The sequence below is a fragment of the Condylostylus longicornis genome, unplaced genomic scaffold (genome assembly GCF_029603195.1).
Source record: "Condylostylus longicornis isolate FDR11 unplaced genomic scaffold, ASM2960319v2 ptg000049l, whole genome shotgun sequence".
In the NCBI taxonomy this organism is placed as follows: Eukaryota; Metazoa; Arthropoda; class Insecta; order Diptera; family Dolichopodidae; genus Condylostylus; species Condylostylus longicornis.
The window spans coordinates 3053503-3197681 of NW_026578018.1; the positions used below are offsets into that span (position 1 = coordinate 3053503).

Here is a 144179-nt window from a genome sequence, read left to right on the forward strand (position 1 = left end):
TATGATCGAAATTATTGAAAAATAAAGCAGATTAATGCGAATATAAATTACATAAATTAAAAGACATTATAATTTGATTGAGATTTTTTATATTATTGCCCAAATTTCTTACAACACCGGCCTCTGTTAAAACACTAAAAAAATTTAATATGATTTATGTTTGAATTAGTCCTTGTAGAGAGTATGACAGGGCTATAATAATACCACCCAAACACTACTATATAATTTTAAATTATAGAATTACACAAGGACAGAACACACACAAAAACACTTCTAATTTTTTCTTTTTTTACTATTTTTTAATTTTTATTTCATTTGTGACAGAAAAGTGAAAATTAATTTTCATTTATACCTCATGCTCTTATCTTAAATTCACCTCAATTATATGATTTTATTTTTCATTATATTTTATTCACCAATTCACCACATTTAATTTTAATTTTCTTTCTCACATTTTTCTCACATTATTTGTACATACTATGCATTTGTATATTATTTGAATGTATATTAAGTATAAAGGGTAACTAAATTAAGTAGTGTTGTGTTACGAATACCTGTATTTAGAACCTACTTGTTGATGAAGAGAATTTTTTTTTTGCCTAAATCAGGAATGACAAAAAATTAATATATGGTGAGAGAAAAATTGCAGAAAATGGGAATTGTAAAGCAGTAAAATTTATTAATAAATTTTTATTCCATATACATTGAAACTTTAACCTATATCTGAAATGTTTTAGCATTTTTTTAAATATATAATTTTAGAAATATGTATATATATGTACATCCATATAATATGCATGCGTATGATGTATAAATTTTTATGCTTAACGTCTTAAATTTCTTGTATGCAATAAAATCTAAGTCAAAAATGTTGGAAAGGAAAAATGTAAGATCAAGGTTCGAAACTTGGCTGACAGCGCAGTCGGTAACTCTTTTTCTTTGGTGTTCATTTGAATAAAGTTACGGACTTTCACTTAATTTCAATATAAATTAAAAATTTTAATGAAAGCAAGCAGTGAAATTGGGAGAACGTCGATATTTTACGACGAGACAAAGTACCAATGCATTGATTTAAACGCGTTAGTTTACATTGCTGCGCGGCACTGCAACACCGATAATTCGAAAAATTGAATAAAATTTCGGAAAATTTAATACTTATCTCTGCTTTATGGGATAAAATTTTTTTTACACATTGCTGTCTTAAAAATTCAATAATATTCACAAATGTATACAATAAGTTGTGGTAGAATACAGTATTTTGAATACAGTCTAGTTTCTGTGTATGTCAAATTGACGTTAGATCAGTAGTACACGCTCAAACCTAGTATATGAAAATATAAAAGCAATAACGATTAACTGTTAAACTGACATTATATTTGATTTATTCCCGCCAATTAAAATTGTATTGCCGACTAAATTGAGTTGACTTTAGACTTCCATTTTAATAGGGGCGGTCCTGTCAGAGATTTTAATTCAGAAAAATGTCTTATGCTACTATATTTGCAATTTAACTATGCTATTTGTACTAATTTTTCTAACAAATTTTTGAAAATAGTTGCATAGTCAATTTACAATTTTGTTTCCTAGACAAACAAACAACAATAACAACTAAAAAGATATGCTTTTAAACTACAATCTAATAATATGTAAAATAGTGTTTAAAATAACAAAGATAGAACATATACAAATATAACACTTAAAAGGTTTCCCCTGTTCCATTTAAGACTAAATTAGTTATAATCAAGTTGGACATTTGAATGCCTTTCTTTTTTTTTTTTGTTGCTTTTTTTTTTAATTTAATTTTTTCTTATTTTCCAATAAATTATATTGTATGTACATACGAGTAATAATGTTAGAAAGTATGTACAATGTATGTTTGTGTAGATAAACAGTCAATTCTTATTTTATGAACTGAATTTCATTTTAGACAGTTTAGAACTTATTACCAGATTATTATCTTCAAACCATCTTTATGATTTATTAAATTTAAATTATTAGAGAATTATAAATCAATATATAAAATATTATTGATATAATATTGAAATAAGGTTGAAGGTTATTTGAAGGTCAAATATTTAATTTGCTTTTTTCAATTATTTTAAATTTGTTACGATAAATTCAACTTTTTAGTTAGAATAGATTATTAAATTGTATTCGATTGCAAATTAAATGAGTATGGTATAATAAATTTATTTTGACTTAAAAAATCTATTATACACCATTTTCGTAAATATCCATCATTTCGACTAAAGTACTTTCTCGAGATCAATTGTTTTTACAAACCCGGGAATACGATATTTATCGATTATTCCGTAAAAAAATGTATATTATAGCTTGAAAGTATTCGCCCAAGTGAATTGTTTTCTATGGAACCAATAATTCGATTATTGCGGTTCAATAGCTTGTTTTTGTTTTTTATAAAATAAACCTCAATACATTTACAATTCGAATCTAATAATTCAATATGGCACTATTCATTTTCTTTTACTTATTTTCAAAATTCAATGATGTAAACTTAAAAATTTGATGTTTCGATATTCTGCAACATAATTCCAACATTTTGAATTTTTTTCAATATAATATCAAATTTTTTAAATAAAAGTGATAAATTTCACTCGTAATTATCCTATTTGACTCATTCTATAATTTAGACTTATGTTGTTTTATGCAGAAAGCTCTGAGATAGTTAATAATCGATAGTACTAAAAAAAAAATTAGGGTATATTTTAAAGAACGAATATCGTTTTGTTAAAAGCCGGTTAATTATTAAATTATTTGAATTCAACAATATGGAATTTAAATACCAGCACATGTTAAATTATAATATGTGATAAAAAACTAAAAATTATGAAATTTCTCAAAATTCTATAAAAATTTAAGTGAAATTTCTATATTATTAACAATAATTTTAAATACTTAAAGAGCGTATGTAATTAAATTCACATTTCACGGTTAAAATTATCTTATTCTCAAACGGACATCCTGCTCTTGACGGACATCAATTTTTTTTATTTGAGTACAATTAAATATTTTAAAATTTATACATTTATTATATTTTTAGTTATTAAATTTATCACCATTAAGAAACGCCATTAAATATGATTTTTCTTTTATATATGCTATATATTTTATCTTCATTATTATGTATACACTTAATTTGATCATTGATTTTTTAATTAATAATTATACATAAAATAAAATTATTAAAATATTAAACCGAGATTTCACTGTTTTTCAATATTGCATTTAAATGCAAAAATATATAAGATATATAAATAATTTTATACAATATATAAAATATTTGTATTATAATTTTAAATTTTTATTAACAAAATAAATTTTTATAATATTTAAATCAATAAATCACTTTATAATAATAAAATAATATTATTGTATTATAAACGTTAAACGATATTAACATAAATAATAAAGTATATAAATGAATTATAATGGTGTATTGTAAATATAAATCCCTTAATTTTTATAATGTATATCATCTTTATTATTTATTTATGTTTATTATTATTTCTCATTATAATTTTTATAATATGTATACATACACACAAATAATATTATATATTAACTTATGCATTTAATGCACTCAAACATTATATTACATTTTATAATATATAGAATATACATAAGTATGTACATAACTGTTAACATAATATAACATAAATATTATTTTCTCTTTCATCTTTTCACTTTCTAATTTCTGTGTATTCAAAATATTTCACTATATACTAATATTTTATATAAATATATTTTTATGTATGAACAACCCTGTATAGCGTATACACAGCCCTATTCATGTATATACATATAAATATATATGCATAAATGTTATAACAACGTACCTTATTCCCGTTTTAAATTATTTATTTTATTCCCGTGAATATCTAATTGTTTTTTTCTTTTTTCTTGTATAAACGATGTTTTAAGAACGCGTTCCAAAATATGACTGCTTTATATTTTTCAAATATTTTATTATTTAACCATACTTCATTTTATTTTATTGTATATACGTTCATATATACATGTGTACATAAGTATATGAATATTGTATGTAAACGGTTGTTGTTTAATAAATTCATTCTTTAAAATCAAATTTTAAATTTATATATATAAATGGCAATATGTGAATATAAAATACATAGTGTATGTTGTATATATAAAATGTGTAAGCATAATATAATAATGAAATAAATTCGAATAAAACCAATGGTTTGTAAAGTAGCATTTTTCCACTAAAAAATTTAAAAAAAATGGCTATTAAAATTATTTTATGAATATGTAGCTAGCTCAAATTTTTCATTATGAAAAATTAAAAAAATTGCATACTTTTAAGAGAGAAACCAAAAATTTACTGAAACATTAATATAATGGTCAAATTCGACGACTATTAATGTTAATGAAAATTATAATAATAATTTCTGCTGTTATATACGTAAAAATTTGGAAAAGATTACAGTTTTGAGAATATAAGGTGCTGAAACTTAAAATATTTATTATTTAAGAGATGTGGGAGGACGGTGGTTCTCCGGTATAGAGTTTCTAAATGAAAAGTGATATTAAAAATTTAATGAAAAGACTAGTTAAAGATAACGGTTAAGCTATATGATGTTACCGAAATTTTTAAAAAATATACAGTAAATAGTCAGAAAAATGTGGAGAAGGACGTAATACGTAAAAATTTTCTACTACAATAATAATTTCTAGTATAAACCGAACATAAACCGATTATTTCCAACCTATTATTTTAAAGAGTACGAGTATAAGAGTTTTGTAAACAGACACCCGCTCGGATGGACGGACAAACGAACAAAGAGAAATTAGTAAACCTCCTTTTTCCAATTTTTTTCATTTGTTAAGAAGGCTACAAAATTTTTAATACATAAACCCATACATTATACTATTCTGTGTATGCAAATACATACATATATGTGTGCATATTACAAATGTGAGAAAAAAAAGAAAACAGAACATATGTGTATACGTACATACTTATGTACAAATAAGTAGTAACAGTATTTTAAAACAAAAGGGATAATTTAAAAATAATATAATTAAATTGCAAAGAGATATTTCCGTATACAGAAGATTGAAGAACTACTTCGAATATATATGTAAGTATATAAAATAAAATAAAATTACTATAATAGTAGAATATTTTTATATACAGTCGGACCGAAACTAAACAGCACAAAACATAATTTTGCAACAAAATTAGATCGTTTTGTAACAGAGAGAAATTTGCTTTATGAGGGTATGGATAAGAAAACATTTATGATTGCTTTGAGTTAATCTAGATTACCAGATGGTTTCCAAATTTAAATGGAGAAATTTGAGAAACATTTATATATGAAATACTTGTACAAAATAATATAGGTATTGTTTATCCAGACGGAGGTGAAAATAAGAATTAATCAGACAGTGAAGAAGAAAATTTGTGTATTATAATATGACAATTACAATTTACAATAATAAAATATTGTTATATAAATTTTTATTATACGCAAATTATATAGCTTAATAATTCTATTTGGGCTGTAATTCGAACTTTTAATATGAATCATGAAAATTTATATGACAAGTACTATATAGAACTGAATCAAATTTCATTTAAAACAGTATTAATATACCAGACTACTACAAACTATAGCCGAACAGTAAGTGTTATATTTGTATAATTGGAACGCGAATATTTTTAGTTAACCAAACGAAATTTAATTTCTGGCTTTCATTTATTTACTTAATTAATTCTTATATACGAGTATATATTGAAATCTTGCACACTTTTCGCCTCCTTAAAACCCGTTTTTAAATTATTGAAGTATATGTAAAACATATGTGTAATATATAACACTTGCATATTATTACAATGTTATTTCATTTCATTTAACATCCCTGTTAAAGCTGTATGTCATTTTAAACGATATGTCAGTTAAGTGCATCAATTGTACAGCTAAAAGTATTGTTTTAATTCACTTGAAGACATAGCTGCCCAAATTTTAACGACTAAATGGGCGAGATAATTAACTGGGTTTCAATTTAGTTAAAAGGTTATCAAAATTAATTTTGTAAAATTATTAAATATTATGCAATAAACTCTTCCTTTTGCAACTATAGTTTAGAAATATTCCTGTATATGTAATTATTTAATGAACATTCATCTCTACTATTACGCCATTTCTATATTGTATTAAAATTATTTATATCAAAAAAAACATACAAATTAATATTAAAATTTAATAAAGATTTCAAATGCTATACAATTATTTTTATTATTATGTTTTTTTTTGTTTACTATCACCAACTATCGAACAAAATTTAAACTGTAGCAATCATATTTATTAATTAATTAACCTTTTAAAAAATTTCTATTTTTATTTATACAAATATGTGTGTATGTATGTGTATTCTTAAATTGATTCTTAAAAGAGAGTAGCTGTGTTTTATTGTTGCTGAAAATAAAAAATGAAGAAGACAAAAAAAAAAAAAACAAAAGAAATTTGAGTCCAAATAAATTGCGCCTAGGTCATGCATTTCAATTAAACTTAATTGTTTTGATTCTTTTCTCATTTACTTATAAGAATGACGATATTTCCTAGAAATATTATTATCATCAATAAAATTATTTATATGTATAACAAAAAATACAGTATGATTTTATTATATTGAAATCATAAATGATTTCATTCCGCAAGCTCGTTATTTGCACCAATGGATGGTAATAAGGCGTATTGAGCCAAGAACAAAATAATCTGGCTTTACTTCTGGTGATATACCACAGTCTTACAACATTTATATATATGAATAAATGTTATACTAACATTTTATATATATGAATAAATTATGTAAGCTTAATTTTTGCATTGTCGTTGTTACAACACAAAGCTGTTGTGACAGTAACATAAGTATATTTTCAATAAAAATAAAAATATCGGTAAAAACTGGAAATTGTCAAAATTGCATTTCGGTTTTGTGTTCGTATTTCACGAATGTAAAATTTCAGTAAATATAATTCATATTAATCACCCTTATTCTATTTGTCGCATCACTTGAGGCGATGAGAAATTATAGGAAAGTATTGTTGTTTTTAATACTCGTATAGGATTTCAAATTTCGAAGTTGATTTCATTTAGAAAATTACAAAATTTTTGAATCGTCACGTCAAGTAATGTTACTAATAGAATATGGATGAATGTCTCATTTCTACATTGTGGCCGACCTGGGTATTATTTCTGTTATACCGTACATATTTACAAAATTGAAGTCAGGGATCATAATATATTACTTTACTGTTCTCTTAGTGTTATGCTAATATGCCATGATTATTGCATACATTTAGGATGAAAGCAGAAATGAAAAAATTTTAACAATTTATAAAATTTTATGATTAAATGGGGTTTTTTTTTGCGAATAGAAGATATTTACCGTTAATATTTTGATTTTATAAAGCAAAATTTTATTAATGCAAAATTCAACAAATAAATTGGTACTGAATACCATAATAACGAGATATTACTGTATTTTATAATATTTAATAAAACACAAATTAAAGTACGTACTATAAATTTGAAATATAATATATACATACTTATATATAATATATATAATTAATTGTATTGAGTAAATAATAATAATTTAAAAAATTTATGCAATACGTAATACAAATGTCAATGTCAATTGACATCCAGAATGTGACAATTTTGAAGGATATTTTTTTTTTTTTTCTCATTCGTCAAATAAATAAATTTTCACTCATCTTTGTTTTATACTACTAAAACTGTTATTATAAATTTTCAAAAGCGATCACAGACATTTACAATAAGTCGCTTATTGTAGCCTTCTCACGCTCCCGCCTTAATATACCCGTTCCAAGTATAAAACTAGAGATATCTCCTAGGTTGTTGAACAGCAGTTCCCAAACGCTTAGAAAATCCTGCTCAAAACAATTTTGTCACAGCACCCACAAAAATCTGTACAGGAGTTCGATTGGCCAAGCCTGTGTATAAAAATATGTGTATACAGTTTTGCCATCTTCATAATTTTTATGTAAATTATGAAAATGGCAAAGCTGTATACACAACGCTTTCTTTATATCAAAGATTTGATGACATAACGTTCTACAACTAGTACAAAAACCTATACAAAGGAGTAATTTAACTGAGAGGATTCGTTACACATATTAATTCAATTTATAAATTAATTTTTTTATTCTTATACGAACGCCATTACAAAACTTTTTTAAAATCAATATTTTTATGTTATTAAAAAAAATAATTTTAAAATAAATTTTGCAAAATATTTTTTAAATTAAAGAAATTTTTTTTTCACTTAAAAAATTAAAAATAATTTTAATCTTCATTTGGATTTTGACTATAAATTTCATTTATACTACAAAGAGCTGGAAATTGTTCATCTGTATTTGTTTGACATTTTGATGCTACATCACCAGATTTATAAATTTTATAATTTATTATATTAGTCCATGCATAATTACATGCAATATTAATACGATATAAATTATCTTTTTTAAATTTAATCATTGAACAACCAACACAATTATTTTTATCTGCAACCATTACCGTAAAATGTCCAATTTGTTCTCTAAAAATTAAAAAAATTAATAATTAATAATATTAACATCTTATTGTTCTTAATTATTGCATAATCAATATTGAATTTATTGCAGTTTATTGAGTATATTAATATAGTTATATAGACACAAAATTATATAAAAATTCATTGCAAGAGAGTATATACCGAACTTATTTTAGTATAATGCATGTAAAATGTTCTCCCAAAAATTTATTACTGTAGTTCTGTTTTCTGATTATAGGTTTGATCAAATTTTCGGCTCTCTTTTTTTTTATTTTTTAAAATAGGTACATAAAATTTTTACTTTCTAAAATTTACAACAATTTATTGGCGTTCATTGACATTTCACCGAGATTTATGTTGAATAAACGCAATGAGTGAATTAGTTAAAATTTATAATTCTTTCAAATTTATTTTTTTTTTGAATTGTTGCGTATACTTTGAACAAACGTACAAATATGTACATTAAGAGAATAATAATTGTAGCGTTGGATATGACGTTGGAAAACATAAGTGAACATGGTATTACCGATATTACGGTCATCAAAATGAATGAAAAAATTGCTTAATACAAATGATGTGTCTACTATGAATTACTTAAAATATAACCGCGGCCGATATTTACAGCAAAAATTTCAAAATTTGCAATTTTTTTTTTTTTTTTTTTTCTTTTAATTCTAATAACCAAATTAAAAACATGACGAATTATTTAAAATTACACTGAATTGCCAGTGCCTGTATGTTTACATAGACTACGTACACCACAATATTATACATACATATATTTTAATAAATACAAATATATTATATTTGTACATACTTACTTTGTTATCTGATATTTATTAATAAAATTCATATTAGCATTTTTATATTCATTAAACCAATCATCAATAATTGGTAAAAAATAATTTAATGATAAATTTCCTTTTGTTTCCATTTCAATATTACTAAGCCATGTACCTAAATTTTGTCCAGAATATGGAAATTTTTTTGTATTACGACATTTATCATGTTTAAATTCACATGTTAAAACATTTAATTCTGCTAATTTAGCTAAATCAGAGCACCATAACATTTTACCCATACGTTCAGCACTTTTATAATTATTTAAATTACCAGATGCAATAATATTACGATATTCATTATGTCTATTTACAATTTCATTACGTATATAATCATTTAAAATTATTAATTCAACATTATCTGGACAATTTGAACTAAATGTCTGTAAATAAATAAAAAAAAAGAAAATTGTAATATTATTAAAAAATTTATAATTATAATATTCATAATTAAATATATAAAAATATTCAAGTATAATCATTATTAATTTAGCAGATTTAGTTAATATTATTATTATACAGGTGCTATTGCAAACCTCAATTAGTAGTTGAAATTTAGTTTAAGATATGAAACACATCCTTTGGAAGGAGACTTCTGCAATTCATGCAAATAATTATATGGGCAAGTTTTTGAAAATTTTGAATTTCATATGACAACAATGCAAATAGAACATGCTTATGGTGGACATTTAAATGGTGTTATTTTTCACGTCTAACTCTTACAAATTGAAATTTTTTTCTATAATAATAGTTATAACTATTAGAAAATCTAAATTTTTGCCTGTTTTATTATAAAATAACATCTATGTGCGACATTTGAAACAATATTATATGTAGTTGAGATTCTCGACACCAGATTCAAGTTTTTGTCGAATTTTTAAAATGTCAATATTTTTAAATAAAATTATTTAAAATTTGCGACAGCGCCTTATGTGTTATAAACGCAAAAAATCTACCTCGACATGAGCACACATTACTTATGTTAATTTTTTTTTTTACATTTCTATATACGTCTGTCTATAGAGGAACTTAAGCATTTTAAGTGCTGAATTTTAAATTGAGCTTAATAGAGTAAAATTTTATATAACATTAACTATTACAGAAAATTTTATTTAACATGCTCTCAATTTATTAATAATGTTTAATTATTTAATGAAAATAATTGCTTATTTTATTTTATTATTAATATTTAGTTCGATTTAGCGTTAAGATTTATTTAAGATGACATTTTGACGACATATTATATTTATAACACACTCATGATAGTCACAATAATAGCAATTTTCACTCATAATTCTCGCACAAACTACTTGTTACACTTATTATTTTTTAATATTAATTAAAATTAAATTAATAATTCCAATTTAATTATGAATAATAATAATTTTTATTATAATTTTTATATTTTACCCCACTATTGTTGCATTTAATATGCGGTCCTGATTCATATTTACAAAATAAATCCTTATTACAGTAATCATCATCATTATCAGATGATGATATTGATAATACTGATGATATAATTAATATATTTAATAAATAATAAATAAAAATTATGAATTTTTTAAACATAATTAGATTATTTTAATTTTTATTATGTCCGAAATGCAAGAATCCGCTAACTCGCTATACTTATTTAATAATGTAAATTTGAATTTGAAGAAAAAATTAAATAAAAAATTTTATTTGCTTTTATATTAAAAAATTTTGTTAAAATTTTTTTTTGTTTTTGCATTTTATCACGTTCTATATAAATTTATCTTAGAAACCAACAGCAAACAAAATATTTTAAGCATAATTATTTTTGTATAGATATACTTAGTACAGATAAAGATTAATAATTGTACATAAAGAATATTTAGTATATACATACATATAGAAAATTATAAATACACAAATATGTATGTAATTATGCATATGCAATGTAAATTTGTTTTTGAACATTTATGTAGGTATACGAGGGTCACTATTTATATTTCGGGTCCTGGCAATACTAGTGCTACCAGGTGCAATCTGACACTTCCATTGGAAAGTTTGACATTTTTTAGGACAACTTCACTCAGAACGTTTTGTCATTCGAGCGCGAATTGTTTTGTTTACAGTGACTTGAAAAATTCATCTCGGTCAAAAAATGGAATTGTCCCGTGAAAATTTTCGTGCGATGATTTTTTACGATTTTCGGCGCGGATTATCGAGACAAGAGTGTCTCGATCAACTTGTTTCGACTTTTGGTGATGAAGCACCATCAAAAACCACTGTAAATCGCTGGTACCAAGAGTTTGGTTTCGGACGCCGTTCGCTCCAGGATGAATTTCGTGAAGGTCGGCCAATTTCGGTCGTTTTGCCGGAAACCATCGATGCTGTGCGCGAAATGATAATGATGGACCGGCATGTGATATACTGTGAGATTGAGGCATCCTTGGGCATTGGTTCCACCAGCGTACATAAGATATTGCATGAACATCTTGCCGTGAAAAAGGTGTGTTGTCGATGGATCCCAAAAAATTTGACGATTGCACAAAAGAAGGCTCGTGTCGATTGGAGCAAAGAAATGTTGAAAAAATTCAATCGCGGTGCGTCAAAAGACGTTTATAAGATAGTCAGAGGTGAGGAATCATGGATCTATGCATATGAGCCCGAAACGAAACAGCAATCGACCGTATGGGTGTTCCAAGACGAGCCAAATCCAACAAAAGTTGTTCGTGGAAGAAGCACATCGAAGCAAATGAACAAAAGCACATCGTCATGTGGCCACAGTACCTTTAGTGGAACGTAGGACGGTCAATTCTGAGAAAGTTTTCGAAGAAATAAGGAAAACAAACAAGCGCCGGCGAATCATTCTTCATCATGACAATGCAAGCTCTCACAAATCAGCTGAAACAATGGACTATTTGAGCACTCAAAATGTCGAATTGATGGGTCATCCGCCGTACAGTCCTGATTTAGCACCCAATGACTTCTTCTTATTCCCTCACATCAAAAAAAAAATGCGTGGACAACGATTTTCAACACCTGAAGAAGCAGTCGATGCGTTCAAAAACCATGTTTTGGAGGTGTCTCAATCGGAGTGGAAAAAGTGCTACGAAAATTGGTTTCAGCGCATGCAAAAGTGTATTGATCTTCATGGGGAATATTTTGAAAAACAATAAAACCATTTCCAATGATAAATGTTTGTTTTTTATTGCTAGACCCGAAATATAAATAGTGACCCTCGTAATTATGCGCGAAGGTGCAAATAATCACATTATTTGCGATTAATAACAAATGAGATAATAAAATTTACCTTATTAATTATGTAATTACACTTACCCTATTATAAAAAAAAAGTCATGAATTCGGGTGTAGCGCATATTATCAAGTTCATATTTACAATTTAATTTGTATATATTGTATATACAAGGTGTTTTGTATATATAAGTGCATTGCTATATGCAACTATCTGAAAAAATTATTTGTAAAAATTCGGAAATACTCGTAATATGTAAAAATGTTAAAAAAAAACAGTCGAGAGTGCCTGTTACTAGGAACTTGTTGAGTTGTGAACATTGCCTCTATACAAAAGTTTTGTCTAGTCATCAGGGTCTAATAACAATACACTTAAATACGAGACACTCTCGCATCTGAAATATTGTTGATTTGTTAATGAAAATCAAATAATTAAAAAATAAAAATATTTTGTAATTTAATTAAATTAAATTACATTAATTATTTTTTTTTCTTCTTTTTCATTACTTTATTAAGTTTTAATGATTTGAGAATGGCGAATTGTTATAACGGTAGTTTTATTGTTCTTAATTTATTCATGTATAACGGTACCTGAATAAAGAGTGTTTTTATACCCCTGTTCTTGTTATATCTTAGTAAACGGTATACTTACTTTTGGTATGGAGTTTGTAACTCCCCGACCTAGTCGTCTGTGGTTAATTGCAGTTAAATATCCATTTCATTGCACGTTAATTGAAAAATGGATAAAATAGAAACCACCAAACTTTTACAAATTGTTTCTTTTCTGTTAAGGAATGGCTGCTATTGTAATTGAGTCAATTTGAACAAAGGGGTTTCGATAATCATCATACAATAACAAAAGCAAATATTAAATATTTAAAAGAAATAAAAATCCAAGCCGAATTTGAATTTGTTTAATTCTATAGCTCATATATGAGGGGCTCAGAAGCAGAGTGGCGTAAGCCACAATATGGATTATACCACTTTGTTTTTGAAATATCGAAAAATTTTTACAAAAGCAAAAGTACTTTTGTAAAAAATAAATAGGAAAAAACACTATTTAGAAACTGGAAACTAATATCACTGATTCTAGAAGATGTATATAACCGATTACAGCAAAAAAATTTTTTTGCATTATTTGTGGCTTACGCCACTCTACTTGAGGGATCCTCATATATTTTGGAAATTTTTATAAAGTGGCTTGACGGCTTCGAGTAATTGCTATATAACCTAATATAAACTAATTTTAAATATTTCATTAGCAAGTTTTTATAATCAGATTGTCAAGATGCAGAGTGTATTTCAGTCGGTTAAGATCGAATGTAACGTTTTTACTTGTTTCCATTTAATTTTATTTAATAACTACCTAAGGGCTCCAAATTTTACTGTAATACAATCGGAATACGGTATAATAAACCTACTATACATTGAAAGTTCAAATATTAATTAGTACTTTCAATCTGAACTTAATTCAATTTTTTAATTTGTAGTTTAAACGAAACATAATTATGAATAGGTTAGAATAATTTTATTAAATAATTTTTTTTAGAAAAACATAAGATGCCTATAATTTGAATTTTGTTTTTAAAATTTAAAGAAAAAAGGTTTCCTTACATATTGAAATGTTGTTCCTATAACCAAACCTTATGGCAACTTCACATTTCTAACTTTAATAATTGAGAAAATGAAAAACAAAAAAAGGTGATGGGAAGCTATCTAAAATGGTACTATTCAATCCCATAACAACTTGAATTTAAGGGTCTGATCGTTTATCTCGCTATTTTAGTCGGAAAGTGAGAAGAAAGTGAGTAACTTTCATATACTTGTATAATGTGATTTTCTAGTGAGAAGAATTATTCGGTATTACGCATCTCTTTTTTGTAAATTCGTACATATTTAATACGTATTTATTCACTGTTGTTAAATTTGAAAGTGAAACATTTAGAAAATAATTTGAGAAAAAAATGCAAAATTCCAATTGAAAAAATGGGTAATCTTATTAGAAAAATATCTATTTGAAAAACGAAGAATTCTGATTTGAAAGTGAACAAATAGTGAGTAAAAAAGCGAGATACACGATTAGGCTGTTAATTCTGTAATTTCTGGATTGAAAAAACAGTTTTTAAAGAATATTTTACCAATTATTTTAAAATCGGTTTCCGTTCAATATTTAGATTCAAATAATTTTAACTAAATATTTTTAACGAAATTTCATTAAAATACAAAAATTTACAAGAGTTTTTTTTTTATAATTCTAACGTTATTTGCGACATCTAGTGGGTGATAGAATTAAGTATAAATAAAAATCTAAGTAAAAGCTCCGCCTAAATATATGTGCAATTTTTTAATTATAAAACTGGCAAAAATAATAGGCGGCGAAAATTATATTTGGCTAGGTACTAGCTATTAAATGGAATAGCGTATATGTATGATTTTGATTTACATAGCTATAGGAGGAACTTTCAAAAAAACAAAAGAATTTGAAATATGGTGACTTCAATATTGTAAAAACTGTTTTAATTAGGGTGAAATATTTTTTATGGAGAAATTTTGACGAAGCATTCAATTCATGCAGCAAAAAGAAGAGCTCGTTAACTTTCGAAAAATAGTATTACAAGTTGATAGTTCATCTTGAAATTTGATATTTGAGTTCTGGTTGTTACCGAAAATAACTGGCGATCATTTCAGGCACTTCGGGTAGCACAAAGCGAAACTCTACTAAGAGCCAAATTTACAGTTTTTAAAGGTACGTTAACTATAAGCTTACTAATGGCCTAAAAATTGGAAAGTAGTATTTAACAGACATTTTTCTAATATTCCGTAAAACTTTCACTTAACTAAACAATGCGGTCGGTTATGTGCTGACCACATCACATTTTTTTTTTTACAATCTGGAAACCTGGATCGGAATACTCACACAATTTGATTTTTCATTTTGAATTAATTTTTTCAAGATTATAGAATCTTACTTTTGTAAAGTTCATAATATATTTTTTTTTCGGTTTTTTGAAACAGATTCACTTAGCTTAACTGGATCTCAGGAGTCTAGGTCTCAGTTTCAGCTCTTAATCGATTAATTTGAAATTTATGTTGAAATTCTATGTTTTAGTAGATTGATCTTTTAACTTCATTTGAAATATACCGAAAATCTGTTTTCTTTCAGAGAAAAGTGAGAGAATTTTTACATACATATGTGTATATGCATATGTAATGTTTTAATATAACCATACTTACTCACAGTTTTGAAAAAAATAACCAAAATCAATAATCCAAAAAAAAAAATGTTTTTCTACGTACCTGAAAATTTTATGCCACACATTTGATCCATATTTTTCTCTATCTGGTGAGTAAAAAATTAAAATACAAATTGAGGCGCTAAATACTTAAATGCATTGAGTATTTTTATAAGATAATGAAATATTTAAATAATGATTACCAATTTGTATTGAATAATTAAAGACGGGAGATACTTTGTAAGTGAAAACATTAAAAATATCTCTAATATTTTATATCAACAAAGAAACAGAATAATATTGTGAATATTTACTTTTCTAATTTGATTCTTTACGCGATCTTAAAAGAAATTATATATGTATGTAAATCTATATATATATATATATACATATGTATATACATGTATACACATAAATATAAGCATACTATGTATTATTCTAAGAATTTTTTTTTTTTAAATTATTCATAAAAATTAATAATTAATTTTATAAACAAGAATTTTAATATTGTAAAGTAGTGATACTCGCCCTGTACAATGACATTGTTTAAGTAAAATCATCTTACAATGTTACAAAATGAATTTAATTATTACAATTATAAAGTAAATATTTATGATTACTCGGCTAAAACGGCGATTCATTTTTAAATAAATTGAGATTATTTAAATTTTTCTTGTTATAGATTTACTTTTGTATGTAGGGTCTAAATAATAAGACTATATAATTTTATACAAACTTATTTCCGATAAAAATTTCACGAATTCATTTTGATACTGAAATTTTCTTAAGTTAACTTTTTGGAATGCGTAAATATTTTAAAAGTCAATTTCATAATCCCGAAGTAATGTGTTTTGAGTAGCACTAGAAGAGTTTTAAAATAAATTTATGAAATTGGATGATGCTTACATAATATTTATTAAACTATATAAGTAAAAATTTTACCAATGAATTAGTTGTTATTGCTCCGGTTCGTTAACCGAAGGATATCGTGTTCTCGAAGCCCAGTCAGGTTACTATAAAAAAAATTATATTCAATATTATACAGTTTAATATACTATACCGTATTTCCATAATATCTAATATTAAAATACTAGTAAAAAATTAAAAAAAAAAACAATAAAATATCGATAGTCTCAAATATTTAAAATATAAAGAAAAAGTATAGTAGTCTCGTCACCCACCAGATTAAAAACACAATAACGCAAGAAATTTTGGAATGGTTATCTACGATATCATACACCAGTCCTATAACATGGAAGTAGAAGAAAAGAAATTAAGTAAAAATAAAAAAAAATGTGGATGGTTTTCAATCAAACAAATTTCGAGGTTTCATAACTCGAGAAGAAGGAATTAAAAATCAAAATGTCACTTGATGTATGGATTGAATCCATTCTATCACCCTGAATTGGAGTTACCGTCCACTCTCGCACATCTCGTATAATTTTCATTCAGTTTTCTTTTTTTAAGTTAATTTGCTTGATAATTTTGGTTATAAATGAAGCCATTCAATCAAGAATTTAAAAAAATTTAAAAGTTCACATTTATAGGAATCAGAAATTTTAGTGACTTGGACTTTTATTTGAAAATGCTTAGTATATGGGGTGGAAAAAATTATTTCATGTAAAAAGTTTAATTAAAAATTTTCAATTTTTAAAAAAAACTACTTCAAAAAATTCGTAGTTATTGCGATTTTTTAATCACGGTAATATTGTATAACAAAAAAAAAGCAATTGTTTAACCTGGAATTTTTAAAATATGTGATGTAATTTACAAAATTTCCAATTTGCTTAACGGTATTTCCAATTTTTCTTTGATATCATCCATTATCTATAGTAGAAATTATTTAAGCGATCATTTAAATTATAAGTAAATTTTCCAAAATCCAATTAAAATTCAATTTATCTAACAAATTATTTATATAGTATGTATAACAGCTATAAAAATTTAAAAAATTCTTATTCACGCTTTTTCATTTATATGCACTCAAATCTAGACGACGTGTTTACTTTCAATTCTACTTAAAAGCTTTTTTAATTTTAAATCTGCATATATGAGCTATAATTGTATTTCAATTAGTATAAAAATTCTTAAATTTACTTTAGAATTAAATAAAATTAAATTATATAGGTACTTACTATTGTTGAGCACTTTATTTATAATTTAAAAAATTTTATAAGAAATTTTTATTATATAAGAATCAGTTTATATCTTATAGATGCGCTTATACATTTATAATAAAATTAAATTATCAAATTATTTTTAATTGAATTTGAATGGATTTATCATTACAGAATTTTTAAAATTACTTATAATCTATGTCCATAATGATATTACAAAAGAAATTATATGATAATGGGCTAGTAATTACAAGAAATTACTGTCTTAATTGCCGTTTACATTTATAACAAAATTAAAGATTAAATTTACAATAAAGTCTGATCATTCTGCTAATACATTTCAGAATGAAATATTTTATCATGGAACTCATATGCTTGAATTTATTAATTGACTACGAAACCTATAACCAAATTTGAATTAAATCTTATAAAAATAACCTGATAGCTGTTCAAAATTCACACAGAAAAAATTGATTGTCCCTTACATATAAAAAAATCTAACTCATCTAACTCTTAAAAATTATAAGAAATCTGATGAGAATATAGAGAGTAGGTAATTTATATTATTCACCAAAATTTTATGTTAGGTAATTCTTACATGTATAGCTTTCATTATGCTTACAATTATTAATTACTTCTTTATTAAAATTTATATTATAATTATTATTGTTATATCTCAAAGAATTTCAAAATCTCATGGTTGTTTGGTTGGTTGACTTGGCCGGCGCAGCAGGTTCACTCTATTAGCACAAATGTGCTGTTTTGCCACCATTATCCCGAGAAGATCAGGGTGTCATTGAGCATACGATTACAAGTGGCCTATCTAAGCCAACTGGTTCTTTTGAGAAATCTATTTATATCCCCGATACTAATTTTCGATATTTCGTCAGTCACGGCTGATCTTCCCCACGTGACTAGTCTGGACTCGCCCAGAGTCGCACATTCGCAATAAGATAATGAAAAATGATCACCTTCTAATACATTTTTCGGCAGTAAGCGCACATCCACGCCAGCTCACGACAGAATTGGCCTGCCAGCTTTCAGGATACGAAATATAAAAAATTAAAATTTTTTTTTAACTCTAGAATACTTAATGTAGTAATTTCTTCCTCTCTTTGTTTATCTTGCTTATCTTGCATTTCTTCCTCACTTTCTTTTTTTTTCTGATTTTTAAATTGACTCTTTTGATTTATACATATTTATCCTTAACAGCATATATATAATATATACATATAGTTTTACATGCAGTGTTAATCGAAATTATTAATATTTTACTTACTCGCTTTATTGTAGATTATATAGGGTAAGAATAAATTTAAATTTCGAATTCGATTTTTTTTGTTAATGAAGATGTTTCAGTTAAAGTTACTGATTTTTAGATATGAAAACATATTGACATAGGTATTTGACGAGAGTCGAACCGAGCCGTTCGGTAAGAATTATTTTAGTTAGCGTTTTAGCAGCTTGATTATTATTTTTATTAGTAAATATAATTTGTTGTAACAATTATCTTGAATTTATATCTAAAAGATTTTTAAGAGATTTTATTTAAAAATTTCGATTCTACTTCGAATTAAAATATGCTTCGAATGTAATTCACTTCGAATTTGATTCGAGCCATATATAGAGTGACTTACACTTCTATGCGTAAACGCTTTTCTAATTCAATTATATCGAAAATATATGAAGATATTGTATAGGCAATTTCTTCTCTTTGTTCCTTTTACATAATAATATGGCGTAGGTATATGCTATAATATTTCTCGACTCATCATTTATATTACCTTCTTCAATATATACCATTAACATTTTAGACTAAATTACATATACGATAAGAGAGGTAAATTTTGTGAAAATATATACAATCCCATTGCAAACATGAATTTAAATATTAACAGCTTAATATATGGGCTAACATTAAATTATTGCCCATTATACGCATTTACATAAGAAGTCGTCCAAAGAAATTTCATGTCGAAGTCAATTATTTGAGTGTGTTTGAAAATTACACTAAATATTTTGTCGGCATAGTCGGATTCCAAATAGTATTAGAAATCATTTACTTAAAAATCTAGTAACTAAAAAAAAATTAAAACAAAATTGAAAAGAGTGTGTGTATAAAAGATTTTGTAGTGAAACGAATGTATGGGGGATTTTATTCAGAAATATACACACTATGTCTCGGATATATGTAAGCTGAGTAGACTAGATTTGAATGTTTTTTTTTTTGCAACCTGAAATTCAATTATTAGCAATTAAGTTATTTATTTTTTATAAATGTAGTTATACTTTCTGTATAATAAGCTTAAACTATAATGAAATTTAATGAACCTCTTTGTATAATTTCCTTCTAATCTAATTAAAAAAAAAAATCATGAATTTTTTTGAAATTACCATATAAATTTCAAAATGTACCCATAATATAAGCTCGTACATACACATGTCATAACTGAATTTAAACGTTTTCAAGCTTGATTTAATAAAAAAAAAGGGAATTACAAAAATGCTTTCTCAGCCCCCTCGCCAAACCCACGTGTATCTTTTGTATTGTAGACTAACAAGAAATCATATTTAATTATTTATTTACGTATAGTTGGTATATATAGAAAATATTTTCTAATGAATTTTTCAGAACAACATAAGAGATGAAAAAATTGCAATGGTTTTAATTTAAAAAACATTTTAAAGCAAAAAATTGTGTTTTTAAATAAATGCAGTTTTTATTTTATTTTTGGAAAAAAAAAATTTATAATCTTTTTATTCAATATTATTTGAAATATTCAATTTACTTGAAGTAAATTAACTTATTATAGCTTAAATTACTTTAAGAATCTAAATTTTAGAATTAAGAAATGAAAAATCCCGGCTTTAAATAATTTCACTTTGGAAAAATATAGAACAAACTCATTTGATTTGTAAAACAGCATTTTTCCCTTAAACGAGATAAATTGAATGAAATTTCATTTTGTTATCGAAAACTTTTGTGATTTTAAGAAAGTTTCTATTCAAAGCGAGTTCGAATATGTATAAAAGTATGTGGACATTTTTTTTTAATCGAAAATATTTTGACGACTCGGTTATAAGTCGTGACATTAAACAGGGGTTCATATTAAGCATATCTTGTTGAATACCAAATATATGCTCTGCGAAAGAAAAAAATTGCATACATTTAGGAGATAAATAAAAAACTAAAAGAAATATTAATATAGCTGAATTATCAAATTCGGCAATTATTATTAAAGTGAATGAAAATAAATAATAATATTTTTTTGAGACTTACCAATAGTTTTTTAAGCTACTATTGCTTAGATTTTCAAAAGATGCATTTATTTAATTAAAATTAGAAAAATTTCTTCTTAAGTGAGTTACAACAGTCTTGTTACATATAGCAACACTATAAGTTAATACACAATAATATAAAAATTTAAATTTTTTGACATATTTTTTATACCAACTTAAATAACTTAGATTGCATCAATTATTTATTTAAAAATGCATTTTATGTGAATTCAAATGAGCATTTCATTTGAAAAATCTATTCTAATTTTAATTAGTTGGTATAACAAATTAAATTAAATCTGTTTTATTTTTATGTGGATATGATAATAAAAAAGATCTTGTATAACAAATGTTAATTACCTAATGTGTAATAATTAATGTACATATAAAAAATTTTATATTTTAAATATTTTGCTATAAATATTCATAAATTCAAATATAGTCCACTAAATACTAGTTTGGTTTATATCACATTTTTGCCATTTTTGAGTTAAGAGTTGATAATATACAATAATACGTTAATATGTATACGATCTTTAAGATGTTCTTAAAACTTTTCATTGAATTCATTAGTTTTTGGAAGGCAAAAATTTTTTTTTGTATCTTAAATTTTAAATAGTTTTTCTCGATATTACTGAATTGATTTATGAATTAAATTAACATAGACTTTCTCATGAGCAATAAAATTTTCTTATATTTCCATTTTTCTATATTAAATTCTTTATTAATATTAATATTCATGAGAAAAGGGCATTTTTACTATATATTTTAAAAAAGTAAAATGAAAATGTGCTAAAAAATATCTCAAAAGCAAAAATGTCTTCTATTACTTTTCACAATTTTACTAATATTTTTCTAAGTATAGGTTTAGAATTGCCTTTTCAAATCTTACCAACAGTTACTAAGAGGGAAAGAAGGTACTTTTAATCACGTCAAGTTCCATTGTATCGTTGTATAATATTAAGACTTGCTCGGTGTATCATCGGTTAATCCGTATCCGTGAATTCACCAATGGTGATCCAAATGTTTACATTCAGTCCGCACCGATGAAATCCTTAAATTTCAATTAAAGGAAATGTATAAATAAAATACTTTGTTACAAATTAGCTGTGGGAGCTTTATTTAGAAATTTTTTGCAATTCTTACCGCCGCTCTGATATAATGTGGGATTCAATGTAAATTTTTTTGCATCATTGAAGGAGCTCAAGGTATTATTTTTTATTTCATTTTAAAAATTTGTTATTCTAATTAAATATCACAAATTTTCCGTAAACCAAGAATAGAAATAAAAATTAAATGCTCTCCTGTAAATTGTAGCAATTTCGACTTGCAACTTAATAAAAACTTACGACTTAAAAATTTTATGTTTTTTTTTTTTTCTCATTTATCTTTTATTAAAATAATATTTAACATATTTAAGTAACTTATACTTACAAAACAAAATAATTAATTCTATATTTTAAAATTTTAATTAAAAAAAAAAAAATTCTTAATATTTTGTAACATGAAATATATGAAATGTTTACATATATAATTACAAATTTTGAAATTAATTTTTAAGTTATTGATGTATTCAATTTTTTTAATACATAATTTTTAACATTCTCTTGCATTTGTTCTGACAAACAAAATAATATTGCCATTATTAATGTTGCCAAAAGTGCTATTAAACAGAATATCAATTTAACAATCTGAAAAGAAATATTAAAGATATTAAAAAAATTAAATTAGAAAAAACAGAAAATTTATTAAGAATTAAAAAAATTAAAGCAAATTTCATTAAAACATTCACACAACCCAATACAAACGCAACACATAATATTGTTGTCAAATTATCCACAAATAATATTACGATCAAATTGCTGTCTTGGTTCCGAAGTTTTATTTTAATAAAGAATACTATATTATTAGGCAATTCACCAATCATAAACTTAATATAGAGTAAGAATACCGGGTACTTTTTTTCCAATTTTATTTAATAAATTTTTTTCAACACAATAAAGTGATTCTTTGGCTTGCTCTGTATAAGTAATGTCAGACTAAACCTTATGGAAACCATCTGTGTTCTGGAAAATATTTTTTTTTTGTTTGCTTTGACTTTTATAATATTGATGGAAGCATGTTTTTCCCTTTCTTATTTTCAAAGAAACTATAATAAATTTTTTGATCTTACCACAAGCCTTTACTTTTACTGAATGGATTAATTGGATTGTTCGTCAACCATTTACATATTTCTTTCACTTAAATTACGATAACATTATTCAATAGTACCTCTCCGGATAGGTTAAATATTGTGATTATAATTTGGTAAAAGTTTTCTTTACATTACATTAAAAAGAATATTAATTGAAATTGTAAATCTTACTGGACTTTACTGGCAATGATACATTGCGATAATTAAATCTAGACTGATCTAAATTTTGTTGTATTCCTACAATTGTAAAATTGCAATAAATTGTCTACAGGGTGATTAACAATTTTAATTAAGGAAAACCAAAATATTTTTGGAATTATCAAAAAAATTCATTAACTGTGAGTTCTCTAAAAGTTTCATTTTTCTCCGCCGTCATATTGTTGAAAATTTTGTTTCGATTCATCGAAGTTTAACTAAAATTTTATTATTCTCAGGAAAATTTCTCTTTTTTCTCTTTCCCTTTTAATTATCAACGGAGCATATTATTTTTGATTGATTCTCTTCGTTTGCAACGCTGAGAAATAATTGTCTGATATAGACGCCAGTATATGTATGTCACATTCTGTTTGTCCGCCGGTCCGTACGTGCTACTGATAACTCAAAAATCAAATAAGATATAATTTTACCAACATTTTCACAAATGATTTTATTGAGTAAAAGGCATTTAACAATTCAAAAGTAATTTGATTGGAGTCAGAAATTATTGAAATTATTGAATTTAAGTTTAGAACTTGCTGGTAGGGGTCATTAAAATTGCTCGACTCCTTGACGTAGCTGTCATAATATGGTAATTATGACAACTATTTTCAGAAAAATCTTTTAGATTTTATGAGTTTAAATGGGATTTGCCATACATTATATAAATGAGGAATGTAGATAGAAAACAACTGAACAAAAGTCAGTCTTTCTTTATATTACACCCATATTTACACATATTTAAAGGCAAAATTTTATTTTAAATTATGTTTGCCCATAATATGAGAAAAAGAAAATCAACCATTTGTTTTGTTGTTAGCAGAACGATTAAAATAATTGAGAAAATTTTATAAAGAATAAAAATAACAAGAAAAATTACTTGTTAGAATAACAAGTAATTTCTCAGGAAATAAGTACACGCGTGTGTTTTTTTCATATTTTTATTATTATGTTTTATAAATCCACCTATACTATTATTTTATTTTTTTTTTTTGTTTTTGTAAATTTTGTACTACAACGGAAGTCTTACGTTTGTAAAAGATAATAATATAGTGACACAATTTTACGATCTTATCAATTGCCCTATATATAATTCTATCAGGTACCAGAAATACACAAAAGTCATGTGAGCTTCCAAATAATTGAAAATTTAAGACCATTATTGAGCATTACCCAATTATGAACGTCATATTCTGAATCGTTGTTCAGCTGTCCTGTTGTCTATGCGATAAATCAAAATTTAACTGAGTTAAGCTCGTTAGATTCCCATTAACAACTATATTCTAAATGATAAAAAAATAATGTTGGGTCAAACCAATTCTTTGTAATGTAGCACTTTACCATTCAACAACCGAAAATACTGATTTCAGGAACAGTCTGTGTACTCCATTATTAAAATTAATTTCATTTATACACGAATATATTTCAAAGATTGCATACATTTAGGATGAGCAATGCATGCACTCTTTGAAACAAAACCAAAAAAAAAATTAAAGACGCATTATGTTATAATTCGAGTTTAAGGGTTAAGAAAAATAATTATATTTTTTAGTGGCATGGCATTTATCGTTAACAATCTGCATTTGCATTTGCAAAAATTCAAATTTTAAAAAATTTCGAGACGATATAACTTAAGACTAGGTGGAGGTGAAAAAAAATTTCTACAAATGAACTTTTAAAATTTTATACTTGTACAACCTGAGGCCTAGAACAAAAATGATAACAGCAAATTTTAACGGCCATTTTAACGGCACAAGTATGGTGTACTGCGGTAGAAGAAGCCGAATACTTTTCTGCAAAATCCCAAAAATGGCTATGTTTTCCCTAAAGTAAATTGTTAAAAAATTACATTTCTAGGGTTTTGAAGAGGCTGTAGCTTTGAGAGGGCGGAAGATAGTTAAATAATTTTTTTTATGAAAATAAGTTTCTAGTAAAGATCTATGTACATATACAATTTCAGCCATCTTAAAGGCTGTAGAAGTTTTGTAAACATGTCCACAGACTAACGGACGAACGGACAAACTGAAACCAATAAGCATTTTTTTCAGAATTTGTTATTCGATTATTCAAATCTTACACAAATTATTTTGTATGAATGCTCGAGATTTTGGGCCCGCTCGGAACAGAATTATGAGTACAATGCTTTATTAACATATTATCAAGCATTGTCTAGTAAATTATAGTAGTATTTGTTGTATAATAATTATCGCAATATTCTAAAATATGATAAGTGATAATCTATATTCAAGAGTAGCTATTTAATACAAATATATCGTAAAAAAATAAATGACATAATCGTTTATTTTAAAAAACTAAAATCTCAATATACGTTATCTTTAAAAATGCTCTCACGTAGGGTAATAATTTTACTGTTTCATTTGCCGTATTTTTATTTCTGACATATTAATATGCGGAACTTGATGCACTAATAATTGACAGGCGACATGTCAACTCAGTATAGTTTTTCATATGGAGATTGATAGTCTAATAGCATTTCAAAATTATTGATATAAAAATATGAAATGAAAAAGATTACGGAATACGGAATGAACTGATGACTGTGATTTTATGTACCGTGAATTCTAATTTTGAATTTTTGGATCTCGAAATAAGGCTTCTCTTTCTAGAAACTAAGACTATGTTTTATTATAATTTTGTATTTTAATTCATTTCTTTTTGATTTTTTTTTTCATAATAAAGAATTCAAAAATTGTTTGTCTCTCATACTAATAAACTTTGTTCTCAATACTAACTCTTCACAATTCGTTTTTCTTCTTCATTAAATGATGACGATTTTATTTGACGATCTGATAGCCGTATTTTGTGCATAATTTAATAAAAATTGTTTCCTTTCCTTTCGTACAAAATTAGCTTCAATTTGTCATACCAAAATTATTAAACTAAATACTTAAAGAAATAGTTAAATACTTATAGAAACTGCCTCTCATAATAATTACATTGTATTTCTCAAAAATCAGTGCTTGTAAAAATTTAAAAATTTTTGGGAATTTTTGAGGATTACAAGGAATTTTATTCATACAGTCAATGTCATGTTTTTTTTTTAATTCCGAAATATTGAAAACATATGGATTTTTACTTGTATAACACTTTTGAATCAAAACACTCAATTTTCTCAATTTTGCAGTTAGTAAATTTTCTTTTTAAGCTGAATGATATTCCAAAATATCTTACCTGTAAGGTTGTTGTTGGACCAATATTATTTGTTTCATATTCAATTTCTTTTTTATTATCAATTTTGATTTCTTCGAAATCATTAGTCTTTTGTGATTGCATTTAAATTATTTTATTATTAATAATTATTGATATTAAACTATTATATTATAAAAAAAAATTATTTTTTTTTTTTTTAATTATTTTAATTTTATAAAAATTTGTTTTTCTCTTTATTTCGTAAAAATTTATTTAAAATTTTATATTTTCATTTTATTTTGAGCGTTCAATTATTAATAATCATTCTGTCCCGTGTGTATATACCTAAAATAATTGTTATACAAAAAAAAAATATTTTTTTTTTTTTAATTTTTATTTTATCAAATCAAATATTTGATTTTTTATCAATAATTCTTTGTTATTTTTTATTTTTTTTTTAAATATTCTTTAAGAATTTTTTATAATAACAAAAAATACTCTTTATATTTTTTTCGATTATTTAATCAAAATGTTATATTTGATTTTTATGTATGTATATTGGTATTTGTATGTAATTTTTGTGTAGGTACACATATATTTACTTGATATATTTCTATTATACTATTCTACATATATAATTTTGTCTATATGTTATAATATACTACACAATAACAAACTGTACTACAATAATAATGTTATATTAATATTTTATTGTTGCAATAAAAATTTTCTGTTCTAAGTCCAAAAATATATTGTTTTTGTTTTTGTTTTTTTTTTTTTATTTTGTTTCACTTTAAATTTTAATTAAATAAAATAATTTTTTTACTATTAAATTAAATTAATTTTCACTTATTGTTATTGGAATAATCCAAATATTAAAATAATATTTTGATTTAATTAATTAAATAAAAGAAAAGAAAAAATATTAATTTTTATAAACAATAAAAAAAAAAAAAAAAACAAAGGCTTAATATTTTCGGAAAACAAAATTTTTTTCTTTTTATTTTTTATTGGCACGTTATGGTACTTTTAACGGTACGTTTTTTTTTTTTTTTTTATATTAGAACCATTTGAACTGAAATAACAGACTGAATTTTATAAAATATGTGAAATTTTTTAGTACTAGCATTTATTTTATTTATAAACCAAAATAATTGTACAAATGTATAACATTTTAAATATTTAAATATATTCACACAAACATTATATTTTATTTATTTATTTATTTATTTTCTGTTTCTGTTTTTTTTTTTTTTTGTATTAACTTGTCTTGTTCTTTTAGCTTTCTGTGTGTGTACATACATTGGAATATATTTATATTAAAATTTTTCATCTCAAATTACAACAATAGTTATGATCGCTAAAATATTAATATGTATGTACGTATGTATGTATATGTATATAATAGGTGTGTATGAATGCATGTACGTATGTCATATATATAACATCAATATAATATAGTATATCCAATGTGTTATATACACATATAAATATCATACAATAAATGTTTTATGTTAGTTGTTCATTTCAACTGTCAGTGATAATCTTAATCAGTGATAATCTAATCAGATTAGATGTAAATAGCATGTATAAAGCAAATAATATAATTGATTATAAACAATACTCTCTTATTTTTTTTTGTAAAATTCAAGTTAGCACACTAGAGAAATTACGCACATTTTTCTATTTTACTTAAATCAAACAAAAATACTTTTCAAAAAAACATTTCTAAAGCCTTCATAAATTTTATTTAGGATAAATTTTTAAAAATGACAGTTATGACATAAGGCATAAGAACAAAATATTTTATCATATACGTAAAACTTTGTTATAAACTTAATTTAAAACAAATGTCATTTCCATATGTCACTTCCAGCAGTGCACCATAGTGCTACAATAATACACAAAACATTGCTCATAAATTGCATTTTTTAAATAATTGCCCATATTCTATTAGTCGCATTCGCATTACCGGAGATGATGAGTTATTTTTGAAAAGAACTTCGATTTTTTGTATAGAATTTCGAATTTCGAAATTTATCTTTTAAGATTATTTCTTAGTGAATCGGAATTTATTTGTTTTATTAGAAAATTACAAGATTTTTCAGTAACACTTTATGACATCAAGTGACACGACTAACAGAATATTGGTGTATATTTTGACTTATTTTCATACATCATTGTATGTTTGTTTGTACACAGCATTTGTTATTTTTGACATTTCAAGTAATGCAGTTATATTTTGTGAATAAGTAATTTAGGATCATGTAACATTACTAAAAAATTTTGGTTTACAACTCGGATAATGTGATCATGTGCTATAATTTCGCACTCTCCTCCTTTTGAGGCAATTTGAAGGAAATATTGCAGGCAATGGTGCAACAGTCAAGGTTCACATTTTATATAATTTCTACATTTTATATAATTTAATTTTATTTCGTTTTTCAAATAAGTACGTCGATGATTTTTCTTACAATTATAAATTTTGCATAAATCGATTGTATAACAGTTAAAAATTTAAAAATTTTGTGATCTTTAATATTAACCTGAAATTAATTTGAAATTAAATACACATAATAAAAGTGAGAACTAAATTGGTATACCATACGCGAGAGAAATTAATTCATATCCATAACTAATCCTATTTATATACAAATATATATATGTTAAATTATAGAAATAAATTGATGTATGGAAAAAATAAATGGATGAATCAATGAGTAAATGAAATGGATAATATTAATTTTGAAATGCATATAAACAAATATATGTATGTATATATATATATGCATATATAAATTATATTTTATTCTCTTAAATATACATATACTGTATTGCATAGGCTTTAGTTACATATTCAAACAATAATATATGTACATCAAATACGCAAAAATCTACAACTGAAGCAAAAAAAAGATCAATTACAAAAACAACAAAATATTCAGTAACAATAATAAGAAAATACGTAGGGAACTCAATAAAATTATTTTAATAATTTTTCATTTTTAAATTCAGTCAAATAGAACGATGGAACCTTTAAATTGTGTGAAGTGTTTACCAGCATAAAATTAGTGATTTTACTTAGGCGCATAGGACGTCTCAATAAACATTATCTGATATCAATTTCTCAAAAATCAAAAGTACATGAACATTTATCACAAAATTTTGATGTTATAAATTATAAGCCGATGATTGCTCCTTAAACTTGTTAATACCAGATCAATACTAATAATATTTGGAATCAAAAAGGAGCATGACATGGTCTTCAGTCGCATTTTTAAAGAAATAAACTTTTTCTAATCCAAAAGAGATGTCAACAATTAAGAAATTGATAGGCTTAATTGTTATGCTTTGTGCGTATGTATTTCTGGCTAAGTTTTGTAGTTGCATTGCTGGTCGAGAGATCATTCTGTCATATTACTTGTATTACTTGTAGCTTGTTCTTTCTTTAAAATAAAATTGGTCAGTTAGTAAATATATAATTACTGCTGAATCTTTTTTTAAAATACCGCAGTAAAACTCATAACAGGGCATACACTCCCAAATAAGTCCCTTAGATGGTGGAAGCATTTGCAAGAGCAGTGCACTTTTCGATATTTATATTCTAACATAGGTTAGACACGACACTAAATTGAACAGGTTTTATGTAAGATTGTTGAAAGCTTCTGATCAGAAAATGATAAAATAGCTATATTAGAGAAACGGTTCGTTTTTGCTCTGTTCATTATTATTGTTAAACAACTTGTAATTACAAAACAAAAAACAGAAACATTAAAAGCATTTTAAATACAAAAATTTAATTTGTAGTACAGAAAATTCCCCTTCACAAATACATACATATAATAGATATAGATATAGAACTATAATTGTGATGTGCGTATGTTTTTATAAAATACATACATAGTCAAAACAATTTTTAGAACTATAAGTTTAGTAAATTTCTCATTTAAGTTTTTGTGTATGCTGCCCTATAAAAGCTAGGCTCTAATATTATAAAAGTACATACATATGAATGTATATGTTTATACATGAAATTATATACAATTATATTTCAATATCAATATAGCTATAATATTACTATTGCATACTTTTTTGTTATATATTTTTGCATAGGTACCAAGAATAAATACTATATCCATGTATAAAATACAGGGTAACTTAAAAAAAAATTGTTTTTTTAAATTTTCGTTATGTATACAAAAAACCTTACAAATTGCATACGTATATCAAAATATACGATTTGCATAAACAAAACATTACTGTTAAAATAATATTTTTCTCAGTTCAACAATCCAAAATCCTTAATCCTATTGAACATCTGTTTGAGAAAAAAAATTAGACAACACACTATGTATTATCGTTCGCAACACTAAAATATTCTTCTATATAGTGCAAACTGATTAAAAGCAGTTGCTGAAGCAACACGAACTCAGAGAAACTCATCTCTTGCATATTAGTAATGAATAAAATACAATCGTTATAGATTATCATAACGCGATCTGTAGCGAGTGGCTTATCTCATATACGTAAGGATAATTGACAAAAAACAATTAACAGTAAACATTGTAGGTTAAAGAAAACGAAATCTTCTTGAGTTTGAGAACGGCACTAAATTGGACTAATAAGAATATAATGGTTTGGATAACTTATTAACAAAAGAGTTCTAGAGCGAACTGTATTAGCGCTAGTGCAAAAGAGAAAACAAACAAATATTTCGGAATATTTTCAACAACTTCGTGTAAATTTTAAATGTTTTTTTTTTGTAGACTCAAAGTTTTAATTTTCTTTTTGAACCGTGAACAATAAAAAATTAAAATCTGATACGGTTAGCGTACAACTGGTTATTATTTCTGGTTTGTGAAACTGTTGCACAATGAAAATGTCGTTTAAACACTAATAGTGCATTTTAAGGACATTCTTAAACTTTTTATTTAAATATCTAGAAAAATGAAAATTTGGTTTTTAGTACAGGTTGACTTTAGATCATTTCAATTCACAGAAAAATTCGCCTTTTCGGGTAGAATACGGAAGAAATTCTGTCAATTAGCTCCCTAGATAGGGTAAAAAAAATGTCAAATTGACCCTAATTGACCTCTGTTCCCAAGCCTTCATATTTCTAAAAAATTTATAAGTCCGTACGTTTTAACACCCTGAGCAACATAAATTTGTAAGTTACGTTTTAACACCCTCAATGTAAAAATTAAATTTGATTATTTTTTTTTTTTTTTATAAAATTCGTTAATTATTTCTCTGCTTAATGGCAAAAATGTAAGCGAAACGTTGGGTGACTTCTCGTACTGTCAACAAGGATTATATAATATAATATTTGATAAACATTAAAAAATTATAAATAAAATATGAAATGCAGCTGGCTCATAGTAGAGGTTCAGGTTTTGAGAATCATATCATAAAAGTTGATCAAATCATTGATCCACTCTGGAAGTAAATTTAAATATAAAAAACTGTGAAAATTTTGTGAAAATCACTCTAAACAAACTTAGGATACAAATCTGCACCGACAGATAGAAATGCAGACAGTGATCTCTCTAAAAATAGTTTATTTACGATTCCTTATTATAGAGAAGTGCGTTTGCACCGAAAACTCGAAATATAAGATTTGGTGCTATCACATAACCTACCTTATTGTATACAATGCGATCGGTAAAAAATAAATGTCCAATTATACATAAACATTATGTAAGTGACGTAATAGATATAGTTTATTTTACAGATAATAGATGGCACGATATTTTCATTCTTATAGGAATAGTTATAATTTATGCTCTGGATTTGATCAAAAAAAAATTTTTTTTTGAAAACGTTTTCAAGAAAACACAAAATTTCTTGGAAAATATAAATAATGAAAGGTTTAAAATTATCCGAGGCAACTTCCTTAATATTGCCGCAGTTAAAAAATATTTTAATGTGTTGTGAACTTTACCTTAAGGGCTGTCTAATGCTAAGATTGAAAAACACTGTCAAATATTTAAAAACATATTTTTTTTTGGAGATTTTTTTTTCATTTTACTTAAAAGATAAGATAAGAATGTCATATCTGCTTTTTTTTTGTCCATTGATTAGATAACGTTATATTGCAAGTACCGTTAAACCTTTATATTTCAAATGGGAGTCAACTTTTTTTTCGTGTTTTAAAATAGATAAAAATTTTAGTCATTGTATAGTTTGAAAGGGGCTTTCGTTGGAATATGTACGGATTAATTAAAATTAAAAAATACGTGAAAAATAATTAAGTGCAATTTATCATTACAATTTAAATTATATTTTCGCTACTTTTTTTTTAATAATTTTTATTTAAATTATTAATAAATTAATATAAAAATGTAAGTAAAATAGTGTTCTATAATTTAATTGTTTAAAATATTAATAAATTAATTATAATTTCACACACACACACACACATATATATATTTATGTATATATATATATGAGATAAATAAAATATGATACAAGTGAATCAATAGGTGCGGTACGGTGTGTTAAATTTCGTTTAATAATGAAATACATCGTACACACTCAGAAAAAATAATTCATCATTAACATGTTTTTTTAACTAAACTTTAATAAAATTTGTAAAAATTACAAAAATTTTTTTAAAGTTTATAAAATTGAAAGCCATAATGTAAAAATATTTGTAGTTAGTTTTGGGTTCAGTACTCTTTCGAAGTGAAATTATAAATTTTAAAGGTTATTTTTCAATTTTTTTTTTAAACAAGTGATATTTTTTAAAATCAAATTATAATTTTAAGAAAATTTTTATAAATACCAAAAAAACTTAATTATTTTTACTAAAATTATGTTTTTCCAAAAAAAAAAAATGAAGATTTTTTTTTCAGTGTAACCATAATCAAACTGACAAAGAACAAAGAAAAAATTATTCAATATCGTATTTTTATTTTTTTTAAATTTATGTGAAATGTGCTCTTTATTTTATACTTAATAACTTTTTTCTTTAAAAATGTAAAATTACATTCTATTATATATATGACGAATATTACTTAACTGTTATACATATTTATATTATGTAATCAATATTGACATTTCTTTTTAAATGGTGTCTATATTATCTATATTAAACTGTAAAATTGTCGAATTTTTAAAAAAAATAATAAAAATTTTTCATTTTCCGGCAATGATAATACTAATTATATTGATGACAGCTGAAAATTATGTATAATTCTAGAAAAAATAAATATGATGCATACGTGCATTACACCTGATATGTACATGAGGGGTTCAGAAGCAGAGTGGCGTAAGTCAAAATGTGGGTTATGCCACCTTGCTTTTGAAAAATCAGAAAATTGTAAGAATTTTCTGATTTTTCAAAAGCAAAAGTATTTTTATGAAAAATAAAGAGGAAAAAAACTATTCCGAAACTGGAAACTAATATCACTGATTCTAGAAGATGTACATAAAATTTGGGTCTGAGACCCTCATATATAAGTCCAATATTAAATACATACATATATGGTATTATTAGTTAATTAGATTTCTAAATTATTTTAAAACGTCAACGTTACCAATATTTTATTTGCAATGGAAAAATGGACTTAGTCCGCTTATCAAAATAAATGATTCATTTATTCAAAAATAATATTTAAAACCAAAAAAAAAAAAAAATTTATTATTTTATATAAATATAATTCTCCCTTTATTTAAAATAACTTCAAAATAGTAAAAAATGGACGGAATAGAACAAAAAATAATAATCAAAACAGGTACTTGAAAAGATAAGTTATACATATACATACATACGTATTGTATTATTAATAATTGCTTGCTTAAAGGGCAGTATAATAATTCGTTTTATAACAACCTGCGACTATTATTAATCACAGTAGACTAATATTTTTATATTATCCGAAAAAATTATTTCATAAATTTGATATATGAATGGTTTACTTTTGAAAGTGACTTAAGTGATTATTTGCAATTTCAAATCTGTTTTCCAAAGCAAAGAAAATATCAATAGTGGGAATTGAAAATTATATTGTCGGATAAGACAGAACAGAATTTTTGGGTTACTTTGACCCCAAATATTTCACTTTTAAATGGAATTTATATCATCTTCCAAAAAAACCATAAAGTGTGGTTAAAAGAAAAATTTGACTTATTCGAGTTTAATTCTATTCAAAAATTAGATCAGATGTAGGTGATGAACGCCGGGTTTTCGCGTTCCTCGTGAACGGATCAATCAAATACAATAAATGGCTCTGCCCAGAATCTGTAGAGCCGACCTCCAAAGGGGGTGGATTCTCCAACGTAGTTGAATTACCACCTGGGGTACTAAATCCTTTTGTCTTGTCTATTGCACAAATAATTAAATTCTGCATTTTATACCTACTGCCAGCATTCAAAAACTGCCGTCCCTCAGGGATCAGACGCAGATCAGGGAGCCGCTTCTTCTAGGTCAGACGCTTCTGAATTTACCGCCCACGCGCTTCCTAACCAACGAAACCCGGATTAAGCGCCGAGTACTCGCTTTCACCCGCTCTCGTCAGTCTTACTAAGTAAGTTGCCCAGGAGACACCCGGCAGATAACTATGTTACCTTCCTTCTGGGAGATGAGATTCGGATTTGTTGGCAGAGCTGATGTTGTCAGAGGGCATTTCCTAGCATTTTCAGCTTCACATGTTAGGAAAGTGTGAAACTGACTAGGACCCACGCCAACTTTTATCCCCCCATATCCAAAAATTAGAAAAATTATTATATAATATATGTTTGAAACTACGATACATATAATTATATTGACATTCAAAATGCAGTATTAATATAGTACTACATTGTATCTGTGATCCATATTATAGAATTAAAAATTTATACAATGTATAGCAGAAATCCAAATTGCTAAAAATATTTTTTTAAATACCCAATGAGAATACAAACAGCTAATAGTCTAAAATCTAGACTATAATGCAGTTGTTTCTATAATTTAAAGTTTTACTTCACGGTATTAATATTACAGTTAAATTCTACTAAAATATTTTTCCAGTGCATTTTGGAATTTACGGGGTTACTAATATTTAGAGTTAGTCAAATTTATTTCATATAGCTTATTCTCTTCAATACATTTTTGAAGAGCGCATTTTCTTACTGTAATAACTTCTATATATATACATATATGTATACACAGACAGGCAGACGATATTGGACATATAAATTGAAATTATAATAAAATTAATGAAGTAAGGTGTATAACACTGATATAAGTTATGTAACAAATTAGAATATGACTTGTTTTTTTTTTGCCCTGTTTTATCTTGAAGCCGATAACAAATTTTATTTTTAATATTATATTATGATGATGATTCATAAAGTATCACAAATTAATAAATATAGGTATGATTTTTAACTAATTAATATATGTGATAATATATAATTTATATATAAGATTAGAAAAAAAAAGTAAATCAATGAGCCCAACCCAAAACACATTTAAACAAATTTTCTTGTTAAATAATATTTCAATATTTTTTAGTTGATTCTATTATCGAAAATTTTAAAGTGTTATACAATATAAATCTGTTATAAATTCAATCTTATTATTATAAAATTAACTCTATTCCAAACACAGTATACCATGACAACAATTTTCTTTAAGAAATTTTGTATACTATCCAGACTAAATACACTACTGTTGTCTCTTAGGAATTAAAAATGAAATGCGTAAAAATTGGGAAATACCCGAACATTTTATTTGTGAAAATCATTCATGTATGATAGTAAGAGACCTCATATACAATTTAATTTCATATACAATGTAACATTTTCCGAAAAAAAAATATTTGCCGAACTATTACAAAACTATTTTGACTAGCAAATTTCATGGAACTACCTTTACTATTTTTTTAAATATTAAATATTATAGCTCTTTTGAGTTGTATATGACAGTTACCCACACCAGTAGAGCCATTCAATTAAGATTTTGAGAATGTAATATAAACTGTAATTTGGCATACAGTAACAAAAATTTTATATTATATCTAGATTATGTTTTGAAATATTCAAAATAATCTCTTTGAGTTACATATATCTTTGAGCCGGCTTTCCAAAACCATTGTCAGAATTATTTCATTTACAATAGCTCTCGTCGGCAGAAATGAAAAAAAATTTGTGAAAGTTTGGTAGTATAATAGACGACGGCTTCAAATGGTTACATTTATATTTTAAAATATCTTTCTCAAGACCAGGGGCTTTCTATAAGATCAATGTTCAAAATAATTCTTGAATAAATGTTGTAGAGATTTTATAAACATTTTAAAACGATATTCTGCATGATTATGGCTTGTATGGGAGCTTACATCTTGTATATAATATCTTGACCTTTTACAGAAAGTTTTTCCGATATTTTTTCCGATAGATTATGTACTTTACATTTTTGTCTATATTAATATTTAATTTTATAATTTTAATTTTTTCTCATATAATATGTATAACAGTATTTGTAATATTTTTTTTTTTATTATAATATTTTTAGGTTTTCAATTCTGAAGCAACAGACTTCAATATTATCACTTATATTATTTTTATCATATAATCTGTCTTATGGAATTTGTGCTGATAATGAAAATATAACAAGTACAACAGTTATACCTGAAAAACAACAAAATGATATCCCAGTAAGAGTAAGTTATACTCTATGTATATTAAAACATTAAAATTTTACGATAAATTTTTGATTTTATTCAATTCAGAGCAAAAAATAAGACAAGTGCTTTTAAATATTAAAATTTTATTAGCAGATGCAGGTTTAACACATTCCCTGTCTCAATATAAAAATTCGCACGTTTCCTGAACCATATATGTGGCTCAGCAGACACGTTCCTTGTACATGAACGTGTTTTAATATTTTTGAAAAGTATTGTGATTAATATATAGTAATTAACACCCTGTGTTAAAAAATTTAAATTGCACATGTAAATTTTATAAGTTTAGATTTTAAATGTACTTAAGTAACAATAACAACCTGCAACTGTTTTAATTTCTTATGCAAATAAATAATGAAAACATTTTCATACAACTGCAGAACAGAATGTTGACAAGTCAAGGTAGAAAACTTAATTATTACAATTAAAATTTACATTATTGTAATAGCCAATATTCTATTAATATATTTTATTCTTGTGATTGTAAATTTTAAAGGCGATCGAATAAAATGCATGTAAACAATTTTAATTGTATTCATGACGATTACTGTCATGAATACAATTAATAGCAATTAGAGGAAAATTTGCTGATAACATCTTCATACCTCTGTAGTTTGGAAGGTGTAAAGCGTCCTGCTAGAAAACAGTAGGTCACTGGATTGAGTCCAGTTCAGGAAGAAAAATTTTGTTAACGTCATATTTCTGTTCTGCAGCTGCATTATTAAAAAAAAATTTAATTTAATTGTTTTGTTTTTTTTATTAATTTTAATTTCTCTTATGCTAGAATTTAACAATTAAAGTTAAAGATACTGATTTATGTACAAAATGTTCTTGTTATGAATCAGCTAAAGTATTAGATTGCAGTTATAAAAATTTAACAGATTGGTTTACAAAAGATGAATTAGATGCAATGATAAATGATGATGATGATTATACATTTGAAACAATTAATTTAGAAGGGAATTTATTAAAGGAAATACAAGAATTTCCATCATTAAAAAATTTAAAAATATTAAATTTTCATAAAAATCAAATTGAAAATATAACAAATGGAGCATTTACAAAATTATTTAATTTAAAATATTTATCATATAATTTATTAGATACAAAAACATTAGATCCAGATGTATTTAGAGGAAGATATAATCCGCATTTATTTGAACCAATGAAAAATTTAACACATTTAAATTTAGCTGGTAATAAATTGCATAGTTTAAAACCAGATCTATTCATTCATTTCCCAAGAATTGAAATCTTAAATTTAAGTTCAAATTCATTTGATCATATCGATGATTTAAGTAATCAAGCTATATCAAGTCTTGGCTATGTAACAGTAAGTTAAAATTAATTTTATTTATATTTGTGAACTTATAAAAAATTATTTTTTTTTGTTTTTTTTTTTAGGAAATGGATTTATCTAATATGGGACTATCACAATTACCAACATATTTATTTAATCATCATAAAAATGATTTAAAAATATTATTATTAAATAATAATAAATTTGAGAAAATTCCATCAGATGCAATCGGTAAAGCAATTAATTTAGAGACGCTCTATTTAAATGATAATCCATTTTTACAATTTGATAAAGAAAAGTAAGTATGTATGTATAGGTAGTTATATGCATATTATTTTAAAGATACATATATTTAATATTTATATAGCTATGTTACAGAATTCAAAAAAATTTGAATTTTACATTAAGAGAATAAGAAATTTTGTTAACCAATTTCCGTTAGTTATGATTTCCGTCAATAATTTCCTTCAGAACCTATTAAAACTAAATTGCAAATAGAAATAAATTTGACCCAAATTACATACCTTATAAAAAAAATTGAACCATTTTGCAAGGAACTGCTAAACTTCAATTGGAACGGCAATAGAAAGTTAATCATATTATATTTTCTCTCTGAAAATGGTAGCTATCGGAAATGAATAATATTTGTAGCATTGATAATGCTACTATCATTACCATTTATCAATATTGTTGTGATATTTCCTATTTGTATTATGTGTTTTTTGTGAAATTTAAAATTACTATTTACAATTATTGTTATGTTAATCAATATTGACTGTTGTAAATTGTACATATAAGGGCGAACACATTTTATAATATTAAATAATATGAAATAATTTCTCTCTCATTAAAACTAGAATTCGGTTTTTTTTAAATTTGAATGTGTAAGCACTTTTTATTTATAAAAATTCTAATTCCAACTATGGGGGAGGGGGGGTAGGAAGGGGGTCTAGAAAGCTGATATATCTAATAAATAAATTTCTATTTAATTTTAAATCCGAGACTTCTTCTTTCTTCAAACACACATACATAGAAAATTTTGTCTTAATAGCTGAAGAAAAGTCTAAAAGATGTTCAAAAAGAAAAAATTAACAAAATTTTTTATATTTCGAAAATTATTTGTAGCAGAGGGACTCAAATCCAATCAAATTACTATTTTGAATTTATATTTTTATATAAATCATACATACATATACATTTTTATATAAATTAAAATTTTTCAATTTTTTTTTCCTAAATTTCATTAACACTTATATAATATTTTTTTATTTCACAGTAAATTCCCAATTTTACCAAATCTTAAAGAATTACACATTTCAAATTGCCAGAATCTATTATCGATTGGATCTGAATCATTAAGTGGATTACAAAGTGAGTATTATATACATATTATATTTTAAAATACAAATATTAATTTTTTTTTTCAAAATAGCCTTATAAAATTGTGATTCACTTTACTGCATATTGTACTTCACTTTATATTGTGTACATATATTTAAGCCGAATTCTTTTGAATCACAAAAGCGCGTGCACACGAACTCGATATCACATAAACTCGTTCATTGCTTCGTTCAAAAAAAAACAAAACTGAATTCATTACAATTTATGTTTGAATTTATTTATTTCAATTATAACAATTATAAGTTTCAATTTTATACTTAGCCCTTATTTGTTTTATACGTATTTTACCTTTTAAAATTGCTATAGGAACACTCATCGTCAAATGTTCAACTAGAGCGAAAGTGTTCTTTCGCATCATATAAATATTATTATAACATTAAAAGAAATGAAATTATTAAATTAAATTACATACTATTAATAATTTTAGGAATATTCAAATTATAGTTGAAAATCGAAGAAGAATACCATATTACCCTTATAAAATGTAACATTGATCTTTTCACAAATCGGACAAATTAAGTGAATTCAATTTAGTTATAATGAAAATAATATTTGTATTTAAGAATTACATATTACTTTTGTAATAAATATAAAATTAAAATATTTATAAATATTTCAGGTTTAACAGAATTATTTATTACAAATAATTCAAAATTGAAAACAATTCATCCAAATGCTCTGGCTCATTTCAAATTTAATTCAACAGAATTAGGTTATCCACCATTAAAAAATGTAAGTTTTTTTTTGATTATTTTGATTATTTGTTGAATGTCGAATCCCTATCGCTTCTCCACATACACTAACAACTTTTTTTTCTAAAAACAAAAAAAAAACAAAACACAAGGAATCACCCTTCTTTAACTTTAACCCCAGTTCTATACTATCTTGTATATAGAACTAAGACTTAATATAAAAAATTTATATATTAATTCTATATAATGTATAGATACTTATTCGCCAATTATGTTTAAGTATATGCTATGAATAACAGTATAACAATAATAATCACAAACAAATAAACTTTGAAAAATATTAAAAATAATTAATATCATGCTGTTATTCATTTTATATACTTAAGTGAAAAAAAAATTCTATTCAATTTAAAATATTTTATTAATATAACAATATAGTTATATAGAAATTATTTCTTAGAACATTTTCAAAAAAACAAAAAATGTGCTAAATTAATTTCACTATGTTTGTCGACTCATCTATATGCCGTCGAGTCGACTCCTCTATATGTTTATCGTCTTAAAAAATGTTTACAAAATACCTAAATCCTTTAACCCTTTCAGGGTTTTTGTTTTCATTCATGACAATATTAATCGCTATATCGTAAAATTTCTCATTCTACTCCTCTATGTAAATTAAGGTTATAATTATCTTCTCTCAAAAAGCTGTATAACAAATACAACAATACCCTCTTTAAATTTGCTGTTATAAGAAAAAGAAATAGAAATGTTTTTAAACAAAAAAAAAAAAATGTAAAAAACAAAATGAATTTTTAAAAGTGTTGTTAAGACAACTATATATTTATAAAAACCGCCCCATATTTTTTGCTCAAAATAATGGTACTCAAAATAATTGGTAGTAATGTTTATCGTAAAAATTCCAAAATTTATTGTATAGACACGAATCATATATATAAATTGGTTTGTGTTTACAATAATGATATCGAACTATTCCCGATAAATGTCACTGTCACTTATAGAAATTCGATACTTAAACTTAACCCCTATTCAAATTTATTGTAAAAAAGACTAAGATTGAAAGAAAATTTTTACTTACCGCTCATCCAATTTATTAATGATTGCCCCTAAAACTGATTGCTATATTTCAAAAAAAATTTTAATATATAAATATATTTTTGTTTCTATTTTCCTTCTCTCCCAAATAAGATTAATGCTTCTTAAAGTCAGCGAAATATCAATTTTCGAGAACTAAACTTTAAGACTATAAATTTGTTCTTATAGTTTCTATAAAAACAAAAATGTAACGGTTAATGCCTTCTAATCAGAATTTCGTAATTATAGTAATGCAATTTTTTTTCATTTTGCCTCCTTAAACTATGCAATAAAACGATATTGTGTTTTAATAAAAAAATAATGTAAATACAAGAATTTTTTTTTTATTACTTTAAAGAATTTTTATAGTTTTTTGCAAAAAATATGCTACTTTAGAAACCGAATTTATTTACCTTTTAAATAATAATGTAATTTATTTGTGTACAAACATGCATGATAATAATTTATAATAATTATAGTAAAAGAAAAGACCTTGTAAACTTTATAAATATTCCTACTAAGAAATTTATTTGTTTATCATATATTTGCTGGGTTTTAAAATTAAAACAAAAAATTAAGAAATTAAAGATGATTTCACTAAATGCCCGGTGTAACAATGAAATTCAATTGTTATGCATTTAAAGGGAGAAAAAATTACAAACATCCTCTGACGGTATTACGATACGATTTCTGCGCCATTCAAACGGACTTTTTAAGTGTTTATCTGTAATACCACTGTTAAACAGCAAATTAATTTAAAATACAATTTTATGAAACTCACAATTAATACAGCAAAATTTTTAATACAAACTTAATTAAATAATTTTTATAACTGTACTAATTTTGCTAATTTTTCCATTTTGTTAATAAATTTAAACTAAAAGAAATAGGCAGCTTGACGATCTATATCGATTGCAAATCTTGAGGCAATAAAAAAATTGTCTATCATGTCGTATGAAAAATCGTATAAAATTAGCATAAGCGATGATTTTAACGCTTGCCATAAAGTCAAAATTTTTGATATTTTACAATATGCTTAATAGACCACAGAAATAATGCAAAAACTACAAAAACTACAAATTTGACATTAGCACTAAAAAAAAACATTTTTTTTTAGTTGTAAAAGTTCTAAAATTGTCATATATTTTTTAAATTTCCCAGAACTTTTCATTTTCTAGTTCACTGAAATTTTAATTTAAATTTTTTATTAAAATAATAACAATATTTAAAGGAAACTACTCCTTTATAGTTTCCCTTTATAAATCCTCCAAATCCAATATTATTTTATTTTAAGTACAAAATAGTTTTCGCAACAATAAAATCAAAATTTTATTGTTGCACGTAAGTATATCGTAAAAATCTCAACTTGTAATTGTAATTATAAAACAAATTTAATAAATAGTATCGTATTACCCGAACACAATTATTCGGCAGCATGTGCAGTACTTTATTCCCAAACATACTAAACATTTATTGCTAAGTTAGAATTGAATTTTCAAAACAATTATAGCACGTCAAATATCACGTCAATGTGCAGTAGAATATCACTCAAAGACATGATAGTATTACTTGAAGCGAAAGAACTATATCAGAGTAATAGTGTATATTTTAAGGGCCGAAATGTTCCTAATAAAAAAATAATTAGATCGCGACAGGTACACTATTCAATAGGATTATACATAACTGAAAGTGATTGCTAGTTCTTAAAATTTTAATTTTTACCATTAATAATTGATAAATTATTGTTTTCTTTTTTTCTTCCAGTTGTCATTGAACAATAATAACATTGAAATATTACCGAGAACATTATTAGGTTAGTATGCAATAAAATATTATACTCTTACAATTTAAATTAATAAATTTTTTTTTATATATATTTCTTTTCATTTACTACATCTATAATAAAAGCTGTTGAAAATTGGCATAATATTGAGGAAATTGATTTAAGAAATAATTCATGGATATGCACATGTAAAAATGATTTCCTATTAAATACATTAGTATTTCAATTAAGAAAGAGAACACCAAATTTATTAACAAATGTTAATTGTCATCAACCAGAAGAATTTTATGGTGTACCAATAAAAAATTTCAATATTAAAAATGGTTTTAAAATAAATTGTAATGATGATGAAGATGATACAAATGGAAGTAATTATGGTGCTATAACTGGTATACTAATTGGTATTATAATTGTAATACCATTAGCATTTATATTATTTATTATATATAAACGTGGTTGCTTTGGTCTAATATCAAATCCAAATGATCCAGCTAAATTTAGTAGAGCATTTTATAGTAGAACAAATAATAGTGAAGAATTTATGTAAAAATTTATTATATATAAATATATAAATATGTACAAATATATTATATTTTATATATATGTATATATTTATACATACATATATAATATTTTTATAAAACTTTTAATGAAAATTTTCTTTTTAGAATATTTACTATTTAGAAAACTTTTTGCTGTAACAAAGTGATCTTTCATTCCATAACATGAATTATATATACATACATTATAATAAATCAATATATATATATATATAAGCGTAAATAATGTAAAAATTTTAATTTGATTAGTATGAGTGCTAATTAGTAACTTGAGATCTAAATAAAGTACTTAATAATTATATATACTATTCAAAATCATGTACAATTGTTTACTTAATAAACAAATATAAAAATTACCTAAACATAATATAGCACTTATACAGGGTGATTCGCATAAGATTGCAAATTATTTCAGGAATGATTCCTTTATCAATTTTCAGCAAAAAATTGTATTGGCAGTGAAGATGCAGATATACTCGTTTTCGAGCTACAGCCTATTGAGAAAAAGATACCAGTTTTTTCCTACATAAAAACTTAAATCAAATCATGTTAATTGTAACACCGAAAATAAAGAGCAATCAATCGCCTGTAAAACAAGCCACTCATGGTTATTCTATGCAGTACGGCTCCGAAGTTATAAGCGCTTATTTATATTCAGGAAGAATCTGGTGCCTTAATTTTTTTTAACACGCTGCAGCTCGAAAATGAGTATATCTACACTCTCGCCCCCGCTCATACAGTTTTTTGCTGGAAATCGATCAAAGAATAATTCCTGAAATTATTTGCTATCTTATATTAAAAACCCTGTATATGTATGTAATTATATATTTATAAATAAGTTTAAATTGTAAGTTTTTAATTTTAATTTGAGATTATACTTACTATTAAATTCAAAAATACCTTAAATTTTATATGTTCAATAAACTTAGTATTTAATTTTAATTTTACAAAAATAAAATTGACATAAAAAAGGGTCTGCAAATATCAGTGCAAATTTTTTGACACATTACATTGTTGTTGTTTCACGCATAAGCAATATGCACCGAATTTACATACATGAATAAAATATACTGGAACTAAATCCAATAAGGTGCATTAAATATTTGCTCGTGCATTTATTTTGATATATTTTGACATTTCGTTTGACATTCTTTTTTTTTTTTTTTTTGAGAAATACCAATAAACATTTCTGGAAAAAAAACACTAAACAATTATATTCGTTCAATATAAATCATTCGACATTGCAGTCGCCTGTAATTTTTTATTAAAAGTATTTTTTGATTTTATTTTACTAGAATGCAAGTTGCACAGCTACGTGAAAGCCCTTAACATTTTTATATTTGCAACTATATATGTACATAATATATAAAAGTTTCGATTGTGAATATTTATTCATTGTGAATCTAATTTTATTAATTTATGAAAAAAGATCATAATACGGAAAGTAATGTGCATAATTACATAAAAAATTTAAATTTTTATTAAAAGTTTTAATGATAGAAGACGATTTTGAAAAACAAGAGACTTTGAAAATCTTCTACTTTAATGTTTTCAGTAAAAATTCATGATTGGGACTAAAACTTAATTTTCTATATCCATGTCAAAATTATGTATTAGATTTTACATGAAAAATTTTATTTTAAACTTTAATTATATGTTTTGTACTTTGTATATTATGTATGTACTAATATTAATATATTAATAAAACAATAAAATGTCAAATAATTGTCAAAAAAAAAATTAAATTTTTTTTAAAATATAATTTTTATATTTAATTTTAGACCTCAATTAGTTGGGGGGAAGATTTGAACAATGGTTCAGTTCAATGGTTCAATCTGACAAATAGTGTAGCGGTTCTTGAACAAAATTGTTTTGGGTTCAAACATTGTTCTGTTTACTATATGAAATATAAGCAAAACACTACGATATTCCAGTCATGTCTATTAAAAACACTCTCTTTGGACGTAATAGAAAGATATTGTTCCCCACAATTTTTAAAGTTAATACATAATTATGTGCACGTTGTAGCATATATAATTTTTAAACAACATGATTATGATGCCGTTAACACTCTCCCCTGACAATAACATAAAATTCGTTTTGCTCCTCCTTAAAGAAGTAGGATCAGAAAATAAAGCACACGAAACAGTAAATTTTTCTAGATGTGCAATACACATTGCATTGAATCTTTTTGTATTTTTGCTTTTGCTAAGGCTGATACAGCCTTATTCTACTAGACGGGTTACATTTGCGACTGTCACATTTTTTTTTTGTTACGCCGTACTTTTTTTTGGTATTCTTTTAGGCGGGAAATGTGTTGCGACAGATGAAGAAAATTAAGAAAATGAATTTTCCATTAACTCGATTAAAATTTTTAACAGAATAACATTATGGACGCTTTTTTGTGACAAATAGCGAGACGCGCGTCTAGTAGAATACCAAATTTGTCGCTTCACATGTTTTTATTTTTGAATAATTTGCTGACTTTAAATTTGTTTTTTATGTACATACATTTAAATGGGGCAAATTTTTAATACTATAAACTGGGGACAGATTAAGGAACTAGATGGTATAACATCATATGTTCATAATATTTATCAAAAAATTGGGATATCAGATGATAGACGACAAATTTTTTATAAGCGTCTTAGCTTGACGCATGTTAAGGCAGCGTCAATTTATAGATTTTCTGGGGCTTAGACTATCGAGGTTCTCGGTTTGTAGGAGATTTACCTAATTACGTTAAGGAAGTCAGATGATTTTTACGTGGAACAAAGTAGATTAACTAAATTTTCAGAAACTAAACTACTTCTATAAATTATCTTATATACGGATGATTCTTCAAGTAAATTTGTAATAAAGTAAATGCCGATAATATGTCAACAAGTTAAAACGTTTCAGTCGGTGTAAACCGATTAAATTATACCCTGCATCTTTCGTTGTTGTATAGTAATTACTCGAATCTGTGAAACCATTCTATAGAAACATCACGGATATACCTTATCTATAATTGGACAACCGACTGACAAGTTTCATGAATCTGACTTTATAATTTTTCCAAATATATAAATTACCTTTTGGAGTTGTATGGCAGGTACCCGAACCTGTCAAGCAATTCCACTAAAACTTCACAAATATATCTGACCTATAATTGGACACACAACTGCCAAGTTTCATGAATCTAACTTTATTATTGTGCCGAATATAAAAAATTTGCTTTTCCCATTATCCCATTAAAATTTTTAGAGCATGTGTAGAATATAATTGGACACATATATTTATACCTTTATTAGTTTTTGAAATATTTAAGATGAACTATTTTGAGTTGTATGGCTGGTACCTGAACCTGTTGTACGATTAGTCCAATTACAATAGGGTTCGTCCTTGGCACAAAAAAAAAACTTGTGAAAGTTTGGTGTCGATTGCATTATTCGTTTTTGAGTTATCGTGCGATTGAACGGACGGACGGACATGTCTAAATCGACGCAGAATTTTACGCTGAGCAAGAATATATATATATATATATGTCCATACCGGAGACGATTCCTTCAAATAGTTACAAACTCCATATCAAAGTTAATATACCCTTCACGAAATGCAGGGTATATAAAGGGAGCGCAATACAACAGTAAAGAAAAAAAAAATAACAACCTTATGTATAATCCTAAAAAATAAAAATTCAAATGTATCATGACAATGTATATTATATAGATCACTAGTTATACTTTGTCTAATAAAATAAATATTTAATTTGAATAGCAAATCAAAAAAAAAAAATAAATAAATAAATAAAATTTATTTACTTTCAATCTGGAGTTTGTATTTGACCAGTAGATTTTTCATCTTCATTCCGTGAATGTTATTTGTGTACTTAATAACAATTTAATGCAATTGTACGATCTTGACATTAATGTTTGGCTTTAACACAATGGTTCAACGAATTCAAATTAATAAAAATTTTAAATTTGTTATAACAAGTTAGAATAAATATAATTATACGAAAATTTTAAAATATATTTTTAATTTATTTTTCTTATAATCAATTAATAAGCACAAATTATCACATATAGAGATCATGGGTGATTTATCATTAACTACTTATTGAAGACGTTTACTTTCAAAATTATAATATTACTCGTAAGTATTAAATTCTTAAATAGTATTTAATGTGGTGATATAAAAATTTAACATCAATTTGTAAAATAAATAGTAAAACTAGAAAAAACAAATTTTATGTAGTATTTTATCTTAAATTTTCTTACGACGATTAAAAATTGAAATTGTGATACGATCAAAATAGAAGAGCATAGTTTCGTAAAGATTCTTTTTTATTTCTTATTAATTTCCTCCAACATAAATACGAGTACCATAATATACTTTCGTATTATATACATAACATTCCATAATATACAGCTGTTTCATACCAGTACGAACGTCTGTTCGAAGGGTATATTAAATTTGCTTTACCATTTGTAACGGTAAAAAATAATGGTCTGAGATTATAGACTCAAGTATATATTTTTAATCAGTGTACAATTCTGAGTCGATTTGGCTTTGTAGTTTGTGGTATTGAAATGTCGCACAAGTGAATATATAAGTAGGGCCAATGTATATGATAAAAGTTATTGAAATTGCTTGGCTCCTATTGGTAACTGATATACAACTTGAAACGTTATTTGATTGTATCTTAAAAACTGTTCAACCTACAGTACTGAAATTTTGAAAAATGAAATATGGTAAAATGGTAGTTATATTTATTAAAAGTTGTTGAGATCTCATGTGCATTTGTGATAGCTGCCATACAACTCCAAAAGTTATTTGAAATTATCTCAGAAATTATTGCAGTTATGATATAGATTATAGAAAGTTAGTGAAAATAAGTGTATTATTGGGGCTGGTATGTGTGACAATAATCGTTGAAATTACTTGACTACTTGTGGTAGCTGCTATACAACTTCAATAGTATCTTAGATCAACTTTTTTGGCCATATATTAGAAAATATTAAAAACAGAGTACTGAAATTTTGCATAAATTAATATGGTATTACGGCAATTTAAAGTCATAGTCTGTCCAATAGTCAGCTATGGAATATTTACTCGAACATAGGATAACAAATTCGTACGAGTATCACAGAATTGACGCGGTCAACTTTATATTTTCTCTTTTTCCATATAAAATTACTATGTAACTATTTTTGACACTTCATTAGCGACTACATTGTATACAATAAGGTAGGTTATGTGATGGCACTAAATTTCGAGTCAAGTTTTGGGTGGGAACGCATTTCTCCATAGTAGAGAGTCAATGAACTCCTTTTAGAACGATGTTGGTCTGTCGGTGTGTCGGTGAGTTTATTTGGCTATGAACAGATCAATTTTTGGTATATGTCAGACCCCTGAAACTGGTCTTTTTTCCGGGCAGGTTTTACATTTTTGTCATAGAGAAATAATTAACCAATTTCCTTGAAATTTGATATTTAATATCGGGATGTTAAAGCAATGAATCCATATTTGTTTTTAGAAAGATCAGGGCTCAGAAGCCGAACAGGATGTCGATTACCCGAAATTTTTTACCATATGTACGGAACGGATTGATGCAATTTCTTGAAATTTAAGATCTAGTTGTTACCGAAACTAACTGGCGAACTTTCCAGGGACTTCGGATGATACAAAGCGAAATTCTACTAGAGTCGAATTTATACTTTTTTAGCTAAGTAAGCTAAAATCCAGCTAACTTTTTTAAAATTCAAAGGAAGTGAAGTGAAATATTGATGACTCTGGCAAGTTCCTAAGATAGCCGATCTTATTTATTATATTACGAATTGTTTCTTTTATAAAAAAGAAAAATTTTGAATAAGTTTTTTTTCCTGACACTACCAATGCTCCGCTTTCACTTGACTTTAGAGTCAAGTCTCAATTTTCACAGGCCATTGAATTAGCTAGGCGGTGATCTGTATGCCGCATTTTTATACCCTGCACTTCGTGAAGGGTATATTAACTTTGGTATGGAGTTTGTAACTACTTGAAGGAGTCATCTGCGGTATGGACATATATATATATTCTTGCTCAGCGTAAAATTCTGCGTCGATTTAGACATGTCCGTCTGTCCGTCCGTCCGTCCGTCCGTCCGTCCGTCCGATCGCACGATAACTCAAAAACGAATAATGCAATCGACACCAAACTTTCACAAGTTTTTTCTTTTGCGCCAAGGACGAGCCCTATTGTTATTGGACTAATTCGGACATCGGCTTCGGGTAGCTGCCATACAACTCAAAGAGTTTATTTCAAATATTTCAAAAACTAATAAAGCTATGAATATAAAATTTTGTATACATTTGTCCAATTATATTCTACACATGCTCTAAAAATTATAATGGGAAAGCTGCACCGGTTCAGGTGGCTGCCATACAACTCCAACACCAAATTTTTTATATTCGGAAAAATAATAAAGTCAGATTCATGAAACTTGGCAGTCATGTGTCCAATTATAGGTCAAATATATTTCTGAAGTTTTAGAGGAATTGCCTGACAGGTTCGGGTACCTGCCATACAACTCCAGAAGCTTATTTTAAATATTTGGAAAAATAATATAGTCAGATACATGAAACTTGACAGTTGTATGTCGAGTTATAGGTCAGATATATTTCTGAAGTTTTGGTGGAATTGCTTGACAGGTTCGAGTAGCTCCCATACAAGTCTAAAAGCTTATTTTAAATATTTGGAAAAATAATAAAGTCAGATTTATGAGCTTTGGCAGTCGTGTGTCCAATTATAGGTCAGACATATTTCTGAAGTTTTGATGGAATTGCTTGACAGGTTCGGGTACTTGCCATACAACTCCAAAAGCTAATTTTAAATATTTGGAAAAATAATAAAGTCAGATTCATGAAACTTGGCAGTTGTGTGTCCAGTTATAAATCAGACATATCCGTGAAATTTCTATAGAATGGTTTCACAGGTTTGAGTAATTGCTATACAACAACGAAAGATGCAGGGTATAATTCAATCGGTTTATACCGACTGAAACGTTTTTACTTGTTTAGTTTAGTTTATGTTAAATATTGAAGGTTATTGATTTTCAATGTCTATTTTTAGTTTCTATTCAATATCGAAAATTATGGATTTATGGGTAATTACTTTTATATTAACATTTTATTTTATATTGTATAATTAAACTTTATATTAAATATAAAGTTTATATAACCTGATCCATGTTTGGATCTGAGGCCCTTCAGTTTAAAGACCGGTGCTAAAATCACTGCACCATGGGTCGGATAGTTACAGTTCAGTAGCAGTTAAAAACAGAAAAATGTAAAAGCTTATTTTCTAGTTGACTGCGAAAAATTTTTATGTTCCGCATCATCAACAAAACAAATTTGAATGCATACAATAATGCCTCGAATGAAGTTGTTTTTTAATTGAACTTTAAATTTTGGTTTCTCTTAATATAGTTAATATTTATACATACAAACTTTTATATATATATGCGTATACGAAAGTTCTTCGATGAAATGTATATAGAACTTGGCTTTGAATCATTTCGGTTTCGTAGTTTCATAATTTTGGTTCAAGCTGTAAATAAAAGAGATGCTAATATACAGAATGAAGACCCTAGTACATATTTAAATATTTAAGAATATTTTATCTTCAATATTATCACTAAACTTTTTTATATGTAATATACACTTAATTTTTGTTCCACCAACTTTATACATTTTTTTACTTTACTTAATTTTAACTTTTTTGTTTGAAAACTTAGACCTTAACGTATTAGAACTTTGATACAACAAACTTGGATATTAACACTTTGAAGTAACAAACGTGATACTATTATTACCTCTTTTTTTTGTCGGAAGCAGCAGCCACCTTGTAACGCGCCACTTTATGCAATTTCGTAGTTACAAAGCTAGAATAGCTTCAATTTTCGGACAAATGTATAGGTATTTTTATCCGTATTTTACAACAAGATTCTGTAAGTTTAAGTTTTACTAAGGGTTGTTTTAAGAGTGTAAAACTTGGAGAGTCATTGAATTTAGAATTAAAAACTTGAATTATCAATTTTGAACTATATTGGCCAGATAAAATGAAGTTATAGGTTTGAAACAGAATTCACCAATTAATTGAAAGTGTAATAGAATTTTATTACCGTAAAAAAACTCCAAGCTTTAATAATTCTTATTCAGCATAATTCTGAATATATTTATATGTATAATAACGAAAACCGAATAAAATAGTATTGTTGAAATGTCAACAATCTTATACAAATGATAATTTATAAAAAAAAATAAAACAATTTAATTATTTTTAATTTACCTTTTAAATTTTTTATCTTATATTCATTCTCATTAATTAAAAAAAAAACAGTAATATTCCTTAAAATACTTTTTTTTACATTCTAAAACTATTAGAAACAATAATTAAAATTTTCATAATTTGTTTTTCTGGAATAACATATTACATTTAGCTTAAATAAATATTATAATATTTTTATTGTAGTATTTAAAAAAAAAAAAACATGAGCACTACCCTTAGTTTTGTTTCCATTTTGTTATTGAATTCATTTTAACAGAGCATGCTTGTATTCATAATTCTTGGAACTATTTATAGAATTAGGGAATTCATATTAAAAAATGATATTTAATAAAAGAACTTAAATGAAAATACTAAGATAAACTACTTAAGATAAGTGCTTACTTATCTAGTCTTATAATTTTCTTTTCTTTACTGAACTAGAATTTGAATCAGAGGAATCTTCAATTGCATTAGGAAAATCTATTGCATAGCTATTAAATTTATTTTGAATTTTACGTTTAAATAAATTAATTGTATTTAATTTTAATATTTCTGGATTTAATTTTTCAACAATAACTTGACAATCGATTGGTATTATTTCAGAATATTGTTGACAAGTTAATAAAACGGCTTCATTATCAGAATCATATCCATCTGAATAACCAAATTTTACTTTAACTGTTATATTATTTAAATCTTCAGCAATTGGTTTACAACCATAATAGCTATATGGTGTATAAGCATTATGATATTTTTTTTGTGTAAATTTTGGGCCAATAAATGGTTTTATTCTCTTTTCTAATTTCTTAATTGGTGGTGTATTCCTTATTACTGTTAATAATGGTATATTATCATCATCATCATCATCTGCATTCTGATTATCATCAGTTGATGAATCAAATTGATCATCATTAGAACTCAAAACTTTACGTTTTTTTAATGGTTTTGGGGTCCAATCAGTATCTTTTTCATATTTTCTTTTAGATTTTTTTATTATTTTTGGTTTTGATGTCGTTAATACATTTTCGTCTAATGAAGAAAAATTTGACGATGATGGTACTGAATCTTCTATTCTATCATTTTGTACGTCATTATTTGTGTCATCAGAATCTAAAGAAATTTTATTTATCATTTCTAAATTATTATTTAGATTTGTTAATGTATTATCAGCCTTAATATTTTTCTCATCATTAGGTTTTCTGTCGGATATTTTAGCTCTTGAGCATTCACTAGTATTTACATTTAATTTTTCTGTAGACATTTCTGATAAATTGTCATTGCTATTTGGTTTAGGTATTACGTTTTGTGGTGCGGTTTGTATAAGTGCAGCTTCAACTTCATTATTAACAATATTTACTAAACAATCTAAAATAACTTTGGAGTCTTTAGGTACATTACAGCGCATCATACATAAACCATTTGGGAACAAAATAATTATTTTACTCCAAAACTCTTTGATATTTTTATCATTTTCTAAAAATTCTTTAAATGTTGTTTTGTGTTTTGGTAAATGTCGAATAAATTCTAAAAACTTATCGAATTCTTTATTACACGTTTTACATTTTTTTAACCCATCATAATGATTTAATAAATGAGCTGCAGTTTTGCACTCTAAAGATGATGCGTAACCACACGAACTACATATAAAAAAATTTCGGTTTTTGAATGTTAAACATCGATGAGTATTTAGCGCTGATGTATTCGCATGCTCATGATTTTGATGTTCAGCTACGCTTATAGAATTGGCAAATAAACGCCAACATTTATTACATTGAAATCGTGTTACACGTTGCCCCATTTTTAATAAACGGGACAATTGATTTTTTGTTACATCATAAGTTGAAACTTCAACTGAATCTCCACCTATGTAACCAACAACTTTAAAAGCGAAAGGTCTGGCTAACAAAGGAAGATTTTTTTCAGATTTTTCGCTGTTATCACCTACTTTATCCGATTTTTCATTCATTTTTTTGCAATGGTGTAATAACCAATGAGTATAAATTACTTTAAAAGAAATATTTTTCATTGGACAATAATAACATTCATAGATTTCAACACTTCTTTCTGGAGATGTACTACTAACCGCTTTCGAGTCGGAAATTTCATTAGGTACAACAACCGAAAGATTTTCTTCCAAAGAATCTCTTGAAGAAGATATTGAAGATCTAGCTGACATACTTTGTGACTTTTTTGAACTGTGAGCTGAAGATTGTTTTACTTTTGATATTTTATGGATTGCCTTTATATTTGAATCTTGACTGGAAGACGAGTTCTCATTCAAAATTAAAACACTTGTTGGATCATTCACTTTATCCGTTTCTCTTATAGAATTTTGAGATGCTTTTCTTTCTAAAGATTTTCTTTTACTTGCGCCAATAGAGCTGTTACTACTATCCTCTGCAACATTGCTGTTGTTAGATAATGACTTTTTAAGCTTGTTTGACTTCTTATTTTCACTTTTAGTGTTCTTACGTCCAACGTCTTCTTCTTCCATTAAAATTCCACGTATATGTTTAATGCGATATGGATCACTCCTTGTCCATAAAGGACGATTTTCTTGAACAACATCATAATCACTTTCATCTAAACGATAATAATTTGACTTTACTTGCCGCTGCTGAAAATTATGATGTTTATCGCTTATATGTTCTTTTACCAAATTAACTTGGCAAGCACCAAATTTACAATCAAAACATCCATATCGAAATCTTATATTATGTGCTGTGTTGATATGATTAAGCATTGAAGGTTCATCGACTGTTTTAAATTTACATGTTGTGCAACTCCATTTGGCCTCTTCATCACCTAGTTGTTTGTTGAATGTGGCAGTATCAGCAGTACTTTCTGAAAGTACAATGACATCGGTGTCTGTATTTCGATCGCTGCTGTTTGTACCATCAGTACTAGTGATTGTTTTAGTATTTGACTGCCCAATCAAACGCCCACATGGATATTTTGTTATAATCGTATTAGTGTCCTTTCTTTCATATTGAATAACGTCTACTTGAGCTGCAGTCGCATGACGATCATTAATATGTCTCTCAACTACATGTTTCAAAAAGTGCATGTAATAGCAATCACCGCATAAATAAATTTTAGAATCATGAAATTTTAAATGTTGCAGTATTTTGTCTGCGCAGAAGTTTTTCTTTTGTAAAAGCTCTAGCTTACAATGTGGACATTTATACTGTTTTTCCTCTGAATGTAAAGTTTGTAAATGACATTTTAACATATAATCAGTAATAGTTAAGTAGTTACAATTTGGTACACCACAAATAAATTTACGCATTAATGGAATAAATTCTGGTATTTTGAGATCGCCTTTCTTCAGAGCCTCTTTAATTTCTTCGGTAGTTGAAGATAAATTACCATCTAATGAATTTAGAGTAATACACAATAAATAAAATAAATTGAATTTTATAAATAGAGGGATTTAATTTTATAATTATTATTTGAATATATCAAATATATATTGAAACTTACCAGAAGAGGTCATTCCGCTAGAATTACTGGGTTGCAATTTTTCTTGATTATCTTTTTTCAAATTGGAGCTTAAAGCCATATTAATCATTTTGTCAAAATTTTTCTCATTTGAAACTAAACATGGAACGGGATTTACGGGGTCAATACTAGCAACCTTAACTTCACTTTTATGAAATAATAAATGTCTATACATATTGGTCCTTACTTTTGTTCGATAACTACATATTGAACAAAAAGCTTCAGAATTAAAGATAGCTTGAAGCGGTAGTTGATCAATTTCGTTTGGACTAAATGTTTTTTTTGTCAAAGATCTTCTTCTTTCACAAATTCTTACAAGTCGTTCACCGAACTGCAATATTTCTTGTCGTTTTGTAGCTGTCGGAGCCAGGACAAAAAATAATGAATCACTAGATTTTTCTTTTGTATCCAATTCAAATTGATTTGTTAATGGAAAAGACACTAAACCGGTTTTGCCATGCAATTCAGTTATATGTTTGGTTAGGTGCTGTTGAATTGATGTCGTATGATTGCATAGAAAACAAAAATATCGGTGACGTTTATGGGTTGCTAAATGAACCTTTAAACTGCGAATGTTACTATATTGGCATGTACAATGGGGACATTTAAATTGTCTCAAGCGCTGATGAACTCGAGAATAATGTGATGATAAAGTTTCACAACTTAATTTTACATTTGTGCATTCTGGTAAAGAACATCGGTACAGTTCTGAACCTTCATAACCGGTATCTAAAACATATTCTTGAGCAGCTTCCATAATCTGTTTATTTAAGAGGCTATCATCCACTGTTTTTTCATTATTTGTTGAACTTTCTTGCGAGGATTTCAGATTCAATGACACCTCATTAATCATAATTGTGCCCCTTGTAATAGTTTTAATTTCTTGTTTTTCTTGAGCTAATGCAACGGATTTTGTTAACTCTGTGCAGTTTTTTAATATATCCTTGATATTTTTTGATGTTGTTATATTACTGTTGCTGACATAGTTATCCGACAAATTTCGAGAGTCTGCATTCGGCGATTTTTCATTTTCTGTTTGCTCTTCTTGGTCAGAATCGTCAATTGTTATGGTTTCATCAATAGTGGTGTTTGATATACTTGAATTTGATTTTCTTGTAGCCACTTCAACTTTCTGTGGAGCATTATGAGATTTATTTAACATAACAGGATTTTTCAATACTTTAGGAGTACTTGACAATGTTTGCAAATTTTCTTGCTGGTTTATTTGAGTACCGGGATTTTCTACGGGAATTGATGCAAAAGCATTTTGTATTTGAGCTGAACATATTGGAGCGGATTTTACTAACACAGATTCCCCAATCTGTGTTCCAGATATTTCTGGAGATCTTGTCACTGAAGTTTGAGATGTAGATGCTAGTGATGTAACTGACGATATTTTAAGAGACGATTGTACATTAATAACAGCATTATCGTTACTCATCGTAGTCGCTACTGAAGGTGGTGTACTAGCCCTTATACTGTCAGTTGCTGATTTAATAGGTGCCGGCAGGATAGGAGAGTTAATGTTTGCAAAATTTACAGATATTTTTATGTTTTTGTTTTGTTCGACTGCTTGTGAGTCTAACGCGGGATTCATGAAATTAAGATTCTCTAATGAAAAATTACATGGCTGTAAATATTTGACATTGACATTTTCACTTAAATTTGCCAAAACAGTAGAATTTTCTATAGTCTCAGTGTTAAATACCTTTAATAAAAAAAGAGTAGTTTAGAAGTTGTTTGAATATATCTATGTTCATATAGAAATTATACTTACTGCGCTCTTATTAGGCGATACCCTAACACAACTATATAATAAATGCGATGGATGTTCTTTAGCCATGTGAACTACCATTGCACTTCTTAAATTTGATGACATATCGCAATAGATACATTGGTATACAGATATTCTATGAACTAAACTTAAATGCGTATCGGCACATTTTTTTAGTAAGCCACCAGCTTTACATATTCCACATGTATAGCACTCACTATTAACGTTATGTTCAAGAATGTGTTTTAAATAATTTCGAAGTATGAAAATTTTTTTGTTACAATCGAAACAAGGAATTGCTTTGATATGTCTATTACGATAAATTGCTAAATGCTTCATTTCAGAAGCCAAACGTTTCCGTTCTCCATGGCAGACAAAAATTAATGGCTTTTGTTCTTGATGATATTCTTCAATGTGTTTTAACGTATTAAAATCATTACATGATCTGTAAAAACAATATGGACATTGAAATATATCATTATTGTGCACAGAATGAATATGTTCTACATAATTAGCTGAATTACAAGCCACAAATTTACAGTAACTGCAACGTAACCAACCAAAACTACTTTGCTGCTCATGAAATTGAAAATGTTCTAAAATATTTTGCACACAATTTGTTGTAAAAAAACATTCTTGGTTCATACATTTGAAAAGAGCATATAACGAAATTGCCCGTAGTTGGAATTGTGCAACGGAAAAAGGTTTAGAAACTGTTGGAAATATCCATGGCTTAATTAATTTCATTGTAGATTCTAATGCCTCTGATGAAGTATTCGATGTTAGCGTTTGAGAAATATTTGTGTCAGAATTTATACTTTCATTTGGAACATTTGATTTGTGTTCTTCAATTGATGATTGAGACTTTTCCACTTCTGTTGATGCAATTGATAGAGATTGATTTAATGTAGTAACAGAGGACAAATTTTGGTCAATATTGATTGTTGATTTTATTACATTTGCGTCACTTTGTTGAGTAGATACAGATTCCACAACGGGTTTTTGCGTATTTAAACTGCAAACATTTTCAATTCTCAGAAATCCTGAATTAGTTTTTGATAAGCCCTGTGTTTGTATAGGAACTTTGGAAGCCATTTTTGTAATGACTAATGATTTGTCGGATGTAATCAATTGTTGAGGTTGTTGGTTTACTAGTGTAGGACTCGATTGGCTTTTGTCATTATTTCTTGTTATTGGTAATATTGTAACATTTGATGATATTTTTGATATTTTCGGCGGTTCCACTGGGAAATTTGCAACTCCGCCAGATACTGAAATAATTTTTATTGGTTCTGCACTGTTGTGTACACTTTGTGCTGGTGGCACAATAATTGGTGAGGTAATTTCTTTATCTGATATTGTAATGCCTTGACTGACAGAAGAAATTTTTAAACCTGAGCCACTATTTAAATTATTTTGTATCGGTGATATTGTTAAATTTTGTTTATTAGGTAAAATACAAGTCGAAGGCTTTTCAGGTTGTGTTCTTTTGTAAGTTTTTATTTGAAGTCGCTGTGGGGCTGTTTGAATAGGAACTGTTGCAGCTTTTGAAGTCGATGAATCTTCTGGCAAAAGCTGGGGAGCAATTGGCGGCGGAATTGAAGGAGTTTCTAAAAGATCTTTGATTGTAACATTTTGTTTTGAAATAGTTAAATTTGATTTTGGATCTATAACGGTTGGCACATTGGGATTACTATTTAGTAAAGGGGAGTTAATACTACTTAATAATGAAATTGGTATAGTTTGAACGCTTGATTGTAATTTACTATATTCTATTACAGGATCTTGTGGCTTGTTTTTTGATAAAAGATCCCCGCTCAAACGTCGAATCGTAATTTTGGGTCGATTAGTCATCAATGCTTCCTCAAAAGATTTACTGCTGTCGCTATTTTGATTATGTTCAATGTATAAATTATGTGATTTTAATAAATTCTTAATATGAACTTCAATCATATGTTTTAATTCACGATTCAGTGGTAGTTCATCTTCAGAACAGATATTAGCTTCGCAAGCGTAACAATAACCATCCCAACATATAGTTTTATGGTCAGAACTATAATGATTTTGTAGTCCAATTTCCTGATCAGAAAATAAGAATGAACATGGTTTTATAAGGCAAAAATATTTAACTTTTCCTTCAGATTCACTGAAACCTAAATTATTTATCCGACATGTAACAGGTGCTTTTGATATTTTATTTGGTTTTGTAATATCATTTTCGGTTTCATTTTTTTTATTAATATTTTTAGTATTTTCTATTTCAGCAGCTAAAACCAAAGCATCTGCAAATGTAACATTGTCCGGTAAAACATAAATGGGTTCATTTATATCATTTATATTAAGCTTTTGAACAGTAGTTTCAACACCAACTTTTGATAATTCTGTTGTTGAAATTATGTTAATGTTAGAATTATTATTTGCAATAGATGTTAATGTTTCTGAAGTGGGAGTTGGTTCTAATAAAGAAGATATATCATTTAGGTCTGAAAGAGGTTCTGATGGCAACGGTACCGGTGGATCTATAGTAAGCTCTGCTGACATAGGTGAAGGTATTGCAGCATCACTTATGAGATCTGATAGTGGTATTGGTTGTTGTTGCTGTTTGGCGCCATTATTTTCTAAATTACTATCACAACTTTCGTCGGTTATTACTGGAGGAGTTGAAGAACCACAATTCCTGATATCCATAGATTTCTTTTTTGGCTTTTGTTTATTTTTACCAAACGACACATAAATTTTTGATAAAGTTTTAAAAATTGTATTATTTTTCTCTTTTGATTGGATTTTTTCCGCTGTTACTTTTAAATTTTGTTCATCATTTTCATTCGATTGTGGTGATACCTCCTCAATATCCTCCCAACAATCATCATCATCTTCAATCTCATTTATTTCATTTTGCTCAGAAGATAATTGCTGTAAGTGTGTGCTAGACTCATTTTGTTTTTTGTTTGTTTTTTCGACACTATTTGCATTTATATCAGGCACAGGGGTCGTACAATCTTCATCAATGACTAGATTATCATCACTAGAATCCAATGCACTGCGGTCTTCATTATCTACCGTATGTACAGTTTCTTGCACTTTCTTTTTTATTGATAAATTTTTCTTGTTTTCTGCTAATTTTCTAACTCCACTACCTCCAACTGGAGCAACTCCAGTAGCTTCTTTGAGACGTTTATTTAATCTATCAATGATTGTTATGCCAGATTTTTTTTGATTACTTTTTAAACTATCATTTTTGGTAGTAATCTTTTTGTCTGGCGATTTAGAATTTTTCAATTTTTCATTAAGTGTTGCATAAATTGAATCAGTTATTTCTCTGTCATTTTCCTTTAAATTTAATTGAGCTGTTGTAGAACCACCTATTTTATCGAGTATTTCAGCGCGAGAATTTGATATTGGTTTATTTATTGATAGAATAACTTGTTCAGAACTTTCCGCTAATTCAATATCATCCAAATTATCGTCATCAATTTTATCTAGAATATACACTACCGGTGTTTCATTATCACTTTCAGATTCTTCTTTATCATCGCCTTCTTTATTCTTCATAGCATCAGACTCAGATATGTTTTGAAAACGTTGACTTAATAAGTCGACAATTGACATATTTTTTTCTTTGGTAGTTTTTTCAATATCTTTTTCAATTCGAACTGATACTTCTTTTTTTTTTACCGAAGAATTTTGAGATTTTAGACGCTCGCTTAATTCATCTACAATTGATTTACTTGTTCTCTCATTGATTTTAGGAGTTTGCACACTAAATGTAATAACTTCGTTCATATAATTTAATAAATTTTTATCTACGTTTAAATCAGTGTGTTCTTTTGGTATAAATACATCCAATTTATCACTAATATTTGAGTTTTCAGCTTTTATCATTTCAGTATCATCTTCTACATCTTCAACATTTTCATCTGCCGAAACTTTTGTTTCTTCCGACGGCGGATTGTCTAATTTTGGAACGTTTTCCATATTCATTAAATTTATTTTACGAAAATTTTTCTTTTCTTTGGGTGAATGTTGAGTATTTAAATGTTTTATAATATTATTTTGTGTTAATTGAACATAATTACATATATTACACAAATAGCCCGAAATATTTTTCAAGATTGAAGAAGGTGATTCTCTGGTAATAATTCGAGAAGTTTTGCAAATCGTTTTGATGTGGCGTAAAAGTGGTTTTCTCCAATTGCTTTGTTTGTTACAACCGGAACATTTATAATGAAATTCACCAGTGTGTGTTGAAAAATGATCTAACCATACTGACCTTGTAGCTGTTTGTTGTATATCACAAAATGGACAACGATAGTGAAACATTGAGCCTCTTGATTTTATCATATATTGATATAGAGCAGAATTATGTCGATCAGAGCATAAATCGTTTAATGTATCTGGTGGTAAACGTGATATAAATACTTCATATTCTGGATGTGTATCGACATGATGTGAAACTAATTTCTGTATATTTATTTTATGACACACAAGGCATTTTTTACAATATTCTGATTTTGCATGCATTTCTTTGTATATATTTTTCGACGGTACTTCATTATTTTCTAAAAATAGAATTTTACGTTTCTGCTTCAATTCTTCAGAATCAATTTCTGCTTTGCTATTTGTCTCATTAATGTTCAAAGTAGATTTTTTACTCTTTGGACATGGTTTGTAATAAGGAAAATCTTTTGATTTTACTTTTTTATTTATTTGTGCACGAGGATTAAATGTAGCGACACCAGTTCTTTTTGTTGCTTTATTCAATCTTCCTGCAACAGCAGATGGGGAAGCTGATTTCTTTTTTGCAATTTGACCTTTGGCCCAAGCAAAGCGTCGTTTGCGTTTGGGCTGTAATTTAGTTTTGAATTCGACTTTTTCTTGATCAAGATAATTTATTTTTATTTTTTTTAGAATAACTTTCAACTCTTTAGCCCTAAAAATTTTCTTATTTTTATCCTTACTAGTTATATTTTTTTTATCTGCAATTACAGGCTCATTAGATTTAATTGATTGTAGTTGATTTCGTTTACCAAATGCCGAAAGCACACCTTGGGAAATGAACATATCTCTTATATCCTCATTTAAACGATCTAATTCAGTTTTATGTCTAAGTTTTCTCTCAGTCTTCATATTAGTTCTCAGATCTTCTTGCTTTTTAGAATCAGTTACCTCATCTTCCTTAAATGATTCTTCTTTGAGATTTTCAGACTTATCTGATTTTTCATCCTCTTCCAAAATGGCTTTTATTTTCTCAAATTTTTTTTCATCACAAACTTTTGATAAAATTTCCAATAAACTTTCTTTGTTAGAATTTGGGCCAAGAAAATTTAACAAAGATTCAACTGTTCCTGAAGCACTTTCATTTGCACCTCCTTTTGTTAAAGACGACACTTCTTTAGTGGTTTCACTTTTATCGGTATTCTCTGTTTTTATATTTGTATTTTTTAAATCGGCTTCTGCAGATTTTAGAGAATCTGCCTCGAATGAGTTGCAGTGGTCCGTTTCATTAACATGAGATTCAGTGATTTTTGACTTAATATTTTTTTTTGTAATATTCTTTTCTTTTCCAATACTGCTTACATCTTCCGATGAACTGCAAAAATCTACATTGTTATTACTACTCTTATTTTTTGAAACATACTTTGGTATGGCTAAAGAACTTTCGTTCATATTAACTAACGAACGACTGCGACGTTTTCCTTCAATAATATTTTCAACTGACAATTTTGTATTATCTATGGGATCTGGTGCAACTTCATAATAATAATTATTGTAACGTTTTGACCTTTTAGTTTTAACTCCACCTTGATAAGACGAAACTGACGTACTGTCTGTTGTAGTGTCGAATGACTGTAAAGATTCAGTTTCATCTTTATTAGGTCCACTGAATTCACAATTTTTATCTTGTTTTTCTTTCTCTAAAAAATTTGTTATTTCAGGATTATTAGGTTTTATTTCAAAGTTATTATTATCAGAGGAAGTCGTCGCCGACATTGATTTTCTTCGAATTGTTAATTTAACTGCTTGCTCATTCGATACCCCTGCGATACTTTCACATAATTCTTTCCTTTGCGTTATTGATGTACTCACAGATTTCCTACGTTGCTGAATTTTACTTTCCGAAGCAGTGGTTTCTCCAGTCTTTAAAGGAATAAATTTTCGTTTTGACTTCGAAGAAATTTTAGTAGTAGTATTATCTTTTAAATTATTATTTTCAGAATTTAAATTTACATGCTCATTACTTTTATTTTTATCATCAATTTTTAAGTTTGAGGTATTTTTAATTGACTCTGTAATATTACTAGCACAATTAATGTCATTTTGATCTTCTAAAAAGAGTTCATCTCTTTTGTTTGAAATGTCTAATGTCTTAATAGTTTCTTCATGTTTTTCTGAAATACTTTTTGCTTCCTCCTCTTTTAAATTACCAGTTTTCTTTACTTCTATTTTCTGCTCGTCTTTCATTTCATCATCCTTACTTTTTTTAGGTATTTTAAATTTGCAAATCGGTACAATTTCACTTGATGAAGTAAGCATGGAATTTTTATTAGCAACATTTGCAGAATGTGAGCTTAGTGTCTTACTACATTGGCCATCAACATGCAATTTTGAATGTTTTTCTGTTTCACTTTTGGTAATAAGACTATCTCTTCTTTTAGATAATTGCCTTGGAGCTTTTGAAATGGGATTCGAAATTGTTTGCTTGGAGTCCCTAGTTTGGGCTACTTGTTGATCATCAGTAGCAACAGAGGCAATTTGATTAGTTTTGCCATTATCTTTTATTTCTCTAAAATCCAAAGAAGTTTCGAAATTACTGGAAATTTTATTCGAATCAGCTTTTGAAACCTTATTTTTTTCAAGTTCACATTGTCTTCTGTATTCCCCGTAAGTTTTAGGTTGCGCATTTTGTGTTTTCATCAAATGTGTAGTAAATGTACAATCCTCTTTTGACTTTTTTGATTCTAAATATTTTTGCCTTTCAAAATTATCATTTTGTATTGGATTAATTTTATTATATCCAATTTGATCATTAGAGTTATTATGTTTTAAATGATTTTTGTTATTAAGAAAATCGCTAAATGTTGATTTTGGTATTGTGACCACTGGGATTTGTTGTAGCGGTTGCTGTTGAAAAGACGTAGTTGGTAATGGTATATTGACTTGTAATGGTATATCGATCAAATTTGACGGAAATGCTAATTTTACATTTGACTGAAGAAGGTTTCCCAAAGGATTTGGAACTACAGTACCCAATAAGGTTGGAATAGGGTTTCCGATATTTGACAGCGGTTTATTTATTTCTTTGGAATTTAAGTTTTGAAATTGTTCATTAATATTTTTGTTACACTCCTGGAATTGAGGTTTATTTTTTAACCTAGGGTCATTTGGATTAACCGTTGGAAAGTTATTTATAACACTATTAGCATTACAACTCGACGATGTCTTCAAATTATTAAACTCAACCAATTTCTCACACCGATTTTTCTTGACATCACTCTCGATATTGCTGTTGTTATTGGAGTTTTTCTTAGTGTGTGGATGGTATTTTAAAGCTAGCCGATCATTTCCTTTGGAATCCATAATAGGGGATATAGGATGATTTTGGATGGGATTGTCTATGGAATCATGCTCAAAATCAGTGCGTTTAGTATCGTTTATAATATTATTTTGATTCAATTTTGTTGATATTTTTGCTAATTTTTTTCGAACTTCAGATAGATTAGGTTTGCATGTTGAAATCGGTTCTACAGTATTTTCAGAACCAGACTCATGAAGTAAGTCATCGATATCATTAGCACTTAAAGGTGGACTCTTTAAAACATCTATGATTAAATTCGATGAAACATTGGATGCATTTAATTTTTTTAAGCACTCTCCAACATTCTTTGGCTTTTGAGGCCTGAATTTTTCATTTAAAACTTGAATTTTTAAATCTTCGCCCTGTAAAGATTTAACTGAAGATGTAGCAGCCGAAGTTAGATGCACTTTTATTAAATTCTCTTCAGAAGCTCTTTGTTGTTCTAATATATTCTTTTCATCACTTTGAAATTGAACTTTCAAATCCTCACCCTTTCGAATCTTAACTGTACGACTTGTTGATAAATTAGAATCTGAGGAATCAATTGGAGACAAAGAACAACTTTCAGAACTTTCAATATCATCAAGATATTTAGTAACATGAGACAATATTGGTGGCGGTGATAATTTTGTTCTTGATGAGGAATGGTCTACATTAGCTTTTTCTGAGTTTAAATCCAATTTTTTGTGTCTATCTTTTGAGTGTTGTTTCTCAATATCATCAATATTTTCGACATCCCATCGACTTTGTTTTTGAGTATGAAGTCGATTTTTATCTTTATTTCGATCTCTAGAACTTTCTAAACTTTTTTCTCTATTGCTAGGGCCTTTTAAAGCAGGATCAACGTTATTAGGACAACCATATTCTATTGAGCATTCCATTTTTTTATTTATTTTCTTTTCGTTTTTCAGTCTTTCTTCCTCTTCGATTTCAGCATCCCAATCTGGTGTAGAAGTTCTTCTTTTCGATTTTAAATTCTGTGCTTCTGAATATTTATCATTTTTTGACCATAATTCTAACTTTTTGTCTCGAATTTTTTTTACCTCATCTACCATAACAGGCGACTTAGGTTGTTGTTCAATAAAATCATCTTTCCAAGATATAGGTGGTGAGGGCCTGCCTGTTATAATAGTTGTAATGGGTCTTTGTGGAGATTCGTAAGGATCAGTTCGTTTTATCCAATTTTTTGGTGATCCTCCCTTTTCATTTTTATCAAGTAACAGTTTATTTGATATGAGCAAATTAGGCATAAATGGTAAAAATTTATTTGCTGAACTTGGAGAATCACTTTTACTTTCTATGTCGAAATGATCATAATTTATAATCGAATTACTGTTTTTATTTGTTTCGGAATCTCGTTTTGGCTCATTTATAAGTGAAACTTCATTTGAACTATTACTATTACTATTCGTATTACAGTTAAATAGTTTATTTTCTAATTGCTCTCGCCTCTTTAATAATTCTTCCAATGATAAGTCACTTGAAATTACCATTTTTGATTCATTTGGATTCGAAATTGTTTTATTTACATGAGATTCTGGAGATAATTCTCTTTCGGTTGGTATTTCAATTGGAGGACGGTATTCTTGAGCAATTTGATTACCAGGTGGCGGACTATCTGGCTCTGATATCTCTACAACTTCAGTTGACATTACAACTGGTTTTAATGGAATCTAACAATTGCAAAAAAAATAAATTATAAAAAATAAATAAATCTTTCACTTCAATCGTGATGAAACGTACCTTTTCAACTTTACTATAAATCTTGTTCAATAAAGTCTCACATTTTACCAATGTTTCATATTTAAGTCTAAAAATAATATTACACGAGAAATAAATAATTCAATGTTAAATATATTGAAGATTAATTCCTTACTTAGTCTTGTCTCTTTTTGTTAATAATTCATGTAACATTTCCATTTTCTCTAGTTGAACAACTCGTGGTTTGTCTTTCATTTGACGTTTTAAATTGCTTATAATTCTTTGTAAGAATGGTACAAATTTTTGCAATTCCTGCCATTTTTCCTCAAATTTATTATCAGACATATTGAAATGATAACTGATAAATCTGAAATTATACAAAGTTCCACTTAATGAATTTTAATAAAAAAAAAAGATTAAAGAAATTACTTATTTAAATTAGCACAAATTATTTACTTATTTAAATTAACAATAAGTTAACTTATTCTAAGTGTTTTGAAACTTATTTTACTCAAAGATATTTGTTCAAGGAATGTCAGGTAATATTTGTTATTGCATTTAAAATTGTGAAATTGTAAAAGTTAATCCAGCTGTTCTGAGCGATTTACCTGCTGCTCTGAAGAAAAAACAAATTTATTGGAACAAATCGCACATGCTCTATAAAATTAAAGAAACAAACCCAAAATAGGAAAGTACATAGGCTTACATGCATGTGTACTTATGTACGTTCAACCAAGTTAGTCCTTGGCCGTAAGAGCCTAATATGTTAAACGATTTACATAACTACTGTAATACCTACCCGTAAGGGAGTAATGAGGTAGTCATAGAAAATACGCACACATACTTACAATCTACACACATAACTAGTATACTACCTGCATATCTTTATTATATTATCTACTTTTCTACGAAAATCGAGAACTTTTATTTGGTATATGTTCGTAGGTACATAGAATGTATGTATTTGGTTTAATGTATCCTACCGAAAAAATTGACCTAATGGTCACCTACCGAAAAAATTCTATAATTATTTTGTATAAATACCGAAAAAATGTAGATAGAATATATTATTTATAAAATTTTATTTCTCACCCATTGTAAGTTCTGCAAATTCGACAAGAAAAATTCTAGAAAAAAAATCCTTTTGTACTTTTCTCACCTTCTTTGTTTTAAGTAAATTTAATAAAGCTTGCTGTTTATTCTAAATATGAAAATGGTTATCAAGTAATTTTAATAGTTTGCTTTAATTTAAATTTAACAAAAGTTTTAACAAAACAGTTTCCTATTCATAATAATTATGTTCTTTATTTATGTACATATTTGTCATTTTCCTTAATAACCCTGAGAATTTTCGTAAACATTTAATAGTATATAAGTAAGTGTTGCCAGAAATGTCATTATGTGAAATAAAAGTCGTTATCATACTTTGGCTCTATTTTTTTCATAACATAAAAGATGGGCAATTTTGGATGGAAGAAACGTGTCTACATGTTAGTCGTACTTTTAGGTGAAATCTAAATACATACAAAAATTTTTTAAAAATTAATGTAAAATTTTTGACCAAACAGTACTAAGTAATGCTATCGAATTTAAATTCAGGTAGCACGAAACTTTTGAACTAGCATTTCCTATCTCAGATTTTTTTGAACAAGTTCATTTAAAATTATATTCCTTCACAATTATTAATTTTATCTTACTTATCGAGATTTTTTCTCTAATGAAATCTCATGACATTAGAAATGTTAGTTACATTAAAATAATTCGTATATAAACATAGATTTATAAACGAATTAAAATATAACAAATAAAAACGTTTCAGTCGGTATAAACCGATTAGATTATACCCTGCACCTTTCGTTGTTGTATAGAAACTTCTACCTATAACTGGACACACAACGGCCAAGTTTCATGAATCAGACTTTATTATTTTCCAAATATTTAAAATTAGCCTTTGGGGTTGTATGGCAGGTACCCGAACCTGTCAAGCAATTCAACTAAAACTTCGCAAATATATCTGATCTATAATTGGACACACAACTGCCAAGTTTCATGAATTTGATTTTAAATATAAAAAATTTAAAAAATTTGCTTTTGGAGTTGTATGGCAGTCACCCGAACCGGTGCAGCTATCCCATTAAAATTTTTAGAGCATATGTAGCATTATATTGAATTATTATATTAAAGAAACAACTTGTGAAAGTTTGGTGTGGATTGCAATATTCGTTTTTGAGTTATCGTGCGATCGGACGGACGGACATGTCTAAATCGACGCATAATTTTACGTTGAACAAAAATGTATATATGAACTGATTTTTTTGAAAGTGGCATAAGTCTACTTTTTAAAAAGGCTAAGATAATGGTAATTTTAGTGAGTTAAAGACAACTTCTCTCCACTATTTACAATCAAAATTTCAACAGAGTTCTATGTAGACATAAAACTAACAAATTATGTTATTATGGCCAGAATTTTTAAATTGATTCAAACGCAAGCCCATAAATATCTGAATATATAAAGAAATGGACTTATACCACTATCAAAAAAACCAGTTCATATATGTCCATACCGCAGATGACATGTACATACATATATTTTTATATATGTATATTCCTACAAGTAGTTACAAACTCCATACAAAAGTTAATATGCAGAAATAGGATTTCAAGGTAAAATTATAAAAAAATACCATTTATTTATCACTCATTTTCACAATACTACTTTTGCGATCATTGCCAGTTATATTTTTTGACGCTTTATGAACATAGATATCGCAAATCTTTTATTGACTTTTAAACGTGCACTTCTATGTTGTTGTTATTGGGTTTTAAATAATTGCAGTGAAGTTGACATTTACTGTAATATTTAAAAAGTCTTTTTTTTATTTAGAAAAATCACCGTACTTTACGTTTTAATTTTGTTTAGTTTTTTCACTTATCTAGTGAGCAGCTGATATTAAGACTCGAAATTTACTTCTTGAATTTGTTAATGACAAGTAATGTGGAAAACCCTACGCTTTCATTATTGGTTATCTTAAAATGACTTTTCTCAAAAAAAAACAAAAACAAAATTCTCAACTAAAAACATCCTTCTAATGGCAACACTTATTTTTTATACAAATTATATACATACTTATTTCATACAATTTATGTATTGAAATATGTACATACATATTTTTCAAGAAAATTGATATTTCCACTTTTATTTTGATATTTGTGATTTACTTGCATGTACGTATGCTTCTATATCATTTGTTTTGGATTTTACATCATTTTTAAAGATTAATGCACGCATGTAATAAAAAAAACCATTTTTCATTACATATCAAATATTTAAAATTTGCACATTACCTATGTATACACAAACATACATATTTATGTATATATTATAAACAGGGTTATTTTTTACAAGGAAAATTTTTTTTCAAAATAGTTAAATTAATTACAATTATAACTGACAAATAAAATGGAACATATATATATATATATAATATATATATTATGCCTGTGCATTGTACATACTTATTGTTGAAAGAAAAAGAAAAAAAAAACTTAAAGTTCAACAAACTTACACTCAAAAAATTTTAATTTTTGATTCCGAATACAAATTTTTCATAAAACTTTTCAATTATTTTAATTCACTTATTTTAATATTCCTTAAATATGAAAATATTGAATTTTATAATGTGTTTTTTTTTGTTATGTTAATTAGAGCCAAATAATTCCACTTTGACGAAAAAAACGAATATGGCACAAGGAGAAACGCGCTTTTACTACGGCTTGTATAAAACTTTAAATATCCCGACTAAAATTACTTACAAAATTCTGTCAACTGTCTGTTGCTAGTGTGTGTATACATATATGTACAATTATTTCCTCTCAAACCGAATTTTCTGTCTCATTTGTCAAACATCTGATAAAGACATTCTTAACAAAAATTTAATTCAAAGAATTTTTTTTGCAAAAATTTTTCAAATCTTTTATTAAAAATTTTATCAAACACCTTTTATAAATAAATAGATGAAATAAAATAACACTTAAATATTTTATATTAAAATATAATCAAAATTGTATGCACAAGAATGAAAAAAAAAACACAAAAAGAAATTTTAAAAACAAAACAAATGAAGCGGCGACGACTGACATTTTATGTTTACACACATCAAAAACCAACTGATATTTGTTTTTCTTTTAAGCCATATTTTATACAAACAAATTTATTGTACATAACAAAAATTTTTGAGTGTGATATTTTGTACTAAATTTTTAAATGGTTTTTGTCTTCGATCTACAATCAGTAATAATTGGTTTATGTTTTAAATGAGTATAAATTTTGCTTTAGAACTAACATGTATCTTTTTATATAAATGCATACATAAATATGTACATATATATTAAATATTCTCAATTTGAGAATTTCTCACCAAATTTTGCTATTATACTTTCTCATTTCTCATATTTTTTATTGTGCTGTTTTTATTTTTGTATACACTGTAAAAGAGAGTATAAAAACTATAGTATGTATTTTATACATGTACATTGTATCATCATTATCAGACCAGGTACATATACTTCGTATAATACGTAAAGAAATGATGTAAATAATAATGAGAGAAATTTTTTTTATTACATAATTTTCTAATGTACGCGTTACGTATTTAAATTTGTACACATTAAGATTTTTCTAATAAAACTTTTTTCAATTTAATAATCTCAGTTTAAAATATCATCCGTAATGGAGAATATAAAGAATACATATTTATTTCTTTCCATGTCAAAGAATGAAAAATAGTTTAATAAAAAAAAAGTTAAAAAAGAACCAGTTTCGTTTGTGCTATGAAAAAATAAATAGAACATTATGTTTAAATTGGGGAGATATTTAAGTGATCTTCCAAGTTTAATGTATCCATGTGTGTGTATGTACGTACATACCTAGCTTAAAATTTATGCCTACAAGAAAAAAGAAAAGAAAAATCTTACATAAATATTGCATACACATACAAAGTTAATCCTTAAAAAGATTAAATATTTCCGATTTTCAAGCGTTACGTTGTTTACACTTAAAGCGTAGTTCAAACTAAAGATCTGAATCACGGATGTCGTTTTTTGTCGTTATTTGATTTTAAGTCGAAATTCACTGTCGCGGGAGTCTTTTCATCGACCAAGATCGAGTTGTCAATAATTTTAAAAATAGTTTTTTTTCTCCCCGACTTCATTTGTCGTTTCCGATTCAGCAGAGTAACGAGATGGAAAATTTAGAAAAAATGTATGCGAAATGCTTTTAAATGTTTAATTTAAAATTTTGGAATCGTTTGATATACTATTTTGCAAAATTTAATTTAATTTTTTTTAAATATGCAAAAAAACACATTTAAAAAATTTGTTTTATTTATAGAAAATAATCCAGAAATAGTAAAAGTAGCTTGTAATAAATTTGTTATTAAAAATAATGATTTCCTGAATGTCATTCATTTATGACGCAATACACTAACAAACAGTTGTTCTACGTAATCATTCTCTACGTTCCTTAACATTTCAAGTAATTATATTCCCATTTTTTTAAATAAATAATTAAATAATTTATTGAAACATACCGTATATGTAAGGCATCGTTTACAAGTCAAGCAAAATTGGAGAACTAAAAAATTAGGGCCTGATCGTCTATTTCGCTATTTTACTCGGAAATCAAGATGTAATTTTTTAGTGAGACGAATTATTCCGATTGCATATCTCGTTTTTTTAAAAATTGCATACAAAAGTTTTTCACTTTGTTTTTGAAAGTGAAACATTCAGTCGATAATTTGAGAAAAAATGCAAAAATTCAATTAAAAAAATTAGTAATCTTATTGGAAACGTAAAACATCCATTAAAAAGTACTTATAATTCTGATTTGAAAGTAAATAAAAAGTGAGTAAAAAAGCGAGATACACGATCAGGCTGTTAGTGTTTAAAAATCAAATATGATTTTTGACGAAAAAAAAATTTTTTAAAAATAAAAATTAAAACGCAAAATTTCAAAAATTTTGAAATTGATAATACCGTGGCAATGGCGACAGAAATTTTCTGTAAATAGGTAATTAAAACAGAAAATGAAAATTATTTGATCACAAGTACAACACATCGAAAATAGTACTTTCCATTTTCAATTTCTTCAGCTGTCAAAATATTGGATGGAAAATAGGGCAAGTTCTATTTTTCTCATACGATTTAGCTTGATTGGATTGGGTGTTTATGAATCACATATATTTCAATATTTGATCGTTTCAAACTAAATTGTACAATTTGGTAGATTTTTAAATTCTCTCAATAAATAAAAACGTTACTTGTCATTTCTGGCTCAATAATTGACTATAGATATTCGATTCCCGTAGTGTCACAACTTTTTTTGCTATACTTTTAAAAGCCAAATCGATGGAAATCTTATAGATTCTCCTTTGACGCCAAAATATTACATTTTGTTTTTGCCAACCGATATTTTAATTCTACAGTTAAGCCAATTAAACTCGCTTTAATTCTTTCAAGGGTAGGTACCACACCAAATCCGTAGTAGTAGAAAGCAGTTAATTTGCAATTGTTGCAAGTTGCTAGTAAATGCAACGGTTAAATGTATTATAGATGAATTTAACATTTGCTTTCCACAAAATGTCACGTACCGAAGAAAATTGGTGTACATACTTTGAACTTTTTTTTATAGAGCATTAAAAACAGGCTATATGTACACTAGGGAGAACAGGAGGGTATTGCAGTTTTTTTGAGAATCGTGTGGTATTTCAATTCAGATTTACCCTTATATGTTTTTAAATACCTTTACTTTACGTACCAAACCTAAACGGACGCGATGTGCAGTTGTTAAAATAAAACAAAAGCTGGTTCTACATATGTATTTAAATGTATACTACCGAAATTAATGTAGAGATAAGCTTTAAATTCAAATTTCCAATTACAAACCTGTTATACCAACCAGTTCATATTGTCGCGTAGCACAATTTCGCCATGTTTTGAACTTAGTTAGACTATTTAGTCTAAATTTGTATTTCAAACATACGATCGGAAATTCAAATTCAACAAACCAAAAGAAAAAAAATACTTATTCATTTTAAATGAAAAATGTAATTTCAATAGTACTGATATGAGAGCAATTAAATTAACTACAAAAGACTACTGTTGATAGAAAACTAACGCGCTGTTGCCGCAATTCAGTTCCAATTGGCTGCGACAGCGACAGAAATTTAATCAAAAACAATATAAAATAATCTAATTATATTTTAATTTTTTATTTTGAAATTATAATATAGTGGCCATTTTTTTTCGCAATTTCATTACCAAGTAAAAAATGACATGTGTCATTAAATTATCATCGGATGGTGCTACTGCCAATTTTGCTTCGGAAATTCAGCGACTATCAGTGACGTATGTCGCAGACGATTGAAAAATATTTTGACACTTCGTGCGACTGTTCCTGTCGCAGTAATGTGAGCAGGTCTCTTAATGATGTGACTTTCCTCTCACACAAAAGATTCGTCAAATGTCACGTCAAATGACACAACACGTTTTCATATCTTTTTACCAATACAATTATTAGATATAATATTTATAGGATATAAGATTTTACCAAGGTCGAAAGTTCACAAAGTTTCTGAATATTTTGACATTTAAGGTAGGTAAACTTTCTAAATTTTCAGAGTTGCGACTTCAGAAGAGTCACTCATTTAAAGTAAATCACGTGTGACATACGAAGAGGGATTTTCGCGATCATATCTGCGACCAATACTGTCAATATCATTATTAAATGCAAAAAAAATCTACATATATGTTTCTTCTACAGATTAGGTAAAAAATCCAGATACTGCTGAGTGTTTTTGAGAATATGTTACAGTTCTAACTTAGTTAGTGCATGGTTGTAGCATATACTTATGCATAACAAAAACTGCTTCAACTCTAAAGCAGTGTTTTTAAGAATGTAGAACTGAAGCTTTTTTGTAAACTACAACAACAAATAAGAGTATGTAGAAAATTTTGGGTTTGCAGCTGCGTCCACTTAGTTTAAAGAAAAAATAAAGATGACATTTTTTTTCTGAAAAAATTCCTCACATTTATATCTGCAAATCCTTCAATGAATATTCCAAGAAGTTCTTATGTATAATTCTTTATTTTTTTTCATATGAAATATAAATAGCAGTCAAATTCGAATTTCTACAAAATATAAGTTAATTTTTGTTGTGTGCCAACGATATTGTGTATTTAGATAATGGTAAATATAATTCACGCTCTAGACGTAAACACTGTAATTTACGATAGTATATGTCATGTTCTAACAATTCAATTCTCAACTGTTTTTCAATATCAATGCTTCTATTGTCTGTATCAGTTTCTTCTATTTTCTGCCTTTTAGTAGAATTTTCTGTTTGAAATGTCTCGATTATGTTATGTGTTGACAATTTACGTTTCTTTGATGAAACTGAATTATTTTCTATGTTTATTTCATCTTCATTTACTTCAATTATTGTACTGAGTTTTCGAGTTGGCGAAGGTTTTATATTTTCTAATTTAATTTTTTGATTTTTGTAATTTGTTTTTTCTTCGAATTCCATATCAAGAGCGGCTCTTGAAACTTCTTCATTTAAATTAATGTCATATATTTCAATAATTAGTTTGTCAACTTCATTCAAATTAGCTTTTACATTTAGATTTTTACTGCTCGCCACTTTTTCATATTTAGCCTGAAATAATTTTAGTTGAATATTTATTTATAGTTTTAAAAGTTAGATAGTAATATGTAAGTACTTATAGGGGTTTAAATTACGTCTAATTTGTTATAATTAAACTTATAAATTTGAACTGACACATAATTTCTAGCTATTTAATTAGATCATAGCTGCAATCGTAATTGCTACTCTAAAATGAAATTGAAAAATATTTTGTTCCATATTCACGAAGTTTATATTGAAAATGGTATAAAACGGTATGAGAAATTTGATAAATTTAAAAAGAATAGATTTTGATTGTTTTAAACTTCATAAAAATGCATTAGTTCTTTCTGTATTTATGTAATAGCATTTATGCGAACTAGCCAAAACTTAGACTGCATACAAACTTTTTATAAACAAAATTCTAAAAGAAACAATTTATTTTAATTTTTTATAGTTTTAACATATTCGTGTAATAGAAACACTTTCATCAAAAGAAATTTGGCGAATTCGCTATATTTAAGTTAATAAATTTAACTTGAATTAGAAATGGTAATCTATTTTAGCTAATTTGAGTAACAATTTTTTAAAAAAAATTATAAAATCACGATAAAAAGGAGAACTTAAAAATCTGAAAGTTTAAATTTAACAGGAAAATTCGGCAGTCTAAAGTTTTTGCATATTGAAAGAATAACAACGAGTTAAGTTGTCAAATCGTATGTTTTGACAAATAGCAAATTTGAAGTGCTGGTTTGAAATAGCTCCGCCATATTGTGCGTTTAATAGTAATATGGAAGCGTAATTTGTCTTACATCTGTCAAATTTTGAAGTACATCTTTGCTTCCTGTATGTGTTAATAACCTAAAGATTAAGCAGTTACCATCAAACTATTTTAAGCATTATATAAAACAAAACCATTTCATCTTAATTTGAAATATAGGATTACGGCTTATTTTAGAGTTGGACTTGCGTACTTACCAAAGTAACTGCTTTCCATTCCTCCAATAAAAAATCCCTTGTATATGTCCACTTGCGTTCTGGTCCAACTAAATGTAGAGACTGAGCTTTTATTAAAACTTCTAACCATGCGCTTCGTGATGTTTGCTTTGCAACGGTTGTCGTGTTATTAGGAAACAGCAAGGTCTTTTTTTCTTTAATTATTTTTAAAAGTTCTAACTTCTTAGAGTTCATTTTTAGTTTTCTTTTCTTATTTTCAACTGGTTGTATAAAAGATACATATTTAAGTGTTTACGTAAAACTTTTGATAAAAATATCTTTAATTAAATTATCCGTTTGCAAGATATTGCGTATAACATAATGCATATTTAGTTTATTTAATACGTCTGTTAGAATATTCATCTGAAAAAAATTGCGTTTTTATACTCTCTTGTTTCATTCCAAATAAAATATCGAAGATAAATTTTTCTTAATTTTTTTGTTAAATTTTAATAAGTTGAAATATACGAACGTTTCAAAAGTATTCAAATCATATTTTGTAAATACGTTGATATTAAATATAAATACATTTTTATATCACTTCGTGGATGCAGTATGGATGTGCTGGATCTGCCATTTTGACACCATGGAACATTCATATGGGGTTTTACGTTTTTAAACAATGTGTTTTTGAATTTGAAATCTGTTTTTCAATAATTGTAATAGTCAAGCTAATACAAAGATTGGCGATTGTCGTACATACCACATTTGCAAAAGTTCTAGTTATTAGTAAGATCTACATTTCCAGCTATATATTCTTGCAGTCGAAATTTGTGTATATTTCGCGTTTTTCACAATACATTCTATATTTTGTCACATATATGTGTAAAATAGATATTCAAGTGTGCGTTTGTTATTTAGGTTACATTCATATTTCAGTTAAAACACAATTTCAATTAAAACACACCGAAGATATATACTAATAACCTACTAGTTTTGCAAAGATCAATTTATCAACACTTTAAGTAGAAAAAGTATACATACTTTTCTATTGACTAATACAATAAGTGTGGCATACGACATAGCATATAGAAAAATTATACGACAAAAACAGTCGGCTTCCAAAAAAAAAAAAAAGATAAGCTGGGATTCTGTAAAAAGCGTTATAAGTTCTTTGTACTAAAAAAAATAGTAAACAACTCAAAAGATGTACCAAAAAAGTTATAAATTGTTTTTGACATAATTTTGTGCGCATAGTTGTACTATAGGTACAGCACATCAATGTTGCATCGACGACCTTAAACGGGAAAATACATGTAAAATTACTTGTATGCAAGTTCACACTTGTGTTTGAAGTAATTTTGACATTTATAAGAATAACTTTGTATTTTTTCGGCAATTTTATATCAAATTTTTCATTTAAACAAAAACTAAAAAACTAAAAGTTTAAAATTATGGAACTTACAACGAAGTTTAGATCCACTTTAAATTTGACTCGATAGAGTTAGAGCTCTTTTTTTTTATAATTTTTGTAGCAGATAACACTATAAGTAAAATAATTTTTTTTAAATGGGAGAACTATAAAAAGCCAATCGTTAATATTTAATTACTTTGGAATAATTGCGTAGCATTAAATTTTTATATTAAAACAGATTTAATAACCCATCCATATTGGTTTCTTCTGATTCCTCAAATATATACGTACGTAACGCATGCATACATACATAACGTATACATACATACATATCAGTTTTGTCTCCGTTTTATATAAAATAAATTTATCGAAATTTTTTTGTTTAATTCTTATTATACTTTGATTTCAGGTTCTCACGAAATAACAATTTTAACTACTCTCTTAAGATAACGGATTATTTTAATGCCAAAAATTATATCGGTATATTTGAATAAACCGGAATGATTATCTATTATTCAATGCATATACATACGCACATACACACTTAATACTGTAAAAATGCTAAATCTGCCATTTTAAAGAACTTATTTCTTAATTCTTACTTAAATTAATTTATCTTCCAACCAAATGCTTTAACCTATTATTATTAGTATAATACAAACACATATGTTAAACGCTGTTGCCAAATATCGCATGAAAATAAAAATGTATTTTTCTCTATTCTCAGAGAATCAACAAAAGAATGTCTTCCTTTCGTTTAATATAATCACATACAGTTATCAGACGGAGTCACTTACAATAAGCTCAATCAACCAAATGAAACTTCAAACAAAACGGAATAAAACAAAATTTTTAAATCTTGAAGCGTAAATGTAAAAAAAACTAGTTTTAAAAGTTTAATTTACATACATATATGTATACAAAGTGCTGGAAAGTGGTTATTGCTTTTTGATATAATAAGGATTGTACTCATCAGTTTAAATTGTCAAAAATGGTTATTGCAAATCTAAATTAATATTATTATTTTTCGAAACTTAAAGGAATTCTAAAAAAGAATTATTAGAGTATATGTGACTACCAAAACGTGATGACAACTTAAAATTTGCAAATTAATATATTCCAAAATGTAGATTAAAAGCTCAAACACTATTCTAAAATGTATGGAATACGTAGTCGAAACGTAAAACAAAAGCAAACCGTGTAATGGAGAAATTGAGACCGCTTTTTTCACACAATGTGGCATACAATACGGCGATACAAAGCTTTTAGTTGTTTTACAGCTGAATTAAGACGGTTTTTAAACTGTAAAAACTTCTTATACTGCGTTTTAGAAGTCAAATACCTAGCTATATGTAAACCTAGGAAGCAAATTAAAAACATATTTAAAGAAACCAAATTAGTATTATCATTCATACTCGTATTTTAATTTCATATCATTTTAAACATTCAGAGTCTATGTAAGATGTTTGTATATTCAGCTGTCAGCTTTACGCCAAATATTCAAATTTATTGATTTAATACATTTGTTTCTGTCATATTTCCGTATATTTTTTTGGTCATAATATAAGCGGCTGTCTAAAGAAATTGGTTTTAGTAAACTTATTTATCATATGGATGATAGTCATATGCATAATTTTTTTCAATGAAAAATTTAAATCTTAAGAAATGAGAGATATGTCACACTCGTGTTTTAATGCAAAATTATCGACCAGCTGTTCCGAAATATAATTCTTTAAAATTTAAGAATTTTCAAAAGAATTTGTTTTTAAAAAATATTTTCTAATTAAAAGAATTCTGTAGCCAAATTTTATCTTGATTCAAACGGTAGTTATAGAATTTAAATGAATGCTATAACTGTCATTTAAGGGAAGAAGCTGTGAAACATCTATATATTTAATATTAAAATAGTCTACAATGCAAATACTTAAGCTGAATTCACTTCTTCGTCCTTAAGTTCAATTTCTATATTTAAGTGAACGTGGTATGCGGTTTTCAAAATAAAAAGATACAAACCTTTATAACAGAAAATAAATAAATATTGCCGCGCAAAGTAAAAGAACTTCGAAATATTAAAAAAATCGTATATCAGATTTCATTAACATTTAGGTAAAGCACTTAAATATAAAGAAACGGCAAAATTTAGATTTACTGACTCAAAATGAAAACGGTTCAAAAGAAAATTTATATGAGCTAAAATGATTTTCACATTTTAAAATAGCAAAAAATAAATGATCACCTAATTAATATTGATTTTTACATATGTATTCCAATTTAAAAGCAAAAACTTTCAATAAAATAATTTTGTTCATCCACTTGCTCGTACTGCCCCTTGTTTTTTTTTTTGTTTCATTGTAAAAAGTGTCAAAAGAAAAAAGAAAACATGCGATGTTGCCGAATATCATAAAAATTATATTGAATAGTCTCTCAATTTTTATTTTTAGATGATCACGTAATTAATGCACATACAAAAATAGCGTATACACATACTATAATAATTTAGTAAATATATATATATATATGTTATACATATTATACATATGAACATTAATATACATATAAAGCAGAAACACACACCAAAACATACAATTTTTATAAATATATGTCGATAGTAAATCTTTTTATCACTTTATTGATAGTGTTTCGTAAATTTTAAAATTATTAAATTAATATCTAAATGGTATCAAAAAGAGTACAGCTACATATGTATATTAATTTTCGCTTAATTACGGCAAAAGGTGTTTTATAGTAAATTATTACTATAGCACCTCTTCTATCTAGAGAAATATCTAGGGAAAATATTTATCTATCATTGGGGTAAACAAGTAAATGTATATGTATACATGTATGTATGCAGGTAAAAAAGTGGTTAGTTTCTCTAAATTATGTTTTATGCATCTACATTTTGTATACTTATATTTATATATGTACATACATACATATGTAGGTACATTTGTTAGCACAATGCAGTAGAAAATTTCATAGAAAATTCATCATTTTATAAATTTAATTGTTAAAATTTTACATACTTTACTACATTAATAATATTCCCTATATTTCAATAAATCCCTGTATATCGTAATACATACAATGTAATGAATATTCAAAGTTGTACATACATAAGTATTTAAATATGTCATATATATATATTATGTACATTTATGTATATACACACATGTACTTACAAATTAAATAATATTTAAGATTGCCTTCATATTTAAATATGCATTTTATGTAAAATGCATTTATTAACACAATATAACAGTAAATATTTATAGAGTATAATATAGAAATTTGTATTTTAACAAAATAATGAAATTTGCATTTATTAACAGTATAAAATTACACAATTAAATATGAAAGAGTACTAATTTAATACAAAAACAGCTATATACGTACATATATAGGAATGTCCATATGTACATATATGTATGTATTTTCTGTTTCTAGTCATATTGCACAATATATGTATATATCCAACTATTATACGTATATGACATGTGTATGGTATAAGTACTTACCCCTTTGTCACTTTATTATAATTTTAATAGTTTTTTCTTTAAACTTTTTTTTTTATATAACTCTGGCTTTAAATACTTTTTGTTTTTTTTCTTCTTTACAATTTACATTTGTTGAACATGATAAAAATGTATTTAGAACACATTAAAAGTTGTTATACAACATAATATAAGAAAACTTTATAAATTTCAAAGATTAAGATTTTTTTTTTACTGAATTCCGACCGACATTTTGCAAAAATTCTTCGTCATCCTTCTTTTATACATACATACATATATGTTCATTGTTTATGCACGTATGTAAGAATGTATATTCTTTCGCTTTCTTTGCTTTTTTTCTCTATGCATACATATATGGGTATATTTTTGGGTTCGATCTTTCAACTTTTCATTAGTCTAAAATTTTAATCTAATACTGATTTGCTTTTAAATAAATATTTGAACTTATTAAATAAAATATTAGAAAAGTCTTTTTTTTTTTTGATAGAATTTCACTTTTAAATTTTAATTATATGATTTCAATAAAAATGAATTTTTAAAAATCACAAATCTATTAAAAAATTATTTGTGCACAGCACACAGTTTTAGTAATACACATTTCTTAATGCTGGTTTCTCATTTAAAAGAAAAATATTCAGAGTACCTACCTAAAAGTCTCAAAAATTTTTTTTGATACTCAATAAATAAATTGAGAATTATTTTCATAGATATTTCGATATACATATGTACATAATATGTATATACTAAAATATTATTATTTTTTTATAAATATGATTTTTTTGTTTTTTTTTTTAGTACTAAAAAACTAAATTTTCTGAGTTAAATTTATAAATGTTTATTTTTCTTTTTATACTTTGTGCTAAAACCTACCAACCATCGTATGTTTGGTTTCTGTCATTATCATTTTGCAATATAAGCAAATGGTGTGACATCTGAGTCATATAAAATCTGAGTTACTCCTCTCCTTGTACTAAAATTTTTAATTAAGTGATAAATTTTTCAAAGTAAAATTACTCAAAATTTTATAGTTTCATTTTAGAATCAATAGATGGCATCTACTATACTATATAATTATTTTTTCTTTTTCTTATTTTTGTTTTGCAATTTGAGAGAATTTATTGTTTATTACCACTTTTATTTTATGATTTTATACAATTATAAAATGTTTATAAATATGTTTACTTAATAAATAGTATAGTATACATACATATATGAATGACGGACTTGTGCTTATTTTATAAGCAAATGTTATATTTATTGTTCTCTGAAAAAAATAAAGAAAAAAATATATAAAAGGTAATTTTTTCTTATTAATAATTTTAGTATACTAAGAAATTTGAAGAGAATAGGAAGTAAAATTGGTTATAGAACAGAATTTAAATAATAAGAGAGAAATGATAAGGGAAAATTATTGGAGATAGCCATTATTGTAGTATAATATTTTTGTTCAATTTATACAAATAATTGATAAAAATATATTTTGTTTCAAGTTTATTAAAGTAATTAAAATTATTATATTTTAATATAAAAATAATAATACTAATTTTATTTAATTTTAAAAGAGATCAAAATATTTAGCCGTACTAGGCTATATAATAAAATATTTGTACATGCCCACATATAATATTATGTATATTTATATATGTAATTATTTATTAAATAATTCATTTGAAATAATATATTATAGTTACTAATTTATCGTTCTACATAGCAACTTCAAGATTTCTATAATATAAAACATTTTTATATGTTTTGAAAAAATTCTCAAATTCTGTTAGAATTAAAAAGGCTCTTGAGTCTTGTTTCCAAGAAACGTCGACATATGTATATATATTTTTTTTAATAATTCCATAATATGACAAAATTTGAATGGAAAAATGTGTATGTCATCATTAAAATACTACATAAGTTCATAAGTACTAATATTTGTATTACTTAATTTATTATTTACATATATTATTTACTAATGATAGATACTAAGTTCCTAATTTATTGTGTATGATGTCGCATGTAAAATTTTAGTGATAAAATCGATATTTTGATTCCATTTCTCTTTTATGTGCATACATACTTGTGTGCATTCATATACATATTTACATTCTTTCGCGTTTTAAAGATGTTTAATATCTGAATATTATTAATTACTCAATTTTCTCTCTTAATTATGTCAATGTCAAATTTCAACTATTATGAATATATAGTATATGGTGACTAATTATTTCAAGTTCTGCTTAAAGTCTTAAATGTGTCGGCTGATATATTTTGTTATCGTATTTATTATTTTGTATTTTGTTAAAAAATTAATCTTTATAGTTCTAAAAATATTAAAACTTGAAGAAAACAGTGTAAAAATCAATATACATATGTATATCTTTTTCTGTGATTCTATACTATGAGGCATGTACATACATATACATGTGATTTTTAGAGTCCTTATACTTGTTTATAGAAAATGTAGATCTACATAAATGTATGTATATTATGTACTTAGGCAGTAGTTATGGATACAAAATAATTTTATTTAGTATGGTTAATTTAAATTTTGCCAAAAGAAATCAAATTATATAAGTGTCTACCAAATTCAGTGTAAATTTTTTTTTGTAATTACTTCAAATTTCATTTACAACAATAAAAAATTGCACGAAATCATAAAAATTTTAAAGAATTTGGAGTAAAACATTTTATGTTTTTTATAAAAGTTACCAGTTTCCCCTGAGTGTATTGCCAAATTGATTTTTTGAATGCTAAATTCTAGCAGTTTATACATTATACCTAAGTAGATATCATATGTGTTTATTTAGTATAAGAATTAAGCCAGTAATTACTGAAATGTATTTGATTTGATATTATGTAACACTATTTCACACATACGATTATTAACAATTAGCATTTATTTCTTTGTTTTATAAAAATTTTGAATAAATTGAAATTTCAGAAAATTTTCAGAATCATTGCTGTAATTCTGGCGAGTAAAACTACAAAACAGCACCAGAAATGGAACGATAAGAAAACCAAATTTTATATCCGTCGAATTGCTTTTTTAATTTTTTTCAATATAGCGACTAATAATGAAAACTTTTAATTCTATTTTTTTTTTTCAATAATTTAAGATAAATAAGATTAACATATGAATTTTGCATATCTCGTAACAAAATTAAGACAGTAAAATTATAGTTATATTTCTCTCGTGAGTAAATGGTACGTGAACGAAACACATATTTGAAATGTAATGTATAAACATAGGTGCTAGTTCTGATTGAGTTTATATTTGCAGTTCTTGAGAACTTAAGTCGTATATACTTCAACTAGACTGCAGTAGAACTAAAAATTACGCTTTTTTTAAAGAATCACTTACATTATTTATGTAACTTTCATTGTATACCAAAATATTTCAAAGATTGAATACATCTGGGATCAGTAATGTATGCAATCTTTGAAATACATTACTCATCCGAAATATATGCAACCTTTGAAATAAAACAAAAAAATTTAAAAAGACGTTAACATAATAATCGAGTGTAAGAAAAATAATTATATTTTTTGTTGGAATGGCATTTCCCGTTAGCTTTCTGTATTTATAGAAATTTGAAAAAGCTTGCATATCGGAAATTTATGGTGCCGGATTTTACAAATTTTAACGACAATTTTGGTTTCGGTTGACGGATGACGAACGCTTGGACTGGGAGTAAAACTAGTTAAAGCTGTTCAAAAATTCTTCTCAAGAGAATCATGACTGCTAAAATGTTGAAAGTTTTTTGGTAAAACGAGCATTTACACCGTTTTTTCCAGTTTTTTGCAGCTCTAGTTTTGCGGTTGGAACAACATTTTTTCTGGCTTCACAAGGAATTCAGTTTCAGTTAATAAAAAGCTGCGCGTAATCAATTTGGCAGTTTTTACAAATTCGATTTACTGGACATCATGAATCTGGAAAAGGACAAATTTAGTTATGCTGCTTACTGCTATTTGATTTACTAGTCTTTAATGCATATGTCATATGACTTGACCTTTCAAAAAATTAACTTGATAATACATATTTGCTCGGTTCCATAATGAGCTGCGTTATTGACTTGGTAAATATTTTTGTGAATTATGGTATAGTTTAATAATATGTGTCGCGAATTTACGTTATTTTAGTGCTAAGTAAACATCATGAATAATACTGTCATATATTTCATGGGATCCTAAGAAATTATCCACTTTTCTAGATTTCATTCTAAAGCTTATTTTTTCAATTTGGTAGACGTTCGTGCTTTTACATTTAACCAAATTCTTGTATGACATTAAGTTCGAATCAATCAATTTTATTTGAATAATATTGTTCTCAGTGCTCATCTACTCTCAAATTTTCTTCGTATTTAATTGTAACACACTTTTCTACTGATTTCCATTATATAAACTTAAATGGCAAGAATAATACAATATGTATAAGAGCTACATTTCAAAAATGAGAATCAACAATTAAAATTGAAGAGTGTGCGCTTCGCTTGAAATCCAACTATTGATATTTTTTGTTAATGTTCAAGCATTTTTCGCGAATCATCAGCGATATTTTTCGAAATATAATTTTCTAAATAAATTTGTACGTATATTGTGCATATAAATTTGTATACGCATAAATTAATTTAAAAGTGTGTGTTCACAATGTATATAACACTATCTATATTCTATTGATATAAATACATAGGTAGGCAATCAAAATTGAAATGAAGAGGAAAAAAATATAGTTAAGAAAAATCTAGTAGAGAGAGTATGAGTAAAGCAAAGAGAGAATAATAATAATTGTTAATTTTTATCTGAATAGTTTTGTTTTGTTAATAAAATTATGAGTAGATGAATGAAGATAAAGAGCAAAAACGAAAATAGAATAGATACTAAAGAATACAAAGTAATGTACTAAAATTTACTTGAATATAACAATAGAAATTATACTTATTATTCATTTCAAATGTCAAAATATATGAAATATTAGTCAATTATATTTTTATATCAGTATATTCGTTTACAAATATTATATAAAATATGTATAATATATATTTTAAATAAATAATAACTGCATTGTTTTTCTTAATTAATTTTTTCTTTGTTTTTCTTTTATTTCCACTTATAAATATAAATTTGAAACATTAATAAATACTAAAAAAAAAAAAAAATTCTATTTGTTTTGGATTTTGTTTTTTTCAAAAATTATTGAAAATTATTTATATACACTTAAATATAAGTTAATTACTTAAAATTTCAAAATTCCAATAATTTCTTATTATTAAATATAATCTTGATTTAAATAATAATTAAATTTAAACTTTCTAATTTTGAATTTTAAATCGATTTTTAACATGAAGTAGCCTAATTATTAATTATAATTTGAAACAAAAAAATAATTTAAAATTTTTCTAATTCAATATTGAGTATATAGATGTCATTTCAATGGGCGTCTTCTATAATTGTAGTCTAACGGTCATATTCACTTATTCAGCAAAAAAATTTTAATTATTGTATAAATTAGATATCGTATTAGTTTGCATTTAAGTAAACGCCCAATGTAAATTTAAAAAATTAAAGTTAATTTAAATTATTTTAAATTTTTAGAAAAAATGTTTTTTCCAGAAATTTAATGGAAAATATCAAATAGGAATAAGCAAGTAATAGAAGAAATAATAGACATTTTAAATAATGGAGGATGTATCATGGACATGAACTAAATTCATATATTGGTTTGTGTTTATAATACCATTAACTCTGTTTATTCGACACAAATGACTCTTATATCAATTGTAACATACATACATTTCCCTTACCTTTGCTGAACCAAATAATTTTGTGCATAAAATGCATCGGGAAATGAAACTTATGCCAAATATTGAAATAAGAGTTGCCGTGTAAATAAAATTAATGTTTATGATATCAAGATTGAAAATGTTATGTCTTCCTCAACGATATAATAATAATTATGTATAAAAATTATTTTGGTAAAATTTTCATGACTTTTCAAATATTTATGAATTTTTTTTTTTTTGTTAACGCTTAAAACATAACTACGTGTCTTTTTTTGCTTATTCCGCGATTGTCAACTTTTCATTGTTCATTCTTTATATTTCATTTTTTAAAAAATATGAAATTTATAAATGTTTTTTTTTATAACAATTTGTATTGTTTGATATTTCAATATATTTCAATAAGTAATTATTACAATTTTTAAAATATTTTAATTAATTTTAGAGTTACCATCGTTTAAAATTTTTGTTTGTAGTGTGAAGTTGTAATGTAACATTTTTGTATCACTGGTTTTATTTATCAATCATTTTGTTATTATAAATAGTCAAAACAACTTTTTAAAATAATTTTTTAACAACATTTTTGTTACTCATAGTTTCTTAAAATTTCAAGAAATTCATTCAACTGAAGAGAATGTGAACCAGGACATTATAAAATTAATACAATATGGTGGGAAAGAGATGAATTTTTAACAATTTTTGTATATTATTATATTCTTAAATATTCACAATTCATACATATGAATAATAATATGTATGTATTTATGTATTACGATTTATATGCAATATAATTATTATGATATTTTGATAACGGACAAAATAATAATATAATTAAGAGGCACTGAACATAAAAATATTATTGTTTTTCTAATACTATACAAAACATATCTATATGAAGATATTTATAACAAAAAAAAAAAAAATAATAAAATTATTCACAAAATAATAATAAAACTTTTAAAAATTCATCACAGTTTACTACTTTCAAATGGTGGTCTATCTAATGGTCCAGGTTTTTCTTGTCCGTGAATATCAATTGTTATTGAATTAACATGTGAATATGGTTTACTACTGTTATGACCATTTGGTGATGAATTATTAATGTTATAATATGGTGGTGGTTGTTGATTTAAAAAGTGTTGCATATTATAATTATTGTGATGATCAGGATTATTATGTTGATTTAAATGTTCATCATTCATAAATACTTTATTATCATGTCCAGTTAAACCATTCAATGGTATACCACCATTATTACTTAAAATATTTCTATCTTTTTGTTGTTGCTGTTGATTATCAACTTGTTTATCATTTGAAGTTGTTGTTTTACCATCTAATAGGAACATTACCAAAAAGAATAATATTGAACTGATACCATACATACCAGCATAAAATATCATAATAGCACCTCTGTAACCAATTAATTTTGCAACTGGATCAACTAATATTGGTAAATTACCACCAATATTATTCATTACAAATAAAAATACACCAATTGTAGTTGAACGGAATTTCAATGGAACAATTTCAACAACAATAGCAAATACAATACCAAACCACATTTCAGCAAAGAAATAACTTAATGCTAATGTTATCATTGCCCATAATGGTCCAAAATAAACAGAACCAAATGCTGGTACAGTTGCTATCAATTGACTTAATGCTAAACATGCTGCTCTTGATCTAATACCCATTTTTGATACAATTTTATCTGAAACAATACCACCAACAACAACACCAATACCACCAATACCAATTGTAACTGCAAATAACCACCATCCTAAATCAGCATCCGGAAAATATTGATTATAATATAAATCGGCATTATATGCAAATGTCATTCCACCAGAATGACGTATTGATGCGGCTATCATTAATAAAACCATTCTTGGTTGTAATAATACTTTAACTAATGATACATTTGTTTCACTATCTTTATTATTTTCATTTTCACCAATTGATTTACGTTCAGGTTCTTTTATTGTTGTACCAGTTAATATACCAAATATAACAGCTAATACACCAGTACCATAATAACATACACGCCAACCCAAATCACCAATATTTAATTTTGTAATATAACGACCAACTGGGAAAGCGATACCATATCCACCATAAATACCCCAATTAAATATTGCCATTACTAAAGCACGTTTATTTTCTGGGAAAATATCTGACATTATTCCAGTTGCCAATGGATTGCATCCAGATTCACTATAATATTATAAAATAATAAAATAAGAATTGAATTGGGATTTTTATTTTTTTTTTTGCAAAATAATAACTTACCCAGCTGCCATTATCATTCTTAAAATAACTAATTGCCAATAAGTTTGAACGGAACCTTGTAAAATAATAGCAACCGAAAATACTAAAACACATATAGTTAAAAGTCTAACTCTGTGATATTTATCAGCTGCAAATCCTAAAAATACACCAGCTATTGTAAAAACGAATATAAAAGCTGGTCCAGCTAATAATTGATAAGCAATTCCAAGTCCATTATAATTCCATTCACAATATGGTGCATCGTCAATTATTAATTCGTAACAACTAAATTTAAAAAAAAAAATTTTTTAATAAAATATTATTGGGTACAAAACATTTATATTTATATACCTTGATTCATTCATTGCTTTAGAACATGCTGTTGGCAGCATATGTGTTGCATATTCTGTATGATTTTGTTGACAAGCATGATCACCATAATCTAATTCAATTGCTGTTTGTTTTGATGTAACACCAATTAGATAATGCCCTAATTCTCCTAATATATAACCGATTGTTAAAATACCTAATACATAATAGTCATAATATCGACCTAGATTCATATTTATCATATTTATAACGTTATCTATAAAATAAAAAATATATAGAAAGAATTTTATTAATAAATATTTATTATTGTGAATTAAGATTAAATAAAACAAAATAATTATTTTTTTGAAGAAACATTTAAGGTATTAATTCTAAAGTAAATTTTTTAATTATTGAACAGAAAATATTTTAAATGTTATTTTGTTTTATGTGTTCCTAATGTGTAAATATTGAATGTAACAGAAAATTTTTGACATTGACACCTTAATGTCAAAGTGATTTGTATTATACTCGTTAATATTGCTGTCACTGTTGCCATTGTTGATATAATTTTATGTCATAATAGCTTTAGGTAATATGGAATCAATCACAAATTAGAATAAGGAATGTAATTTTAATTTTTTTTTTCAATTAATTGCATAGGAATATAAATTAATACAGATTATTTATGTAAAATTAGTAGATTAAGGTGTAAATTATATTCTGTGTTATATAATTTGTCACTTGTTAATTATATTATTGTATGTTTTGTCTGTATATTGCTAAAAAGTTTTCAACCTCGTTTATTATTCATAATTTTTTTTTATTTTTTTTTTTTTAAACAACTTACTAGATAATAAATTAGAAATTTTTGCAATTAATTTTTACATATTTTATTAATATTTATTCTAAGTGGTTAATATAAACTATTGCAAGTGTATGTATGTATGTATGTAGATGTTCAATTATTTGTTTCCATTTGTTTCATATATAATAATGCATGCCTAATAAATATTACAATAGATTTATATTTATGCGAATATTTTATTGACCAGATGGTGAATTTTTGTTTTTTAAATTGAAAACCTGTTTTTTTTTAATATTAGGTATTCAATAAGTATTAAAATTTTTTTATAATTTTAAATTTTAATTATTTGTGTAATTTTTTTTTATTTATTTTTATAATAGTACGCCTTCGCGATATTAGATTTGAAATGGTAAATAAAAATGGCAAGTCATTTTAATGAAGGAAACTACTTTTTTTTTTGCTATTTAATTATGAATTCTAATAATTACAATACTCGTATATTTGAAGATAATTCATTTTGACATCAAATAGTTTAAAATAGAATATTTTTTTTTGTGATTAAAATATATAATATGTAAAGCTAGTATTAAAATAAAAAACTTCTGAATTTTAATATTTTTCTGAATGAAAAAATTAATTTAATTATTTTAATTTTTAAATTCTTCATATTAATAGTTTCTGAGAAAACAAGAGAAATGCAGGGTCAACATCGATTTAATTTATATTTAATTTTCAGACACTCATTATTTACTAATTGCATGAGTTCAAAATACAGTATTGCTTTACATAATTCAGCAATTATTATCTTTAAGCTGAATTTGGTGTTAATACTGTTTTAGTGGAATTTTGAAATGTCTGGGTATTTTTAATTGTAAAGAATTAATTTCAAATGCAATATGTGAATGCGCCTCTGTTTTCTTTTTTTTACATTCTTTTGTTCTGACCTTAATATTTAGACCTTTAGTATGCAAATATTTTATAGCAATGTCTATGTTATCCATTGTCATTATAATGACAGTGCTTGTAATATTTTCTTTGGCATTATTATTAAATATAAATAATAATATGTATTTACTTTGAGAGTATAGAAGATTTTATATTTATACAGAATAATGAACTTGGATTTATAAGATTTCTGAATATATAACTTATATATAATGGATATAGTAAAAATTGAATGTTATCAATGATAATTTAAAATTATAATTTTCAATAATAAATATTATTTAAATTATGTACATATATATTATTATAGATTTTTTTATTAATTTTGAGATAAGAAAAGAATTTGAAAAATTTTATTTTTATACTTATTCGCAAAATACGTACATAGATACAATCATTAACAAAACATGAAAGTAGAAAATAAATACTTCATATAAAAGCCAGGGCATATAATAAGCATTCACAAAAATGTAGACCTAATTTTGAGTTTTCACAGTTGTTATAAAATGGCTATGCTCCAGTTATAATTCAAAAGCTCAATCGTGTTATAATACAATGTTACTACAATTTGAAAGTCTGGGTTATTTTGCAATACGTGTATCAAATTATCTCATCAAAATAATACTCTATATTTTCAATATTTTTGCAGATTGGGTAGTCAGGATGTTTTTACAGGTTTTTAAGTCACAGGATATCTTAATATTGTTAATTTGAAGTAAGTCATGATCCTAAAAACACTAAAATAATATTATAATATTGTACTTGAAAATATTCAAATAGAATTTTTAATTCAAGTTTTTGACATATAATAAGGTGTGGACTAATGTCATTAATATTTCACTTTGATTGAATTACTTATTAGGAATTTTAATCTAAAAAAGTAGATATGATTTGTATAAAAAGTATTTAACATTGAAATTTTGTGTTTATCCAATATGAAATGCAAAAGCAAAAAAAAATTTTTTTTTTCTAAATTTTTTAATATCCGATCAGTTTTATAAAAGCAAAAGAAAAAAAAATAAAATTTAAGTATTATTTTCGCCTTAAGCCAAATATTTTATAAGGAAATTTTTTAAATTTGTTGTTATTAAAGCATTAATACTGATGTGTGTAAGTAAAAAGTATCTACATAAACTATTTTATTGTAATGAATAAATATTGCATATATTGCAGCTGACGAAACGAAATGTAGTAATCGATCAATTTGATCAAGTAATATTTAATTGTTGTTTCATCTAGCCAATTGATAGTTACATTAGTAAATCAAATAGAAAACCAGCAGTTTGTATTGCTGAAATAAATCATTTAGACGGCATTTTTTCACTGCTGAAATTTAAAAGCTGAATATAAGTAAAAATTACGAATTAATACGAAATTCTGCAATTAGGATTTATAAGCTGAATTGAATTATTTTGTTAATGCGTTGAAAAACAAATTTTAATTACGTTAGACACATATATTGAGTTTTTATGTTTATAATATAAAGTATATATATATATATTGGTACATAATTTTTATTACAATGTTGTTTAAAATACTTCTCAAATATAGCTATGTAATTAAAATATCAAAAAAAAATTTATAGTTTAAAAATGTTTAATTATCTGTTTATCATAAACTTTCAGTTAAATAGTTTTAAACCTATAATATAAAAATTTATTACTTTTTTCCTCTCAATCAAATAAAAATGACGTCATATAGAATTCATGTGATCATTTTCTTAAACCAAAGAATTTTTGATCTTGTAAAATAAAAGAGAAAAAAAAATAATTAATTCAATTCGAATACTTTAACATCTTTGTGTTTATGTATATATATATATATGCATATATGAGTGTTGAATATATATTGTATAAAATTTTTAAGATAAATTATGTTGAGATCATTATACAAATGATGTACTCTTATATATATGTACATATATAATTATTATAATATATATTTATGCAAATATATGTATTTGTATGTGTTGAAGATAGTAAGTCATGGTGAAGAACAGGAATTTTATTTTTATTCTTTTATTATATAGGTATACAATAGCTAGTGTTAAAAAATTGAATTGTGAATTTTTTCATCCAAAAATACTTTGTATTTTAACTCCATTCAATATAAACTTCTTAATTATATATTTGTAGATAATTAAAATGCTTGAGTGATTTGCTAATAATTTTGAAGTAAGATGAATTTTGCAAATGCATAAAATATTTAAATCTTACACTGTCATTCATATATATCATATATTATATCTTTCGGTTAAAAATTACGATATACTGTCTAATTGTATAATTCAGCTTATGAATTGTAATTGCTGAATTGTATATTAATATTATGTTAATTCAATTTAGAAAAAAAAATTTTTTGTACAATTCAGCTTATAAATTTCAATTGCTGAATTGTATATATTTATGAATTTGTAAGCTGAATTGTTTTAAAATACAATTATTATTGTATATTTTAATGGATTTGAACAATTTTTGATAATTACAATTTGAATGAATTTCGTTTTCTATAGAAATTGTGTGATAATTTAACTTTAATCATTAATTGTTGCTTGGGAAAAGTTTAATGGGTTAATATTATTTTTGTTCAAAAAACATTTAATTATTTTTTAATTTTTTTTATTTTATTAATTATTTTTTTGATTAGTTCTTTTAAAAATTTAGACATTGGCAATGATTTTAGACACTTCTGAAATTTAGATTTTTTTTTAAGTTTTTTGACTAATTATATATGTATGTTTTTATGTATACCAGGTTATATTTATCTCATAAAAAGATGGTTGGATGGTTATATTCATACATAATGTTATACTTGCATACATTGATAAAATCAATTCTTATTTTTAATTATATTTAATAAAGTGACAAGTTTATGTGTGTATGTATGTATATAAACTTATATAGAATTTTATAGAGGGGTTTTGAACTTTTGAAAATATTTCTTTTAAATTTTATAGTGTTTTTTTATTAAGGAAGTAATAAATCAGAATGATAAAAATTCAGTTTTATTTTTCTTTTATTGTTCTTTTTTTTTTTTCTATAAATTAATTATGTTACCTGTTAAGTTATTTTTAAATTAAAATTTTAATTGTTAAAAAAATTATTGAATACCTTTATATACTTATATCTAAGTTATAATTAAATTATACGTGTAGAATGATTGAATCAATATATTTTGGACATTAAACACCAATAGACACTATATTGGACTGACAGACATTTATATGACATTAAACTGAGACATAACTTTTGAACTACTATAATATTACATATATGCCTAGGACCTAAAAAAATTACAAAAAATTCAAAAGATTTTGAATTTTTATTCCAGAAACATTTTATTCTAAATGTATAAAAGTTGAGAGAGCAAGTGAATTTTGTAGAGTTGAGAATTGTACAAGTGTATGTAATTAAATGTTCTTGTAAATAAGGTAACAAAAATGTTGACGTAAATAAAATGCATACTGTCAATCGAACAGTTGTCATTGTTGTTTTTGCTGTCAAAGTGTTTTAATTGTTCCTATATTTGCTTCGATTAAAAATAAAGAAAAGAGAATGTTAAAATTATTTTAACAGTTATTTATAACTGACACGAGAATTTATTAATAAAATTATATGTTCGGAATCAATTTTCTGACAATTCGATTTATTGCAGCCAATATAGGGTGGTCGAATTTTTTTTTTGTTTTCCTTTAAACTAAAAACATGTAATTCTGAATTAATTTCTAAATTAAAATTGAAAACGCAAATCTCATTATATAAATGTGTCTTAGTTGTTAAAACTATAAACCTTCATAATACATAGTTGTAATGTCAAATTTAAATCACCCTGTTCAAAATATTATAAGCATACCTATGAATATTATTATATAATCATGAAATTAATGGTGGTATTTAAATATGGAGCGAATAATTTATTAATTATGTAAATATTTTTATATATATTTTTTTTTATTAATTGAATAGGATTAAATAAAGGTAGCTATACAATTTATTTTTTTTTTGTTTTAAACTTTTAATTTTAAGTATTTTAGTTTTCATAATTGATTGATGAGATAGTAAAATTTTTGTTTAATAATTTTTAGTTATAAATACACTTAAAAGTAATAATGAATTAATTCTCATTATAATTATTTTTAATAATCTTATATATGTATATATATATGAACATATATAGAGAGATTTTATTATTTTTAAATAATAAGGAAATGACCAGTTTTTTAATAAGCACACTTATCTTTTATGAATATCAATTCCTCAAAAATTTTAAAAAATTAAGATTTAGTTAATAAGATTATTATTTAAAATTGAATTGAAAAATAATTTAATTTTTACAAGCTACATTTTTTTTAATTATTATTTTTATTAATTATGAAATTTTATTTAATTTACGTACACATATGTGTATAATAATTTACATAAAATATTAATAAATAATATTAATTTTTTTTGTATAATAATTAATAGATTGGATTTCAAATACCTCGTAAATCTTAATTTAATAATTATTAATTCTGGTATATATGAACACCTGGTTTTAAATATTTCAAAGTCATTTCTATGATACTATAATAAAATGTTGGAATTTACTTATTAATTACTTATTTTAATAGAAACTTATAAATTATCTTAAAAATATTTTTAATTTTATAAAATTTTTATATGTACACGTACATAATTTTAATAAAATTGCTCTACTCAACCATTAGTGCTCTGTTAAAATCATATGCCAAATACGAGACAAATTATTTCTTGTAGAAGTGAGTATCACAGTTTCTAAAAACTATATATGACCTATAGACACAATATTTAAAATTTTTTTGTTAAATAAACATTCTTTAATTCTGAATACTCATTTTAAATTCTTCGTTGAAAAATCTCAATTGAATTTCTGCATATTTTGAAGCAATTTTCTTATTGATAATGCAAGGTTGCAGGAAAATATACTGCAAGGAATTAATTGGTGATCGTAATGTGTAATAATGAATTGATTGGTGATAAATGTAAAAAAAAACTTCCGGCATTTCAAAATCATAATAAAATTATGCACATATTTTACTTTAATTATTGTTAATTTCTGGTTTAGAATTTAAAATTTCCAAAATTTATTGGTTTTCTTTAAATTATATAATTTTTTAATTAAAAAAAGTTAAATAATCTAGAATCGGAAATTTTTCTCCAAAAAAAAAGGAAACTTTCTATAGCTTATGACGTAAATCGGAGAAAACAAACGCGTCTATATAGACTAGTCTATTTTAATTAATATTGTAAAATTATTTAAAATATTAAAATTCAATTTATTATTAAGAATACTTTCGGCTAATTGTTAGTCTTTTTATTTTTTTGTGACTCAAGTGTTTATTTGGAAAAAATTTTTAAATTAAAATTAAAATTATCATAAATAATTTATTATACATTTGTTAATTTTTTTTTCCTTTATATTAATTTTATATTAATATTAATGAAAATTACAGACGGTACAATTAATTAATAGTGTTACGTGTATTTGTAATTGTTAAATTATAATTTTTTTTTTGATTAAATTATTCTAGTATTTTTAATTTATTTTTAATGTATTCATTACAAATATAATTTTAACATTTTATACAAATGGACATATTTTGCTTTATGAAAATGCATATAGCTAAAAATTTGTTCAATATTTTTTTTGAGTGTATCAACTATGATGAAGACAACTTAGTTACAATTCCCCTTTTAGTCCGTTTCATAGTCGCAATAAACCGCATTTTTAATCCATATTGAAAATTTTGAAAAACTTATACACAATGGTTGGTGATCTGCGTGTCCATCTCTGTGTCCGTTACAAAACTTTTATGCAGAGAAATGAAATTCTATGCGCAAACAAGTACTAGTTAAAATATTATTCTCACACTCCTTCAAGAATGTTAAAAATCAGCTTGTAAGAGCTAATTTGTAAGTAAGTATAATGAGTGACACAGTGTTAATGGAATTACCGATATTTGAGATTAAAAACATCTTAAGTTGTTTTATATTCACGGAAATACCTACATATGTACAGACATATGTTGTAATTAATATCAGTTTCATTGAAATTTTTAGAATATATTATCATATTTTAATTAGTTTAATAATATTATTGATTAATTCAGAACATTTTAATTAAAAAAACAAATAATTTATGCCCGTATTAATTATTAAACATAATTTATTAGGGTATACGGGATAAATTAAAGAGTTTAATTAAAACAGAATTATAATTGTTTTTGTAATACATTAATTAATAAATTCATTAGAAGAAAAATTGATAAAGCATGTGGTGGTAATAGTTGGTTATATATCTATATAAATGTTTTTAATTTCATCGATGGGTAAAATACCGATATTTGCAGTCTATTCTATAAAATTTTAAAATCAATGATTAGTATAACAAGTAAGTATTCAATTAATTTCAACCAGAATTGTTAGTATGCAAAGAGTTTTACGTTTTGTGAAAATTCTATTTTATTTAATTGACTAGAGCCTTCATATTTTCTAAGAATTTATTAATCTAAGACGATTTCTCAAGGCGACCGAATCCACATTCAAGCTAATTTTTAATTAAATTTTTGTTTGGGCCTCGATCTCTTCACATAGTAGAGTGTTAAACCAAATTGAGTTGATTTGACATTTTCAATTCTAACAAGTCACTTATATTTTATAATCAAAATAGTTCTTTTATAATTTATAGCTTTTTGAGAATCTATTTCAAATAAGAAAAGGCGGTGAATCTCAAACTGACCATTGACTTTCGGTTTCTGCATATTATATCTCATCAATGCTGCTGTTATTTAAAGTATGTAAGACATGTTATGACTAAGACTGAACATTTCCAAAAAGTTTTTATAAAAAAAGGTTACTATCTCTTTCAAGATAGTAACATTGCATTGCATGTGAATGACTTCAAACATTATATTATATATAATATATGTGCATAGAATGCAATTTATAATTGCAATGCGAAATATAAATTTAATTTCGGTGAATAATTTCATGATAATTATTAAAGTAAATTATAAAATTTTTTTGTCGTGATTCTAAAGTGTCAACAATTTTTTCATTTGTTCAAATATTAAATTTTTTAAGTTCCTCTTATTTTCATTATTACGTAAATTTTTTTATCTTATAAGAAATTCAATTTTATATAATAATAATGTATTTCCCTTTTATATTGTAATTATTATGTACATATGCTTACATACATATATGTATCTAGTCAAATATATCGTGCATAAACAGTTGATTTTCATGTCAATTAATAAAAATAATTGGATTGTTAATGGTGTTACATTGTGTGAATGGTGTATTGAAATGTAATTTAAAATGATTTATAAACAGAAACAATAGAAGTATATACATGACATTTGATTAATAAATAATAATAAATAAATAATTAATTAACTTTCCATTTGTTATGTCATTTATTTTATATAGAATTTTATTATAAGACCCGTTCTATGTATATACAGTACTTTTTTTATTATACACATGAAAGTAAATTTGGTAAGTAATAATTTATGTTTATTTCAAAACTCTTACCGTATACGAAACGTGAATGAAATATCTTGATTTCAATGAGAAAATGTGTAAAATCAACGAGTAAGAGCGAATTATTTTAGTTATAGAAGCCAAAGAGTTTGAACAACAAAGATTTAATCATTAAAGATGTCCAAAGATCTGATATTTTCATTTATTTTTACAGGTTTTGTTTTATGCAGAGTCAATTATCGAATATTAATGTAATTTAAATCGAACATTGAAATCGAGTATTCAAATCGATTGGGTTTTGTATAAGTGTGAACACAAAACAAAAATATTTACAAAGAATTCCTTTTGAAAATATTTATAAAATTTTGCATTTCAAAATTTAGCAACTTTAAAATTTTGATTAATTACACTGAGTGAAACATAATCAAGATGCAAATCAGTAATTCAAAATTTGGCCGTTTCGGAATTTTATACGGTGAAAAAACAGCTTAAACCTGCTCTACCCTAAAGTCGTAAATTCTGATAAGCAGTGCCTTCATATTTTGAAATGTATTTTTGCATTATGATTATGTTTACAGCTCAAAAGGGTCCATTTTGAAATTCTCACAAAACTAACAAAAAAGGAAACTGTCAAACGAATTGTTATATAAACGTCGTAAATGTCATATTCTGACAACATACAATGTACTTTCTTTATATTGAAATTTGGCCATCAGTCTGTAATTTAAGATTAAAAATTTTATTGGAATTTCTTTTCAAAATAAAAGTAATTATTTATGAAAACGATACTCTGTCCACTGTATGTTGTGTTTGAATTTTCTATATTTTTTTATTAAGTATGAATTTATTTAAAATAATAATTTCATATGTATACGAGATATATACAAATAATATATATAACAAATAATATTAATGATATTATTATTTTGTACAATTTTTGTTTAGTTTTTCGATTTAGTAAAATATTAAAGCTTTATATTCTGTTACTTTTCTATTATTACTAAATTTATACAAATGTTTTTAAATATTTCGTGATTTATGATATTGCACTTAGGTATGTCTATTATAACAAAAATAGCGGCATCTCATTATTATATACGTGTATAACATGTATTGTCATTATATTTTCTAAACTATTAATTTTCGGGAATAAAAAGTTCAATGAAATTAAAATTCAAACAAGATTTTAATTGTTGGCTTGCTTCTTTTGAATATTAATAATGTATAAATTGAGTGTACAACATATAGTTAGTCTGTCAACAATATATAACAGTGTGCAACATTTTAAATTATACTGTATAATAAAGTTCTCATAATAATAAAAAAAATTTTATTTTTATTCACTATATAATTTATTACTGTATAACAATTTGGTAATAAATGCATATCGGTAGTATATATGAGAACTGTTATAATAATAAATTATTTATAATAAAATTAATATATTAAATATGAATTGTTTTCCTTCTATATGCAAAATAAATTTAATTAACACGTTATAAAATAATAATTATAGTTAAATTCTAGTATTAGATTAGATAGTATGTAGTAGTTTTTAATTTATTATTATTATTACTTTATTGTCTTGATTATACTTAATTACTAAATTATGAATATAAAGAAATAAATTTATGGTATCTAGTAATAATTGGAAAAATGATTTCGTAATCTAAATCGTAGTATTCATTTCTATAATTTATTCTTGAACATTCATTTTTCTTACAACATTAGAAATTTCTGCATGAAATATTAAATAAGCACCCTTAAATGTAAATACCGCAATATTTTTTTGGCAAATTATTTTTAAAAATTGAAATGCATTTAAAATGTAATTTTAATTTGAAAAGAAACTGTAACATTTATAAAATATTTGGAATAAATGTTATTTACAGGCGTTTAAAACATACTGGCGCCCGACGACGGAACTAAGAAGGAAATATGCAAATAATTTTATTTTTATAATTAAAGAAAAGTAAGACTAATATACGTAATAAAATGCAATCATACAATTGAAAATATAAAATAAATAACATTAAATCTAAATGTTATCGAAAGCTTAGTCGTTTTGAAATGTTGGTGTCATAATCAAATATTTCAAAATTTTGATTTAAAAATAACACTTTCAGTTAATTTTCTTATGAAATTTTATAAAATTAAATTCCTTTCTTTAAAAAAACAAAAATTTTTTTATTTTCAAATTCCCATTAACATTATGATTAACATTAAACTAGATTAAACTATAATAAAGTACGTGATATGCACACTGAAATATTCACTAAAGTAATTGTCTATTCTGGCAAAAAAACATATTTACACAGACACATAATATACAATATGTATGTATTTTTGTACAAAGATGAGGACAAGAAGTGTAATTAAAATAATCATTGTGCCATATCTAATATATTTCATTTATAAGAATCAATGACAATATTGTTAACATATAACACAATATTAAAACTTTTAAAAGTCTTTATCAAAGGTCTAACTTGTAAAACAATGGTATAAATAAATATATGAAAAGAGCGTTAGTTATTGCCTTTAAAAAAAAAAAACTTTTTGTCATTGTGCATAATTTTTTTTTTTATTATTGTAAACTCTTTTATATACTCCACATATTATCCATTATCCACATATAAATTTATTTGTAATACAAAATATGTAATGTACATGTAACACCATTCATAATACCATCAAAATTAATTGTTATATACTTTTGATTTCGTGGAGAATATTGTGTTTATACTCAATTAGTGAGTATAACAATAGTTTTTAAGAACAATTTATGATGCAGTTTTCGCATTTTGTCAAAAATTTTTCAACCTGACATTAAAATTTTGACATTTCATATGACATTTCATTTTATATTATTTACTTAGCATAATCATTAAATTCTTGCATTCTCAAATCACTTATTTATTTTAAATTTCTTTAAGAGATCATAACCAACTGCACAAAAATTAATTAATTAATTTTAATAATTTATTTTAAATTTAAATATTATTTAGCATACTATTAACCCTTAACTGCTCCCGTAAGAAATGTTCTTTATGATGACTTTCATATATTTAAATGATTCTTAAAGACCAAAATAATTATTTGAAAGAAACCATTGTAAAAAATTGATTGTGAGAAAATAAATGAATTAGAAAGATATAAAAAAATGTGTGGTTGTCTGTAAGATATGGTATTGGAAATCAAAGGTTTAATGATAGACTTCTTAATATTATGCAACTTAATATTGTCATTTTAAATATTCTTATAATTTAGAAGACCTTTCTATATTTTATTGCAATGCATTGTAATTTTTTATACATTCTTTTGTTTTTGTCTTATTACAAAATTACAAAATTTTTAATAATATCTTATTGTATTAATAGAATAATTATTATTATTTTTTTTAATTGTATATATAATTTTTCTATATATATATATATGAATGAATATATGTGAAATATGAAGAAAAGAATTGAAAATCACACGCAAAATACTTGGCTTTTAAAAAATATAACATAAAAATTAATTATTAACATGCCAATTCTTTCTATATAAATAATTTTGTTCATTTTACATACTACATTACTATACGGGATGGCACCTAAATGCTATCAACTTTAAAACAAAGTTACAAATTAATGATAATTGCAATTGCATATATTTATAATATTCTCATATATATATATGCACTTATATATAGACACATTTGTATTATACAATATTATGTATAATAGGTGATGGTCGCGAAATTTTTTACATATATTTATTAATAAAAAGTTTTTGACCGCGACTTTAATTTTATATATTTGCATATTGTACAACATGCAACAAATAAGAAGTAAAATATGTTTAAATTTATGTAATAGTCGTATGTGTAACATATTGTTTTATATATTCTTCCATTTCAAACGCGAAATATATATGTGAAATATTTAAATAATGTTATTGTGTTTTAAATTTATTTCATATTAGCGAAATTAACAAGTTTTTTATCTATTGGTAAAATAATTTAGTACAATAAATTGAAAATTTCATAAAATCAAAAACGATAGAATATTTTTTTTATTAATAAATAAATTCGGTAATGAGTTTTAAAAAATACAATTAATTTTGAATTAGAATTTTAATAAATATTAGTAAAAATACACCTATACTTCGATACATCCCCTACTTGGAAATTGTTATTTGTAATTGCTGAATTCTATATCAATAGCAGTATTAGTGCAATTTTAAAATCTCAGACTAATAATCCAATTAAAACACATTTTATTTTAATATATTTAAAACAATCGCCCCTAATTTGAAATTGAATGTGGTAGCAGTGGATTGATTCGACGAATCAGTGGTATAACTGCAAAATTGAAGTATATTAAAGGATTGGTATATTTTAATATTGGAAATTTAGAAAATGAATAATTACATAATAAAAACATATATACATATTTATGTATGTATAAATATTTTTTATAAAAAATTACTTGCTATATTGTTAAATATTAATTTTAATAATAAATATTGTTCTTAAATATGTGTGGTATTGAAAGAATTATTAATAATTAATTTAATCATTTATTATTATAATTTTTGATGATTATTCTTACAAATATGTGTATGCATATGTATACGAGTACATATATTTCATATGTATATGATTATATAACATTTTATATAATGAAACTAGAAAAATTTTAAAATTTATTGATGAGATAATTATCATGTTTAAGAAACGAGTTTTCTTTCAATTAAAAATAATTAATAATAAAATAATTATTATTTTCAATTCTTAAATGTTAAAGATTATAAGATGATTGGACGTGATAGATATTCAAGTATATTATTTAATGGTTTACTGAATAGCTATATGTGAATATATAAATAAAAATCTTTTTTGTAACTTAAATATTTAAAAAAATATTAATAAAACATTAACCCTCTCAGTCCTAATGATTTTCATGAAATATTTCACTTGATTATTTAAGTTTTATATAAGTAGTAAGGGCAAAGGTGTACAGTTGTGTCTCAAAATTTGAAATAGTTTTCGTTATTTTAAATCTTTTATATATTAGAAAATCCTTAACTTGAAAATTTTAGTATCACGGCATTAATATACAATTCAGCTTATACATTAAATTTGCTGAATTGTGTATTAGTGCTTTATTTTTTTAATTTTGAAACCAGAAATTTTTTAAATACGAAAATATAGAAAAAAAATGATTAAAATTAAAATTGAAAATTTCTTTTATGCACTTGTTACTTATTTACAACGAACTCATTGGGTGACTGTCTCGAGTGTTAACAACAGTATATACGCTGATTACAAATATTCTCAGTACAGAATAAAAACTTTAATAATAGGGTAGCAGGTCCCCAAACGTGTTTATTTGTTCAGAAATAATGTGTAAAGGAGTATGAAAATATTATTGCAAAAAATTCAAAATTCTTACATCCTATAATGTAATCAAATCAAATTTGTTATCCAATATTTCTGACTTGTATTCTCTTAATGGAAACTAAATGATAAACTGAATACCAAGTTAAATTTAAACATCAAAAACGTGACTTAAAAAATCTTATAATCATATTTTCAATTTGGCGCATTTTAAATAGTTATAAATTTTTCATTATTAATGCAATGAGAAAATAATGAAGAAATTTATATATTTAAACTCTAAACACTTGTGTGTATATTTAAACACGATTTAATTTCGTTGTGTATAACGTTATTCAATTTGTTAAAAAAAAAATCTAACGTAAGCCTAAAGTCTAAAGTGAAGCAAAACAAAATTTTTGAGAAAAGAATAAATCAAATTGTGATTAATTTTAAATTTAGGTATTCAAACCCACAGTATAGAATCTATCTATTCTAAGAATTTCAGCACTAGGGGTTTTGTTAATCTATTCAAATCAAAATCTTAAAATTATTATTGAAAATAACTCGAACTTTTATAATTAGAAAATATAGCAAATTTTCATAAAAGATTTATTTTTAAAATTTCATTAGTATGATTAGTGTTCTTGCATATTTAATTTAATCAGATTTTTTTAATAAAAATTTTAACTGATATTGAAATTTAAATAACATTTTATAACTCGTACTACTGTACTAATACTTTATAATTGCAATTCAGCAATATAATAATTTGATGATTGCTAAATTGTGTATATAAAAATTTTATTACTCCAATTTTTGAGTATACATATGTTACTTAAAATCGTCAGTTATTGCAGTTTCAAGTTAAAAAATAAATTTAAATTGCTAGAATATTAAAACTGACTGATTTCAAAAATTGCATAGCACATAATTCAGCTTTTTAGTTATAATTGCTGAATTGCGGTGCATTAATTCACATTAATGAAATTTTAAGGATACTGGATATATTCAAAATTTTATATTCTTCGCAATTAAACTCTTCTTAGTATATTAAATTGGATAAATAATTTTTGATTTCAAATTAAGGGTACACTAGTGCAAAAATTTATTGTTTATATTTAATAAAATTTTCAATAAAAAATAAATAAATTCTTTTTTATTACTTACATTATTTTCTTTCTATATTAAAATTAATTTTTTATTCCAATTTGAGTAAAATACAAACAAAAAAATATTGATTTTTAATGTTATCCTTTAAAAAAATTCCTTATTTTTTATTTTTTAATTTTATTAATTTTTTTGAATATCTTTTTTTAATTATTTTAAAATCTCAATCACAATTCCGGAAATATTCGAACTTTTTTTTTAATACTCATAAAATTTAATTATAATTCTTTAAATTTTTATTTATATTAATTTTCTTTATTATTATTCTTTTATTTAATTTTTAAATTATTTTTGAAAAAAAAATAATAAAACTTAAACTAAATAACAATATTTTATTTTAAAAAATTTTTTTTTTTTTATACGTCCGATCAAATCCGGTACTCGAAATCAACTGATCCTAGAAAGATTTTAAATGAAACTTTTAATATTTTTTTTTTCTTACTTAGCATCAAAACAACCAAAGTTACATAGCAAACCAAAGTAGTAAAGCAAAAAGGCATCGTAAATATAACATTAATGTGCGCGCGTGTGTATGTGTGTTATACGTTAGGTATGTGTAAATCGCGTTTTTGATTTTATTTGCGCTTATAATTCTTATTTATTAATTTTTTTTTTGTGTTTTCTTTGATTTTTTTTTGTATTTGTTTGCTTTTTTTGTTGGGTTTTTGTCTGCTGTTATGCCTTACAGAAACCTAGGTACAAAATAAAATTCTGGTTTTTTTGTTTGTGTATTTTTTTTATACTGTGATTTTTTTTTAAAGAAACTGAAAATTCATTTAATTTTTTTCCTCTGTGTAATAGAATTTCTGTATAGGTTGGAAGGTTTGTGCATGAGTGTTGAAACTTTCAATAGTAATAATAGAATTTTTTTTCTATAATTCTTTTTTTTTTTACTTCTTATTAAGAATAGAATGAAAATTTTTTTTGCAAAATTGTAAATTTTTTTTTAAGGTAAGTATAAGATATTTTAGGTTTTTTACAACTTGTCGTACCTATGTATTTAAGTCTACCCACACACTAAATGCCGTAATTTCAAAATAATATAATTTTTTGGGTTTGGATCTGTGGTAATCAAGAAAAATTGCTTAAAGCGATAATTATTATTGCTTTAATTGAAATTCGTCCAGAAGAATTAAAACTTTTAATGATAATTCACGTCATAGAAGATTTTCCCTGAAAAACGGATTATAGTTGTTAGAGGTAATTATCAGTGGAATTATCTTGCATATGTTGAAAATATTTATACATTTTGAGTAGGAAAGCACTTTAGTTTAAATTTAGCTTATCCTATATGCTCCGTACTGCATGGTACAGTTTCTTATTTTATCATGACTTACTCAGGGGATATCATAATTTCCTCTATAGAAAACTATATAACCCTATCCTTTATAAGTTGTGAAGGCTCAACATTTATATGCTGCTCCGTACTGTATGGTACAGTTTCTTATTTTATCATGACTTACTCAGGAGATATCATAATTTCCTCGAATTTTATAATTGCAAGGGGATTTACTTAATATGCGTGCGCTTTGGTAACAACCCCATAAGTGAATACATTTTTGGACATATTTTTTACTATTCTAACTAAAAAGTTGCATTTGTAGAGTTTTAGATAAATTTACTATTTCCACTTTGCGACATAATTTTTTTTTTCGGTTGAGTAACATCCTATTGTCAGTTTTTATTAACAATTGAAAATTTAATCAGATTTTCGAATTTAGTGTTTGTTTACCTAAAAATAAAATTCAGTAAAGTGTTTTCGACAAACGCCTTTTTTTATGTTTATTAGAATTGTCCAGTTTACGTGAGAAAAGCGCACTTAGCAAAATTGGAATCAAAAATTTTGTGTTAAATCAACTTAATCAGTTTTGCCTTAATTCCATAGACATAATACAACACACGAATTGAGCATAAAATGATTATTTTGTGGTGTGTCTATGAGGAAAATCAAGTTTATCAATCAAGATTTAAAATTTTTTTTTTTATTCTTAAATATCTGTTATTATTATAATTGTGTTCTTGTTTTTTTTACGTAGAAGACATTTTTAAGTACGTATGTATATACAAAACATATACCCCACCTTATGTATACCCATAATACTTACATAGTTTTGAATAAACCCGTAGAACAATTTTTTTTCCAAATATTAATCGTCATGCAAGCCACCCGTTTCCATCATTCATAATATTAATTTTTTTGCTAGCTAGTTGCCAATATTTGTTGAAAAATACTAGACTCTAGTCAATAAACTATCTATCAATCTCTTGAATATTGAATATTGGTTCAATACAAAAATCTACTGTTTTTGTATGTAGAAACATTCTGTAGGACTCCATATATTCCATATTTTATATCTTTAAAATTCATTATGTCAAAGAGCCTAATATAATTTAACTGGACTTCTGAAACATATGTGTTTATTAATTGAAAAAATTGTTTAAAATTTTACAGATCAATTATTAGCAGATTAGAACAGTTCGTGTACGGAAGTTCACGTCTCTTTTTGATAATATTAATTGCCATAGCCTTAGCAACACTATACTTACAAAAAAAACTTTATTTAAAATAGAAGGATTCATATAGAACTTACGAATTAAAGCACATTTTGTTAATCGGGTAAAAAAATTTTATTAGCTTCACTAGAATATTCGCTGATCCGAAAATTTCTGGTAAAAACTACAAAATTTGATCAAAAACAATAAATCCATTAAAAAAAAAAGAACCATAAAAAACAAGAAAAAATTCTAAAAATCGCGGGAAATTACTATTCATAAAAAAATACACAGTTAAAAGATATTTTTTTTTATTATATTCTTGTTGTTTTTACCAAAGACGTTTAATACGCGTGTAATTCAATGGTACAAATATTTTTTTTGTTATTGCTTTTCATACTTTCTGTTATACGTATAAAAGCTATCCATGACTTCAATATAATTTTTTTTTTATTATTAGATAAAAATGCATTCATATTTTTTTTTTGTGGAATGACGTCACAGCATAATCGCATAATATTTTACGTACACATATTAGAAAAATATTTTGAATAAATAAAATTTCGCGGGTTGGAACAGAAAGCGTTGATACGAAGCGATGAAGAAAAAAAAACAATATATTGCTTTTGACGTCAAAATCTTTGAATAACAATCAATATTTTATTTTTTTTTAAAATGGCCTTCTTTGGTAATGATGTTGATAAGCAGGTGGTATAATGGTAGATATTTAAAAAAATAGTAGGTAGAAAGGTAAGTATTGGTATTTACATCTTAGTATATAGAATGTGCGTCAAATTTTTGTTTTTATAAGAAAAAATTAAAATTAATTTGTAATAATTTGTTTTTAAAATACGATAAAATTTTTATTATATTTGGAAAATAATAATTTATTTCGCAATATACTGTTATTATCAACTCTGCTTAAGTATAACAGATTACTGTTCATATATGATTCATTCACAAAAAGTAGTGTTTTTAATTGTTATTTTAGTAGAGTGGTAATTCCCTGAAGTACTAGAGTATAGGTATTTAAGTGTGTGTTAAGGTATTTTGTATATATGTATGTATGTAGGTATACAAAAGATCAATAAACTTGAAATAAAATTTTTTTTTTTTTTGTATTGGACGAGGCATTGTTGTTATTTTTTTTTAAAGAATTTAAATTATTGAGAAACAGATATGAAACAGATTTTAATTATAGTCAAATAAAGCTGTATACGAAAACGGGGACTATATGGATTTAAGTATAAAAATATTGAAACAGTTTAATTTTTGTTTTTGATAAAATTCAGAGTAAAAAAGTTGTTTTATAACAATATTAAAATTCAAAATAAAAATTATTTATAAAAATTTAATAAAAATTTAAAATATTTTTTAATTTTATATGAATTTTATAATTTTCTGAAATATTCGTACACTAGACGGCTTCAAAGTTTCTTAAAGTCGATCTTATAATATGGACACAATATTATTGTAAGTCAATTAAATGCTACTACAAATGCAATTATTCTATGCGCGTCATCGATTTTGCTAACGCTTGCAACGCATGATATAGGACGCGTTGAGATATTCTAAATAACAAATGTCATATATGAAGGTGAGTGTCTTCTATAGCATATCAAATCTTAAAATAATCAGAACATACAAGACAAAGAAAAACTATCTGTCATCACTTAATCATTTGAATTAACTTTAATTTTTATATTTTAGCACAAAAATTTCAAGGTTATCGTAATTTTTGAACGTACGTAAATTTGTTATTTATGAATTTCTGTCTGTAGGCTAATTAATTGTTGATATAAAGGATTACACTGTTGAAATGAACTTTGAATTTTTAAGGTAAAAGTTTTTATTTTTTAGAATATTTTAATTTTATAATCTTAACCCTTTTGTATATTACTTGCATATTATAAATTGGTATAATTATAAAAATCATCATTAGTTATATATTAAATATTTTGGGGTTTTTTTGTTATACAATTAATACGTGTTTGCTAAAAACAACATACTCATACGTATAACAAAAATAATTATTTGTCATCTTAAACGAGTTTTATTCATGCGCTTATTTATAAATGTAAAATATATAACGTATATATCTAATACTATAAATAAAATTTTGTAAAATTTTTTTAATGAAACTTTTTTCAAAAGAAACTAATTAAAAATTGAAGAGATGAAAAAATAAATTGGAAGTTGATTTAAATTGAAAATAAATTAAAAATTTGCAATTTGCAATCTTTGTTGATTTTCTTCCCAGAAATTGGGAAAAAAGGACAAGAACTGGTTGTCAAGATTCTCACTAAAACGATAAAGATATTTAAAATAGAATGCCACATGGTAAAAGACTTCTGCACACTACGGTCGAATAACAATTTTCGAATGTGCTGTTCCATATGTTGAATTGTAGCGTCTGCCGTTAATTGGTTTCGGGAATTGATTAAAATTTACCAGAAGAGGTAATTGCTGTGACATATGATTGTGCATTTAAAACTATTTTCGTTCATATTTAATTTGTTGTCTCCTCCACAGTTGAAAATGGACATTATAATGGTCATGTACTCTAATTGAGTGTAAAATTCAATGTTAATTGAGTGTAAAATGTTAATATGCTAAAACATTAAGTTTATTGGAAGTAGGGTAAATTTTCAATTTACAATATCAAATGGCTTCCGAAATATTTATGTAAATTGATACCGCGGGGTTTTTCTTAACAATTTCCCATAGTTTAACAGTTTTATGGTGATCGGATTAATAGTGTAAGAGTGCATAAAAAACATACAGGAAGACAAAAACATATACATTCATTTTTATTCAATATGTCTATAGAACAGAAGATTAAAATCATATTGTTGCGTTTGATTGTAAGTGATCACATAATTGTTGAGGAAACTAAAACCAAAATTGGTGTAGCTTTCACTTTTTACCACAAAAATTACATAAATGCCTACTTTTCACGATTTTCATTAAAATTACTGCACTCATAATTTCTCAGTAATTACGAGTATTACTCTCATATGGTAATCAATACATTACAAATTTACAAACAATATTTTTAATTCTACACTTGTTAATTTAAATTGACTCTGAAAATAATTCTTTTAAATTTCATTTAGGTGAAAAAAAAAATCAAGTAAGTTTTAATTAAAACAACAACAATAATAATTACTATATTTACGTTTGAATGTATGTTACTGTTTATTATTTGTATTATAGAAAAGTTGTGGGTTCTAAAGTAAAAGCTAAAAATGATCGGAAAATAAAATGAAATATTTTTATGTTCAAGGTAATTAAAATGGTGTGGTGGTAACAACGAAATAACAAAAAAACAAAAAGAACAAAAATTGAATAACAAAAGCTAATATACACAAAAAAATTACAGAAAAAGTAAAATACAAAAAAAAAATTAATTACATTACTGTTAAGAATTTCATAACTGGTTTATTAGTTCTTTTTTTTTATTTCTATAAAACAGTGAAACCTCTTTAAGACGCAACTTCTGTAAGATGAAAATCTCTGTAAATCGAACAGAGACAATTAAAATAAAGTTGTTCCATTACTTTCAATGGCATGTTAAAAATTCTTCTGAAACGAAAACTTCTATAAGACGGAATCTAACAAAATTTTTGTACAAATTTGACATAAAAAGCTCCTAATGTCAATTTTCGTATGCCGTGATCGTCGTACATCAATTCAAGTATGTGTTCGTAAAATTTTTTTGGTTGTTTGGGTTATTTTTGATTATTTGGTTGTTTGGATTTCTGTCCTAAAAAATAGTCCTTAATCGAAAAGCTGTAAAGTGGAAATTTTTCCTACTTTTAAAAAGGACTCCATCTTATAGAGGTTTTACTGTATTAGGAATTTAGTTTAAAAGTTTCGCGAATAATAATGATTGTTCTGTGTTTGTCTAATAATCTATGTAAGTATATAAAAAAAAAAATAACAATAATTAAGACAAAAATATTTGAAAAATTCTTAAACTTTTTTTTTAGGAAATACAAATAAAATCTTATATGAATTCATGATTTTCAATATTGTAACTTAATATTTATTTTATTAATTATTACATTATTTCAAAATTTTTTGAAGTTTACAATTACATAAATAATTTTAAATTAATTTTTGACATTATTATAAGATTTTATTAAAGAAATTTATAAAGAGAAAATTAAGTAATTTAAGCGGTTTTTTTTTTGTTATAATACCGTTATGTGTTATAATTTTGTTATAATGTGTTATAATACTGTTTTTTTATTTTTTGCTTTAAATTTTTTATTAATGTGTGTAGAAAGGGAAATAAAATTTTATTATTATAGATTTTATTATGACATTCGAACTGTCATTTTATGAATTATGTATACATAATACATAATATGTGTATATTAAAATAAAATTAAATTAATATAAGAAAATAAAATGTAATATAACAATATATAAAAAAATTACAAAGTTCACGAATAAACAAATAAAATTGATATTATAAGAGTTGTGAGTTTATTCCAAAAATTTTTTTCTGTTGAATTTCCGGGCTATAAAGATTTTCCGTTTCATGAAAGGCTATAGTTATTTTAGAAAATTGTTATTATACAATCTACTAGATGTAGAAAACTGTCACAGGTTTGTACATATATTTCAATATATCGCAACAATAGAATAATATTGCTCTTGTATATTAAAAAGTTTTGATCTGGAATTTTTGGTTTTAATATTTTTTTTTAATAATTCTACGATATTAGAAAATCAATTTCTATATTTTGTAATGAAAATGTTAATTATCAAAATGATATTAACTTTATTATAATAGCAGTATATTGTTTTAAAATAATAAACGGTGATTTTGGAACTAATAAACGGTGATTTTCAAAATGTGAAAGTTAGTGCTTTTTACCGTAGATCTCAGTTGGAATTAATGCGAGTAAGTTTTCATTTTTATACAAAGGAAGGAAATATTCCGTAGAATGTACAACGGGAAAAAAGTTTTATATAGCAATAACGTATATTTTTAGATCTTGTAAGTGTTTTTATATGATTTTCAATACAGTTTATTAAATATTCAAATATCCATTACGCTACATACGCTACATAAATCAAAACCAACTTTTTATATTTAAATTAAATACAAATATTATATTTTTAAACGTAATAAATTCAATGTGAACAAATGATAAGATTCATAAAAATCCACAAATACTCGTGTCCCATTTCAATGCTAAATAAATGCAAAGACGCATTGATAAAATAAATTAAATTTTCTAGATAAATGGACAACAAAATTTTTTTGTATTTCCATTTCTTTTAAAGATTTATTACAGCTTAAAATTTGTAAATCGTTCTCAAATATTTACAATATTGTTCGTGTTTGGTCGACGACACTATAAGTTCCAAATAAATGTCTATTAAAGTACGAATGCAATAGTAATTTTACGTTTATCTTGTTTTACCCTACTAAACCAATTAATTGTATTATATTGAGCCCCTAAATTTATGCAATATTTAATGGAATTAAAAGAGTTATTCGAATAAAATGTGTTCAGTATTTGGAGCTTTGAGGGATGTATGAAAAAAATATTCTATAGGCTAAAATTGATGGAAAAATGCGCTGTTTTTAAAACAATAGATTTTATCGACTTTTTAAGACTTGTACGAAAACTTGCATTTATAACATTGTAACGGCATTAGCAACGAAAATATCGTATTTAAATGACTTTTTATTAAATTATCTGAAAAATAAATTTATTTAAATTAGCTTTCAATATAATTTGTACTCTTAAGTTATTTTAAAGATTTCAAATTACTTTTTATATGTATATGTACACTATATTATAATAAAAGCATGTAGTTAAAATATTGCCAATTACTATTGATTAAATTCAAGATAAAAGTTAATAATTTATGCATAATTTTATTGTAAAAGTATAAAAACTATAATAATTTCATATTTTTTTTTAACCTTGAACTTGGTAAGATTTTTACCTTTAATGTCTATACATGTTTCTCTTGTTTTGTTTCTTTTTTAAGTTTAACCGCAAACAGTTGTAGTATAACTTTGTTTTTTTTTCCTTCATTTTTCATTTCCTTTCAAACAAGTTACTTTATAGAGTTTCTCTGTATTATACTATAAAAGATACGATAAAATTGTAGTAAAACCTTATAAGATTTTATAAGCGTCATGATGAAAAACAAAATTAAATTTTATTTTTATTCAATAATTGCATTATAGTCTTATATGTATAGGTAAAGATTCGTGAAAAAATTTTCAAAAATAAACACTGACTCAGAGTACAATTATTGCATTTATTAAGAACTGTTATGGATGTTAAAATGCATGTAAAAGAAATCGCATTTGGTTTGAAATGTTATTAATTAACTTTTGGCATTTAAAATTTGCAGACGACGGTCAAATATTTGTTTCATACAATTTTCAAATAATATTATATGCAATTAATACATTAAAGAAGTACCTATATATATCTATAACAGACTAACCTAAAAATATTCCAGAAAATGCATTTTAAGGGCCCTGTTACAATTGTTTTTGCTCGAATATTACAACTAAGTTAATTGATGAGATTAAAATTTCATGTGATTTCAATTTAAAATAGTCTATGACATAAATTTTTAACAGTGATTGTAACATTTTGTAGAATATTTTTAAAATATATGATAATGCTTCGTATTTATGTATATACTGTTGCTCCATGAGGACAATGAACTATAGCGTTAGAGAAATCTATTTAACAAAGGCCTTTTTCAAAAATGTCATATGATTCCTTTTTCAAAAATGTCAAATTTGACACTGACATTAAATAACTCTAATCATTTGAGTTTTGAAATTAATTAATGTGTACATGTTGTAAAAATAACATAAATTAATATTTTCATGTATCTATAAATAAAGAATTAACACTTCCTCAGTTATATTTACATCAGATTTACTATTTTCACTTAAATTTCGATCCTCTTCAACTACACTCACTTTCGCAATTACTTTTTTAAAGATGCTTATAAATGACACAATTATAGCTGCAATTCCAATGTCAATTGCAAAATTAAAATTATGACGTTTGTCTAACTTACAGGGTAGAGTTTTCAAAACGATGACAGATATCACATGACATTTTTAAAAGAACCCAAAGTATGTATTTTAGCTTGATTTAAATTTTTATATGTTCTACACATATTTATTATTGCTAAACAAATCTTAAATTTATTCAGCAATAATGAAGTATCTTTCCAGTATACAAGAATATCTAATAATTTTCAAATTATTTGACAAAACTTCCAAAGCCACGAACAATAATTGCATCACCAGCAACAGTGTATTAACAATATTATAACATTATACCAAATTAAAATAATATGACAAATGTTTTTCATGTTAATACCCTTTAGTTGATCAACATCAATAATATTAAACTTAGTCGCTACTTTACAGATACAAAAGTAAAGAAAAACAAGATATGTTAAGAAAATAAAATTATATAGCTATTTACTTGCCTATACCTTTATTCCATTATATCAATATCGACATATGGCATGTATATCGATGTCAAATTCGGTACAACTGACTTATTTTAAATGAGGATAAAAATTGTGGTTTAAGTATTTGCTGGGTTTTTGTTATTTAATTTTGAATGAATAATTGAGACGGACCTACAATTCCGTCTGAAATTGAAAATGTTATTTATAAATTGCTAGCAAATGCATTCGGCTACATTAGTGTTAATAGCAACTGTAAACAAATTTTTTGTATTTTATTATCATTTTAATTATTTTGACAAATATCACGCAACCAATTGCGAGCTTTGCTAAACCAAATTCAATTGTTATAGAAAAACCCAAAACTTAAAATGCTTATCATCTTATTAAAAATTTAAAGTTAAAAATTAAATATTTTCCCATCAAGTATATAAGGTTGTCTCTAAAACCGTTAATATTTTTTACTCAAATTTTTGAAACACGTACCTATAATTCACAAATACATGCTATAACAATAAACCTTATACATTCACATTATAAAATATTGTTTAAATTAGTAACACCGATTATAGTGTAGTTGGTCAAGTTTTTTCCCTATATAAATACAAACTATGGCTCGTTTATACATGCGTTAACCAGCAAAAATAAATATAAAAATGCTTTTCTTTAGAAATCAAAGAAGTTAATATGGAATAATACTAAAAAAAAGAGAAAAAACAAAATTCAGAAAACCGGTTAAATATCTGCGTTAAATAAAAATATAACTAACGTATAAGGTTTACTTTTTTAATATTTTGATACAGGTTAAGTGTATAATCATTTGTAGTTATGTATAATATTGGATATAATTTATATTGTGTACATATTATGAGATTAAATGTTAAAAATGTATCATGGGAATCCCCAGACCTTAACACTATCTATATACAATCACATACATACATGCATGTTAGTTTTATTATGTTAATTTCTTCTTCCCGTTGTTAATACAAAATTTCGTCAAAATATTTTTTAAGATGCTAATTAAATTTATTATACTAAGAAGTGTTAGAGTGGAAAAACATCAAGAATGAATCAGTATAAAAATTTAAATTATATTAGTTTAGTTGTGTATTTTTTTTCGAAATTTTGGACTGCACCGCAAAATTATTAATTTTAGAAATAAACTGATTCATTTTAAGAATTTTTTAGAATTTTTTGGAATTTTGGGTTTTTGTTATTTTGGTATAGTGATGATAAGAAAATTTTGTTTTTCCAACGAATTAATTAACAAAAAAAAGAAATGAAGATTTACGAAATTCTCCACATTTTTCTTAAATAATTACAGGTTTTATATGGATGTGGAATTTTTGACGTGTATTTGTTAAAAAATAACACAAGTTTTATTGTATATAAAATTATATACGATGGTATATGAAAATATTTATGTATTATGGAAGAATATGAGGTTTAAGTTCCAAAATTTAATATGTAAGTTAAAAATAATTACTGAATTTTTGTAGTTTACATGCAGAAGGAATCCTCGATATTAAGCTAACTCACCTGCTGAACACAATAAGTTGCTGAATAAGTTAAGATCTTTCTTCAAATACCCAACATGATTATATTAAAATTGAAAATTATTTATGTTTAAAATTTCAAGTGGACCTGAAGGCCTTCCTGATTGCAAGTTCTTATTTCGTAAGCTTACCAAATTCAATCCAATATCAATTTTATAAAATCGATGCTATTTTAATTTTTTTTAATCAGAATCTTCACAGAGCAAGATTTTCTTGCTCTGTGAAGATTCTTGACTTCTACATTTCGTAGAACACAAGTTTTAGACTTTGCCAAGAGGTTATGAAATTAAAAGTTAAAGGTTCAACAATACCCCGGATGATTACATTTGCAGATTTTCAACTTTATTATAATAGGGACTTATGGGAACGGGAAAAATTCTATAACTTTGTATACGTTTCTACGATACTATTTTTATTGATAGATTATAAAAATATTGTTTTCTTTTTAAAAACCTTCTGGGATTAATCTAAACAACTTCTTCAAGTTTCATTTTGATCAAATATTAGGACCGGTCACATAAAATTTTATTTCAGTTTTGTTGTTACATTATTAAATTGTTGCTTTACTTTGTTCGATGTGCTATGTCATGTGCAACCATCTCAACGGCGAAATCTTTCCTTTTATCCCTCCATTTTTCTTTCTGTAAGCTTCTGGTAAGGTGACTGTAGAATGCATTTTAATCTAAAATATGCCTTAATGAGGCTATTACTTACTATACCCTTTTATTTACAAATACTACAATATTTTTAGAATATTAATAATTTCTAATTTTTATTGTTGTACAATTTATTTACATATTCACAATGAATAAAAGAGAGAAGGCGAAAGAAAAAAAAAATTTTTTTTTAGCAAAGATACAAACCTTGAGTTAAAAATGAAATTATCGCTTAGTTACTAATCTAACTGTTATAAATCTAGGTTAAAAATTGTAAAGAAAAAAAAAATTAATTTTGCATTTTAACTAATTACAAAAAAAAAAAAACAAAAAATAACAAAATACAAATTAAATATGAGTAGAACAAGGAAATGAAATCAAACAAAAACAAAGCAAATAAAAAATGCATTGGCAAAATGTTATAATTGTAATAATTATAACGCTTAAATGAACAAGATTCTTTGGGGAACTGAAAAGCAAATCAGAAATAAACCAAAAAAAAGCTTAAACTAAATTAAATCTAAAAGTTTAATGCAATTCCGATAATTTTTCATTCTTTGTGTTTTTTTTCAGGGTATAGATTGGGTCTACACAAACAAACTGTTTAAATTATAACAAAATGAATGAATAAGTAAAAAAAGCTCAAGGAATGATAAAATTTGATATTAAAAAAATTAATAAAAACTAAAAATGCCATTATAAATTAAATATTAGAAAGTCTTTACAATATGTAAGTTTTGTGTTATAAGGAAATTATAAAATTGTGAATTAGAATATTATAAGGAAATTATTATTATGATAATATTTTGAAATATTAATTTACTAATTAATAGAAAAAAAATAAATTATTATTTGAATATTTATGGAAAAATTCGTCAAATACCTGATTACCTTAATTTTTTTTAAAATAGATTTCGCTTTTTTATTATTTATTATGTTTATTTAAAACATTGAAATTATTATTTTGTTTTCTGATAATTTCTGACCACAATAAATTAATTTCCGGGCAGTTAAAATTATTTTACAATTCAACTGGATGTATATAGTAATATTGTTTTTCTTCCATCTTCTTCCAGTTAAAAATGTGATTTATAAGAGCTTATCTACTGCTGCAATGAATAGAAATGTTGTACTGCGACAGTAACATTCCATTTTTTGTAGTCAATTTCATTGAAATTAGGCAAATTACGACATTTATTCAATTAAAAAATCTGTCTGTCTTTAGATGTTTATTATTAATATTAAAATGAAATATCGATGAATTAAATCGATTTGGTTATACGCTAAAACCAAGCCTAACCAAAATTTTCGAACATACCCGAGAAGAAAACTTGTAGTAGTTAACAAGATGTTTTCAGGCTTAATCAATGGTAAGGCTTTCAGGCTTCAGGCAATGGTAAACAAACGAAGCTTAAATTCGAAAAGAGCTAATGTTACAATATTTTGGGATATATTCCTAACTCAATTCCCTTATGGAGTCTAGTTCATTTAGAATTAACTGTATTTTTTATATTGAAAAAATTGGATTCTTGTTTATGTAAATTAAATTTTAATACAATATTTAAAATGCTTAATAATATCCACAACTTTAAATGATTTGAGTAGTATATGCAAAACTCCCATTAATGAACTCTCCGTATAACAGAAATCTCTACTTGAAAACTGTACGAGTATTATGAATAAAACTTATAGAGATTATTTTGCGTTTAATTTGTGTGAATTTTTTTAAGGGTAAGATAATTCCAAATTATTCAATTTCATTAACTAATAAATATTGTTCAAAGATTTCCTCGAATTCTGCAACTACCTTTAAATATCCTAAATCTTTGAAATGAAACATTTATTTTTCTTCTATTAAAATCTATATATAATAATTTGTATAACATAAAGAATATTGAATATTATAAGTACATAAATTTTCTTTGTAAACCTTGTAAATAAACGATAATTATACGGTAATTTAAATTTATTAAATTTAATATTTTAAATTATTCGCGCGAATATCATTTACAATTGAATATATTTTTAAGGTTATAGAAAATTTAATGTTAATTTATGAATGCGATAATCTTGATATTATATTAAATAGAATTAAGTAGCTAAAATTTAAATAAATTATTAAAAAAAATATTAACATCATCATCATATAATTATTTTGTATAAAAGTTATAAATTTAAGAATGAAAATTATTAATTTATTAATTTATTGTATATTTTTGTATTAGAATATTTCTAATAAATCTTTGAAAATTTACATAAATTTATTTTTTATTTATTATATTTTAATTTTGTAAAATATACAAATATTATTATTTAATTTTCGTTTTTAGATTTGAAATTGTAAATAATAATTAAAAATAAAGGTTAAAAATTAATTCAAATATACCATGATTACAAGTAATTATTAATTTTTTTTTTTAATTTGAATACTTAATTGTTTTTTACTGCAAAGTAATCGGTAAATTTAACAAGTAATTGTGTCATATTAAAAAAAGGCAATATTGTTTTATTTGACAGAATTTCTACAACAGATGTCGCTTAATGTTTTTTGTAATTATAAAACACATAATAAATTTTTAATTGTTAAAATATTTGAATTATTAAAATTAAGTGTGGAAATGCTAAAATAAATTAATAAATTATGTTAATTATATAATTTGCAAAAATTTATTGAATGTTTTTAAACGTGCTTTGAAATTTTTAAAAATATTTAAGGTTTGAAACTTTGAAAAATTCTAGTTTTGTATTTTTATAAATTGACAAATTCCATTGAAATTAGAACAACAAAATGGATTCTATTAGGTTCGAATAGTTGCCGTATATTGATGGAATTTACTCCGTTATAGATAAACATCGTTACATGATACATGTTCCGAAGTAAAAATGTTGGGTCCACTCGCCTTTTCGTTATAGATGATATGATAAAACTGTCTAAAAGCATTTTCCTAATCTTGCTGTTTTTGAACCATTGTAGTCAGATTTCTGAAATTTTTTTCAAGTACAAAGAGAGTTGCAGATTGTTCTTTAATAACTGAAAAAAAGCTATGCTTTTAACATTTATTCAAGAAATTTTTTTTAAGCAATGTGACCTGCTTCGCTCGGATTTGTTTCTTGTAGCGATAATTCGGCTATTTGAAATCAAGTTGAACTTTTCAATTTTATTCTTCTGATTTGAGCCATTTATATGTATTTCACGAAACGATTATTTTTATTTATCAGCTTTTAATGAAATTGCACCTAAGAAGATGCTTTACGCATCATTTTGAATAATCCACGTCAAACATTTATTTTTCCCTATTCCTTTGTAAATTTTTTTCCTAGGGAAGCCATTGGAACATAGTTACTCAAAAACAGTTGGTAAGCGTGTGTACATGAGGTAAGTTGCGCTTTATTATGTTTGTATAATTGCATTTAGCTGTCGTTTGAAATAATTGAAAAATACAATTAATTGTCACACCATTAACAATCAAAGTTTTATGCGGGCCTAAGGCTCTCTAAATTTTATAGGTTTACAATAATAAATTTATATGACTGTAATTGAATTGCATTTTGGTTTTTTGTTAACAATAAATAACTAGTTTCGTTTAAAGGTAAATATATCAGTTTTTCTTAAATTAGGCAAAACTATGAATCATACTCAGGTAAATAAGCATTTTATTACGACACAAATGGCAAAAATATGACGTATTTATTTATAAACCGGTATTTTTTATGAGCATTGAAAAGCATTAAAGCGTATTTTAAAATTGCAGAACTGTTCGAAACATAAATTCGAACTTTGGATTTCTCAGTTATAATTTTTAGTAAGTATATATGACATTTCTACTTTTAAACAAGTTTTAAACAAGTTCAAAACTCATTAGCCATTAAAATGAAAACATTGCAAAGAATACACACTAACACATGATTTAAATGAAAATATCAATATGTGTGTGTGATTAATAGTTGAATTTGTTAAAAGAATAATTTAAATTTATGATTTTTAAAGTTCATCTTCACAAATTATCTTTAAATAATACTTCATTATTTTGAATAAAAGATATTTTGTTTATGTCAATTAGTTCTAATTGGTTATGTATATTATTTCTGTGGTACTAAGGAGAAACTACTGAAATAGATATACGACGTTTTATGCCAAGTTTCAGTATCGGTGATAACTTTTCGAATTTATGTCACTTTTTTAAGTCTTTTTTAAAATTTAATTTCTCACAGACAAAAAAATTACACTAAATAAAAGTTCTATAGCTCACTATTAGTTTTTTGAATTTAACTATACGTTTCAATTGAGAATTGAAAAGCTCAGTTAAGTTTTAAAAGCAATCCAAGAATTATAAACTTATCCGAATATTTATTGTTTATTGGAACAGGAAAACTTGATTTAAGTTATTAAATGAGGCAATATAATATAGTGTACTACTTGTATAGACTAATTTGCAAGTATATATACACAAATATAACTGATACAATTATTTTGAGTTTAGATTTAATTACAATATAATTATTACTTTTCACATATAACATTTTACATATAACATTTAGGTATTAATCTTCTATAGAAATTAAATATAATTTTAAAATTATTTTAAATGCCGTACTTTAATAGAAAAATGCTTAAGAATTTCTAAGGAATTTCTTGACAATATATGGAAAAGAAATCGATAAATAATAATTAAATAATTATAAAATAATTTTCATATATTAATATTGATTACTTATTTTTCATTATCAGTAAACGTTCTAAATTAATTTTTAATGTTAATAGGCAGATGACAGAGATAATAGGATTCTAAATATATTCTTTTATTAGGTCCATCTGAATTGAAATGTCCAAATATATTCTATTACTGAGTTGATATAAAAAACTTTTGGTCATTATCATATTATTTTGCAAGAATTTTTGAATATTAGAAGAAAAATTTCTTCTATTATGCTGCTTCGAAAATGTGCTATAAACGCTGTATATTTCTTATTCCTTAATTTATTCCAAGTCAATTCGGATTTATTCCGAATTAAGTCGGAATCATTCCGAAATTTCGAAAATGTATCATAAACGCTGTATATTTCTTATTCCTTAATTTATTCCAAGTCAATTCGAATTTATTCCGAATCAAGTCGGAATCATTCCAAAATTTTCAATTGTCAAAGAGCAAGATAACAATAAGTTAACAAGTATTCAATATAGATTCATTAATTAAATGTTTAAATATAAAGGAATTAAGTATAATAGGCAATTTGCATTATACAGATTTACATTATGCAAGATACTTAGCAAGTATATAATCTACAATAAATTAATTGCACATTTTGTGCCAAAATATTTTTTTTTAAATTTTCGTATATATTTGTACACAATAATCAATTGTAAATTTCATAATAAATAATAATTTGTTTACACAAAGCAACAATAATATTTTGTGCAAAAAATTACTACTGCATAATAACAGATGCAGTTATAAAAAATATAGAATAATAAAAATTATAAATACTTTACAATTTGTATGCTTCTTAAGTGAACAAAAATCATACTACACGTACATACATTTACACACAAAATAATAATTATTAGTTTCATTATTATCTTTGCATTATAATTTATGTATATTATATAGGCGTTTATTATATAACACTAGAATATTATATAAAATTGGAATTGCCATATAAAATAATAATTTATAGAATCTTTAAAATTTAATTTTCTTATTATATATGAAAATAAGAAAAAAAAACTTATAATAATATATTATAAAGTTAATTATTAACTTGTTATTGTTAATTATCACTATGTTGATCATAGGATTAAGTGTGTGAGTATATTTAACAAGCTAGGAGTTTTATTGTTTATTTTATAAATTAAAATTTTGAGTGGAGTGAATAGTTTATTTCCGTTCTGGGAAATAATTGTGATCACAGCATGACTAAATGTGTATGCAAGTAAGTATATATACAATAATTTAATGAATTCCATTCATTCGAAATAAGAATAATGTGTAAATTAACGTAATAATTTGATTAGATTTGATTTTTGAAATTAATGTTGGCTGATATTCACATATTATTTTGAATTTTTACAGCGAACAAAAGGGAAAAATATTTTAACATTTAACAAGTCCTACATCATATATATTCGAATTCCGAATGAAATTTGTATTATTTAAACAAGTGATTCGCATCTAACCAGTAGTGATTAGAAAAACGTTAACTATACAAATGCACGAAAATCACACTTCAACTTTTTTGAGCTGGTTATGGGAGTGATTTACACAAAGTAAATCAAGTGTAACAAAGCGCAGCTAGTCGACTGTTCAATTTGAAATCAATATTGTCGGAGGAGAGACTAAACATTTGTATATCTTTTCTAAATATGATACCAGTGAGTTTAGAACCATGTTTCTTTAATAAAAAGCTATAAACATTTGATTTTTTAAAATATAATTGGAAACTTGTTTACTAATTGCAGTTTTTGCAATAAACGATAAACTTTCAAATTGCAAGAAAGTTCACATATTGAGTTTTTAACCGAAAAAGCCTTAATAAGCCTTAATATTGGCGAGATTATTTCGAAATGTGGGATCCTCATTTTATTAATGGTGAATGGTGTAAGAAGTTTTCTTTATGAAAAATGCATTCCAAAATTAGATTGCACAGAGCCGGTTTTAAGTTTCAGACATGTACTAAATATTTGCCGTTGAATATTAATATTTAAAATGAGTTTACATCACTTGATCAAATTAATTGATTTTTATGTAAACTTGTCATGTTATACAGTTAAATATGCAATGCGATGCAATGCAGACGATCATTGCAATAATATGCATTGCAATACAGACAATCATGTGCTATTTACAATAGATTTTTAATGATTTAATTTTTAAAAAAATTTAATATATGTATAAATTTTTTTTGTATATATACCGAGTATACATAGATTCTACGATATTCTATAACAATTTCATTAATTAAAAAATGCATAAAATAATATTGTAAATTATTTAAATTGTATAATTTTAATCATTTTCTTTGATCTAAGTTGAAATTTATGTAAATCAAAAAGAATTCTTTCATGCTATAGATATGTTTACATTAAGTAGTCACATAGAATATATTATATTGATTCTATAGGATGATCTTGTGCACATGCTTAAGTTTGTGTATGTGTTATTGTATATTAATTTTTTTTTAATATTAAAATAATTTTAAAATATTTTCTAATTTTTGAACAAATAATATAAAAGTGATAATTACTATTTATTTTAAAAATAAAGCTTGGTTTAAAAAAGAAGGAGTTCGCATGTCGTGTCATTAAGCGCCGATCGTGATAAATTGTTATACACGTGTATAATAATTAATTAATTGAAGATACAAAATATAAATGTTTATTTAAATTTTAATATTATATATTATATTTATATACTATATATTATGTATGCATATTGAGTTTATGTGACAGTTTGTTATATATTGCAATATTGTTCAATTGTTTTTGAATAAACCTAGGTTTTATAAGATACTTGAGGTATTTTGACTTCATTTGAGTACCATAACTAATTCTTCACATATTTTTGTATATATTTTTGAATTCGAATGTTCGAATTAAACAAACATGAATTCTTCATGTTTGTTTAATTCCCCCCTTACCTTCCTCAATACAATATTTGAATTTATAATGTAATATTATGATTATATGCGGAACTATTTAAAGTATTAGAGAATTTAATTATATGAGAACAATTTAATATAAGAGATTTAATTAAATTTTTTAGTTAGTAGATTACATTTTAATAATAAGATGTAATTTTATATTATATATTAACTAAAATATTTGTAATTATAAAATATTTGAAAATATAAATAGAATAAGAAATGGGCGAATGCAGACTCTATGTAATATGTGCACTACACTTTAAAAAAATAATGGTTTTAAAAATATAAATTCTATTATGTGATTTATTACAGTTATAGAGAGAGAATTTCTACAGTTACAAGAATAATTAAATTATGGCGATTTGTTTAACAAAGAGATGGGCTTTCATCATTATTTAATAGTGGCTTTTAAATATTAAATGTTACATATGACACATTCTCTTCTTCTTCCACTTTTCGTACCCAGCATTTATTATTGGTACCGTTTACTATTAAGTAAACACCAGTTATTCTAGTACCACTTTTCCTTGTTTAATTACGCACACTAAGTATTCAAATTTCTCATAAGCCTCATGCCTTGTCTGCAATTCGTTAGAATTTTTCTCATATTTTTTATATCCTTTACGGATATTAAATGGTACGAGGTAATGAAAGAAAAGGACAGTACACATATTATGCCGAAATAACTTAAGAATATTAATTAAAATTTTATATAAAAATTTTTAAAAAATATTTTTCCTGTTTTTCTAAATTTGCTATACATGCCAATTTATTTTCATGGGCATATTGGTATATTGAATCTTTATGACAATATTACTAGTAATAGTGCTGTGCCTTCAAGTTACTTCTTTTGTTTAAAATTTTTAAGTGAGTGTCAAATGGTAGTAATATGTAAAATGAGAGTGTGAGAAGGAAAAATAAAAAACAAATAAATTTTTAAAATTCAAAGTATATTTAACATAAGAACATTTTGACCAATTGACAACAAAGCAGTCAATTGAGAAAACTAAAAGATTTTTTTTCTCTTTTTTTGTTTATTGTTTTTAAGCTCGAGGTCAACCAGTTATTTGTTTTTGTTGGTTTTTTTATAATTACAATTTTTAAAATTGACAGATGTAAAACGATTATAAATGTTTAAAATTGTAATTATAAAATTGGATCTATGTTTGGAATGTTCATGAAAATTATAGCTCTGTGACAAGGAGAGAAAACTGGCAAAGTCAGAACTGAAATCGTCGAGTAAATCAAAATTTTATAAATAGGTTATGCTTAGGTTTTTACTGAAATGGTTTTATTTGTTTATATTGCACTATATTTCTTTTGTGAAGCAAATTTCGAGAAGCAAAATCAATTAGAAAACTTTTAATTGCCGAATGGTGTACCAATAGATTATAACTACAAATCGTAGAAGTAAAGGATACTGAATAAAGTCAAGCACAGATTATTCTATTGATAACTCAAAGTTAATTTATAGTTTAGAAATTTCTAAAGCAGATTTTTGGAAAATTTTGTATGTTCAAATTAGAGCTATTAAAGTCCTTCGAATTGTTCAAATTTGAAACGATTACTTGTTTTTATTTCATATTTTCAGCTTAATTTTTAAAAATTGTAATATACTTGTAAATTTTCTTAATTCAGCAAGTCAAATTAAATTTTAAAATAGAATAAATTGACAAACAACAATTCTATAGTTTCTAATCATAGAGTCTTGCTTCTAAATAATCATCTTTTTCCATCTAAATAGAATTTTTAATGATTAATATTCAAATTTAACGAATTGGCACCCTATGATTGTCAAGTTATATAAAACATTATCTATATAATATTATATACCTATACTATTATAATTATTAAAATGTAAAAATTCTGTAATGTAATGTTGCGTGTAATGAAAAATTCTTTATAAATTAAATGAAACTATGAGTAAATACTATACCGGTATTATGAACATAATAAAGTGTTTACCTTAAGAAAATGGTTACCATAATCAATATAAAAATAATAATTAAAAAAAAATTATAAAAAAAATTTTAATAAATAGAAGTAAATTACAATTTTTTAAATCTTTATTAATCTTAAACTTTCTGAGAATTATTTTGTAAAAGAAACAACACTATGAATGTTAATTAAAATTAAAATGAGTTTAAAATTATAGAAAAAAAATGAACACACAAATAGCCGTAACTATTATAGAAAATAATAGCAAATATTTAAAAATTTTAATACATAATTTAATCTGATCATTAAATTTGTTAATGATAAATCAATTTTAATCAAATAACGTAGAAAATAAGTTCGAATTAAACCAATAGTTCGTAATGTAGCACAATTTCCTTAAAAAAAATTATTTTCCGGCAAAGCAGTCTTCTAAAATGTTATTCTCATTACACTAAAAAAACCAAAAAAATTGCATACATTCGGGATGAAAATTAATTAAGCGAAGCTTTAGCGTAAATTCGATGATTAATTAGATGAGTTAAAATAAATTATTGTATGTTTGGATGGCAAGGCTTTTAATGTTAGTTTTTTACTTTAACAGAAATTTGGAAAGCTTACAGTAGTAAAGAAAATGGAAATTTACGGAAAGAGTTAGGAGGGAGGTAAAAAAAATTTTGTTCCGTCTGCAATTGAAAATGTTAGAGTTTTGTAAAGTTTAATTGAAAATGTTAGAGTCTTGAGTTACTCTGTACGTTACATGTTAGACTTGTACGTTACATGTTAGAGACTAAAAGAAAAACAATTTCAAAATTTTGGGGGATCAAAACTTTTGAGTGGTGAAAAAAAATTTCTTCTAAAGAAATAGATTTCTCGTTATAAATCTAAAGATCTATAGTTTTTTTTTATTGTCCTAAAGGGTGTAGATAGAAGTTTTTCGTACAAATGGACGAACAGACTTACAGGCGACCGAACAAATAACTGAGAATAGTGAAACTAATAAACCCATTGTTTTTTTTTTCAATTTTCTAATAAATGTTCTAAAGATATACAAAATTAAAAATTGAAAATACGATGAAAGGTTATGCATTACAAAAAAGAACAAAATATGTCGGAATTGTCGGAATAAATTTTATATTTTAAGGTTATGTAGATCAAAAATTTTTTTTATATTAAATTTATCTTTTCTTATTTAGATTCTAATATTTGACTATTATTAAAAAAAAAATAATTGACCGGAAAATCCATAATAATATTTAAAATTTAATAATGTAATATATTTTTATTACGTAGGTTGATTGTGTGCGTAAAATAAATTTTTTTTAAATAGAGTAGCTATATGAAGAAAAAAATCAACTTAATTATTTTTTTTTGAAAATGCAAGTTGCTACTGACGTATAAATTGTCACAAATATAAGAGCAGTAATTATTAATCTATCGTTTAAATAATTTAAATAATTCTACGTAAATCAGGAGTGCATAAATTACGGCTCGTTGAAGATATCTGACTCAAAATAACTACAGTTATTGATCGTTGTTATTGTTGCAGAGGAAGATAGAATAAAAATGATAAGAGCTGAGAGGTTTTATGAGGCGTCTTACTCCCTGATTATTATAGAAATTTTACATTAAGGCAATTACTGTAATTGTCAGTAAGGTTTTAAAAATGAAAAATTTTAGATCATCTGTTTAAAGCTGTATTTTTCTTGCTGTGTATGTGCTCATTTTAATTGTCTCTTAAAGATCTTAAAATATAAACCGTATTCATATTGAATTTCACTGTATTATTTCGATTAAACGATGGAGATATAAAACATTGATATTTTACGTGGGATATGAAGAATTATTAAGTGGGAGGTCATATTGGAGAGTGTTAAACTGAACCATTTTAATAATATTTTACAATGTGTTGTAACTCAATTCTGACAATCTCTAAATTTTGCATATTGCTTCGTTCACTGCTCGGAATTTGTTTCGTTGTTTGAATGAATATTTTAATTATAATTTTTATTGACTTTTTATTAAAAGTACAGTCCATACCATTTTTTGATTTTGCGGGATAAAGCCATAATTAAAATTGAAATATTGACAATTGTTTCAAGAGGTCACTTTATTATTAAAAAAAAAATTAAATTTTATATTAAATTTTTGAGTTTTACGAGAAAATTTTGCAGTTTATTAAGAATTACAATTTTTAGTAATTCTTAAATAGAAAAATTTTAGAGAGCGACCAACATTTTATTTAAAAATCTTGTGGATTTAAAATTAATTTTTTATATAAAATTAATTTATTCATAAATCTTGTTTTTTATTTTGATGATAAAATACTATATAATTTGGTTTAGAACTTGTAAAAATAAAATATAAATAATTTAATTACGTACACGAAATTATATTTGTTAATCAACAATTATTCACAAAGCCATAGAATGAGAATAAACATATTACGATATCATCCAAATTTCAAATATTAAATTTCGAACGGAAGAGCATTTTTCATAATTGAAGACATAATTTTTAGCAAGAAGCCAGTCCATTTATTCAGAATAGTATTTTCCATGGTTGAAAGGACTACATTTTAATGAGAGGCCAAATTTTTTTTCACATTTGTTCCTTAATAGCTTTCAAGCCGGTTATGATAAAAATTTAGATTTGAAGAGCTGGCAACTAAATCGCAATTTTATATATTGAGCGTATAGTACACAAAAATTTTTTATTTTTATCATATGATTAGGTAAATTGGAAAAGACTTGGAAAAGACTAAAATTCTACATTATAAATGCAAGTTTACTACGAACTTTTGTGAAATTGGCAAAGATCAATAGCAACTAATTGTTTTAATATTTCATTTTGAAGCCTTTACAAAATATAAAAGTAAATTTAGCATATAAAAATTAAAATCAGATGGTAATGACAATCATTTTTTTTTTATATTGTTATATTGTTATATAAAAGCATTGTAAGATAAACAAGCCGCCGACACGGAATTATCGCAAATCACAAAGCACATCAAAATTAATATGAAAGCTTTTGTCTCTCATTATTGACGTTTTGCTGTTATTGATTTTTTTAATTTATAAAATCCTTAATAATATTTTGTATATATGTATTTAAATTTGTATGTATGTATACAAAAATATACTTGAAATGTTACAATTATTTTTAATTAATGTTCTTAAATATTTTTTTTTTAAAATAAAGCTCTACTTTAAATGATTAATTTGAGTATTTCATGGAAAAATAAATAGACAAAATATAAGTAAAAGGTTGAAAAGTAACTTTCATATATAATATTAAAATTTTCGTATGGAATGTATGTATGAGTATGTTTATAGACCAGCATATATATGTTATATGTAGTCATAATGTACTAGATAAAAAAATTAAAACTCATGATTTTTATTAACATTTCTATTTCGTGTTGAATAATTTAAAAAGTTAAAATACTTTCCTCGATAATCTGTCAATAATATAATAAGTACAAGTATGTATATGCCAAGCCAGTGATTGCCAAACTTTTTATTTAATTTAGAACCGTATTCGAATTAACATATGCTCGTTTTAAATATTTTCCTATGTAATTATATCATCTAGGTTATTATTTATACTATAAAGGGTGGAGGCTACGTATGTCGGAAAAAAACTGTTCTAAGAGTTCTTGCCCTAGAACTCCTCTTTGAAAAATCTGGAATTTATATACCATTAACGAAAAAAAGTAAAAATTACGTATGACCAAGTTGTAGAGAATTATGTAGCGAATTCAAAAACTAAATAAAATAAAAATTTTTCTGATAATTTACGTTTTTTTAAGAAATTTTAGTTCATTTTCCTGAAAATTTCATATTTAAGCGGTTATTACCTGACAGCGGTAAATCTGGCATCAACTACATAGCTCTATTAATTAAAAGAAAAGTTCTAACTTCAACATCTTTGAAGCTCTTTTGAATATTTTCCAGATAGAAAATTTTCAATCTTACTTTCTTTAACCTCCCAAAACTACAGTCACATGTATATCACGATCCTCTATATTACGAAATCTTTGTATTTCGAACGTACAACGTTTTGAATGATTTTAATACATATTTTCAGTACAGAATTAATCGAAAAATTGCATTAAACTAATATGTACCTATTTAGGATATGATTCGGGAACCATTTATTCAGCTATTCTTATTATAATTCATTAGATTAGTATCATGTTCATATTTACGTAAAGTACTTTGCTTATAATTTATTGTTTATGTTTGTATGTATTTATAAATTTGTGTATAATAGAATGCAAGAAAGAAAAGTAATCGTAAGAACTTGTACTTGAAATCTTGCATAATACTTTTTTTTCAAATTTTCACGAATTAAATCGTGTTATAAAACACTTTTATAATTAGACATTTTGCTAATGTATAGACATAGTAAACATACATCTTTATGTGTATATACAATTTATACATTATTTTACTAAAAAACTCTTAGGGATAAGCTCAACAATTCTATTAAGAATTTAATTTCTCAAAGCTGCTTGTATAAAGTTTATATTTATATTAAAAAATTTCAAGTTAGATTGGGACTCTATATGATTCAGCTGTTAAAATATACAATGTACATACATACATAAATAAATCGTGACAATTAATTGACCTTTAATTGGTTTTCTTTTCTTATTTGGTTTGTTTTTGTTTTTCTTTAATGTATTAATAATTCTAGACTTATTTATTAATCTTTAAAAACTACTCATATTTTAAATGTCTAAATAGAAAAACAATGATAATAGTAAAAAACACATTGTTGTAACTTTCAATAAGACTTTGCGATGTTTTTTTTTTGTTTTCAAAACAAAATATTAATTTTTGTTATAGCAAACACAAAATGTTGTATTTGGTATATTGTACAGGTGTTCCTCAAATAATTCAGAACATAAATTGTTGTTCGGTTGTTACTAGAAGCATGATAATAATTTGAAAAATTTATCAACTATTGCAGGAGTCTTTATTTTAGCAAAATTATTCATATTTTATACTGTTGAATGTTTATTCACAAAAGTTTCTGAAAAAGTTTTTATATAATATTTCCGAAATATTTCTTAACATGTTTTCTTGTTTCATCATTAGATCTGAAAACTTAATGTAGATAAAATAGAAAATTAATTACAATATATCGGATCAAGAAATAATTTACACCCCTTATATTCGAGTTCGTACAGTTTTCGGAAAGATTTCCGAATTTGTAAATTATATTCTGGAACTCGTGATTCTGGAATTTCTCAAATGAACTTTTGGACGATAACAAACATGAATTCTTTATTTTTTTCTGTTCTGATATTAATTCGTAGTAAGAAGATGTATTCGATTCCTTCATAAAAAATAAACGTTCGGAGAAAAATTCGGAATTATTTGAATAAATTTTTTTTTTGAAAAATATAATTAAAGAATAAAAAGACCATTTTAATAATTTTAAAAAGAAAATAATCAGAAAACAGAAATCAGGATGCCATATTTTCTATACCAATATAGTTTAAGGCTTTCAAATTTTTATTCTAAATTAATATTGTTTGAATACAATAAGATGGTTAAAATAGAACAATTATTTATTCTATTGTGAAAAATTATAATATTTTATGACACTTTTGAAAACTGGTATATGGATGCGAAAGTTATGTGAATCTTGTATGATTAGAGTATATTCCAGAGCAATATTGTATGTGACATGGCTTCAAACAATAATAAGTAAAATAACGCTATTAAACGGCGGATGCCTGTATATACTATTATACATATATTATGTTAGAATTATACATCATACATGTATTTACATATACGTATACAAATATAATTTTCGAATGTTATGACTATTTTAAGAAAGCTGATATATTTGAAAAATTTTTTTACTTTTACGTTGTTTTTTTTTTCTTTTTATTATTTTTAACATATGTTTGAATTAATTTAAAATATATTAGCATAATTATTATTATTATATAAATTTATCACTATATTAAAAATGTTATACTTACATTTTACTATATACATACGGTACTACATAATGTTTGAATAAAACAAGTTTGATATGAAAAATAAGTATGATTTTTAAGTATAACGTGATCACCTTATAATAAGAAATATAAAGCTTGTGCTCATAATTAGTAATAGATGAAAAACGTGTGTCAAATTTTTTTTTTTGACAATTTTTATTCACAAAACTATCAAAGATATTTTAAGAAATTTAATTTTTCATTCAAAGCTCCATTTTCAAAAAATTTTTTTTGTGATATTTAACGCAATAACAATATTTTCTGTATTTTACAATTTTCTGTATGTTAAACATTATTAAAACGAATGTATTTGTGTGATTCCTTTAACTTATAAAACATATTGTTCATACAAAAATAAATATTCTTGTTAGGGCTCAGTTAGATATGTAATTTTTAGTATTGCAGTTGCTACTTGCTTGTAGAATCGTTGCGGACACATCTAATCAACTAAATTATATTTTCAATTCAAATCGAATTTTTTAATTGAAAAAGTGGAATTTTTTTGTACCAAATTACAAAATGTTTGATTCCCTAATTTCATGCGATGCGATCATACAGTTACATGTTTGCGCGCTTGAATGCAAACCTATGAAATACAAATAAGCAATCAAACAGTTGCAAAACTAATAATTGCATTTCTATCTGTGCCTTTACTGGTAAATTCATTATTGTAATGTTTTTTATAATAATTATTTACAAGGAACCACGATATGAATTAGTGTTGAATTAATAAAAGTAGTTTTTACAATATTTAAATCGATTATTAATTTATAATGACTTACTTGTTATAATAATGATGTTTTGTATACAAACAATATCATGGTTTATTCAAATTTTTGCTGTAAATGATGGTAATAATTAATGTTAATTGTTATATTATCACATTGTTATATAATGATAATAGTTATTACTAGAAATTTATTACATTTATTATAAAAACAAACAAATTATTTATTAAAACCGCATAAACCATTATTATTTAATTAAATCTGTATATTTTATCAAATTAATTATAATCACTTTAAATCAAATAATAATTAATTTTTGATTTAAATTTTGCTTAAGTTTTATTTAAACTAAATGTGTGTAATAGCTAATTTTCAACTAAAAACAATTATAAGTAATTGCAAAACAATAAATTTAATTAGATTTTAATTGTAATTTTGTCAATATTAAATTTAAATTATTATAATTAAGTTAATGTACATAATTTGGTGAATTGACGTTAGTGTTATTGTTTTATAGATTTTCATAAATCATGTATGGAGCAGTTATTTTAGTGGATAATATTGTTATCATAGATGGTATATACATATGTATATATTTGGAAAGGTCCCTTCAAACTCTAAAATTTTTGAACTTAAAAATATTGTTTCCATAAGATTTCACAAGTACCTCGAGAAAAAGGTTATCAAACATATGGTTAAATACAATTCCGTTTGACTCTAAGATCAATAGATTTCAATAAGTATGTTAATGTTTTTGTGTATATAGAAAATTTAAAAGCAATTTTAATAAATTTGGATAGAGAATTTATTGAAAAAAAACTTTGCCAGTCAAAGAAACACTCTAGCTGAAGGGTATAAAGTAAATATTTCTCTGCAATTTTTATTCGAGCAAATTTTGGTAGATCAAATCTACAATTCTATATATGATTCAGTTTTTGTTAGGAAAGTGAATACTTTTATTCCATATAAGATGTCGTTTCCGATCTGAAACGACATTTAATAATACTATATATGTTAAATTTATTAATTATTAATGAACCGTGGTTTGGGATATTTGAGTTCATCCATTGATTAGATTTTGGGAATATGGAATAAATTTTCTCAAATATGTGAATCTTGATTTAAAATTTATTATTCGCAATATATGATTTTCAGATTTAATAGACTTTTCCTTATAAACTAACAGAAATTATGTTTCTAGTAAAGAAGACATTATATATTTATTAATAAAAAATTTATTTTGCAGAAAAATTTATATGAAAAAATTTTAATACAAGTTAACAAATTTACTGAGGCGTCATAATTAATGGTCCTAAACAGAATTAAAATCAAAATATTTATTCTATAAAATTCTAGTTAAACATTTTTTTAAAGATGTTGTTTAAAGTCTTAAAGTTGTTGTTTAATGATATCTGACTTTAAAAATTTTTTTTTCTCCAATTCTTGTATAACCAAAAAACAAAAAAAAAACAGATAATTTCTAAAACTATGTAAACGTAAACAAAAAAATCATTTCCTCTATTATTTTCGAATTCTATTGTGTTTTATTCAATACAATTTGAGAAATAGGAAATATGTATAACAAAATACATACTTGCATAGGAATATATTGTCTGCGTTTATTAAAGAATACATATAGAGTGTCCGATATCTAATGATATGCAATTAGTTTTTGTTTTACAGCATTAGTTTAAAAAATATCTAAATAAAAAATGTTAGCTGATACCAGCCGCACTACCCTACATACACATTTCTCATCTGATACGGCGATAGAAAGAAAATATAAAATCTTAGAATGAGCTCAAATTTCCTAGCAGTTATGAAGGGACATTTAAAAAACAAACCCGTTTAAGGAATATAAACTTAATGGTCCGTTAATTGGCGAAGAAGAAAGAAAAAGGTTAGAGTATATTGGTCTTATTTTTCATTAATTTTTTGCTGTTTCGGTAATAATCACTAAGTTTATATCGGACACCCTGCGTATAACACATATTTAGGTTTATATGGAAATACCATTAGGTTCTTTTTTTTTATTAAAAAGGATATTCTTATTCAGGCGTAAAGTGTAATATTTAGAAAATATTATTTTATGTTTTCATAGAACGAATTTATTTGTTCTTTTTAAAAAAAAGTACTTTACTTTCGTATAATAATTGAGAACTTGGGATTAAGAAACATACACAAATATATTTGAGTAAGAAATTTGTATCGAAAATTCCTAATTTAAGATTTTATTATGCACTATGTTTTGTTGTTTGAATTTCAAATAATCTCGAAATCGATTGGTTTTCTTATACGATTGCAATATCATAGCGATAGAAAGATTTTGACCATGCATTGTCTCTTATTTTATGTGCTTCTTTTTCGTTATCTGAAGAAATTTTTGGCATCTTGGGTGTGAGTTAATTTTGTTTCGTGGAATTTGAACAAGTACTATATTTAATTTAAAGATAGTCGAGAATTGGAGCTTTTAATCGAATAATCTAGAATTAAGAAATACTTTATATTTCATGCAAAATTTTGTAAAACAAAAATTATTATACAAGTATTTTTTATTTTAAACTATCTTATTTTTTAAACTCTTGACATGAAAGCAAAACTAGCCTTAGCTGAACCAAAAAAAAATTTCAAAATTTTATATAAATCGCAATTTTATATTGTTCACAAGATTTTTTATATTTCGTTCAGAATGAATGTTGTAATACATTTCTACTAGATTTCTAATAAGTATAAATGTTATAAGTACTTGTATAGGCTTTTAAATTATTTTGAAAAAATCTGGTATATTATAATAATCTCATGGGATATCTAGATCATAGTAAAAATTGCCAGACTTTACTATGTATTTATTTTTTTTTCCAGCTCTTTTATACGTTTTGATATGAGGTAGAAGTTAAAAAAAAAAAACAAACAAACATATCCTTTTAATTGTAAATATATACAAATGTACTATACAAAAATTTTCAAGTATATGATAAAAAACGTAAATGGTGAGTTTGCGCTTATTCTCTCTCATCTCTGAATTTATATTTATATGTATACAATTTTATGTGATAATTATATAAATATATTTATAGTATATAAGTAGTACGTAATGTTATTCTGCCAGTGTCCTTTATTCTAATGTACTTGTAATAATAACCTAAATAAAAAATTCATTACTGTTATACATTATATTATATACAACAAATATAATAGAGAGAAAAACAACAAAAGAATTCCACAGAATGTTGAAAAAAAATTCCAAAATATGATTTGATAATAAAGAAAAATAAAATGAAAATTGTATAACAGTTTCACAATAACTGTTATACAGTTATATAAAAACTGTTATACTGTAGTATAAAATAATTACATTTTAAATTTAAGAAAATTTTTTCTCATTGTATGTTCAGTTGAATAATTGAGATTCCTGCTGGAAAAACATTGAAATTTTTTCTTTTTTTATAACGGGAAAATTTTCTATAAAATTTACTTGATTTTCTACTTTTTTATTTGATTTTTTTTTGTTATTTTGTATTTTTTTTTCTTACCTAAATAAAAAGAATAAAGTGAAATTAAATTTATTAAAATTTTATACTAAAAAAAAATAGAAAATGTGAAAAATTTTCAATTAAAATAATTATAACACATATGTGTTTTAAAACTTAATTAAAAAGCTTGAATATTAAATTTTTACTCTGGCCGTCATCTCGTAATTTTCCTTTATATACCTATATTTACATATTATATAGGTATGAGTGTATGATGAAGATATAGCAAAGTGTTTTTTTTTTAAATTAAGAATGTAATTAAATTTTAATAAATAAAATATTTAAAAATCGCCCTTAAATATTTTTGAATTGATAAAAAACATTTTTTGGATTAACAAAATAAATTTGAATATTTAAGCATAAATCAATTAATAATGCAGTGAATTTTATTATAATCCTCAATTTATATCTAAAATGACAAATTAAAATATAAATTAATTTTTAAAATTATTATAATATTTAAGAAAAAAGGCAGCATAATATAAAACAAGAATATGTACAAGGAACCAAGTGAAATAGAAATGAAAATCATGTGAATTTTCTTTATGATTCTTCGAGAACTACCCGTCTTAAGGCTTACATTATGGGTCATCTACTCTATATGTATTAAAACTATTTCCAAAATTTATTACTAAAATATAATTTTTGTTGTTAATATTTAATGGAATATTGTAATATGCACCCATAATTTTCCAACCAATTTAAAACAATCTAGTTAGCAAATTCAAATAGTACGTTTTTCTGCAATTGAAGGAACAGGTTTATATAATAAAATGAATTTTAAATTTTTTTTTAAAAATAAATTGTTGAATTGTTAAATATTTTAGATTTCGTACCCCGTACCCATTTAACGTTCTAAATCCTGCCGATTTAAGAATAAGAATAATTTTCATGTTAAGAATGAGGAGATTTTCCAACACGTCATTAAATTGTATTTAGAGGTTTCATTTATATTTTACTTTTTAACTAACTTCATATCATTCTTAACTTATTAAAATATCTATTTGAAAATCCAATTAAGAACAACGATTTAAATTATATACATACACATTAAAATTAAATTTCAAAGTCTGTGCATATATAATTTAATTAAATATATGTATCTTTAACAATGTGTTCACTAATTCCTTATTTAATTTAATTTTAAAAGCAAACAATATAAATATTTTGTATAATAATTTTTAACACTTTATATACACTTGTTTTAATCATCTTTGATGCCTTTTTTATAATAATTAATTATCATAAATATAATTTAATAAAAAATTAATTTGTTTTATAAAAAACACCCTTCATCATAATCGTCTTTTCAGTTAAACTACATATATAAATGTATTAGAGTTCATCGTTTGATTAATCTACAAAGTATTATATGTGTGAGTACATTAATTTTAAATGAAAAATTATTTGGATTAACAAAATATTAAAAGGTAATTTTTAATTATGAAAAATTTTCAAATAAAATTTTATTTTTACATCAAAAGCAAAATTAATTATGAATCATGAAAGTTGAAAGATGATTAAATTATTTTAATTTTTAATAAAATGTTTGAAATCTTTGTTAAAATTAAACTTATATTGAAAAATATTAGATAAATGGGGGAATGCAGGGGTGGGCGAAAATAAAGTCACAATATTAATACAAATTCGACATCATTGTATAGCATAATAGGCATAAACATTTACTCTTAAAATTTATATTAAGCACATTGCCTTCTAGCACATATTATAAATAATGAATATAATGCAATCACAATTCTTTCTATTTAGAATAAATAACATGGCAGCTTCATATTATTTGATATATACACTTATCTATTGCCGAATCTTTAAAAATCCTTGATCATTTGATGAAACTTCAAAAATCTTGATTATCTTTGTGTCTATTACTTGAAAGTGTGTCTATTTAAAACGTAATTTATTTATCCATTGATTACTCTTAGCTCTAGAATTCTACTTTTTCTCCAAAATTTAAATGGAATTTTATTTGAATTTGTTTTTCAAATTTTATTCATTAGCTATTTTGATTAATTTTTCTTTTAAATAAAACTAATATTTTAAAGTCTTCAATAAAAATATTTACGGGTTATTAAAAATTAAATCTCTCTTCTATTAATATCTATTCCTATCCCTAAAATGAAAAGTATAACATAATAAAATATAAAATTGAAGCAGCAATTTAAAAGAAAATCAAAGAAATTAACAATTTAATATTAAATCTTATTGATCATCCTGAAAATATGCAATAATAATTAAAAATATTATATGTTATTTTTTGTACTAAAAATAGTAGCTAGTACTAAGAATATCTAAAAATTTTAATAATTTGAACCGTCATAAATATATGAGATCTATAGTTCAATCAGTATAGCTTACATTTTGCTAATGTTTTGGATTTTCGAAATTTGTTCCAGTATCTTTATAGCTATTTTACTATTTTCTAATATTATTACATTTTGATTATAATTTTTGAGAAAGGAAAGCAACAGGCTCTATGTAAATGAGGGTTATTTCTAGTTTTATGACAAATTTCAGTAAAACACGTTTGTATTAAGCTGCGAAAATTCCAATAGGATTGAATAAAATTCCTTTATATATTTTTTTTAATTTACTGGCAGAAAGTAAAATAATGATTGATGTTAGAAAAATTGCAAATTTTTCTGGAAATATTTTTAGTCCAATTTGTTAGGAGATATTTTTAAAAATTTTCTCATTCTTTCATTTCAAATTTTTTCAATTCTTCTTACTTTCTTTCTTCTACATTAATTTTGTAATTCATTATTAATGCACAATTTTAAAGGTTTTTATTTCAGCTAGTTGGAGCTCAATTCAGCCTTAAACACAACACAATTTACAATTTTATGAAATTTTTTAAAAATTCATTGCTTTCTTTTTTCAAATTGTAAAAATAATTACATTTTCATTAGAAATCATGAATTATACTAACCTCCACATTTCATATTCCACTTTTTTTTTGGTTATACTCGTATTGTTATTTTTCATTGCCGAATCTTTCAATACTTCATTTTCGCTATTATTTCACATCAATTTTTAAAGAAAAAATTTTCTCCATTGATTATAAATTATAAAAAAAATAAAATTTCATATGAATTTCAATTTTTTTATTTCAATTCTTTCAAAATTTTTGCCAATAATTTCAAGTTATTCTGAAAATAAAAAAAAGAATTCTCTGCAAGCATTATGAGTATTGGAAAGAAATTTAAGTTTTTACCTATGTATTTATGGATTGTATTAAAAAAATAATATAAAATTCTGTATAAAAATATAATTAAAAATTTATAAAGATTTTTCTGTAGTATTTTAGTATTTATTTTCAATTCATTTATTTATTGATTCCATAGCTAGCTATAATAAACGATAAAAATAAAGTAATAAAATTTCATAGAATTTTTAAAAATTATACATAGCTAAATATATTTAAAGAAGGTTAGAAATTTTATATGGAATGATTTTATTTAATTTTTTGATCATGCTGCTTTCATATGAAAATCAATTTATTTGAAAAATTTTATTCTGAAAGGGATAGATTTAACGTATTAAATTCTAAAATAATTAAATATTAAAAAAAGGCATAAATATTGTTCACCCATTCATTCCTTAACGCCATTGAATCAAACTCATTTACTGCTTTGAATGTTATCAATTTTAATTGTAATCTATGCTGGATTAATATCTCATGCTGAATTTTAGTACAATCACCCTTCTTGAGCAGTATGTAATTTTTTTAATTTGTATACAATAATAGTGTAAAAAACTGGATATGAATAAGGTGGAGACTGGTAATTTTTACTCCATATGGCATTCTAAAGAAAATTCAGCTTGCGTTAGACCACCACTTCATACTTATGTAGTAAATGCATAATCGCGGTGACGCGGTGTTCTGCCAGACAGAGTATACAAATCTTACATTTAATTTGGCAAAACTCATTAAGTTTGATTGCAAAGAGATCCAATACCACTGTTATCTGACTAAAATCTGAATAATCGATAAATAAGAGAAGCTATCACCCGAAGTTTGGCTTCCAGAACGTTGAAATCCACAGTAAATTTCTTTGAATCTGAAGCGTTATTTTCCTATACATAAAATTTAGAATTTTGTGCCTTAAAAAATTGCGCAGTAGTCTATACATTTCGTTGTACTTCATTAAATTTTCACTATTATTGTTGTATTGATTGATCATTTATTCTCCCTTTATCCTTAAAATCGTAATATTTGTAGTGTACATGTATGAACACAAAAATATCCTTTTAAAATAAAATAAAAATTCTATAAAAATATTCCGAATTTATAATGTTCAATCAGTTTTTCTTTGTATTTTTTAATTCTTAAAAATTATATTGATAAAATTGAAAATCAAATAAATATTAAATGTTTATATATGTATGTATAAGAGTAATAAAATGCTCTACATACATACACCTAGACGTAAGTTTACATATATGCGAAGAAAAGAGAACAAACATAATAAAAATTTATAAATAAAAACATAAAGATAAAAGTAAAAAAAGAGATGAGAAAAGTAAAAAAGTGGAAAAAAGAAAAATTAATTTGGAGCAAAGGAATGGTTTGGCAAAGCAGCGCTTCTTCCGTGAACAACTTAAAATACGTCTTTTAAAACAGCATCGTCTAAATGATAATTGAATAATTCCACTAATATCTAAAATTTTGTATTATAGAAAAAACTTGCATACTTTTTGGAGAAGACGCAATTAACAATACAGTTAATATTACAGTCGAATGCGACCCTTTATTAGGCGAGTTTAAACAAATGATCATATTTTTTGATGAAAAGATATTTACCGTTCGCTTTTTGTTTATTTCATAGAAATTTAGAAGAATTTGCATATTCGAAAAAATTAGAAGTCTAGAATAGAAATTTTTACCGATATTCGAGAAACGAAAGATAGGGAGCGGAAAAATCATTTGTTCCGACATGACACAAATAAATCATATGTTTATTTCTATAAAATGATAAAATTTTAAACTTCTTCAACGTAGAGCCTTAGGAAAGAACTATTTTGAAAATTTGATAAAGATAACAGTTAACATCCCGAATATTTTGGAGCTGTAATATTTATCCATGCCAATGTGGTCCCTTAGTTATTTTTTTTTGCGTTTGCCGAATTGTAAAAATTTTTGCGGTTTTAGCAGAACAAATTATCGGAAAATAGCATAACAATATTATCGGAATTTTGGGGTTTTTGAGTGGCCATATCTTTGGGAAGGGGGAAAAGGGGACGAAAATCAATTTTTTTTTTGCAAAGAATGCTTTGAATATAAAATTTCTGCTTCCTATCTTAAACAATGTAGAAGATTTGTAAAGAGACGACCGGACAGACGGACAGAAAAACAGAGTGTATGTAATAAAAAATTTTTTTTTTTTTCGATTTTGTTAAAAAGGTACTAAAAAGAGTAAAATATCAGCAATCAGAGATAAAGGAGTCCTAAAAATCCTAATGGATGAAGATAATTTTTTTTTTGCGTTTAAAAATCCTGATATAAGCAATTTTGATTTCTTTCTTTTCCATTTTTCTTATTTTTATTCTTTTATTTTGTTGTAAATTTCGTACAAAAAAAAAATTAAAGACACTTTCTTCATTTCTAATACCCATTTTACTCGCATCAATCGCTTCAGTCGCATACATTTGGTTTTTTGTTTTTATTTTTTTTTGTTTTTTTTTTAATAGAAAAATAAATAAAAATATTTTTTTTTTACGCTCTTTGAATCGCAATTATTGTGAATTTTCTATTTGTCTGGCTGTTCAAATACTCAACAAAATTACCTATTTAATTTCTATTAATGTGTTTTGTGAATTTAATGCTGATTTAATTGAGAATAAAAGTAAAAGTAATCGTTTGAAGTAGATGAATTGCTTAAATAAATAAATTTGAATTAAATTTAGTTTCTTTTTATAATTTAATGAGTATTTTTCTACAAGTGTAATATTTAGAGAATTTTATGAAGTGAGAAAATGATAGTGACATTAATTATTTTTATTACCATATTATTTAATGTAGTGTAAAACAATTTTCATTGGATTTTTTAACAATATTACAGTAAGAAATAGATTTATTTAAGATAATTTGGACATTACTGGTTAGACACAAACTTAATAACAGGAAAAAATTTCTCTTGCCATTTCTTGCCATTTTATGAAAAATTAAAAGTTTTAACAATGTTAAAATTTATCTGGAAAGACCAATGCTGGATTCAGAATATTTTCCTTGGAGTTATGGTATTTGTACGCT

The 144179-nt window shown here is 24.8% G+C and overlaps 5 protein-coding genes across 8 annotated transcripts in view; 1 reads left to right on the plus strand and 4 right to left on the minus strand.

Annotated features, from left to right (window-relative positions):
* LOC129611464 (spondin-1) overlaps window positions 1-3971 on the minus strand; it is an 11655-nt gene extending 7684 nt beyond the window's left edge. The window contains exon 1 of the mRNA XM_055524641.1: window positions 3858-3971. The gene's annotated coding sequence lies outside the window, so the exon portion shown is untranslated. The remainder of the gene's footprint in view (window positions 1-3857) is intronic.
* A 4389-nt stretch (window positions 3972-8360) lies between these two features.
* On the minus strand, window positions 8361-17728 carry LOC129611465 (antigen 5 like allergen Cul n 1-like). The gene is made up of 3 exons (XM_055524642.1): window positions 17676-17728; window positions 9429-9752; window positions 8361-8613 (listed from the first exon to the last, which is right to left on the minus strand). Exons 1-3 carry the CDS (start codon window positions 17726-17728, stop codon window positions 8361-8363), a joined length of 630 nt encoding a protein of 209 aa, XP_055380617.1.
* Window positions 17729-33036: 15308 nt separating this feature from the next.
* On the plus strand, window positions 33037-45505 carry LOC129611355 (leucine-rich repeat neuronal protein 3). The gene is made up of 9 exons (XM_055524457.1): window positions 33037-33180; window positions 37335-37482; window positions 38288-38836; window positions 38908-39101; window positions 40080-40174; window positions 40824-40936; window positions 43753-43801; window positions 43897-44314; window positions 44440-45505. Coding segments are annotated over exons 1-9 (1584 nt in total). The 5' UTR covers window positions 33037-33178; the 3' UTR covers window positions 44456-45505.
* A 7134-nt stretch (window positions 45506-52639) lies between these two features.
* On the minus strand, window positions 52640-82275 carry LOC129611423 (uncharacterized). 4 transcript variants are annotated; one of them, XM_055524566.1, is made up of 6 exons: window positions 81725-82275; window positions 67351-67542; window positions 67218-67284; window positions 57902-67147; window positions 56107-57832; window positions 52640-55995 (listed from the first exon to the last, which is right to left on the minus strand). In XM_055524566.1, the coding sequence occupies exons 2-6, from the start codon at window positions 67518-67520 to the stop codon at window positions 53036-53038; spliced, it is 14169 nt and encodes a 4722-aa protein (XP_055380541.1). In that variant the 5' UTR covers window positions 67521-67542; window positions 81725-82275; the 3' UTR covers window positions 52640-53035. The 4 variants fall into 4 exon arrangements, with proteins under 4 accessions (XP_055380541.1, XP_055380543.1, XP_055380542.1 ...); XM_055524568.1 differs by lacking the exon at window positions 81725-82275 and adding an exon at window positions 70989-71279; XM_055524567.1 differs by lacking the exon at window positions 81725-82275 and adding an exon at window positions 70742-70968.
* Window positions 82276-87281: 5006 nt separating this feature from the next.
* On the minus strand, window positions 87282-106234 carry LOC129611350 (putative metabolite transport protein HI_1104). The gene is made up of 4 exons (XM_055524448.1): window positions 105863-106234; window positions 90112-90346; window positions 89782-90045; window positions 87282-89706 (listed from the first exon to the last, which is right to left on the minus strand). The coding sequence occupies exons 2-4, from the start codon at window positions 90330-90332 to the stop codon at window positions 88461-88463; spliced, it is 1731 nt and encodes a 576-aa protein (XP_055380423.1). The 5' UTR covers window positions 90333-90346; window positions 105863-106234; the 3' UTR covers window positions 87282-88460.
* Between the last annotated feature and the right edge of the window lie 37945 nt (window positions 106235-144179).

Coding starts and splice junctions, on each gene's coding strand:
- LOC129611465 (XM_055524642.1), bottom strand. CDS start 17,728: ATGGATGATATCAAAGAAAAATTGGAAATACCGTTAAGCAAATTGGAA. Junction 9,753..17,675: donor TTAAGCAAATTGGAAATTTT/GTAAATTACATC, acceptor AATTGTAAATAG/ACATAATGAATATCGTAATA. Junction 8,614..9,428: donor AATAAATATCAGATAACAAA/GTAAGTATGTAC, acceptor TTTAATTTTTAG/AGAACAAATTGGACATTTTA.
- LOC129611355 (XM_055524457.1), top strand. Junction 39,102..40,079: donor TTACAATTTGATAAAGAAAA/GTAAGTATGTAT, acceptor TTTATTTCACAG/TAAATTCCCAATTTTACCAA. Junction 43,802..43,896: donor ATTACCGAGAACATTATTAG/GTTAGTATGCAA, acceptor CTATAATAAAAG/CTGTTGAAAATTGGCATAAT.
- LOC129611423 (XM_055524566.1), bottom strand. CDS start 67,520: ATGTCTGATAATAAATTTGAGGAAAAATGGCAGGAATTGCAAAAATTT. Junction 67,285..67,350: donor ACAAAAAGAGACAAGACTAA/GTAAGGAATTAA, acceptor TATTATTTTTAG/ACTTAAATATGAAACATTGG. Junction 55,996..56,106: donor TAGCGGAATGACCTCTTCTG/GTAAGTTTCAAT, acceptor TAAATTCATTAG/ATGGTAATTTATCTTCAACT.
- LOC129611350 (XM_055524448.1), bottom strand. CDS start 90,332: ATGATAAATATGAATCTAGGTCGATATTATGACTATTATGTATTAGGT. Junction 90,046..90,111: donor AAAGCAATGAATGAATCAAG/GTATATAAATAT, acceptor TTTTAAATTTAG/TTGTTACGAATTAATAATTG. Junction 89,707..89,781: donor AGAATGATAATGGCAGCTGG/GTAAGTTATTAT, acceptor ATAATATTATAG/TGAATCTGGATGCAATCCAT.